Source organism: Sorex fumeus, unplaced genomic scaffold, assembly GCF_029834395.1.
Source record: "Sorex fumeus unplaced genomic scaffold, SorFum_2.1 ptg000003l, whole genome shotgun sequence".
Lineage (NCBI taxonomy): Eukaryota > Metazoa > Chordata > Mammalia > Eulipotyphla > Soricidae > Sorex > Sorex fumeus.
The window spans coordinates 57,306,689-57,450,867 of NW_026606060.1; the positions used below are offsets into that span (position 1 = coordinate 57,306,689).

The 144,179-nt window shown below is 40.1% G+C and overlaps 4 protein-coding genes across 11 annotated transcripts; 2 read left to right on the forward strand and 2 right to left on the reverse strand.

Annotated features, from left to right (window-relative positions):
• Nucleotides 1-2,401: 2,401 nt before the first annotated feature.
• On the reverse strand, nucleotides 2,402-11,750 carry CD69 (CD69 molecule). Its single transcript, XM_056118139.1, has 5 exons — nucleotides 11,658-11,750; nucleotides 7,468-7,590; nucleotides 5,819-5,994; nucleotides 4,844-4,947; nucleotides 2,402-3,799 (listed from the first exon to the last, which is right to left on the reverse strand). The coding sequence occupies exons 1-5, from the start codon at nucleotides 11,725-11,727 to the stop codon at nucleotides 3,688-3,690; spliced, it is 585 nt and encodes a 194-aa protein (XP_055974114.1). The 5' UTR covers nucleotides 11,728-11,750; the 3' UTR covers nucleotides 2,402-3,687.
• Nucleotides 11,751-33,412: 21,662 nt separating this feature from the next.
• On the forward strand, nucleotides 33,413-56,045 carry KLRF1 (killer cell lectin like receptor F1). Of its 2 annotated transcripts, XM_056118387.1 has the most exons (6): nucleotides 33,413-33,497; nucleotides 39,547-39,645; nucleotides 41,072-41,227; nucleotides 48,637-48,776; nucleotides 52,631-52,743; nucleotides 55,349-56,045. In XM_056118387.1, the coding sequence occupies exons 1-6, from the start codon at nucleotides 33,413-33,415 to the stop codon at nucleotides 55,455-55,457; spliced, it is 702 nt and encodes a 233-aa protein (XP_055974362.1). In that variant the 3' UTR covers nucleotides 55,458-56,045. The 2 variants fall into 2 exon arrangements, with proteins under 2 accessions (XP_055974362.1, XP_055974369.1); XM_056118394.1 differs by lacking the exon at nucleotides 52,631-52,743.
• A 116-nt stretch (nucleotides 56,046-56,161) lies between these two features.
• Nucleotides 56,162-104,742, forward strand: KLRF2 (killer cell lectin like receptor F2). 7 transcript variants are annotated; one of them, XM_056118344.1, is made up of 9 exons: nucleotides 56,162-58,809; nucleotides 73,944-74,001; nucleotides 83,679-83,810; nucleotides 88,019-88,109; nucleotides 92,129-92,227; nucleotides 93,947-94,027; nucleotides 99,543-99,691; nucleotides 102,530-102,648; nucleotides 102,986-103,213. In XM_056118344.1, exons 3-9 carry the CDS (start codon nucleotides 83,763-83,765, stop codon nucleotides 103,101-103,103), a joined length of 705 nt encoding a protein of 234 aa, XP_055974319.1. In that variant the 5' UTR covers nucleotides 56,162-58,809; nucleotides 73,944-74,001; nucleotides 83,679-83,762; the 3' UTR covers nucleotides 103,104-103,213. The 7 variants fall into 7 exon arrangements, with proteins under 7 accessions (XP_055974319.1, XP_055974310.1, XP_055974328.1 ...); XM_056118367.1 differs by lacking the exons at nucleotides 56,162-58,809; nucleotides 73,944-74,001 and adding exons at nucleotides 81,886-83,418; nucleotides 104,628-104,742 and having other exon boundaries at nucleotides 102,986-103,131; XM_056118335.1 differs by lacking the exon at nucleotides 73,944-74,001.
• On the reverse strand, nucleotides 104,614-116,792 carry LOC130024165 (C-type lectin domain family 2 member A-like). The gene is made up of 6 exons (XM_056114808.1): nucleotides 116,697-116,792; nucleotides 115,460-115,535; nucleotides 110,246-110,326; nucleotides 108,395-108,561; nucleotides 105,777-105,880; nucleotides 104,614-104,725 (listed from the first exon to the last, which is right to left on the reverse strand). The coding sequence occupies exons 1-6, from the start codon at nucleotides 116,790-116,792 to the stop codon at nucleotides 104,614-104,616; spliced, it is 636 nt and encodes a 211-aa protein (XP_055970783.1).
• Between the last annotated feature and the right edge of the window lie 27,387 nt (nucleotides 116,793-144,179).

The following is a 144,179-nucleotide window of genomic DNA, read 5'->3' on the forward strand; positions in this document are numbered from 1 at the left end:
AATGGACAACAGGCAGATCAGGCGATAGTTGCTAATGTCATGGATGTCTCCCTTCTTGTACAGTAGAACAGTCCTGTTTCCACTGGGATGGAACATTGCATTCAGACAGGTAGCATGAGAAGAGCTGAGCCAGTGTATTGATGAGTACTGATGGCAAATTCTTCAGGTGTTCGGGTCTGACCTTGTCTGGGCTGGGTGCTATTTGATCTTTACTGACAAAATGGCGTGTCAGATTTCAGAAGGGAGAACTTTGGGAGTGACATATCTATTCTGCAGAATTTGGTGTGTGAGCAGGTGGACGTGACTGTCAAAGAGATCCGAGTAGAAGTCATGGATAATCTTCTCTGTTACCCTTCTGGAAGATGTGATAGATCCACCAGGACTTTGGAGGGCAGTCATCTTGGTCTTGTAGTTGGCAAAGGACAGACGGGCATTGCTAATGCTTTTCCCAGCTTCTGCCTCATCTGCCAGCATTGCTGCTCTTCTTTCTTTAAGGTCTTTCTTTATCGCTTCTCTGCACAGCTTTAAGAGCTCAGACATTAGCTTGTGGTTGCCTCAGGCTCACGCCCAGCCACGTTGGCGAATGAGCTCAAGAGGTTTTGAAGCCAGGCATCTTTTTGTGGCTTTCTCTCCCTTGGCGTTCCTTCCTTGGACAATCAAGGAGGTGCTGAACCAGTCGATTGTATTCTTCATCCATGTCATCAATGACGGCATCTTCCCATGTTGCCGCAATAGTGCCAAAGAGCTCCCAGTTGGTGGTCGTTCTGGGAGTTGTCTTCTTAAACTTCACAGTCCTTTGTCCCTGATCCATGAAGTTCGCTCTAACTGGAACGAACATCTCTGAATGCAGCAGTTATGTGTAGCTAGGACAAGAACTCAACATGGCCCATTCGCCCACTCCTCTCTGGAAAGAAAGATGACGGCCACATGGGAGCCTTGTGGACAGCAGTTATGAGCTGGGGGTTGGGGGCGACAAAAACCTCATGGGAAGGGGGGCGTTTTGGCCCGTCCTTCACGACCTACCGAGGTCACCAGTTGCCCCCCACAAGCGGCTCTCTGGCACGGCCACAACTCCAGAGCACAGAAACCAATCTCTTAATTATCTAACTTTTAGTAGAAATACTTCCAGGGTTAATAAGTAAAATAGCAGAAATCCAAAACCACACGGCCACAATCGCAGCCGTGTGACATCATTTAATTCTTGAACCCAGCTGTAGAAAGCAAATCATTTCACAACGCTTTTTCATCATGTCTGATTTGGGAGGGGGGTGGTAAACTCTAAATAATAATGGTGCATCTTTTATCGAAACGATGAATCTAGTCAAAGTAGATAGAGTGTTAACTAGAACTCATCTGCCACACAGGCATTGGGAGGGGTGGGAGGTGGGGTTCTATTGGGGCTCATGGTAAAAAATAAGTATTGATAAAGGGAAATGTGTTTGATATTTACATGACTGAGACCTAAACCTGAAAGCTCTGTAACTTTTCCCACAGTGATTCAATAAATAAATAAATTATAAAAAAAAAAGAAAAATAGAGTTTAACAATAAAGCTATTACTTATAAAAATTTTTAAAAAAGAACTCAATATGATGAAGGACTGGAATCTGAGTTGCACAGGAGGAAGAGAGAGGCATGGAATGCCTTCAAGAGCGTCAAAGAAATAGCTAAGAGGATGAAGAACCTCCAGCTCCGGGCACATCTCTTCAACTCCACCATTCTCCCTGCATTAATATACACCTCAGAGACCTGGGTCCTATGAACACAGGATGAGAACACTATTTGTGTCTCCCAGAGAGGAATCAAAAGAGCTATGCTTGGAGTATCATGCTTCACTCAAGTGAGAGAAAGAGTCCGGAGTTCCGATCTCCATCGACGATCGAGAAACAGGGATGCTGTTTTATTTGCCAAGGTGTTGAAAATCAGATGGGCTGGACACATAATGAGATTTGGAGACCACTGCTGGACTAGAGCCATTACCAACTGGATTCCATGGGACATAAAAAAAATCGCGTGGCCGCCCATCTACAACATGATCAGACTCTTCGTCAAGACCCTGAACGATCTGTTTGAGGCTCTTCATGGTCTTGGAGCGAGCAGACGCCATTGGGCTACACTAGCACGCGGCAGGGATGAATGGAGATGTTACTGGTGCCTGCTCGAGCAAATTGATGAGTAACAGGATGTCAAGTGAACAAGTGATAGTGTAAGTATAATATCATTTTGGTTTATTTGTTCTTCTTTAGCAGCCACCCCCAGAAATGCCCAGAGACTTTGCATGGTGCTGTGGTCAGGGATTACTCCTGGAGGTGCTCAGGAATACATGTAGTTCCGGGGACCAAAAGACATAACTTTTAGTACCCTTTGAAAGGATAAACTTGTTGGAGACCACCGTATTGATTTCAATTTTATTTTAACATACATAAAAGCAGCTTATAATTGCAGAGTACAAAATACAAACAAAGACACAGTTTATTGCACTTAGAACTTATTTCACAAGTAGTATTGCACAAGAAAGAGAATTGGGAATGACAAATTTATACGTGGGTGCTATCTAGGTCTGTGAGATCCCAGACAAGGATTTATCCATATCACATATGACACAATTTCCAACACTTTATCTATTTTACAAACTTTTCTACTCTGTCATCTTCCTGCCAAACACAACATATAAGGTTTGAGACAGTTAACTACATCTCATTGAAAAGACCAGTTAAGGTTGAAGAAGTCAAAACAAAACATAAACATAAATTCTTGATTTGAGGAGATAACATCAAAACAATTTAATAAACTTTTCTAAATAAAAAAAAGAGACATTACTAGACTTAGTTTCACAAACATTCATCTACTTATAAATGTTCTTTGAGCTTAAAACAATGCCCTTTATAGGGCCAGTAAGATAGTACGGGGGTAAGGTGCTTGCTACTCACCCAGATTAGATCCTGAGAACCCCATATGATGCCTCAAGTACTTTCAGGAGTGATCCCTGAGCACAGCTCTGAAGCTATGAGGTAAACCCTGAGCACTGTCTCGTTTGACCCCCTTCCCCTCTCCAGAGAAAAAACAAATTAAAAATAAAATAAAATAAAATATGTCTTTAGGTTCTTTCTTACATGAGGCTGACTCAGGTTTGATTTCCAGCACCCTGTATGCTCCTCAGGCACTGCCAGGAGCCTTCCCTGGGCACAGAGCCAGGAGTAAACCTTAAGAACAGGTAGGTATGCCCACCTCCCAAAGAAATTTTTAAAAATGTCATTTACACTAGATAAGTTATAAGTTAAAATTTCTTTTGTAGTTAACATCCAATTTTCTGAACCAACTCCTTCAAAGAGAACAAATGCACAAAGGACCCACCTTCAACAATAAATAAAACAAAATCTAATAGGTGTATTATTCCTGAATTTAAAAAAATATAAAGTGCATTTACAACATTTAAAGTTCTTCTTATTCTTGGACATAATTGTCAGTCAACCTGTCACATTTCAGCCCATGGTGAGAGCATTTCTCAAGGATAACATTCGCGAATTCCTCTCCTTTTCTTCCAGTATTATTTAGTTTTCAAAATAACCCAAACATAGTTCACAAAGGTTTTTGTTGTGGAAAACTTCTGACCATGAAGGAGGAACTGTCACACCAACTCCTTTGACTCAGTCCCATGATACAATAGTTCATAAGCAAATATGTTTCCTCATTCTCTGAAGGGTTTGTTACATATCCAATGCAAACTCTTCTCACATACTGTACTGCTGACTTGTGTGCTGTTCAGAAACACACAGTTCTCAGATCTTGATAGACTGAACCTGGCAGACAATGAAGAAACTTAGGGTTATTTCAGTTCATTATTTCTGTTCAGTTACACAGAAATTAACTTGTGGGGGCAGTCTCTGAGTTTCTCTTTCTTAAAAGGAATGCATGATGCCAGTCTTCGGATCTAATCTGTTGGGGAGCAGAAAATAATTGAGAAAAATAGGATGGAAAAAGAATGCAAGACTAAGTCAAGAGCCTTTCATTGGCTTGCAACTAGAGGGAGGACTTGATCATTTTTGAGTTCACAAATCTTCTAAGAAACTGTTCCCGGGATGTTCCCACATTCAACCATCCTGTGTACTAGTGCAGTGATTGTAGAGAGTTTAAAATGGCTAAAGCTTATATGTGGGTGTGGTAGCATAATACAGACATACTAAATATTGATTTAATCAATATGGAGAGGTGATTTTTCCCTCTATTTTAATGATATATACAGTGATTTAAATTGCTAAATATCTGTTTAGCTCTGGGTCTTGAGATGGCAAAGAGTAATACTAAATTTTTGAAGTGTTGCTCAGTTTAAGTGCTTATTGGTTTGGTGTTCTTGGTTGCAGGAAAATTTTGGGGAAATTGGCATCTTTAATCCTAGAGTAAGTTTTCTCTTAGATCCACAGAAACTTCCATTAGTTATTAAAAATATTTTTCATCCTTGTAAAAATTAGAACTGGGAAAGTAAGATGAACTTGTTTTCTAAAGCTTGCTCATCTATAAAATATAAATATGCGAGTGGAAATGTTGAATTTTTTGAATAAGCATTCCCAGAATATTTCTGAGTCTCTTACACTAGAATTTGATCAATATAGTTAGTAGTAACATTTATTTGTACTTATTTCATAACATATAAAGAACAAATAAAATCAATAAATAGTATAAATCCCTGCTTTAACGAATTCAGTAGAAGATAAGTACACATGACAGAATTTTGTTCACAGATTCCACCATTCAAATCAGACACTCCTTGGAAAAGAAAAAGAGAAAATGGTCTTTGTGAGACAAGAGTATGTATGAGAAGTTTGAAGACACTTCTTGGAACTTACCAGTTATCAAATTCTCTACCATTAGTCCATCTCCATGTCTTATCGCCTTCTTTTTTCAGTCCAATCCAATATTTGCTCATACTCCCAAGACGCTTTAAAAAGATCTTGAAGAAAGCACAAAGAAGTCACTGCTAAACAACTCTTGTAAGTTCTGTTACTCAAAAGAGACTCTTCAGGCATCATAGCTCACTATACCTCATTTGGAATTCTATCATTGAAGCTAAGCAATAAAACCAATCTTAAGTCAAAATCAAATACTCATTGTAACAGGCTGATCACACAACTGTGACTAAAGTTTATTACAAGGGATATCTTTATTTAGAGGGAGGCAGAGTAGAGACCTGGCAGTTGAAGACCTCTGGTACCCAGCCACAGCCATGCTCAAGACCACTCCCCACATGCTTGGACAAGCCTCATGCATGAAGGAACCGGCAGAGGAACCCAGGTGTGTGGGACCAGGGGCTGAGATTTCCAAGCCTGCTTGGATCGGGATTGGGCTTCCTCCACCCTGATTCCCCATCTTCCAGTAGATAGATGGTTACACCCACCAATTGTCCTGGCGCTGTGTAATCCCATGAACGGCCAAGATCCAGAGACTATAAAACAAAGCTCCTGGAAGAGTGCGGCCACTGTACAACCTCTTACTGTCTAGTTCTCGCACTTGGAGAACCCAGCAAGCTACCAAGAGTATCCTTCCCGCTTGGCAGAGTCTGGCAAGCTCTCTGTGGCATATTCGATATGCCAAAACCCAGTAAAAATGATGGGTCTCAGTCCCCTGACCTTGAAAGAGTCTCCAATGTGGCACTTGCTAAAATCTCAGGGCCAAGCTGAATGGAAATGTTACTGGTGTCTGCTCAAGGAAATTGATGAACAATGGGATGACAGTGATACAGTGATACAGAGGGAGGTAGAGGAAAGCACAGCTCAGCTACAAAATTTATAAGGATTGCTGTAAATTTTTTATTTCTATCTTACCATCTCTTTTTCAGATTCAATGTAAGCAAGCGTGGCACCATGTTTAGAACATTCATTTTGGGCTGAGGTCCAGTTCTTTTTATCCATAGAAATAAAGTAGCATTTTCTCTGGTACCCAATCCAATCATCAGAGCATGAAGAAGCATGGCTATTTGATGGACAGTTGTACTGACCCACTGTGAACAGGGAAACTGTTTTAGTAACAAAAGATACTAAACATTTACAGCCTACAAAATGAGTTAAAGAGAATTTTTGCTGATTTTGTGAGAAGGCTAATATTTTTTTATCTTATGCTATCCCTCCTTATGCCTAATCACCATGACACAGGGTTTATGAAATAAGGAACATATTTCTAGGAGTATACTATCAAAATAAAGTTGTTGAAAAATTCAGAAAATAGTCCCTGTATTATTAAGGTAAATGCAATAGAAATGTTGGCTCTGAATACAGTGGTGGAGGAATCAGAAGGTGCAATATATACTATACTAAATTGGGAGAAAGATAGCAAATTTGTGGAAAAGAAATTTAGAATACAAAATGTTCTGTGGCCAAAGATGCTTCATAAAAATCATACAATTTCAGTTTCATAAAACATAAGTGTATTTTGGCAAGATTTTACTTTGTGAAACTGTATTCACAACTGACAGTTGAAGCTTCTAGATACAGTTTTAATTATCCATGACCACTGTTCAGTGGCCTTTGAAATATGTCTGATGGCAAATTCTTAGTGGACTCAGTTGCAAAGCAGGCGTTCTACTTATCGTTGAGGTATATCTTTGGCCCTGAATCAAGTGTCTCTTGTAGCTGCTAAGTGACCCTCCTTGTAGGACTTCCTGATCCCTTAAACTTTACAGGAATGTATTGGGGGACTGGAGCGATAGTACTTGGATAGGGTGATTGCCTGACCCCTCGCACCATATATGGTCCCCCAAACCCCACCAGGAATAATGCCTAGAGCCAGGAGTGAGCCCTGAGCACCACTGGGTGTGGCCAAAATAAACAAAAAACAAAACAAACTGAAAATAATTGTACAACAGGGCCGGAGTGATAGTACAGCAGGTAGGGTGCTTGCCTTACATGCCGCCAACCTGGGTTCCATCCCCAGCACCCCATGTGTCCCACAGTCCTGCCGGGAGTGATTCCTGAGTATAGAGCCCTGAGAAGGAGCCCTTGAATGGCAGGTGTGGCACGCAAATGGAAAAGAATCATAGTACAAGTATAATTTTTATATATTTATATAATAACTTTTATATTTTTAAAGTTATTTCTTTACATTATCAATTAATGTAAAGCCCTCATTTTCATCCTAGCTAGGTACCTAATTTTTATTGGGAACCTAAATCACCCACTTTTTTCCGTATATAAACATCTTCTCAAAAGCAATTTTGCCCTATTATAATCCTTAAATAGAGACATATGTAATACTTAAGAAGAAGTTCTATAAGACAAAAAGAGTTATGTTAGATATCCAAAAAATATGAGTGATAGCATACATTAGGTAACTGACCCCAGTGGAATATATAGGATGGTCCCAAATTAATTTAAAAAAACTTTCTGACTAATCAGAACAGGTCAAACACACTGGTTTATTTTCAACTGAGCATGAGTACTTATAACTAAGAGTGAATTTGTTCCTGAAAGGTTCCTACCTTCAAAAGCAATGAGAGTTATGATCAAAGCAGTGATGATGACCATGGTCACTACAGCACATGGGACAGGTACCTGAAGGATGCCTTCACGATGAGTTGCAAACTGAGGGCTGATGGAATTGTCTGAGAGTAGAGAGAGAGAGAGAGAGATGTCAATGAATTCAGACAAATAATGGAAGTATAAAACATTGATATTCACTGGGGATTGATTTAAAAACAATCTATGTGTCTTTTTATTTTTTTACATGAACTGTATACTCAAATTCCAAAATTTTGAGTGAACTTAGATTCTTTTGGACAGATGGGGGAAAATCAGATATAATAATGTGATTATAAAATATTTCTCCCTTTTATGTGCTTGATGGTTATACAACTCTAACTATATCTTAATTTTATGGATTTGATTATAATAAGAACACTTGTTAGATACCTGGTTTAAAAGCCTGATAAAAAAAGATTGTACACACAATCCCTTAGCTATTCTGTAGTACCTATTTAAGAGAGATGATGTAAATGATGACAAATGTGGATAATGCAATGAAAAGTCATGAATTGGTATATAAATATCTACAACTAGCCTGATTTAAAAATTGATTATACTTTTTCATATATTCCTAGTTGGAGAGTAATATGGACAAATAATTAGGAAAGCTAAACATGCTCAAAACTTATGACCCAAAATTCCATTCCTAAGTATTTTCTTAAGAGAAATGAAAAAAGTCTTCAAAATGCTTTGTGCAAGAAAGTTCATAGTAGTTTTATTCTTAAGAGTATCATCCTTATAGATAGCCTAAATATTTATCAGCAGGAAAATGATATGTCGAAGTATGGTGTATTCATAGAAGAAAATTCTATTGAGCAATAAAAAAACAATAACAAAACTAATATCTGAACAAAATACAGTGAGTATCGCAAAAAGTTGACTAATATGTTGAGACAAACAATATACTATATGTTTCCATTTATAAAATATTCAAGAATAGTTAAAATAAGCTCTGTAGAAGGCAATTAGAAAAGTGATTGCTTTTATATATATATGTGAGAAAAATTAATTTGATAGAAAAGAAGCACAGGGAAACTTTCTAAGATGATGAAAAATTTCAAATAGAGTTGTTTATAACTTAACTATACACTTATGATCTATATGCCCATTGTATGAAAATTATACTCTAATTTAAAATTATGTGTGAATTAAGAGTAAACTATTTGAATTTAAAATATGAATGAAACAATGGACTTATAAACAAACTATTGGGTGGAAATGTTTTTTTCATTTACTCTCTATATAATGCTGAAAGAAAAACATTGACTTCCATAAAAATACTTTCATTAAAGGATTCAGTATATCAAAAAAAAGAATTTAGTATATCAACTTGATATAGATGATGACTGTGAGTTACAAAAATACACAAGGACAAAAGGACAAAACGTTAAGTTTTAGATAAATGAGGAAAGAAATTACTATGAAAGAATAATTATGGACTGGTTAAAGAAACTTTGGTACATTTACACAATGGAGTACTATGTAGCTGTTAGAAAAGATGAAGTCATGAAATTTACATACAAGTGGTAGGTACTACATGGAAAGTATCATGTTAAGCGAAATGACACAGAAAGAAAGGGATAGACATAGAAAGATTGCATTCATCTGGGGAACGTAAAGTAACAAAATAGGAGACTTACACCCAAGAATGGCCGAGATTAGTACCAGGAATTTTACTCCATGGCTTTGAGACCAGCCACACATGCTAGGGAAAAAGGGAGCTCAGATACAGAAGGGAGCACCAAATAAAGGGTGTTGGGAGGATCCTCCTAGGATGGGAGAAGCATGCTGAAAGTAGACTATAGACCAAACCTGATTTATTGCACCCATTGCCTCTTTTGCAAACCACAACACCCAATAGGAGAGAAAGAACAAAGGGAATGCCCTGCCACAGACACAGGGTAGGATGGGGGAGATGGGGGGTGGGAGGGATACTGGGATCCATGGTGGTGGGAAATGGGCACTGGTGGAGGGATGGGTATTTGATCATTGTATAATTGAAACCCAAGCACAAAAATCTGTAAGTCTACAACTGTACCTCATGATGTCTCACTAATTTAAAAAAAAAGAATAAGTATGGTTTCTTTTATAGTAATTTATCATATTCTGAATGTCAGTATCAATTTTTTTATTCTGGGGATTATTTTTCCCCCCATCATGGATCTGCATTCAGATTTTGCAAGGGAAGCTTTTACTTCACTTCTATAGAGTTCTATTTTTCTCAGCATCTAAAAAGCAAATCTTCCCATTTTGCTCACGTTCAGTTATCATAGGAAGTAGCCCTCGGGAGATAGGGTAGCAAGTTCAGGGCTTCCCGTCTAGTTTCACTTCTCACTATGTGAGAGTTTTTCGTGCCACTTAGGTTCAACACAATCCAGCTTCATTAGTGAACATTAATGCCTCAAATTAGCGACGTGGCTTTAGACCTGAACTAGGCCCATTGGCTACTCCAGTGGGTAAGTTGTGAGATGGTTCTCAGATTTACTTTATTTGTACTAGTGGGGGCCTGTTGTTATTCACACCTCGACTTATCACCTAGGTAACAAAACACTCCCCAACACAAACACAGTACTTCCGTTTTAATAGCAGATCATGTCCAATATGGCAGACATTGAAAACAAATTTACTTTTATATTTTCAATCACTCAAGGGTGATGCCTAAATAATAGTTCATATTGATGAAGCATGAGAAAGGCAATCAAACTAAAGAGTCAAGTTATGATTACTAGTTTGATAAATATTTTGTGTGACTACACTTGTTATCCACTCTTGATTTCTGTATTTTTAAATGAAAGGTAGATTTGTTAGAAGTGACTGATATTGTTCTAGAACAAACCACACTCAAAAACAATCCCAGGTTTGGGGGTATGACTCAGTGGCAGAGCACATGAATCACATGAAGCACAAGAATCCTGATTAAATACCTGGCACTGTCAAAACAAAGTAAAACTAACCAATGAAACGGAAAATAATCTTTTCCTCCAGATTGCATTAGCATCATTGCTCATAACGCATCATTGTTTATTTTATATCTTTGCTTATAAGTAACTTCTAGTTTTTTTGTTTTGTTTTGTTTGTTTTGTGCTTTTTGGGTCACATCTGGCAATGCACAGGGGTTATTCCTGGCTCATGAACTCAGGAATTACTCCTGGTGGTGCTCGGGAGACCGTATGGGATGCTGGGAATCGAACTGGGTCGGCTGCATGCAAAGCAACTGCCCTACCCTCTGTGCTATCGCTCCAGCCCTGTAAATTCTAGTTTTAAGTGTTAGTGTTATGGGTTATCTTATTAATCAGAAATGGAGAACATGTGAAAAAAAAATCAAGAGATGCCTAAAACCAAATAACAGGAAAACAATGGAAATACTCTAGTGAATTGAGGAGAGGAAGAGAGGTGTATAACTCTGATGCTCATATTTTGATAGTGAAAAAAGAGAAGAAAATTATCTGATTCATGTGTTATCTAAAACATGATAGGAGTAGGATATAGAAAGAAGAATTGGAAAAAGGAGAGTTTCTTAGGGAATGCATGCAAAAGCAGAGATGTCATTTTCAAGAATTATTTTATGGCCTTCTAATAAGCTAGATATGTACTGTGTGTGACATCCTTTGGTGTGTGTGAACTGTGTGTGACATCCTTTGGTGATTCTCCCAAAGACTAGAAACTTTGTGTCCAGCAAAGGTTCATGATGTAATGAGAATGCAAGAGGACACACACAGAAAATACAGGAAGAAACAAGATGAAGGCAATCACAAATAAACTTATTTGTGTGCAAAATACAATACTTATAAAGAAATTCAACTTACTGGAATATATACAGATTTATATGGAAAGCTACAGGAAAAATCATTGACCTATTACAAGAAGTTTCTCAATAAAATTTAAAAATATTGAGATGCTAAAACTATAACAAAGAAACATATTTCAAAATTTTCCAAAATTCACTTTTGGTTTTCTTAGGAGTCTAAGATAGCCTATCTTTTAGATAAATACATATTTACTTCTTTTCATTTGCTTCTTTATCCTGACTTAAATGCAATATAAAAAAAGTTACTCAAAAACAAAAAACCCCTTCACATTCTTCCCCAAACACTGTTATCAATTGTGGAGATAGATATTACTAGTACAGGAAGAAGGTCGTACTCACTTCGCCCTCCTTGCTCCAGATTCAGGGAACTGTTCTCTGTTATGGAATGGTCTTCAGAACTCATCTTCATGCTACTCAAGACTCTCCAGTTAATCCCAGGCGGACTCAAAGTGAAAGTCCGCTGAAACTCTAGTGCAGTTTTATAGTCTCTCTGACTCTCAGCACTTAAGACTGTTACGCTGTCTCCGCCCCCTTCCTTCTACCTCCTAGTCACTCAGCCTTCTCTTTCAGTCTATGCTTCAGTGGCCTCAACCGTGCCGCCTGTTGTGGTGGCGCTCTGGGCTTTCCCTGCTGTCTGAAATGTGCTTTCTCACAACTGCAGGTGTAGCATGTGACCAGGGGATTTTCCCAAAACGAGACTTCAGAAGAATGCCTGAAGTCTGTAGAAACGTGTAGAAGTTCCTGCAAATGTGAAAAAGACACAAACATTTAGAAAACAACCTATGCAAAGAATTAAAGCGTTAGAGACTCCAATATTTAAGATGGCAATGATTCGGAGAAAAGAAAATATTTCCCTGAAAACACATTTATTTGTGTCTTCATCCATTGAACAGCTAATACTGGTTGAAAGCCTACTATAAATATGATGCTTGTTGGCGGTAGAGGATTTGTGAAGAATCTTAAGATTTCTATCCTTATAGATGTCTCTCCAATCTGAAAGAGTTCAGAAAGCTTCAGACATATATAGTTCACTTTCTTCAATTTGTTTTTAAAAAAATGTTATTTAGTATATAGTTGGTTTAGTTCAGGAAATAGAAACTTTGTGGCCTGGAACTTCCTTTCTATGTTCTAAAATTGTTTATCTTGAATTATCAGTTTTATTTACCTACCATTAATTTCTTTTCCTCTTTGCTGTCACTTAAACGAATCTAATTTCCACTCAGGAATATTTCTTCAGCTATTTTCTCAGTAATTATTTTTCTGGATTTTCCTCTATCTGCTGGATTATTCTTCTCATGTGTCTCTGGAGTTTCAAACATTTGAGGTAATATTATTATAAAAATATAATTTTGTGGTACTAGTATCATTCAGATAAGCTAATAGCACAAAATAGATTTAGAATGTTTTATGTGTAATAATTTAAGGAGAGAATCAAAATGGCACTCTCGGTTATGAACTTAATGTTCAAAATGTTGCCATCAATATCACTTCCTTAGAGTACGGCACTCTTTGTTTTGAGAATAAAGTCTTTGTTATGTCATGCTCAACTGGGTTGGAAACTACCATTTTCTCTAGGGCAATTCCTCCAACATATTTATCTTTTTCCAAGACGTGAATAACTCTTATTGGTCCTAGTTGCTCTATTTAAGCTCATTATGTTTTTCAGTTTTTTAATTTTTAAAAGTTTTGTTTTGTTTGGGGGCCACACCTGGCAACCGTGAGGACTTATTCCTGCCTCTGTTCTCAGGAATCACTCCTGGCAGGTTTGGGGGATCATATAGAGTTCCAGGAATCGAACCCAGGAGAGCTACATGCAAAGCAAGTGTTCTGCTTGCAGTACTATTGCTCTAGCCCTATTTTCCAATTTTTTAATGTTTTATCACTTTGTCAAGATGTCCAACTTTCATATGCACCTTCAAAGACTTCTTACCTATGCTTAAAATATCTTTTAGCCAAAAAGTATTTGTCCATGTTCTAGTCTCAGACTGTCTCTCCTATCACTTTCCCTACTGCCTCTGACCTCTATAACCACATTTCTATTGGAAACTGTTGGGGGTACTCCACTACAGCGTCTTTGCACTTTCTGTGATCTTTCTCCATCTATTTGCAGCCTATTCTCTCAACTTCATTCCACTCTCAGTGCCTGTATTGCAAACCATAATGCCCAGAAGTAGAGAGAGATTCAACAAAATTAAAAAAAAATTTCCCACTCTGTTCACCTGTCAGCTCCCAGACGGGACCCTCATTTGCCTTCTGTATGCAAAGTAGAACCTCACATTCATGTCACCACACACTTTAGTTCCTTTCTTCACATCATCTGTCAATATATGACATTGTGTCATCATTGTTTTATCATTTCTTTTTTTACAAGAATATAAGCTGCTGGAGGGTAAGGTCATTTATAATTTGTAACTACGGCTTCTTTAATACCTGGCAGAGTAACTGAAATTCAATGTGTCCTTTGCTTATACTTAATGAGTGAGTGAATAAAGTACATTAAAAAAGAATATTTGTAAAAACATAACACTTCCCAAATATAAACTGCTTGTAAGAGATATTGATGGGGTTGCATAGTTGAGAATTTTGAGTTTAGATTGCCTTTGGGAAGGTAATATTTACTTCAACACTGTTGATAAATGATGGAGGAGTTGTTTTGTTACTTAAGTGAATAGTTAGCAATTTTGATAATTTATTTGGATTAAATAAACTTATGTCTTTTATGTGCTTATTTTCCCCCCAGATTGAGAGCTCTTGCTAACATCCTCATTCTGAGATCAGTTACACACTTATTGTGAAAATCACATGAGATAATGTGACATCAATTTGAACTCTCCTAAATATTCAGAATATAGAAAATAAGAAAACACCCTTACTCATACTAGTCACAAATACTTTCCAATACAAAGCAAGACTTTCCAGCTATTGATTAATATTGGTCCAGATGTATAATTTACTAATGTACCTTTTCCCTGTATGGTTCCCATATGAGTATAAATAAACAATACTCTTTGCTGAATATCAACTCTTTTCTTTTTCTGTGTGCCACAGACCATATTAGGAGTTCACATGAGAAGCATGTACTCTACCACAAAGCTAAATCCTAGATCCAGGGTTGGAGAGATAGGGCGGTTGCCTTGCACGCGGCCGACCCGGGTTCAATTCCCAGCATCCCACATGATCCCCTGAGTACTGCCAGGAGTAACTCCTAAGTGCAGAGTCAGGAGTAACCCCTGTACATCGCCATGTGTGACCCAAAAAGCAAAAATAAATAAATAAATAAAATAAAAATCCTAGATCTAACTACCTCTGTAGTCTAAATATTTCAGAAAATTTAGGGAGCTTAGCATTGTTTCTAATAAGTTTCTCTTTATTTTTATTTTTTGGGTCACACCTGGCATTTCAGTGGGGTCACTCCTGGCTCATGCACTCAGGAATTACTCCTGGCGGTGCTCGAGGGACCATATGGGATACTGGGAATCGAACCCAGGTCAACCACTTGCAAAGCAAACACCCTACCCGCTGTGCTATCTCTCCAGTCCCAATAAATTTTTTAAAAGACAATTACTCTTCGTATGCTTCTCCTTCACTCCTTTATTTTAATTATACAGACCTTCATTCTGTTCTTTGAAAACTAAAAATATAACTCAAATATTCATTGTCTAAGACATTCTTTTGTCCTTGCTGCCTTCATTCTTTCTTATGACTAATTCTTCATCTTGTTCATATCTCTGCTCCTCAACACTACCTACTCTGATCACATCTTTAAGTTAGTGACATCTTGTTTCTTCATTCTACTCTCCTTATTTTCTCATTTGCAAAATTTTCTTCTGAAAAATTCATACATGCTGAGCACTTCCAGGAGCACCTTGGGTTCAGGATGAATTTAAGTTCGAATCAACTTTTGGTTAATGAACATTCAGAAAACTTTTACTCTTGCCAAAATTCTTGTGACCCTCCTCATGTCAAACTAATTTTGTGTCCCACAATTTAAGAATCAATTGCTTAGAGAACACAATGCCTTTAGAAAAGTATTGTTCCTGGGATTGAAGAGATACTACAGCAGGCAGAGTGCTTACTTTGTAGGTGGCTGACCTGGGTTCTATCCCTTCTACTCCATAGAGTCCCCTGAGCACCACCTGGAGTGACTTGACTCCTGAGTGCAGAAGCAGGAGTAGCCCCTGAGCATCACTAAGTGTATCCCCCCCCCGAACTGGAAAAAAGAGAAAATTTATTGTTCATTTGTTCCTTGTATATTTATACATAGTTTTGAAGATATCACCACCACATAATTTGTTTTTATTCTTAGAAAACATCCCATTGTTCATCAATTTGCTCAAACGGGCACCAGTAACTTCTCCACTGTGAGACTTGTTACTGTTTTTGGCATATTGAATATTCCACAGGGAGCTTTCCAGGCTCTGCTGTAAGGGCGGTATACTCTTTCTTGGTAGCTTGTCAGGATCTCTGAGAGGGATGGAGCAATCGAACCCAGGTCAACTGTGCGCAAGGCATACCCACTGTGCTATTGACCCAGGTTCAATTCCTCTGTTCCTCTTGGAGAGCCTGAAAAGACACCTAGAGTATCACGCACCCTTGGCAGAGCCTGACAACTCCCTGTGGAATATCCAATATGCCAGAAACAGTAGCAAAAAGTCTCACAATGGAGACATGACTAGCGCTCACTTGAGCAAATCGATGAACAACAGAGGACAGTGCTACAGTGCTTAGAAAACAAGGGTCTATTAGAGCAGGGAGATCTTATTCAATAATAAACCTCTAATACCTATAATAGAACCATAGTTTCACAATTGTCTGTTAGGTTGATATGTGAAGGACATTTGAACATTCAGTCAAGCATTTGCTAATTCCAAGTTTGAGATACTGATGCAATTCCTCTGGGCTTTGTTTCTTTCTATAAAATAAAGATACCAGCATCTAACATGGTTTTTGTTAGAGAATTTGTCCTTCAGTTCAGTACTAGACATTTCGTGATGCATGAAAGGACAAGAGTAAGAGTTTGAAAGAGGTCATGAAAAAAGAAAAGTTCCTCATTTGGTGGCAAGCACCAGGAGATAGTAACTGAAATGTCACAATGTCACTGCCCGGGGTGATGCACTGTGACTGCTGTCTGTCTAGGCCACAAACAGAGGAAGCTTCTGTCTCTTACACCTCAATGATTTACTTATACTAAGATGCAGGGGTATGTGCTCAAGATTTTTTGCTTCTTCAACTATAATCAGGGATTACATGAGTAATGATTACATGAATTACATAATTATACTCTTATTATATGCCTATATACATAAGCCTGCATATGTTATGCATATGTGATAAAATTATACAGAACATATATCTGCCATTGGAGACAGAACAATGTTATCTAGAGATCTTATTTTAAGAAAGTATCTCTAGGGCTCTGAAGTGATAGTACAGTAGGTAGGGCTCTTGCCTTTCACATGACAGACCAGGTTTAATCCCTGACATTCATATGACAATTCATATGACAATTCCTGAGCACTGCCAGGAGTAATCCCTGAATGCAAAGCCAGGAGTAACCCCCACGCATCACTGGGTGGGGCCCAAAAGCAAAAATAAAAAAGTATCTCTAAACATTGCAATACTGCCTGTGGTCTTTTACCTTTGTCCAGAAATCTGCTTTCTCTACATGTCTTTATGGGAGAAAAGTATTTTATTGAAGTTAGCAAGTATGGGGTAGAACTTGGTAGCCCCTGTCTGTAGAAAACCAGCCAAATGACCAAGAAATACGTCATCAGGAGGACTCAGTATTTAGCCACTGACCTTCATGCTACTCAAGTCCTCTGCAATAGTGAAACTTCACTGCATGGTTGATTGCTTATTCACGAATCTTCCCTTCCGCCAGTGTTTTTTAAAGTGGGTGATGACTCTGTTTGGGTAATATGGGAATGATTCAATGTGAGGGGCAGGAGCAACCTGTTCCCAATGAGGAAGTAGATTTTCAGGGAAGTGCCAACTAATATTCTTTTCCTTTGGGTTTGGTGGGCTAGAGCGATAGCACAGTGGTAGGGCGTTTGCCTTGCACGCAGCCAACATGGCCGACCCGAGTTCGATTCCTCCACCCCTCTCGGAGAGCCCAGAGAGCTACCGAGAGTATCTTACCCGCATGGCAAAGACTGGCAAGCTACCCGTGATGTATTCGGTATGCCAAACACAGTAACAACAAAGTCTCCAATGGAGACGTTACTGGTCCCGCTCCAGCAAATTGATGAACAACGGGAGGACAGTGACTGACAGTGATTGAATTGGGTTTGGTAGACCAAATAAAGTTGAGAAACTGCTTACACAGTAACTTTTGTTTGTTTGCTTTTGGGATACCCCTGAAGATACTCAGGGGTTGCTCCTGGCTCTGCACTCAAGAATTACTCCTGGCAGTGCGCTGGAGACCTTATGGGATGCTGGGGATCGAACCCTGGTCAGCCTCCTGCAGAGCTAACTCCCTACTCACTGAACTATCCTCCCAGCCCCCTACACAGTAATTTTCTAAAGTATAGAAAATCCTAATTTTAAGGATGCAATAAATTTAGATTAGCAGAAAAGGTCTGGAGCGATAGCATAGCAGGTAGGGCATTTGCCTTGCACGCGGCCAAACCAGGCTCAATTCCTCCGTCCTTCTGGGAGAGCCTGGCAAGCTACCGAGAGTATTCCGCTCACATGACAAGGTGCCCGCTCAAGCAAATCGAGGACAGTGCTACAGTGCTACAAGAAGAAAAGTGTGAATGATGAGGATGTTAGCTCAGCTCCATCCAGGCTGACAACTGTTATCAGTAAACAGTGATTAAAAACATGCCATTTTATTTGTAAGAGTCTTCCTAAAGATAAACAAGTTATATGCTCATATACTAATCAGTATCTGTGAAATGAAAAGAAACTTTAGGTACATGTGAAATTGCACAGAGGTTCAGGATGTGGTGTGAGATGCATCTTGGGGGTCAAAGGACTTTCAGCTGTGCTTTATCACCAAAATACAGAAGGAAACTTCCCTTGTGGTGAGCACTGATGAATTAAACCCTCTAAAGCAAAGACATGTTTCAGAAAATCCAAGAAAACCAGTGCAACACACTCTTTTAAAAAATATTTATTTATTAATTGAATCACAATGAGATACAGTTACAAGTTGCTTGTGATTGAGTTTCAGTCATATAATGTTCCAACACCCATTCCTTCAATGATTCCTTCACCATTCCCACCATACACTCATACACAGAACACTCCTTTTACTGCTCCATTACAAGCACATGTGACAGTAACATGGGCCACCCGTTCAGAGTTCACATGGAGTATTTCATAGAAATACAGTCAATATGAAAGGGAAAAAGCTATCCTTCATATTTCAGAGTTGAGCTGAGAAAATCGAAGATTAGAGGAATTAATGCAGGGCAAAGTTGGAAGAGACCCCCCCAGAAGCTGAATCCTCTGCAACTCATCTTCATATTTGACCTTATATAAGAATCCGGGTAGGTCCCTGAAAGGAAATGAAGTCATGTGCTATGGCTGCAAAGCGAGGATGTGAACACAGGATATACAGTCTTGATCAGAACGGCAGCTGTCAGGACTGGGTACTGCTCAGGGACCACAAACTTCCGATCTGAAACGGTTTCTGGGACAACCTGTTCACCTTTTTGCCCCACTCTCTTTTGCTTTCAATGGGTGAACCAGGTTTCTAAATGACTTTTAGACTTCTTGATGTGCAAAACTTCAATTTAGAATGCATCTCTGTGTATTCAATTAATAAAAATTATGTAAAAAATCATTTTAAAATTCCAGCTGTGAGTAGGTGGGGGATTTCAGTGATAAACACTTTCCAATCTCTCTTCTCTCTGATTGAATTCTTTGAAGTTTCTCATTTTTCTCTTTAGTGGAACATCTCCAAGTACAAACAATTGTGCTGCTATGGAAAGTATGAGATGTATTTGTCTTTTTCCTGACTGAATTGGTGAAGGTGAACTATAGTGTTTGGGCATGCATGAATTTAATTCTGAAGTAAAAGAAATTTAAAAAAATTGACATCAAAGATATGACACTATTACGCTATGATTAATCACCTCTCTGTACTTTACATAATTCCTGACTTCTTACATTTTGAAAATATTTATAAGGAAGGTAGTATTTTCAAAGATAGTAGAAATCGCAACACAAAAATTTAAATAACCCAGGGCTTGTGTCATTAAGTGATTATAAATTTATCCATTATATTTAAATATTTTCCCTGTATTTTTATTTTTAAGTTTTATTTTAGCACTGTGATTTTCAATACAATATGATAATGGAAGGATTTTATGCATAAAATTTTCCAACACGCCCCTGCCCCCTAGAGTGTCAACTTCTCTCCACCATTGTCCCAGTGTCCCTCCCTCATCTTACCTCATTTTCTGTATTCCCTGCAGTGATATGTTTCCTACTAATGACCTGTTCTTGGGTTCCATTGCCTTTGAGATGGGTTGTTTTCTTACTATGTTTCTTTATATCCCAGATATGAATGAGATCATTCTAATCTGTCTTTCTCCTTCTGATCATCTTCATTCAGCCTGATACTCTCCAGATTCATCTGTGCAGGAGAAGATTGCTGATTTAGTCTTTTCTTATAGCTCAGTAGTATTCTACTACATATATGTACCACAGTTTCTTCACCCAGGCATCTGTTCTTGCACAATTGGGTTTGTTTCCAGATTTTGTCTATTGTGAATAGTGCGGCAATGAACAGAGGGGTGTGAATGTCCCTTCTGAATGTTTTTGGGTCCTTGGGGTAGAGGTCAAGAAGTAAAATTTCTGGATCACAAAGAAAATTAATTTCTAGGATTTTTTGAGAAGTATTCATATTGTTTTCCTGAAAGGTTGAACCAATTGACATTCCCACCAGCAATGGATTGGGGTTTCTTTTTCCCATCACTCCAACACTAGTTAATTTTAATCTTTTGATGAGGCCAGTCTCACTGGTACGAGATGACATCTCATTGTTAGGTATACTTACCACACCTTTGTGCTTCCAGTTTTACTAATTCACATAGTGTGAAAAAAGTCTCAGGAAGAAGAATTTCAGGGATTATTACCATGATTATGTTGTCATCAAGATAATGGGCCAGTATCATTCTTTTGCAGTTAGTTATTCAATTTTCCAAGAACCATTTATCAAAGAGGTTGCCTTTTCCCAATTGTACATTCTTGGCTCCTTTGTCATGATTAATTGACTACATATACAAATCTATTTATGAGCACTATTATATTCTATTGATCTATGTGTTTGTGTTTTTGTCCTTAAGATTTGCTTTGACTACTTAGCTTTGTTGTCTTTTTAGTAATATACTTTAAAAGTGTACATTAGTATCTTTATATCTAAAGCTTTGTTCTTTCTCAAATTTGCTTTAACTGTGCAGTGTCTTTTTTAAGTGCTTCCATAAAATTTTTAAGAATTTTTTTCTGTGAAAAAGTACCATTGCATTTTGAAAAAAAGAGTGCATTGAATTTATAGATAACTTTTAATAGTATTGACATTTTCAAAAAAACCAATTATTCCAGGTTATGTGCAAAAGTTCCTTCTTGAACATCTCTGTAAAATTTACATAATTCAGGAAGAAAAATATAACGAACACAAAATTATGGGTCTCATGATAGATTTGACTTTTTGACTTTTCCAATTAATTCGATAGCTTGTGTAGTACTAATTGTCTTTAGCAGAAATATTTAAATAGGAGACTACAAAGATCTAAAGGAAAGCAACATTTCTATATACTTCACTCAAACTGATAAAAGCATCAACATCAACAGACAGCAATGCTATATATACTCTTACCTAGAACAAGTACTAAAAATTTTTGAATTCAAAAGGACCATCAGGGAGCTGGCAGATGGTTCAGCACTGGCCTTGTAGACATGAGACCCTGAGTTTGATTCTAGGTACTCACATGTATCAATCACTATCTTGATAGCTCTCTGCCTGTGATTCCCAGTGTTAGAAGTGATTTCTGGCATCACCACAGCCTGATGTGGTGTATGTGTGTGTGTGTGTGTGTGTGTGTGTGTGTGTGTGTGTGTGTCTGACCTCTGGCCACCACAGCATTGGCAAAGATGTGAAAGCACTGCGGCTAGGAGTTCGACCTCCCCCCTCCCCCACCCACCCACCCAGAGAGCACACAAGAAACCCACAGTGAATCTAGATATGCATAAGAGCCAGAACGCGCATGAGCACTGTGACTGGAGTAGTACAATCCCTAGAGGGTACCATGCCAAACATCTGGCCTCTAGCTAACGTCATAACAAATATGGGACACCAAAACCAAGTGTGTCAACCCCAAGCATCACTGCAACATCAGCAGAGATAAGAGAATGAAGGGAATTCAAATATACTGAAATCCTTCAATGAAGCCCAAGGAAATTCTTGAAAAATTGTTCTAGTACTCCACAGAAATGTAGGACAATGAAAATAGGGAAGAGATCCCTCAAGTTTTTAAAGAGACTGTTCAGCATCTGCAGGACCCTGAGTTCAGTCCTTGGCTTGCCCCCACCCCTCAGTCCCCACCCCCCAGAACAATCAGGAGAGCCTGGGTGCTAACTGGTTAGTGCACGCCCAGGAGCGAACCCAGAATTTTCAGCACTGTTGGGAAACGTAGAATTATAAGAGTCCTAGTCATGAATACTAACAAAAGCAGAATTGTGACATATGCAAGGTCAATATTTATAGAAATGAAAGTAGATTGAAAGAAAAAAAACACAGTTATAGTAAGATAATAATAGATTAACACTGCTCTCTGAAGAATAGCAGAATAATTAGACACAAACAATAACTTTGTGAAGAAACACATATTATGAAGAAACAAGATCTAAGAGACATTTGTGTGACAACCTTAAAAGAAAACAGAATGTGTGTGTGTGTGTGTGTGTGTGTGTGTGTGTGTGTGTGTGTGTTTCAAAAACCTGATTAACATATGTCAGGGTAAGCTGTATCTCAGGCAATAAACTTCAAGACCAAAGAAAGACATTATAGGAGGGAAAGCACTTGCCTTGCATACAGCTGATTCTGGACAGATTCCCTGTACACTCTGTATTGTGCCCCAGTCTATATTGGGCTTTTGGTAGGTGCACTGTCTTGTGCGTGCATAAAGCATTCTACATTCACACCAATTTCCTAAATATTTCCACAGAATATATCTCTCTTTTACCTCAAGTTTTTGACATATTTTTCCATGTTGCAACTGTAATTGTCACCTCAAGTAGTTACAAGGCCTTGTATTTGCGGCTGCTTATTTTTGACAAATACCCCTGGGTAAAGACTGGTATTTATAGAACACAGAGAATAAGAAATGATTGATTTCAGGTAAAGCAAACACATGCATGACAGGTGGGAATTTCCAGGGAAATGTCAGAGAGTTCAGATAATGTCTATACTGGAAGTAGCCTTTTAAAGACCTCCAAATTCTTCTCCTTGACCCCTCACCTCCCCCCCAACCAAGGTTCTGTTAGGCTACTGTTTACTATAATGACTGTCCTTACAGGACCCAAAATGGTCCCTAAAAATAGAGGTAGCTATAGAAACATATATTGGGGAATTTTCTTTAGTATCAGGATGGTCTTAAATATGAGAAATAAAAATAAGCATAAATTCCTTAGGGGTGAATAGGCAGGAAAAAATCTTTTTTTTTAAATTAGTGAATTACCACAAGGTACAGTTACAAACTTACAAACTTTCTTGTTTTGCATTTCAGTCATACCATGATTGCTTACCCAACTCTCCACCAGTGCCCATTCTCCACCACCAATGTTCCCAGTATCCCTCCAACCACCCCCACCCTGCCTCTGCAGCAGGGCATTCCCTTTCGTTCTCTCTCCTTTTGGGTGTTGTGGTTTGCAATAGAGATATTGAGTGGCCATTGTGTTAGATCTATAGTTTACTTTCAGCATGCATCTTTCAACCCGAGTGGGTCCTCCCAACATCCTTTACTTAGTGTTCCCTTCTCTATCTGAGCTAGGCAGGAAAAAAATCTTTTCAGAGTCAATGAGTATGGATCTTACTCAGAGTTTAGAGGAGGATCACCCAACAGTAGCTGAGAGGAACTCAAGTTGGCATGAATAAAAGAGTGAAGCAGGAGACAGAGCCATGTTACTGAGTGTAGTGAAATCTCTTAGAATTAATTGAAGTATAGGAGGTGAGACTTGGGTATTTCTAAAATGTTCAAATTGAGGACTAACTGAGATTATACATTGATTTTGATAGTGTATTAGTCTGACTTGTACAGAAAAACCAGGAGATTTTGCCAGTGAAAAATTATTGTCTTCAACATTAGTGTAGTGGGAATAGAGATGAAGGGAAGTCATTGAATTCAAGTCTATAGCATAAGTATATAAGGGGGAGGGAATTCAAGAAGAGGCGAGAAATACAGAGAGATAAAGACAGATAGAGAGTTGGGAATTGTTCTGTTTTGATTCAGAACCCTATGGGCAGTATTTATCAAAGAAGGAATAAGCAAATTTAGAATTTCTCTATGCCAGCATCTTTACAATTGAATCTCCTTCTATCCACTTTGAAGCTGACATTTTTGGGGAATGAAACAATATGAATGTTTTTGCTCTCAGTAAATAATGTTAATGAATATTTTGTATGAGACATCATAATTTTTAGAAGTCATATAAAAGAAATGCATAGGGGTATGGTGCCGCCAGCAGGTCTGTACCTGTGAGGCGAGTGCATAAGCAGCCTGATAGCACCTTCAGACTTCCACATACCCCAAAATTGCTGCTGTGCATTTGGCCAGACCCCAAAAACTTGGGGAAAAGTTTACCAAGAAAGTAAACAGCCAAAAATTAGGTATGTGGGAGACACATCCACAAACCAACTCCGGCTCAGCTATATAATAAGAGGCATAGCCTCTCTGGTTCCTGATCAGACTACTTAACAGCCATGATCGCAGAGACTCAAAAACAAATCTCAAAACCCAATGGCTTTTGGCAGAAATGTGTGCAGTCCCTGCAGTAGGTTACAGGCGCTGGGCCACCCCAGGTGGAAATAGGTTTTGTGCCTTGGCCTGTTCCCCCTGGAAGCCCTGTGGCCACCATCTGCCAGAGGCCATTGGACAGTTAGATTTGGGCCCACAATGATGATACACGCAGGGCCTCATAAGATGGGGGTAGAACTGGCCTTTTCCTGCCCATCCCAACGGACCCCAAGTTCCCCCCCCCCAAACGGCCTCTCTGGCTCCTGATCAAGCTGCTTAATGGCCATGATCCCAGAGACTCAGAAACAAATCTCAAAACCCAGCAGATTTTGTCAGAAATCCCTCCAGATTTAATTGTTAAAATTTTGGAATTTCAAAATCGCACAGCCACTACTGCAGCCACACAACACCATATGTAATTCATAACCAGCAATAGAAAACAAATTGTCTACTGTTACCTTTTCAGCAAATCTGAGTGTTGGGGTAAAATCTCAAATAATAATGGTGGGTCTGGTGTCAGGATATTGAATGTAATCAAAGTAGAGAGAGAGTATTGTGGAAATCATCTGCCCCACAGGTGGGGGGAGGAGGTGGGATGGGGGTATACTGGGGTTTTGGGGCGTGGAGAATGGGCACTGGTGAAGGTATGGGTATTTCATTGTATGATCAAGACTTAAACATGAAAGCTTGGTAACTGCTCTCACAGTGATTCAATAAATAAAATTATAAAAAATGAAAAAAAAAGTAAGGTGGAGTTCATGCCCAATTCAATCATCTAATCAGTGGCTGAATAAATGGCAGTACCCCTACATAAAAAAAAAGAAAGAAATGCAAACATGAGCCTTATCTACTATAATATTTCTACTGCTCCATTTTTAGTTGCCCACTTTTAATCAATGATGTTGACTAGGAAAATACTGTACTGGGATGATAAGTTCAAGGGCTATAGTATGTGGGAAGCTTAATTTTCTAGAGAAATATGAAGAAAGATTCTCTGAATACAATATTGATAAGTATGGACTCTTACAGGGGAAGTTGCATTAAAATACTTCTTTCATTGACCAAATGACTAGTTTGAATTGAATATGATTAAATGGAATAATCAAAGTTCATCGATGACTCAGACCTAAAAAGAACATATTCAAAGTTTTGTAGATAAGTAAAATATGAAATATATATTTCTCTAAACTTTCAACTAAAATAGTATCCCATACTCCTCAAAGAGTATAGAAAAACAAGAACTATAAAGATTGAATGGATTTTTGTTCAGATATTTGTAGTTTAATTTTAGATATAACTCATAAGAAATTTTAATTAAAAATGATCATAAAAGTTAACTTAGAAAAGACGATAAGAGGAAAGATTTAATGTTTTTCAATGGGATGTATGACAAACCAGTTGAACAAAATATACTTAACAATCTTGTTTTCAGTGATGGAATGATTTTTCAAGTGTCCTAGTCTTAGGAAAATTTAACTTTCACTTTTTATTAAAGTCTTTAAATTCATTTACAACCAAATAAGGATGTAACTCTCCCCCCCCCCCCCCCCCCCCCCCCCCCGCCACCCATCCTGCCACCTCTATTTCCTTTACAAAAGCTCTCAATTTCACCACAAAAACTAGGTAATTTATAGGAAGTCAATTTAACTTCTTTTCTTAGAAACAAGAAGTTTCAAATTTCAAGGGTATTTTTAGGAGTACTGGAAGTTTGTAATTTTATTCAAGGCCCAACCAAAAGAATCACTTAATTTAGCTCATTATTTATAACTATAATTTAGATAAGAAATCCCTGATGCAAAATATGTCAAGACACATGTCACAGTAGAATTAATTTTAAATAAGATAAAAATTAGACTGATAGTAAGAAGCAAATGAACTAAATATACCTTAAATTCCAGTGAAGTATCAAATTACTTTTTCTTAAAATATGTCTTTGTATCCAGGAATAAGCCCCAACCACCACTAGATGTAACTCAGAAACCAACATACTCAGGAAATAGCAAATAGACTGGGATTGATTTCAACATTCTCTTAGAATCTTACATCAACTGTGTGGATGATGATTGTGAAATCAGTGATTCTTGACACTGTGTGAACTGAAATATTTTGACGATTCTCTTTCAATGAATCCACTTTACTGTGGACACCATTCCTGTACTCAATTGACCTATGGAAATAAGCACATTTATTTAGATAAAGGGAATTCTTTTAGTTTTTCACCATGAAGGATTATACTGGCTGTGGGCTTGTTAAAGATGGTCATTATTAGGAGACTATATGAGGTACTAGAGGTTGAATCCAAATCAGCCCCGTACAATGCAAATACCCTACCCGCTATACTATTGCTCCAGCCACAGCTTTGTTGTTTTAAATATATATATATATATATTTATATTTAAAGCAACATTATCTATTATATAAAATACATATAATATATAAATATAATCCCAGAGAGTAAAATACTGCCAGGAAGTTAACACATGTTCAATAATTATTAAATTAATGAATGTGTACAAAGAGTAGTGACTGAATGAATAGATTGAAGGTGGTCGTGTTGAAAAGGAGTTCAGAGAGAACTTCTGTAAAATAATCCAGGTGCTTTTCCCCCTAAAACTCACAGTTTGGGCTAAAAAATAAAATCAGACTTCACAGAAATTATGAAAAAGCAAACTCTAGAGAAATGGGGTACAGTTGCCAGATCCAAGAAATGAGATTATTTAATTTTTTATCTTTTTTATTTTTGGTTCACATTCGGCGAAGCTTAGAGGTTGTTCCTGGCTCTGCACTCAGGAATTACTCCTAGGGGTGCTCAGGAGACCATATGGGATGCAGAGGATTGAATTTGGGTAGGCTTCATGCAAGGCAAATGCCCTCCTGACTGGACTATCTCTCCAGTCCTCTGGGGTTATTTTATTATTTTATTTTTTAAATTCTTTTATTATTACTTATTATTTTTATTATCCTCATTTTTTTAAATTTTAATTTATTTATCTTAAACCTCTCAGTATCTGTATTGCAAACTATAATGTCCAAAAGTAGAGAGAGAGTATGGGGGAAATTGTCTGCCATGGAGGCAGGGGGAGGGTGAGAAAGCGGGGGTATACTAGGGACACTGGTCGTGGGGAATATGCACTGGTGGAGGGATGGCTGTTTGATCATTGTATGATTGTAACTCAAACATGAAAACTTGTAACTGTGTCTCTGGGGTTATTTGAAAGAACTCTACTCCACTTTGTTTTCTCAACAGAATGTGAAACAGGAAGTAAGCATCACTTAGGACAATGACTTCTGAGAAAAAAGAAGACGTCATATATTTTAGTTGCTGCAATGATTGAAACAGAAGGTTTATACAGATCTTAGTGGAACTAACTTTGGCATGCTAACCTAACACATATTTTCCCTTTTTCACTTTTAAAAAGGGAAATTCAGTAAATTTACCACAATATACAATTTTAAAAACATATTGAAGGAGAATTTACATAAGGTTTTCAAAACAGATGGTTATTGAGAGATCTTCAACTTAAACTTTTATAAGTTGTCCTTAATTAATACTTTAAAGAGAAAAATTATCATAAAGCAATAAATTGTAGGGCCTGGAAAGATAGTACAGTGGGTAGGTTGCTTGTCTTGTTGAGGGTGATTTGGGTTCAATCCCAGCACTCCATATGGTCTCCTAAAGACTGCCAGGAATTGTTCCTGAGCACAGAGCTTGGTGTCACTACCAATGAAAAAGTAAATAAAATAAATATAAAAAGTAATATATTTTATTTATAACATGTTTTTATATAATACAGAGATCATTTCATTACTGATTTTGAAGAATTGGGTAGAGAATAATGGAATTGCTTCTAACAATAGTAATATATGTTTACTACAATGTATTATAGTTTATTTTTCTGAAAACACGGCAAAGCTTGGCAAGCTACCCATGACGTATTTGATATGCCAAACACAGTAACAAGTCTCACAGTGTTACTGGGCCTTCTTGAGCAAAATCGATGAACAATGGGAGGAGAGTGACAGTCACACTGAAAGTGATGGGACCACACCTGGTGGTATTTGGGAGCTACTCCTGGCTCAGTGCTTTCGGTGTCAGGGATTGAACGTAGACCTCCTGCATACAAAGCACATACTCCAATCCTTTGTGGTATCTCTACAGCCCCAAATGACTAATATTTATAATCCAAACCTTGAAATATTCAGTCATCTCAAGTAGAATTCCCTAAGAGGAAAATAGATAAACTTTAAAAATCTTGAATCGAATTTTATTCCATTTTAAAATTATCTTGATAATTTTCATTTTAAGCATGGGAAAAGTAACCTTAAAAACTAAATTTCAAATAGCTACTGGGGGCCCAGGGTATGACTCAGTGATAGAACACTTACTTTGCATGCAGGAGACCTGGGTTCATCCCTGGCACACCAAAACAATCAAACGAAAAGAATGTTTATTATCTCTGCATGGCAGACTCAGGGGTTGATGGTAAATATTGCTAAATAGTTTGTGGCAGTTCTGATTGGCAGGTGGTGTCAGCAAATATCAAGTCAAAGGAGGTTGATTCTAAAGAATTAGATAATCTAATAAACACCAAAGAGTCAGTCAATGAAGAATGCTGCTTGATTGTGTTGTGTTCCAATTTACTGCCTATCACTGTATCACTGCCATCTCGTTGTTCATCGATTTCCTCAAGCAGGCATCAGTAATATCTTCATTCATCCTAGCCATGATATTTTAGCAAGTGCAACATTGGAGGCTCTTTAAGGGTCAGTGGAACAAGACCCATTATTGTTCCTGGGTCTTGGCATATCGAATACACCACGGGGAGCTTGCCAGACTCTGCTGTGCGGGCAGGATACTCTCGGTAGCCTGCTGGGTTCTCGAAGAGCGAGAACTAGACAATATTCGTGCTGCGTGCTTTGGGGAGCTTGGTTGGGGTCTCTGGATCTTGGCCATTGATGGAATTACACGGTGCGGGGGAGGGGGAAATTGGTGGGTGTAACTGTCTAGCTTATTGGAAGATGAGGGATCTGGGTGGAGGAGGCCAAGTCCCAATCTGAGCACACTTAGAGGTCTCAGCCCTGGGTCCTGTACACCTGGGTTCCTCTGCTGGTTCCTTCATGCGTGAGGCTCGTCCGAACGTGTGGAGAGTGGTCTTAAGCATGGCTGTGGCTGGGTTTTGGAGGTCTTCAGCTGCTGGGGCTCTACTTGGGGTGGGGAGGGAAACTCAACCCTCCCCCCTTCCTGTTGGGTAACATTGCTTTGTCCTTCAAGAAGCTTAGGTTTTATCTGGTTACACCCACCACAGTGCTCCAGAGGCACTTCCACTTCCATTGTGTTTACATGTAAGCATGTAAACAGTCTTTCCTATGCTCTCCTTCCTACCCAGTTAATCAGCTTTCCCCTTAATCAGACTTTGTTAGTTTGTAAGATCAGTTTCCCAGAAATCTATGATTTTATATGTATGAGTGAAATATTGCCTTTCTCCTCTCCTTATGCCTTATGAACAATTTACTTTAAGGTAATGTCCTTTTTGTATAGATACAGGAAGACCGTTAACATTATGCTTTGTAATTTAGGATTTGATTGGCCTTGAATATTATTCACTCCCGGGCATCATCTTTCTCGACTTAAGCCTCAGTTGCCCATAGTTCCTAACACCCCAAAAGCAGGGTCCCGACGAGGGACTGAATGGACCCAGGGCAAGCAGTGAGCTACCCTGGCAGCGAAATGGGCCAGGCCAAAGTGCCACGATTCTTAACTATAAGTTAAGAGTTTGATCATAGACAAATGCTGTCATGATCCAAAGGTAACGACAAGACTAGGATCCTGCTAGGGGTGGGAAAGACTATCTGGCCTGAGCACCGTAGTCTGAGATCGAGATGGCCCTAGGAGAGCAATTCTATAAGTTTAAGATATTTCTTACTGTATCCATACAAAATGATTTATATAATATTTTATATGCTTGTTGGACAAGGAGAGGAGAGGCACGCCCATGGAATTCTGCTCTAGGGTGGGTCCTCCTGCTAAGGAAGGATCTGTCCTAGGAGCGGTCTTCCCTGAGGCTAAGATTTCTACCCCTGTTCATCTCCACCCCTATTGATTGTGACCACACCTATGTCATGGTCTTCCCGAATTGCTCTTGGAGGGGGATATAGGGACAGTAGATTGGGCAAATGGGGGAGATAGAGAGAGTAGGGGAGAAGAAGAAAGAATCAGAATAAACTACGACTAATACCAACCAGCCTGGCCCTCGTTCCTTCCCCCGCCTGACCATCGCCATCGACCTCTCCGGGGTGGTAGAAGGGTGAGACTACCGAACGCGAGTGGCGGGAGAGATAGAGCCGCCGCCGTGTGGGTGCCGTGCCCCCCATAGTTGTGTGAGTTTACACACCTTCCCACTACTGCCTAGAAGTAAATAAAGTCGGCAGGCCAAGTTGAGATTAATTTGAATGTTTCCTATATTACCGTGCTATACACTTTATGTAAAGATAAGCTAAGGATAAACTCTATTGAGGACCTTAGTGTTTACTTCTTAGCAATTACAGTTAAATGATTGTCCTTTCAAGCCTGGAATATTGTAGATATTAAAATAGAAAATGCAATGCTGGTTTACAGACTTCTTTTCTTGTATTCTAGCAAGAATCCATTCTGCATTCTGTTCTCACTGTGGACATTCAGATATAACTGTGAACAGATGCTCTCTGGGGGATAGGGGCCTTTACAGAGGAGCTTTCTTGTCTTGGTCTGTGAGAGAGTCAAGTTTTATCTAGAGGAGGAAGCTCAGGGCTCCCACCTGCCTTCCGTGCAAACTTCTCCATCCCCTTCTGAATACCTTTGTCACACTTCTCCATTTAATCACTAGCCAAACTCTTAGTAGTGACAAATAGGACAGAGGCTAATAGTTGTCTGCAGTATGAAAATATCACACATTATTTTCTTTTGTTATGCTTCCTATGTTACTGTGTTATACATCTTAAAACTTAGAGGTGAGCTAAGGTTAAACTCTGTCAAGGACTTTCACATTTATTTCTTGGTGATTATATTTCTTAAGTTATTGTCCTTTCAAGACCCAGAATATTGTTCATATTAAATTATTGTTGAGTAAATGAATGTATTTAGAGCTGAAGCTGTCTTAGGGAAATTAGTCTTCAACGCTTTGAATAGAATTACCCACACTACCTATATAAAATTTACTGGCCAACAGAGAAGATTCAGCTACATGAAACAAATTGAAAAGGATTTTGCAACTCATTTAAGAAACTTTGGTCTTTCCTGTCCAATGTGAGTGTTGAATTTTTTTTACCTTTAATGTATTTTCATTTGTAATTTTCTATATTGCATGATGTAGTAATTTAGCTATTTTATTTATTATAGAGATATCTTTCTGGTAATTTTCAAACTCTACTGTATTTCTAAATGAAAGCACTTAGAAATCACACTTTGCATAGAGAGAAAAGAAAGACCTTTAAATTTATAGTGTAACTATTAAAATGCTTTTAAATATTCCTATAGTACTGAAAAATAATTTCCTTATACATTTTGACCCTAAATAACAAGGGAATTCTACTTATTTTCTAATATCTTTTAGATTGTAATTTGAATTTAAAACATCACAGTATAATAATTGAATTTTGATATTTAGACTGAAATAAAAAATAGTTCATGGATATAACAAAAACTTCTCCACAAGCTATGAATTTGCTTGACTATTATTTCTGTAGTAATTTCTGAGAGAAAATTTGACCATGGGAAATTTGACATTCTCTCCAGGTAGTTATTTCCACGGGGATCAGATAAGATATTCTTTAACTCTGTGAATGGTGAAATGAGTAGAAACACTGCAGAGAGAAGTCTAATCTGTTCCCCAAAGATGCAAGTATTTCAGAAAGGCAGAGCACTGTCTCGGTTAAACTGAAAGGGACCCTTCATGAAGTAGCTCTCTGAACTGCAGGTTTGGTATTTAGTAGAGATTGTAGCAAATCAGGTTGAATAAGACGTTAATATTACTGAGTATCTATGTAGCATCCATTCTTGCTGTCTCCAACAATTTCCAGGGGCTAAGTTAATAATTTTTAGAATGGCTTTGAGAAGTAGGAAACCTGATAGTCACAGGATCAGTCATTTTGTTGATTTTTAATTTTGGTTGGTGGGGGAGGGGTATATTTTTGGCCACTTTTTGATCACAACTGTGATCAGAGTTTACTCCTGCTTATGTGCTAAGGATCACTGCTGGTGGGTTCAGGAGACCATATGGGATATCGGACTTCCATCCGAGCTGCACTCAAAGTAAGTGCTTTACCCACTGTCCCATCTCTCCAGCCTCCAATCTTCATCTACCTGATGAAGTTGATAGTTTCACCAGGCAAGTAGCAAGCAAAATAATGCTGCTGCAATGGTAACAGTATCAAATATGGACCCCATGAAGTCGCTACTAAATTCAAAGGGCAATTGTTACAGACATACTTATTTTTCCCTACCAGCTCTGCTGCACACCTTCTATACCTTAGTCCTTGCACTGGGAGATTGATTCGAGGGCACAACGTAGCCTGGTTGACCACACAGGGCTCAAAGGACTGGAGATAAATAGGAGTCATAGCCAGTGGAAAAACAGGGCTCAGGAAAAACAGTATGACCACCCCGTTTAAATCCCTGGCACTGCACACTTGGGCCTTGTATTAGGCAGTAGAGTCCCTGGGCCTCATACGCACTTTTGTGTGACTCCCACTTTTTCACGTCCCCACCACCGAATAAGCCCTATCCCTCTGATATTATGGGTTTCTGAAAGGACATTTAAAAATAATCAGACATAAAGTTAATTCAACAGTTGGTGTACGGTTGAAAAATTATGTGCTATCTATGTCACAGGAAATAAGAAAACAAACATTTCCTCTGAGGTTTTCACCTATAGATGAAACTGTCAACCTTGTGTGTTCCCTGACTGACCATTTGAAAGAAATCCCTGATTAGCAACAGATTTATAATTCTATCCTGATACTTAAGAAAGCAAAACACACACACACACACACACACAGAGTAACACACACACGCACACATACGTGCATGCACTCGCACACGCGTACACACACAGATACACACACACACACACACTCCCAAACACAGTTATACTGAAGATGGAATATGAAGAAAGATATATGACACTGAATGTACCATCAAAAATGAGAAGTTCTGGACAAACATCCCAACTTAAATGTCAAGGTATGGAATTCCATCTTCTTTGTCATTTGGTGAGAACTAGTGGGGTCTGCATTTAGCATGGATTAATAATAAATTAGACATTAATATGAAATATAGTTTTTAATATTCTATTCTTGGACTGCTCAAATTTTTGTTGCTTTCCTCTCTTTGGTCTCTGCCGGTTTGTTTGCTCTCTCAGTTACCAATGGGGCCAACAGTCATTTGCTTTGAAAGTTGTACTTTGCCCAGTGTTGGGGAGTTAGTTCAATGGGGGTGGGGGAGTGCATACTTTGTATGTTTGAGGCCCGGCTACAATCTCTGACACTGTACGGTCCCCTGAGAACTTCCACGAACAAGTAACCCCTAAGCCAGAAGCAGTCTGAATGTTGCCAGGAATGACCCCACCTCCCGAAAGAAAAACAAACAAACCACTCTAAAAATAATATCTTTTTTTTTAACATCTTTCTGTTTGCTTATGCTTGTTTGTGCTTTGAGCCACATTAGCAGTGCTCAAGGTTAAGCATTATTCAAAGCTCTGCTTCAGGCATCACTCCTGGTGGTACTCAAGGACTATATGCAGTCCAGGGGCTTGAATCCGACTTTGCAGCATACAATGCAAGTGTCCTCCTCATGCTGTGATCTCTCCGACCCTTCCACATCATTTCTTCATGGAATTCTCAGCAAAGATTCACATAAGAGCAAAATTGAGAAGTTAGGAAATGAACATTTATTACCAAAAATATACAATTCTTTCATTTTTAAAAATAAAATTATTTTCAATGGTAGTTAAATCTATATAAATGCTTATATTTAAGAAATTATAAGTTAATATTTATATACGTTTCAGAATAATAATCCCAATATGATTACTAAGCTACTGATTTTGAGAACGGTTAAAATTGTTTGTCAGGGTGCAAATCCTTTGGTAAAATCAAATGACTGTGTTTTTAAAATCATTTCAAACTTTTTCTGGGTGATTAAGACACTAACTTGATACTTTACAAGCTTCATTTGTTTACTTTGCTTTATACTTTAACTACTACTTAATTTTATTTATTATATATATGTGTGTGAGTATAAAATTTTTGGCAATACTTTTTTTTAAATCAGTTTGTCAAAAGCCTTAAGATATGCTTTTTTACCAAATTAAAAAAGAGGTTTTGGAAACTAGAGATTTTTCTCTGAAAGACCACACACTCCTTATGAAACTTTTTCACGCTCAGTTTGTAGATGACGCTTAGAAAACCAAATGTGTTTGAGCAGGAAAGTTGCTCAGGAAATTGTAACTCCAAAACACTTCAGTGACATGTTCATATTCATGTCATCTATCCTTTGACAAGAGTAAACTGAAGTAAGACAATACACTTAAGTGATTGACAATTTAAATTGTAAACTTAATTTGTAAAACTTCGAATGAGGTTTCACTTAACCACTTTATTTTTCTCTTCTCTTGATGCTAATGATGATAAAGTGATTCATTTCTTTGTATTTCCCCCTTTTCTCTAGTGATTCAAAAATAAAAAATAATCTTACAAATAAAATGACTTGAAACATAAAATGTTCTTGCAGATTTTTATTCCTACATCCTATTCCATTCAGCTTACACTAATTATATTTTACTTTTCAGTATTTATTGATTGATTTATTTTTTGCATTGAACCAAGGCAATAAGTCAAGGCTTCTGTGCATGCTCTTCCCCCGAACCACACCCCCAGTCCTTAAAATTGCTGGAATGGAAACAAGAAACTTCAGGGGATCAGGCTCCTGCCTTGTTCTTCCAAGCACAACCTTGCAGGCTTCGAGCTATCCCAGCATGGCCAGATGGCACCGTAGGGTCTGAACAACACGGCCTTCGCGGCCTTCACATGGAACCCAGGCCTGGTGACCAAGAATCCTCCCGGCCCCCGGAAGACCACTTAGAGTCTCTCCCTTGAAATTGCTTGAATCACATTCACAAGTTAAGTCACCAACATTTTTGTTTTTAATTTTTAATCATGAATTTTATTCTATTTTATTTTTTATTGAAGCAATATGAGATACATAGTTACAAAGTTGTTCATGATTTGGTTTCAGTCATATAATATTCCAATACCATCCCTTCACCAGTATACATTTCCCACCACCAATGGTTCCCAGAATCCCTTCCCCACCACTGCCTGTCTCTGTAGCAGGAACTTCTCTCTCTCTCTCTCACTCACTCTCTCTCTCTTTCTCTCTCTCTCTCTCTCTCCTCCTGTGTCCCCAGCCCCCTGTCCCTTTCTGGGCATTATGATTTGCAGTGCAGGTACTGAAAGGTTATTATGTCTGTCCCTTTACCTCCTTTCAGCATTCGGTTCTTGTCTAGAGTGATCATTTCTGTCATTGTCACAGTGGTAGTGACCACTGTCCTAACTGACCCCACCTTTCACCACTTCTTGTGGCAACTTTTCAACCACGGATAGTACTTCTGACCCTTGTTTCTACTGTCCTAGAGTCTAGCTTCATACTACATTCTTTTATATCCCACAAATGAGTGCAATCGTTCTATGTCTATATAATAATATAAATTTAATTGTCGTATGCTTAATGACATTTACATGTTAAAAATTCTAAGCAGTTACATATTTCAAGGTCATAGCTCTATAGTGAGATACTTCCAGAGATATCGAATGCCTAAAAACTCAGCTTCTGTTCCCATCCACGTTGTTCTCTCCCCATAGGAAATCATTACAAACACATGTGTATCTGAATCCTCTATTAAATTAAATCCTCTATTAAATGAATGCATCACACTTTATTCCACTTGTCTCCCTATTAATAGATGTAGAATTTTCCATTTTTTATTATGAATGGATATTTATAAAAATTTGAACAATGCTTCAATGAAAAATCTTGCACGTCACTGAGATTCTTTCCTAAAATAAGACTTGATGAATAATTATGTCAATGGCTATGTATTCTGCTATTTTTTCCAAATATCCTTCCATAGGAGAACATTATTTCCATCATTTTCAGTGTTTACTTTTTTATCATTTTTGGTCATTCCAATTAACATTTTAACAAAATTCACACTCTTGTCACAAATGGCAAAAAATAAAACAAGCAAAACAAATTTCACTGACAGACTAAGTAATTGCTTTCTAATTTCTTGATTCAGGGACATATATCTGTATGACACTTTGACTTATACCCAGGAACATGGGTGTATTTCCACTGTTTCAAATGTGCAGTCATGTGACTTAGTTGTCTATTTCTTTGTTAGTTTAGTTCTCACACTGGTAAGGAGCAAAATTACTATGCAGTTGCAAAGCAAAAGTAGAAACATATTTTGTTTCTCTTCTTATTTTGTGATTGAGGAGAATTACAATTCAGGTGCACAATCTAGGAACATCCAGGGAGTATTTGAAGAAATTTATGCTAGAATTTTTTGTTTGCTTGTTTTGGGGGCACATATGGCTGTGTTCAGGGCGTACTCCTCATCTTGTGCTCACGGATCACTGTGGACTTAGGTATAACATATGGGATGTGGGGGGTCGAACCTGGACACAGGAAAGCAATAGCCCTCCCCACTGTACTATCACTCTGGTCCCTAAACTAGGATTTTTTTTGTCTGTTAGTTTGACTTGATTTTGTTGCCATATCCAGTGGTGCTCAATAGCTAGTTTGATCCCAGTACTCAGTGGCCACTTCTGTTGGTGTTCAAGGGATTTTGAGGAGCCAGAGGTTGAACCGGGCATCTTGCATGGAAAATGTTCACTCCAGCTGCTGAACACTGTCTTCCCAGACCTTTACTGAAATCCAGATGTTAACATTTAAGAATGCAAGCATACATTCCGTATGTTTGCTTACAGTTTTTGTTATTGTGAAGTTCAGAATCCATTCAGCTCACTGGGTTACCAAGAAACCACTTAAATTTAGCAAATCTTAATGTTCAACAATTTTAGTTTCCATTAAAATTTTGTTGTTGTTGTTTGGTTCACAACCAGCTGTACTCAAAGATCACCCCTAACTGTGCTTGGGGAATTTATGCTGTGCATTAGTCTCTGCCTCTATAGTTAAGTTTTAGTTTTCATTTGTGAACCCAGTGAAAAGAAGTCTTCGTCAGAGCACTGTCAGAAAAATACAGAAGGTGGGTAAGGTGGGTAAGTCTCAGCTCACAACACAGTTTCAGTGTTGGTGTTATATTAGTTTAGGGCATTTCTTGCTACATTTATTTCTAGACTTCTGTTCTTAATTTTGTTGACTATAAGTGATCCTTTTTCTTCACTTATATTGTTACAGGTTCTTAAACAAATTGTTGTATTATTTCAAGGAAAGAATTATTTTTCCCCAATACATTCTTTCTGACCCTTGCTACTTTAGAATAAATCCAATGTGCTCATAACATATTTTGATTACTGGCAATACATTAAAAAATTAATGACTATGAATTTTTAAATTTTTTTTTGGTGTCTAAAGACATGTTTTAATCTTTCTAAATTAAACTATACCACTTCTTTGCAGAAGAAAAAAATAAATAGAGAAGCTATTTCCATAGTTTTGAGGAATATCTAAATTCATATAGTGAGTCATTTAATGGTGATTATGCAAAATAATTGAGCAAAAATATTGAATTTAAGCATTCAAAGCTTTTCTAATTTTTTATTAATAATTATTTATATTATATTGCTTGTTTTGATAGTAGTAGATCTTTAAATTACATTTATTACTACAGTTTATTTTCAAAATTTATTTCTTATTAACATGACAGGAGTCTAAAATCATCTGAGAAATGAGGAATTACATTAATTAAAATCTAATAATCTCATGATGCTTATTTTATCATTCTTATTCTTGTTTTCAGCTTGCAGTATGTCAATGCAATGATAATTTAAAAACTGTCTACTATTTCTCCAAAATACTGTCTATGTATACCTTTTCATCCTCTTTCTTAAGAGGTTTGGCAATTTCTAATACATTCATCTATTTAGTATAAATTGGTTGGCCGATAACTCAGTTTCTACCCAGTCTATGTTACCTTTAATAAGACTGAGAAGTAGCATGTATGCTTGAAGCACTGGGCAAGTCTTCCAAATCTCACCTTGAGTACATCTTTTGGATGATCATTAACGATCACTGCTACACTTGGAAGAGTAGTAGTATGCAATTCAAGACAGCAGTCACTGTTAAAAAGGAACAAACATGATCACTTCTCAGTATCTATATTGCAAACCATAATGCCCAAAAGGAGAGAAAAAGAGAGAAACAGAGACAGAGAGAGACAGACAGACAGACAGACAGACAGACAGACAGAGACAGGAAAGACAGAGGAGGGGGAAAGAGAAGAAAAGTGCGTGCCATAGAGAGGTGACGGGTGGTGGGAGGGAAACTGGGAACATTGGTGTTGGGAAATGTAGATTGGAGGGAAACTGGGAACATTGGTGTTGGGAAATGCAGATTGGGGGATGAGTGCTGGAAAATTGTATGCCTGAAAACTGATTATGAACAGCTTTGTAACAGTGTATCTCATGGTGAATCAATCAAAAAAGGAATATGAAATAGCTAGTATTGAACTTTAAAAAAGAGTTTAGCATTTAATGAGAAGCTGAAACATAAGTATTGCATGGTTTAGAAAAGATATTAGGATATATTAGATTAAAATAACAGGTACTAGGAATCCTAGCTCTAATTCATATTGCATTTTTAGTAAATAAATAACGTGCCAAAATTATATTACGGGAAATGATTAATTAGAACAAACTACCATAAATTTATATTCATCTGTAAGAACAGATGCACAGTATGTGTATATGGGATATATGTGTATCTGGGGAATTATTAGGAATATATTAAAGTTATAGATATTCACTGATTACTAGTATCAAATATTAAGAATTTCTTAGGATCATTATTGCATGTATCATAGCTTCTGACCAGTAGAGTAGTATACCATCAAAGAAAATAAGTATCCATTTACCTACACTTTATATTTTTGATTGACAAACACCTTGGGAAATAAAAATCATATTATATATGTATGATCATATTATTGTACTCACTGCCAATTCTTGAAAATGTACATTTCTTCTAATTTATATGTTCAATCTCTCAGATTCTTCTGCAATATTGCACTGGTATAAAATATTACTGGGAATATCTGGAACAGTAAATGGCATTCTGGTTTTGATTTTGATCTCCCTGATCTTATTGGGTAAGTTAGTAGATCTTAAAAATATTTTAAATAATCAATATTTTCTCATAATTATTTTAAAATTCATTAGTATCCCAGTAATGTCTCCATTGTAAGAAATGTTGTTACTGTTTTTGGCATATTGGATACATCACGGGTAGCTTGCCAGTATCCACTGTATTGAAAATGTTTGGTTAGGAGCACATTACTATGTGTAAAGTCATATACTCCACAGTTAATATGGAGTCAAATCATTTAAGCATTTTGAGAAGTAGTAGAAAGGGTAAAAATGAGAATATGTGTGTGGGTATCTGGAAATCTACCTTTGGGAATTTTAGATACTGATGATAATGTTTTGTTTATTCTTGCAGTTGTCTAACAAGTATTTAGTAGTCTAGCCAAGGGCTAGAGAGATAGTACAGAGGTTAAGGTGCATGCCTTGCATGTGGCCAATCTGATTTGTTTCTGGGACACCCAAGTTCTCTCTAGCATTATTGAGTGTAGCCATCACAGGGAGACCAAAAGCACCATGGAGTGCAGACTTGGAGGGTCTTAAACACTGGTGGTCCAGGTAATCCCTGACACCACAAGGTCATAGCAACATCGCATTTTGAGTCCTCACTTTGAACCTGTGTCAGGTTGGTCCCGTGAAGAGCTGACTAAACCTCTGAGAATGACTTAGGAGACCCCCACCCCGCAAAAAAACATTTACTAGGCAATTGCTATGTCCTCATATTGCTAAAAGTTACTCAATAAAAAGTGAAATAGTTATGGTGCGAATTCTTCTATGCTGGCAGAAAAAGAAACAATAAAAATAATGATGGTAGAATAGGTTTATCATATTCTATTATAAGCTTGGGCTGGAGTGATAGCACAGCGGATGGAGCGTTTGCTTTGCAAGTGGCCAACCCAGGTTTGATTCCTCCGCTCTTCTTGGGTTGCCCAGCAAGCTACCGAAAGTATCTCATCCGCACGGCAAAGCCTGGCGGCGGGGCAAGCTACCCGTGACGGATTCGATATGCCAAATACAGTAACAAGTGTCGCAATGGAGACGTTACTGGGCCCTCTTGAGCAAATCAATGAGCAACGGGAGGACAGGGACTGGGACAATGACTATAAGCATTGTAAGTTTTAGCAAAGCATTGAGAAAACAATGCAAAGCCTTTTATGTGTTACAGCAGAAACTTTGCTTTATTTCTAGCCATATCAACAATCTTTAAGCAATGCAGCATAGTACAATATAACTTCTCAACAAATATGTGTCCTAGACATGAACGAATTGTGAAATATTTCTAATTACTTTTCATCTACGTAGGCAGAAAAAAACAATGTTCTACTTCCCATTTCAGTTTTTTTCTTGTTCCAGTCATAATTATCTGCGCAAAACATTTGTCTCAGATATTGCACAAAGAGGTTTAGCCAAACTGAAAGTAATCCTGTTTTTAAGTTTCTCAAGGAGTATTGCTAAATTGTCAAAAAGATCAAAAGTCAAATGTTACCCAGCATGAGGAAATCGAAAACCTGAGAACAGATAATGACACAAGAGGCAATAGAAAGCACCAGAACTCAGGTCCCTGCGTTCCAGGAGCTACAGAACATACAGGTATTTCTTATGACTTTAGATTATACTATCTTTAATCTTTTGGACCTCAGTTAGAATGAGTGAATGAGCGAATTATCCATTGCAATTTTAATTTTAGTATCCCAACTGCACAGCAGAGTCTGGCAAGCTACCCGTGGCATATTCGATATGCCCAAAACAGTAACAATGATGAGTCTCATTCCCTGACCCTGAAAGAGCCCCCAATATGGCATCATTAGGAAAGATGAGTAAGGAGAGGCTGCTAAAATCTCAGGGCTGGGACAAATGGAGATGTTACTGGTGCCCGCTTGAGTAAATTGATGAAAAATGGGATGACATTGATACAGTGATACAGTGAATTTTAAGCTTTGAAATTATAATCTTTCAGAATGTTGGATGTTTGCTCTACCTTAATTTTTTCCTTGGTCTACGTTTTAACACTCTTGAAATTTCCACATTTACAGAAATTGATTCTATGATAAAGGTGCATACCAATTACCTTATTATTTATCAGAGAATTTTACTATAATCCACAAGTACTTAAAATTTCCTTTGTCACATAAAATGTTACATATTTTATGGCCTGTATACTTACACTGTTTTCCTTTGCAAAAGTTACACAAGTTGAAATTGCACTGTCATGTTACCATGTACTTTGCATACAGACTAGTTCTCAGTGTTATAATGAGAACTTTTCAAAGTAAAAAATCTTGGTAGACAAACATAAAATCATAGATATGCCATTACATAGTTTTGAAATTCAGTGTGAATACTTTATATAAACCTACAAATTATTTTTGTTTATCTGTCTACTTTTTTTGTATTGAAATCATACTATTCACAAGCTTAACTTAATCTTTTCAAATTAAATTCACAACTTACTTCCAAATAGAAGACCACAACGTCAATAAATTTGGAATTCCTTACTCAATAAGAAATTATTTATGATTCTCCATCAGCCATTCCCTAAAACTATATGTCTCTAGTTGTTCTGGATTTTTATGTAATGCAATCCGGCTTTTTCTCTCATATTTCTTTTTCATAACATAACATTTTCAAATTTTATCAAGAGGTGCCACATGTCAATACTCTATTTCCTATTATTATTAAATAGTGTTCCTTTGTGATATATATCACAACTTGTTGGTAACACTGACCAAGTAATATACAGACTCAAAAAAAAATTTTAAGTTAAATGACCTTTTGTACAGAAATAATAGAGTGATCCTAAAAATTAAGTGAGATTGTAAGTGACCCTGTAAAACAAAACAAAAAAAGTTGAAAACAAAAACAAATTTGGAAAATTCACATTTAACAATGTCAAAATAGTGTACAAGCACAAGCACAAGCATCCTGTTGTTCGTTGATTCCCTCGAGCAGGCACCAGTAACGTCTCCTTCATCCTAGCCCTGAGATTTTAAAAGAGCAATTTCAATGCTCTTTCAGGATTAGGAGAATGAGACCCATCATTGTTACTGGTATTTGGCATATTGAATACAACACGGAAGTTTGCCAGACTCTACCATGTGGGCAGGATGCTTTTGGTAGCCTGCCAGGTTCTCCAAAGGAAAAAGAAAAAAGATAATAAGATGTCGCGAGGCTGCGAATGCTTTCAGGAGCTGGATTTTATAGTCTCTGCGTCTTGGCCGTTGGTGGGATCAACCTGACGCTGGCAGCAGCTGGTGGGTATGACGCCTACCTACTGGAAGATGGGGGTCTGGTTGGAGAAGGCCCAGTCCCAATCCGAGTAGGCTTGGAGACCTCAGCCCCGGGACCCGCATGCCTGGGTTCCTCTGCCAGTTCTTTCATGCATGAGGCCCGTCCAGATGTGTGGAGAGTGGTTCCAGCATGGCCGTGGCTGGCTCCGGAGGTCCTCAGCTGCTGGGGCTCTGCTCGGGGCGAGGAGGGGGGAGAGAAACTCAACCCTCCCCCCTCCAAGGGGCTCCGGTGAGGACAGCCAGGAGCGGGGGCAGGAGACCCTGCACTGTTTTCCTCTGGGAGCTGGATTTTATAGTCTCTGCGTCTTGGCCGTTGATGGGATCAACCTGGCACTGGCAGCAGCTGGTATAATAATGAAAATAGAGTAATACAGCATTAAAATGGCCAAAACATGGAATAGAATTGGGGATGGAGAATTAAACCCATACTCCCAGTTATTTAATTTTTTTTTCGTAATTTGAAAAAAAAATTTCCAAAACAGAGCTCAGGAGACCCTGTCTAACTTCTAGATGATTTTCATCCAACAGGTTCGGCAGCTCAATGAAAATGTCTGAGGGATGCAGGGCTGCTGGGTATTTACGTTGATCAATCACCTATGTGTGGTGCTTTGTGGGCTGCACCTGGAAAAATGTTCTGGTGACCATGTAGTACCAGAGAATGAAGCCCTGTGGTATCACAGCTGGGTCCACGAAAGACAAGCACCTTAACCTCTTTATTGTTTCCTTCCTGCCAATTGAGATTTGACAAGTGCCAAAATAGAAAAATAGTTTTAAATTATTTAAAATTTAAAAGAACTCTTTTAAACAACTGGAGCTGTGTCAACTGTATTCAACAAAATATGAATTTCTCTCCAGATAGAAAAATAAATCCCAAAGGGATCAAGGTATTAAAAAATAAGTTCTAAAGTATAAAATTATTACAATAAAAAACACATAATTTATATCACTGTAGCACTGTCCTCCCATTGTTCATCGATTTGCTCCAGCTGGCCCAGTAACGTCTCCCTCGTGAGACTTGTTGTTACTGTGTTTGGCATATTGAATACCTCATGGTTAGCTTGCCAGGCTTTGCCGTGTGGGCAAGATACTCTCAGTAGCTTGCCGGGCTTCCTGAGAAGGGCGGAGGAATCAAACCCAGGTTGGCTGGACCGGAGGCATGCAAGGCAAACGCCCTACCACTGTGCTATCGCTCCAGCAGGCACAAAATGATTTATTTTAAATTGCTTATTACAAAAAAATGGTAAGTGGAATTGTCAAAAAATAGTTCAGTTGGGGCTGGAGAGAGAGTACAGTGGGGAGGGCTCTTGCCTTGCACACTCCCTACCTGTGTTTGATTCCCGGCATCCCATATGGTCCCCTGAGCACTATCAGGAGTAATTCCTGAGTGCAGAGCCAGGAGTGACCCCTGAACATTGTTTCAGGCAATGGTTTATCAAAAGCAAAATAAAATCAGATGAAATGAGATAAAATAAAAATTAGATGAAATAAACAACATTGAAATAAAAATATATTCATCATAAACGATCAAAAATTGAAAAGAATATATAGAAAATATTTTTAAATTTTATATAAATAGATTTCTTAGTATTCAGAATATACAAAGAAATCTTTTATTTCCAAAACAATAAAGGTAAAGGTAAAGGTAAAGGCCCTCCCGTTGATCGTCGATTTGCTCGAGCGGGCCCAGTAACGTCTCCATTGGAGACTTTGTTGTTACTGTGTCTGGCATATCGAATACTCTCGGTAGCTTGCCGGGCTCTCCGAGAGGGGCGAAGGAATCGAACTCGGGTCGGCCATGTTGGCCGCTTGTAAGGCGAACGCCCTACCCGCTGTGCTATTGCTCCAGCACAATAAGACAACTCAATTTTGAAAAATATTGGGAAAAGGGCATGAATAGACACTTCTCAACAGAAATCCTATGGAAGACAAACAAGCACATGAAATGTTCTTGACATGATTAGTCATTAAGGAATTGAGAAGTCAAAATCACATTGGGACACCACTTTCCCTTTAGGGCAACCAAAACAATAGGGTTTTTTTGGGGGGGAGTGGGGGTGGGAAGTGTGGCAAATTACAAATATGTTGCTGTTCAGAATTTAAACTGTACAAGCCATTGGGAAAATGATTTGGAAATTAATCAAAAATCTTATCACTGGAAGTCAATTCTTATGTATGAGAACAGAAAACATACACCCACACAAAAACATACACAAGGATATTTATAATGAAAACATTTACAAAGTCCAGAAAGTGGAGACAGTCCAAATCAAGAATGGTCATGAAGAGTGGATTAACAAAATTTGCTACCTTCATGAGCAAAATTTTATTGTCAGAAAAAGAAATAAAATATTGACATATTCTTAATCTGGTTAAGCCTTGGAGACATTATCTAAGAAACTAAGCAGAAACTGAAAGTTACATATTATTGAAATATGTGAAATGTTAATTATAGTCAAGTGCAAAGAGATAAAAAAAAAAACTATTGCCAAGGCTGATGTTGAGAAAAATGGACAGGGTATTACTTAATGTTTATGGAATTTTATTTAGTGTGTGATAAAGTAATTTTGAAATGAGTAATTACCATTTTATAAAACATTATGAATGTTTTAAAACATTTAAAAATGTTTTAAAATAAAAATTATGTTTTAAAACTGTTTTAAAATCCATGAAGGTTACATTAAAATATTTCTACTTTGGGGGCTGGAGCGATAGCATAGCGGGTAGGGTGTTTGCCTTGCACACAGCCAACCCGGGTTCTATTCCCAGCATCCCATATGGTCCCCGAGCACCGCCAGGAGTAACTTCTGAGTGCATGAGCCAGGAGTAACCCCTGATCATTGCTGGGTGTGACCCAAAATGCAATATATATATATATATATATATATATATATATATATATTTCTGCTTTGTTTTTGGATCTGGTGGTGCTAAGTCTAAGAGTTGTTGGGTACATACTCCCTGCACAATCAGTGCTCAGGGACTCTTGCTAGTGGGACTGGGACAATGTGGTGCTTTTAATGGAACCCAGAACTCCATCCCTACAAATAGCATTTTGTTGTAGCTGTTGTTGGACCACACACCTGGCGTATTCAGGAATCACTCCTTGCTCTGTGCTCAGGGCTCAATCCTGGTGGTCCTCAGGGGACATATGTAGTACCTGGGATCTAAGAGGAACAGCTGCATGCAAGATAAATTCTTTAGTACCCTGTATTCTTTCTCTAGCTCTGCTTAACATTTTAATTAATTTATTTGTTTATTGATTGAACCCAGGGCAGCCGCGTGCAGGGCAAATGCCCTACCCCCTGTCGTATTGCTCCAGCCCCTCTGCTTAACATTTTTAATGGCAAATTTTGTAGCATGAATTTTTCTCAGTATAAGAAAGAACGGTCATAACAGCCATAAATTTTTTTTTTATTTATTTATTGAATCACTGTGGGAAAGGTTACAAAGCTTTCAGGTTTATGTCTCAGTCATGCAAATATCAAACACATTTCCCTTTACCAATACTTTTTTACCATGAAGAACCCCAATAAAACCCCACCCCCCACCCCTCCCCGTCCCTGTGAGGCAGATGAATTCTAGTTAACACTCTATCTGCTTTGATTAGATTCATTGTTTCAATAAAAGATTCACCACTATTATTTAGAGTTTACCCCCCCCCCCCAAATCAGACATGCTGAAAAAGCATTGTAAAGTGATTTGCTTTCTACGGCTGGGTTCAAGAATTAAATGTTGGTTTTGGATTTCTGCTCTTTTACCTATTGACCCTGGAAGTATTTCTACTGAAAGTCAGATAGTTAAGAAATTGGTTTCTGTGTTCTGGAGTCCTGGCCGTGCTGGAGAGCCGCTCGCGGGGGGCAACCGGTGGCCTCGGTAGGGCGTGAAGGGCGGAGCGAAACGCCCCCCTTCCCATGAGGTTTTAGTCGCCCCCACACTCCCGGCTCATACCTGCTGTCCACAAGGCTCCCATGTGGCCGCCATCTTTCTTTCCAGAGGGAGGAGGGCGGAAGGGAGCAACACCCTTTCCCCGCTGGCAGAAATGATTGCCTGGATTAACGCATAGTCCTTTCACTTTTCTGCTCCAAGCTGCTGGGTTCTGCATTAGGTCATTGTGCTTCTGGGGCTGTGGCCGTGCTGGAGAGCCGCTCGTGGGGGCAACTGGTGACCTCGGTAGGGCGTGAAGGACGGACCGGAACGCCCCCCTTCCCATGAGGTTTTAGTCGCCCCCACACTCCCGGCTCATACCTGCTGTCCACAAGGCTCCCATGTGGCCGCCATCTTTCTTTCCAGAGAGGAGAGGGCGAATGGGGCAACACCCTTTCCCCTCCGGCAGACTTGATGGCCTGGATCAATGCATAGTCCGTTCACTTTTCTGCTCCAAGCTGCTGGGTTCTGCATTAAGTCCTTGTGCTTCTGGGGCCGTGGCCGTGCTGGAGAGTCGCTCGTGAGGGGTGACTGGTGACCTCGGTAGGGCGTGAAGGATGGACTGGAACGCCCCCCTTCCCATGAGGTTTTAGTCGCCCCCACACCCCCGACAGCCATAAATTTGAATAGTTACATTGACCAGCACTTGTCTTCGTACATACTTGTCACTTTCCTCTGTTGTTGTCATTGTTAGGACAACAGTCAGAGATATTTTCAACAGTGAAGATATTTTCATTATCCTTCATAGTTAGAACAATAGAGATTTTCAGTTTAATTTTATTTTAGAAAATCAATTGACTTGAAATTGCAATTATAGAGAGATGGGGAATGAATTATTAATCTCAATATTATATAATACAAAATAGAAATATTAAAGGGAGGTTTATTGCAGGGGGTCCCCACCAGACCACTCTCCAGCCCACAGAGATGGCCCTAGGATCTGTAGGTGCAGGGAGGGACCAACCGAATGAACATAAGACACAAGAGACATAATGCAGAGAAAACAGGACAGAGCAGACAGGACAGCAGACAGGATAGGACAGGACAGGACAGGACAGGACTTTATTCAGGGCAGCAGGGGTATTATATATTTTGCGACGCAGGAAACTATGCTTACATCACAGAAGGCTATTACATCACTAGGTCATATCATATATGGTTAGGAGAGTTACAAAAACTACATGTTTCACATGCTTGATTAGTCAGTGTCAGTTACTTCTTATTCTTGGGCTAGCTGTGACAAATGTTTTCTTTTAGATAACCATACATAGCTCAGGATATGCATAGGCTGCGGTCAGAGCAGACATCGTACCAGATTTGCACTAGTCAGGACCCGCTTGTTCAGGATCACGTAAGCCAAGATAACCATACATAGTACAGGCACATAGGCCCTTCATCAGTTAAAGGGCCAGCTTCCCACAGTTTATGTACAAAACACAACAAATTTCTAAAATTTTATAAGGAAAAATTATAAACAAATTGTAAAGATAATATTAAATCTACTGTCTCAATTATCTTTAAACTGGTATCTGTCCTAGTTGGTCTATTTCAATGACTATATTAAATCTTGATAAGAAAAAAACAATCCCAAAATTCCTTTCTTTGGATTTTTCTTACTAATTTTTTTATTTACTATGAACTCTCATTTCATGTAGGACCTTTTGTGAGTCTAAAGGCTTTGTTATGGGTAATTTTTTCATAACTCATCTTACTCATGGTAGACAATTATTGCTTTCAATTAGCAAAGATGTAATTTAATTTTAATTTGCCCCTCATTTTTGTCCATAGAATTTTGCCCATCAGAATGGTTCAAATTTGAAAATAAATGCTATTGGTTCTCTGATGCTATGAAAACTTGGAGTGACAGTTACAGGTATTGCCTGGGAAGAAACTCTCATCTACTAATGGTACAGGACCAACTTGAAATGGTAAGTGGTTTAGTTTGTGGCTGTGACATTGTATTCTTCACAGTTAATAATGGTTATCCTTTAAACTCGCAATCTTCCTTTAAATTATAATTTATTTGGATTACAGATTTTTTAGCACATGTTGAATTTTGTGTTTGAAATTAGTGCTTCACTTGACTCATGCTAATATTGTTTTGAATATTGTATTTACTGTTTTTGGCATATCAAATACTCCATGGATAGCTTGTCAGGCTCTGTCATGTGGGTGGGATACTCTCAATAGCTTGCCGAGATCTCCGAGAGGGATATAGGCTTTTAGGGTGGCCTCTAATCACCCTTGGAGGTGTTCCCATGGTTCAAACCATATTTGAACCCCATCAAATATGGTGCGGTAATGATGAAAAATGGGTATAAGTTTCTTATGATGTGTCGCACAACTGCTTTGCCTGGAGTATGGCAGCGGCTGGGTAGTGGAGGCAGTGGAGGTTGGCTGATGAGGTATTTATCTGGCTCAGGCCGGGTGGGTCTTCTGGGTGTGATCCCTGGATCGCTAGAGATTGGTGGGAGCAGGCAGAGGAACTTTGTTTCCAGGTCCCATTGAGTCTGAAGTCCAAGATCACAAAGTTCCGCTTTACCTGATTCTGTGGGGCTTCACTCATGCACAAGGCTCGGCCAGAGCGGTCCAAAAAGCAGCCTGGAACTTGGCAGCGGCTGGGTAGTGGAAGATAAAGAACCTCTGGCTCTGGGCACATCTCTTCAACTCCACCATTCTCCCTGCACTAACATATGCCCCAGAGACCTGGGCCCTACGAAAACAGGATGAGAACGCTATTCAGGGTCTCCCAAAGAGGAATCGAAAGAGCTATGCTTGGAGTATCATGCTTCACTCAAGTGAGAGAAGGAATGCGGTGTTCTAACCTCTGTTGACGATAGAGAATCAGGGATGCTGTCTCGTTTACCAAGGCATCAAAAATCAGATAGTGGGGTATGGTGCCGCCAGCATGTCAATCTGTACTTATGAGGCGAGTGCATCAGCAGCCTGATGGTGCTGTCAGGCTTCCAGATACCCCAAAATTGCTGCTGTACTTTTGGCCGGACCCCAAGAACTTGGGCAAAATTTACCAAGAAAGTAAATAGTCAACAGTTTGGTACGTGGGAGACACACCCACAAGCCACCTCCAACTCAGCTATATAATTGGAGGCTTGGCCTCTCTGCTTCCTGATTGAACTGCTTAACAGCCATGATCCCAGAGACTCAGAAACAAATCTCAAAGCCGAGCGGCTTTTGGCAGAAATGCGTTCAGTCCCTGCAGTAAGTTACAGGCACTGGGCCAGCCCAGGTGGGAATAGGTTTTGTGCCTTGGCCCATCCCCCCGGGGCGGCATGGTGACTACCATCCCCCAAAGGTCACTGGACAGTCAGGTTTGGGCCCACAATTATGAGACACACGGGGCTTCATGGGTTGGGGGGTTGAACCATCCCTTTTCTCCCCATCCCAAAAAGACTCCGAGTTGCCACCCACAAACGGCTTCTCTGGCTCCTCATCAATCTGCTTAACGGACATGATCCCAGAGACTCAGAAGTAAATCTCAAAGCTGAGTGATTTTTGGCAGAAATGCGTCCGGACACACAGTAGATTACTGTCACCAGGCCACCCCAGGGGTGAAAGGGTTCTGTCCCTCCACCTGCTTCTCCTTGGCGGTTCAGTGGCTGCCATCCTCCAGGGATCATTGAACAGTCAGGTTTGGGTCCACAGTGATGAGACACGCGGGCCCTCACAAGATGCATGTGGAGATGGCCCTTTCCTCCCCTCCCCAGTGAGACCCTGAGTCACCACCAACAAACAGCCACTCTGGCTCCTGATCAAGCCGTTTAATGGCCATGATCCCAGAGACTCAGAAACAAATCTCAGAATCCAGCAGTTTTCGGCAGAAATGCATCCAGTCCCTGCAGTAGGTTACTGCACTGGGTCACCCCAGGTGGGAATAAGTTTCATGCCTTGGCCTGTTCCCCCTGCCAGCCCAGTGGCTGCCATCCTCTAGAGGCCACTGGATAGTCAGGTTTGGGCCTGAAGTGATGAGACACGCAGGGCCTTATGGGATGGGGGTGGTGCCGACCCTTTCCTTCCCGTCCCAACAAGACCCCAAGTTGTCATTGTCACCCATGAACAGCCTCTCTGGCTCCTCATCAAGCTGCTTAACAGCCATGATCCCAGAGACTCAGGAACAAATCTTGGAACCCAGCAGGTTTTGGCAGAAATCACTCCAGATTTCATTGTTAAAGTTTCTGAATATCAAAATCGTGCAGCCAATACTGAGCCATACGACATCATATGTTATTCATAACCAGCAATGGAAAACAAATTGTCTGCTGTTGCCTTTTCAATAGATCTGAGTGTTGGGTAAAATCCCAAATAATAATGGTGGGTCTGGTGTCAGGATATTGAATGTAATCAAAGTAGAGAGAGAGTAATGTGGAAATCATCTGCCCCACAGGCAGGGGGAGGGTTTGGGTTGGGGGTATGCTGGGGTATACTGGGGTTTTGGGGGGTGGAGAATGGGCACTGGTGAAGGTATGGGTGTTTCATTGTATGACCGAGACTTAAACCCTAAAGCTTGGTAACTGCTCTCACACTGATTCAATAAATGAAATTATAAAAAGGTAAAGGCCCTCCCGTTGATCGTCGATTTGCTCGAGCGGGCCCAGTAACGTCTCCATTGGAGACTTTGTTGTTACTGTGTCTGGCATATCGAATACTCTTGGTAGCTTGCCGGGCTCTCCGAGGGGGGCGGAGGAATCGAACTCGGGTCGGCCATGTTGGCCGCGTGTAAGGCGAACGCCCTACCCGCTGTGCTATCGCTCCAGCCCAAATGAAATTATAAAAAATCAAAAAAAAAGTAAGGTGGAATTTATGCCCAATTCAATCAGCTAATCAGTGGCTGAATAAATAGCAGTACTACTACATTAAAAAAAATCATATGGACTGGACACGTAATGTGATTTGGAGACAACCGCTGTACTAGAGCCATTACTGACTGAATTCCATGGGACGTCAAAAGATTGTCTGGCTGTCCACCTATGAGATGGTCAGACTTCTTCTTCAAGACCCTGAATGAATTTTTTGAGGCTCTTCATGTTCCTGGAGCGAGCAGATGCCATTGGACTACCCTAGCACGTGACAGGAACGAATGGAAATGTTACTGGCGCCCGCTGGAGCAAATCAATGAGTAACGGGATGTCAAGTGATCAAGTGACTGTATTCAGTTTTCAAATAATGATGTGTGCATTTTATGAACAATATATAAAATATTGTATGACGTTTATAAATCAGAGGTGAATTTATTAGCTAGCACATTGAATCTTCATATAAGGCTGAGAAGATAGCACAAAGGGCTTTAATGCTTTGATACCCCACACTGAATGTTCCCCCAAGAAATGCAGGATTTACATTCCTTAATCTTGCACATGGACACTCTTGATTCAATCCCTGGAACTGCCTATTCCTCGGTGCCCCAAGAAGGAATGAAGCCTGAGCACTGAGCAAAGAGCAAGCCCTGGCCAGGTGTGGTTTGCTCCCCAAATAGTCCTCATGTAAGAGTTTTTGTTGCCCCTCCCCCCTGAAAAAAAAACAACAACAAAAAAAGCGACTTCTTTCTTCAGTGAAGCAAGATAGTTTCTACTGAACAAAATATACTTACTCAGGGGAAGGGGGATGGGGAAGTGGTGAGAAAGAGAGAGAGAGAGAGAGAGAGAGAGAGAGAATGCTGGTTAAGGAAAAGTGCGGGCTTGATAGAGCAAGCAAAAACTGTCATGTTATGTCTGAAATATTAAAAACATTCTGCTCTTTTAATTACTTATCATTCATTTCTTCTTAGGAATTTATACAGAAATACCTAAAACAATCAAATTACGTGTGGATTGGACTTAACTTCACCTCCCCAAAGAAAAAATGGACCTGGGTAGATGGTTCTCTATTAGATTCCAAGCTGTAAGCCTTTCCATAGTGAAAAGATAATTTAATTTTTGTGATAGAAATGATCTTCATACATAAAAACCATCTGCATTCACCACATCAACTCTGAAATCACTATATATTTTTTAAAATGTGAAAATTATGTTCAAAACATGTGAAAATTAATGTTCAATTGAGAAATGATAGATATTGTGACTTATTTTTCAAGAAAAAGAATTTAAAACAACAACCATTGTTTGTAAGCTATTATTTAAATTTTATATTCAAGGCCATAGAGATAGTACAATATGTAAGGTACTTGCCTTTCTTGTGACTAACCCAGGTTGGACAAATGGTTCCCTGAGTAACAACCATCAGTAGTGATACCTGAGTACAGATTTCAGTGTTAGCCCTGAACATAATTGGGAATGGCCCTGAAACAAAAACAAAATGATAAAACTTGCAACAATCAAAGAAAAAAATTAAAGTTTATTTGAGAAGGTGAATTAAACTAATGTGATTTTATATGTTTAAATTTCTCAATTTTTATCTAATAAGTTTTAAAAAATATATGAACTTTTGCATTGTATTACTATCACAAGTAAAAGACAAATGCATCCTAATGAGCATAAGAACAGTGGTAGAGGGTCTTTGCTTTTTGTGGTGGTGGTGATACAGAATTTGGTATACCAAAAACATAGATGTAAACACTTTTGTATCCAAGTACAATTAAAAAATAAAATCAGATAAAATAATTCAAAGTGATCTCAGCAGCTGAATGGTTGCCAGAAATAATTGCCAGGGATATGCTAAAGAGTTTTTAAATAGAAAATTGAAATGTGAAGCATGTATATTTCTAATATAAAAATTCAGTCCTTCCTTCCTCCCTCCCTTCCTTCCTTCCTTCCTTCCTAGGATGTGGAAGGTTTTAAGATTATGTGCATCTTTCCCTTGTTTCTTTCTTGGACTTTCCCCACAGTCCAGATGAGTTCTTATCAAGGTCAGAGAGATAGCATGGGTTTTCTGCACTTCCCTTCAATATAGTCAACCTTATTTTGGTTCCTGACACTGCATATGGCCTCCGGGCACTGCCAGGAGCAACTCCAGAACATAAAACCTGAATGTAGACCCCCCCCCAACTTCAGAAAAAATAGATAAAATGCTTTAAAGTTATGAACATACTGAACTAGAGAGACGGTACAGGGATCAGGGCCCTTACGTTGCATGTGACAGTCCCAGTTCGACTCCCAGCACTGCCAAGCACCAAACAAAAGAAATAAGTTCTCAGTAAGATAAGTCATAGGGCTGGAGCTATAGCACAGCGAGTAGACAGTTTGCCTTGCACACGGCCTACAAGGGTTCAATTCCCAGCATCCCATATGGTCCCCCAAGCACCAGCAGGAGTAATTTCCGAGTGCCTGAGTCAGGAGTAACCCCTGTGCATCGCCGGGTGTGACCCAATAAGCAAACAAAAAAAGATAAATCACTACTAATACAATATTTTCCATATAAATTTATTTATATTTACCATATTGACAGATAGATAATACAATTGATAATATAATTTAAGACTTAGTGGTTCAAAAATCTATTAGTCTAACTTCAATGACACTGTCATGGGACAATGTTTACTGTCATTGTACAATTAGAGATAAGAAGATAGGAAAGGTTAAGTGAACTATGCAAATTAAAAAAAATTAACACCTGGGGCTGGAGCGATAGCACAGTGGATAGGGCATTTGCCTTGAGCACAGCGGGTAGGGCATTTGCCTTGCACACAGCCAATCCGGGTTCAATTCCTAACATCTCATATGGTCCCCTGAGCACTGCCAGGAGTGATTCCTGAGTGCAAAGCCAGGAATAACTCCTGTGCATTGCCGGGTGTGATCCCCCCCCCTCCAAAAAAGAGTTCAATTAAAGATTTACTTAAAAAAATTAACACCTAAATTTGATTCTAATTTATATTCACATTTCCCTTAAGTCTACTTAACATTGGTGTTATTATAGAACTATTTTAATTCTAAATTTCATTTAATAATATTGAAAATAGAGGCTTAGAAAGTTAGCTTTGTTTCAAAGATAATATTAAGAACGATAAATTACTATTTGATTCTGACTCTCAGTATTGCAAGTAATAGTAATAAGCAAAGTTTTAAATCTAATGAAACAAATGAAAGCCATAGGCACACCTTTACACTCAGTACTGTCATTTGTAAACATATTCTTCTGAAAATAAAGGTAAAGGTAAAGGTAAAGGTAAAGGCCCTCCCGTTGATCGTCGATTTGCTCGAGCGGGCCCAGTAACGTCTCCATTGGAGACTTTGTTGTTACTGTGTTTGGCATATCAAATACTCTCGGTAGCTTGCCGGGCTCTCCGATAGGGGCGGAGGAACCTAACTCGGGTCGGCCATGTTGACCGCTTGTATGGTGTAAGGCGAACGCCCTACCGCTGTGCTATCGCTCCAGCCCACTTCTGAAAATAGAGGAAAAAATATAAAGTTACAAACATATTTTTTGTCAGAATTATTGAAAATGCTTTGAAATTTTGATCTACTTTTGATTTCAGAAAAAGTATCTCAAAACAAATGAATGGATTTAGCAACAATTACTAACAATATATTTCTTGTTATCTTTCCTGCAGGTTCTTTATAAAAGGCCCATCTAAGGAAAACAGTTGTGCAGCTACTAAGGGAAATAAAATTTACTCAGAAAACTGCAGTCGTATATTCAAATGGATTTGTAAATTTTAGACTTTTATGATAGTGCAATAATCAGTGAAGAAAATTTTTTTCATGCTATAATATTCATCTTCAGAAATTATAATATATTCATTTTATAATCATCTTCAGAATGTTAAGATGTATTTAAGCACCAAATTTTCTGTTTAATTTTTTCCTCAATCATCTACATTGGTCCTAAGTCTCAACGTTGCCTATTTACCAAGTTAAAAAATATTTTTCAATACTTTTTTTTTATTTTTGGGTCACACCTTACCGTGCTCAAGGCTTACTCCTTGCTCTGCACTCTGAGATCTCTCCGGGTGCGGCTTAGAGGAACTCGTGATGTGCTGAAGATTGAACCTGGGTCTGAAGATTGAAGATTGAACATGAGTCTTACCAGTTGTATACTTTTTCTCTCGCCCTGGTGCTTTTTAAAGTTTTATGTGGTCATTTACATTGAGGATTTTATTCTTTTTAAGTATATTGACAGCAAATTTGATTAAATTATATCTACTTTCTTAGTTTGCACTTTTTAATTCTTAGCAATGTCCTGTGCAAACTCGATATTGTTCTAAGCATTGCGCTATAGCATAGGTTAATAAATTTTCATTCCTTCTTCGTTGTGCATTACATTTGCTTCCAAGCTTTTACTATCACACTATACTGCAATAAACATTGGAATATTTTATTCAATAATTGTACTTTTTTGATGTGAACAATCACGTTGGAACTTCTGTGTAAAATGTGTTAACTGACTGACTTTATATGCTAGGTGATAAGGTGACTGCATTTACAGGAGAAAGAACTTAACATTTTCTTCTTAAATATGTTGAGAATTAGATGACAAATTAGCATGTTTTATTTAGATTTTTCTGAATCATTTGGATATTATTTGGATATTTTAGGGTCTATTTTCTATTCTACAATCTTTCGCTTAGTCATGTCCTGTGTTGTCTTTGACTACCTTTGGATTTCCTGCTGACAAAACTCTAAAACCAGCTAGACCAGTTGAACTATGAGAACGTGCCCAGGACATTTCTGGGAAAGATTAATAGCTGTCAATTAATTAACAGTGGCCAAGTTTGAAACATAGAATGTTGACAACGATGAAATCTAGACAAATATCTTACAGGCAATAGTGACAGAATCTACATAATTTTGTTTCTGCTCATACCAGTCATCCCCATGGAATCATTGATCTAACCTTTCATCTCTCACCACCTGCCCTCGTTCTATATATATTGCATTCCATTTGCCCCTATATAATCATTGTTGATCCTGAATTAAATTGTTGACAGTGGCATCAGCCTGTAGTCTACATCTATTGACCATCAGTCATCAACTGCATTAGAATCGGCTCTGTGTACCCTGGTCACCAGATGCAGCTGGACAGTATCAGACTACCATTATAATCTTATATTTCCTTCAAGATTTGCAAATTTTAAAACAATGTTCTATATAAGCACTTGTCTCAGGACTGGGAAGGTTGCTTAAGATTCAGCATATGCTGAGCTATGCCAGGCCCAGGCCCTGAACTTGAGTTCTATAATGGCGAGCATTCAGATTGGCTATGGTGTTGGGTACGGTTTCAGTGGTTTCAGTGGACCCGGAGGATTGGCATTGTGATCCCAGCAAGGGCTCCTGAGAAGAGCTGAGCTAAATCTCAGGCACCACTCTGATAGTCTCTGAGCACCTCTGGCTTGCACTGAACCATGCTCGGTTGGGGGTGGCCTCTTAAAAGTTCAGGTCAGCATAAAAACTGAGCAAAATATTTCTGCATGGCAAAGCCTGGCAAGCTACTCATGGCATATTCGATATGCCAAAAACAGTAATAAGTCTCACAATGGAGACATTACTGGTCCCCGCTCTAGCAAATCAATGAACAAAGGTAAGACAGTGCTACAGTGCAGTGCTTTTGACTTATTTACATTTATAATATCGCAATGATTTCTGACATTGATTATTTTGATACTTTTTTCTTTCAAAATTCACTGAAGTAACATTTGTAGATCTAGGTTTCACATATAGTATTATAATTTGACATCTAATATGCTGCTTGATTTTAGCCAGCCAAAGGCTAATTTCCTCTTAACATCTTTCAATCTTAAAAATTGCATAAACCAGGGAGCCACATACAGATTGTACTCAAAGAATATTTTTTGAATATATTATCAATGGGCTGGAGCAATAGCAATAAACGGGTAGGATGTTTGCCTTGCACAAGATTGACCTGGGTTCAATTCCTCCACCTCTCTCAGAGAGCCCAGCAAGCTACCAAGAGTATCCCAGCCACATGGCAAAAGTCTGGCAAGCTACCCATGACGAATTCGATATGCCTTCTAAACTCAGGTCGGCCATGTCGGCCGCATGCAAGACAAACGCCCTACCCGCTGTGCTATCACTATGCACATTAACATTTAGTATAATATACATCTATACTAGAATGAATTAAATTATAATTACACAAAGAACATAGAAAATCAAGCTATATAGAGATTCTGTAAAATGACAATATTCTTCAAAAATTGATACAGAAAAGCAAAGACAAATTTTTTGAAAGGTGAAAAAATTAGTTTAAGGAAATTACATGAATGCTTATCAAGATATATTGGCAAATTATATAAATGCAGAAAAATATTGAAAGTGAATTTATACAGAGAAAATTTAAGAAATTACAGAGTTAAACTATTTTGCAAATGGTTATATGTAAATCACTAGAAGCACTTAGCGTATATTTATCATGCAAATCCAGTATCTGTCTGTGAAACAACTAGCCGTTAACAGACCAATATCACCGAGGTAAGGACATTCTTCTTTCATGTCAGGTCTGCAATAAAAAGATTAAACACCTGTAAGAGACTTATGACTTGTCCAATGGCAGCTTTTCAAAAAGACATGTTTTTTGTCTTGCTTCTTGAACAACTGTGTTTTGTTATAATACTTTTTTCTTAGGGTCTTTATTGACTACACACTTCCTCTCTTTCTCTTTCCTCACATCCTTCTAAACAAGTTTAATTCAATAAAAACTATCATACAGAGAGAGAAAGAGAGAGAGAGACAGAGACAGAGATAGACAGAGAAAGACAGAGAGAGTCAGAGTCAGAGCGAGACAGAGAAAAGAAAATGATTCAAAATTAGACCATACAGAGTTCTCTTTCAAGAATTTGTTGAACTGATCTCAAATTAGTCCCCTATATTCACTGGGAAGACAAATTCATATAAAGCAATGATTTGTTTTGTTATTTTTTGTTTGTTTAGGGGCCATGTTGGATGGTGGTCAGAATTTACTCCTGGCTCTGTGCTCCAGGATCACTACTGGTAGAACACAGGAGCCTCACCACCTGTGATTTTGGAGATCAAATCTGAGTCTGCTATGTGCAAGGTAACTGCCTTCGGTGTTGTACTATATCTCTGGCCCTAAACTGGTGATTTTGCCTTTCCCACCACTCGTTTCGTATTTCACAGAGATAATTGGCAATGCTAAGATATCTTTGGTTGTGCAAGTAGTAGAGAATGGAAGAAATTGCTCATATCTTGTTGAAAGAGACTAGAGATGCTGTTAACATCCCAGAATTTGCAAGAAAGTGTCCCCATAGCAAAGAATAATTCAATTCTGAATGTCATGAATGTTGCTTTGAGAAACTCTGAAGTAAAGTGACTTAGTGACTGGCTCTCACCACTTGGAATCATCATGCTGAGGCTAGGTGAACTCGATTCTCAGGTCCCATTTTCAACATCAAAATTTTGAAGATAAAATTCCAGGATGAATTGCACTTAAGTGCAAATAAAATCATGTTAAAATGAACAAGTTTAAGTCCAACTCTAAAAGGTATCAGCAAATAGGGAGTTTGAAGATTGAGTAAGGTAAGGTAAAGGTAAAGGCCCTCCCGTTGATCGTCGATTTGCTCGAGCGGGCCCAGTAACGTCTCCATTGGAGACTTGGTTGTTACTGTGTCTGGCATATCGAATACTCTCGGTAGCTTGCCGGGCTCTCCGAGAGGGGCGGAGGAATCGAACTCGGGTCGGCCATGTTGGCCGCTTGTAAGGCGAACGCCCTACCCGCTGTTATATCATTGAAGACAGGTTAAAGTAAAGAAAAATTTAATTTGGGGAGCTGTATCTATGAACTGCAGGTGTGTATTTCAAAATACTCATCAAGCAGAGTTTTACTTATTTATACCTTGATTTTAACTTCTTTGACTGTTTCTTGGAACTAAGGTCAATATGTGATACAGTATTCCCCATTCCATCCTTCCAACACACATATACATTTGGGGTTTTAGAAAAGTGTAAGGGATATCTTATTTCTAAAAAAGTCCCTAATAAAAAAATTAGTACACAAAAAAGAAATTTACCTTTTATTAAATGTGGTTGTGTTTTCCAGTGGTTCATCTTGTCCGATCCAGTGATCAAAATTACCTTTGTATCGCATAAGAAAAATCTATAGAGACAAAGTTTTCATCATTTTACATACCACTTTTTACTATACCAGTGCGTTTATCTTGCTTTATGAGTTGTGAGGAGCCACAATTTCTAACTTTATCAAAAAAACTGGACTGGAGCAATAGCACAGCGGGTAGGGTGTTTGCCTTGCAAGCATCCAACATGGCCAACCCGAGTTCGATTCCTCCGCCCCTCCTGGAGAGCCTGGCAAGTACCTACCGAGAGTATCTTGTCCACACCACAAAGCCTGGCAAGCTCCCCGTGATGTATTCGATATGCCAAACACAGTAACAATTGTCACAATGGAGACGTTACTGGGCCCACTCGAGCAAATAGATGAACAATGGGAGGACAGTGACAGTGACAGGGATCAAAAAAACTAATAGAATTTAAAAACATTTATTTTTACTTCTGATCTTCAGCTTTCTTATTCGTGACAAAGATATTAGATCATTTAAAAGACAGTTTTTAATTACAAAAAGTTTTTGATTACTGAAGCGATAACATAGTAGCTAGGGTAACTGCCTTGCATGCAGCTAATATGGTTCAATTTCAGGCCCCAAGTTCAAAAATCTCAAGCCCCATCAAGAAAATTCCTGAGTTCAAAGCCAGGAGTAAGCTCTGAGGACTATTCGGTGTGACTCACAAAAGCAAAAACAAAAAAAAATTAAAGCCTGGAAAACACAATTTTGACATTATCTTACTCCAAGTTTCAATTTTATAAGAACTGAATGGAAATTGTAAGATCACAACATGATGGTTCATTCCAATCTAATAATAGTAAAAATCTGATAAACATTGACATTTTAATATACCTGAAAAGTAATAGCACATTCTGTAAGAACAGTTAATTGAGAAAATTTGATTCATTGCGTCAAGTTTTTAATTTGCAAATATATATATATATATTTATTAAAATTTGTAAAAAAAAAAAAACTATGCACGCTGAAGATTGTGTGTTCACGGGCTCTCTGGATGGCTCTATCTCACTGCCCACATTCGGTGCCCAAGAGCCGCTGTGTGTGGCCTGGATTGGGACAGCTGTTGGCCAAGGGCAGATGAAGGAAGAAGTGAGAGCCAAGCTGGTTGGTTTTAGATGCAGTTTATTCCAATCTTCTCATTCTTATCTCTCCTCAGCCTCCTTCCCAAGCTCCCTTGCCTCCAACTCCCCTGCACTCTGGGCTGACACTGCACCCAGTCAGGTAGCCAAATCAACATAAGAAAGCCCTCTCTGAGGGCTCACCTAAAAGGTATCTAAAGCCCTTCCTGACTGCCCAAGGGCAACATACATCCTAAGGTGTTTTTCTCTTTTCCTCAGTCCAATAACTATCAACATATCAATACTAGCTATTTTTTGTATGGACACAGTAAGAGATAACATTGAGACTTGTAGGGCAGCTCCCCTGGGGACATCTTGCCACAGACTCAGACTACAGCACTAAGGCCTGATTAATCATTCCTAACCCTACCAGATCTAGTTATTACTTTTTGGATCATGACAGCATTTCTCCATGACCAGGCTCTTAACTTATAGTTAAGTATTATGAAGCTTTGGCCAGGCCCATGTCCATGCCAGGGTAGCACATAGCTTACCGCTTGCCCTGGTTCCATCCAGTCCCTCTTCGGGACCCTGCTTTTGGGGGTGCTAGGAAGTAAAGGCAGCTGAGGCTTAAGTGAGAGAACAGATGCCCAGGAGGGAAATATCACTGAGAGTCACATAACACAAGAATGTCTTCTTGTGTCCATACAAAAAGGACATTGCTGGAATAACCTATGCAAAGGACTTAGGGAGAAGAGAAAAACATATTTACAAGTCAAGGGCACACAAAAAGAAGTTACAAATAAACACAGAGGAATGGGAGCACCTGTGATGGGAGCAACCCAATAAACGTAAACTACCTGAGGCTATGCAGGAAAGACAAAACAGTGTTATCCTACAAAAATCCTCTTCCTAGATAAAGAGTTTTGTTAGTAATGAGGAAAATTATGTAATGGTAGTTAAAAAATGTTATCCTACTTATGAAGATGATGAATCAATTAAGAGAAAAGTGAACTTTGGGTTTCAGGAGAAAACTTTTGAGTATTTATAGGAGATTCTCAAAGGAAAAATATATGCCTAAAAGGTGTCCCCTGTAAAAGAGTAGTAGATTCCATGATATATATGGAAGACAAGAGATGAGAGGACAATTCATACTCTAAGTTTAAGAAAGAGCTATGCAGCACAATTTCCTAATAATGTATTTTAAAAGTTGCTTACCTTTTCTTCCTTGTTGTGATATGTAGCTAGTTCAGCATGATGATTAGAGCAATTATGGCTACTTGAATTCCAGTCCCCTTGTTCTTTAGAGAAAAGGTAACATTTTCCTTGGAAACCAATCCAATAATCTGGACAAGTACATGGAGGACAATGATGGTCTTTTTTGACTGGAATTGAAAAACATATATTTCAAGGACTATGTGAAATAATACTACATTTTGGGATTATTGGAGAAGGACTTCATTGTGGAATCATGGTCATAGATGGATATTTATCACATACCAAGTTGGTAAACTGATTTTGAGGGTGGTCTTTCCAAGCATTGTTCAGGAGACCTATTTGGGGGGGGGGGGGTCCCAGTAATTTTCAAGCAAACTGACTAGGGACTCAATGTGAGTGCTGTGGATTGGGAATCATCTAGACCACCTCTGTGGTACTTGAGGCTCCAGCGTGATGCCTGACTGTGCACAAGTACCCAGAGACTCATACTTGGAATTCAAGGATGTATCAAGTGATGCCTGTTAGAACAGGTAATGCCATGTTAACTAGAGATTGGCCACATGTAGGGCAAGTGCCCCAACACCTGTACTATCTCTCTGGTACTGATAACTAACTTTCATATCTCATTAAATGATAACAGATCAGGGTTTGACAAGACATAAATTTTCCTTTCATTTTGCCCTCAGTAAGATACATGGGCCTTTCCAAAGTAAACAGTATGGTTTCATTTGCATTAAGTCTCCTTCACTCTTGGGTGAATGAAATCTTAGCGGGATTTTGAATAATTACTTAACTTTTGTAGGAATAAACATGGCCGACCCGAGTTCGATTCCTCCGCCCCTCTCGGAGAGCCCGGCAAGCTACCGAGAGTATTCGATATGCCAGACACAGTAACAACAAAGTCTCCAATGGAGACGTTACTGGGCCCGCTCGAGCAAATAAACCTATAACACAAGTTTTAATTTCTAAGGGAGAAAAAAAGTACCAGTCCAAAATATACAACTAAAATGATGTTTTATGCTTCTTCTTGTCAAATATAAACCACCACCACCACCACTGTATGGTCCTGGGTTAAACAATGAGGAGAACACAAGTGAGATTTTGCAGGGAAAAATACAGCAGAAGTCATTGTTCTTGAGTCTGTGGGCATTAGACCTCCAAAACCTTTTCATCAGTTCTCCTTTTGTAGTCTGAGAAGCTAGAAAATTCTTAGAATTTTCTACAATCTCATCTCACAGAGATTCATTAAAAAAAATTCTAATAGTCATTGAAAGAAAAAAAAAATTCTACAATCTCTGGGTTCTCCAAAAACATTAGTGCATCAAGATAAATTTATTAGTTACTATTTCTACTCCAGTCTTATGGACTTTTAGACCATCATCTTCCAACTCTTCCTTCAATCAAACTATTCTCATTTACTATATTGAATTTCTAATCTCAACATTTTTAACGTTTAAGTTCCTGAACAAGACTAAATCAATTTTGGATTTCAGAAGTTCCTCAGGGGAGATAGCTTAAAAGACTAAGCACATACCTTACATGCAGAAGGCCCAGTTCAGTCATAAGCACTACATGGTCTCCTGAGCACTGCTAAGTATAACCCCTACGCACAGAGCCAGGAGAAGTGCCTGGGTACCACTGGCTATGGAGCAAGTACCAACCCCCACCCCCACCACCAAAAAATTACAAATTTTTAAGGGAACAGAAACCTAAGATGGGATGTAACTTCATTATTCCAAGGTTTCTCGGTAAGCCATGAATCTTTTCACCTGTCGTTAATGAAACATTAATAACACGATCTGTGGTGCACAGACATGAAACAATTAAATTACTCCCTGTGATGCTGGAGCAATACTACAATGGGTATGGCATTTGTCTTGCATGCAGCCAACCTGAGTTAAATCCTCAGCAGCTCATATAGTCCCCCGAGCACTGCCAGAAGTAACCCCTGAGCACTGATGGGCATGACCCAAGAATAAAACAAAATTGTAAGCAGAAATGAATTTTTTGACTAGAAAAATTCATTGTTTAATTAAACAATGTATAATTTACTGAGTTAATATAAACATATTAACAAACTCAAAAATTGAGTTTCTGAGGATCAGAGAGGATAAGGATAAGTAGAGGTGATAAAGTGCTTGCCTCACACACACAGCCCACCTGGCTCTGATTCCTAGTGCCCCCCAACCCTGCTAGGAGTAATCCTAAAGGGCAGAGCCAGGAGTAAGCCTGGGGTACCACCTGATGTGACCCAAAAACCAAAACAACAAAATTATATGGCAATCACATTTTTGTGATCAATTTTATCCAAATAGTCCCGCTCATCTGTCTCTGCATATTCTATTACTACTGTTGCACTCCAAAATTTTGAATAGTGCTCTTGGGGTCTCAACAACTAGCCTGAGACTTTGACCAAATCCCCTGCCCCTGGAAGCAATAGCCGACTCTTTTTAAAAAGACCCAGGGGGCAGCTCCAGCACTCCCCACAGGCAGGCACTCTGGTTGAGAATGAGGGACTAGACTGTGCTCATCTACCCATATTATTAACCTGGCCCTCAGAGCAGGATATGTAAATCATATGAATTGCGCTGTGTGAGAGAGAACCAGGAGAACCATGCTGTACGTGGGATTGCTACCCTCCAGCCCCATGTATGCATAAGAGCCCCTGGATAGTGGCCTATGAGGAGAACTGCTTGACCACCAGAATTCACCCCCCCCCCCAAGCTCTGCGGGTGCAGGGATGCACCAGGAATCCTACGAGGGCCCTGCAGAAGTTTCTCCCCTACCCACTCCCTCCCCTTTAAGGAGTAATTATTTGGCCCTTTGCATAAAAAGTTATCTAAACTTTTTATTCCAAGAACTTTCACTACATGCTATGGTATGTTAAAATAACACAAGCACAATGTGGAACAAACAAACATGAGATGCAAAGGACAAAGGGCAAACAGAAATCGTGATCTGATTTACATTTTTTTATGGGCAAAACTAAGCTGGACTAAACAGAAATCAAAACAATGACTATTGGCATGGAAATTCTGACTCTGAGGTTATCACGTTGAATGTTTTTTGTCCTCTTTTCAATCTCCTGTGGAATTACATGAGTACATGATGCTGCTGGACCTATGGCTGTGGGAAAACTCCAACTTTGAAGGCCAGCGGAGATGGAATGTTCTCAGGAATCCCACATAACTTGTGACAGAGTCCTTTTTTGTTTTTGGGTTTTTATTTTTTGGCTTTTTTTTTAAGTTTTGTGCTCTCTCTGTCCCTCTCTGTCTCTGTCTCTCCCTCCCTCCCCATCTCTCTCTCTCTCTCTAGTAATTGAATCACCACAATAGACACAGTTATACAGCTGTTCATGATGAAGTTTCAGTCATGTAATTAATGTTCTAGCACCCATCCCTTTACCAGTGTGCATTTTCCACCACCAATGTCTCCAGTTTCCCTCCTGTTCCCCTCACCACGGCCTACCTGTATGGCAGGCACTTTTCTTCTCTGTCTTTGTCCCTCTCTGGTCTGTCTCTCTTTCTCTTTTTCCTTTTGGGCATTATGGCAAGCAATAGAGGTACTGAAAGATTATGTTTGTCATTTTACTACTTTCAGCACTCAGTTCTTTTTCTGAGTGATCATTTCCAGCCATCTTTGGCATAGTAATCCCGTCTCTATTCTAGCTGCCCTTCCCCCACCCCTACCCCACCCCCCACCAGTTGTGATAAGCTTCCAACAGTGGACCATTCCTTCTGGTCCTTGTTTCAACTCTCCTTGGGTATTAGTTTCATACTCTGTTTTTTACATATCCCACAACTGAGTCTGATCAAGAGACAGATTGTCTTGACTTTAGGTCCTGCCTAAAGCATGCAGACATAAGATGACATGGAACAGCAGCTGTTCTGATAGAAGGTCAACTGCTATGAAATCATGAAACTGGGTTGCCAGGGGTAGAGAAGGAAGAGGTATAAGAGAGAGTGACAAAGGAATAAACGTTGCCTCGGAGCTCTCCTCTGTCCCCTGTTCGTTTCTTTAAGACCACTGCACCCCTGGTCTCCCCTATACCCTCTAGTGGGTCAGCATGTGCAAGCGACTGCCTCAAATGGAGTGGAGTGGAGACAGTCTCCCAGTGTCCTCCCTAGCATATGTATAGTTCATGCATAAATACATGTCAAACATATTGAGAATAACAGGAAGTGAGAAAGAGAGAAAATAACAGTCAAGACAAAAGCAAAGAACAGCGGCAGGAAGCCATAAGGCAGTAAGTGAAAGGACCAGAGAAAGTTGACAGTGAAGATGCATGCCCATGGCTGACCACAGCTGGATCCCGGGCACACAAGCTCCCCTGAGGATCACCAGATGTAACACTGAAGGCCCCAGCACCCCAGAATGGCTCATGTAATCCCTGGCATGCAAGACCCAAGGAGCACCACGTTCTCTGTCCTCTCAATGCCCGCTGGCCCAGTTGGCTGGAAATTTCCCAAGTTTCCTGGGAGCTTAACACCTACAAACGTGTTAAGAAATAAAGGACATAATTTACTTACCTAAAACATGAATTAAAGTGGGTAAAAGTATGCATATAATAAGAGCAAGTACTATTGAACACAATATCCAAGGATTTTTCACACAACCTGAGAAACAAAATAAAACATATTTATTAAGGAACAGGTAAAAGAGAGCATTGCATTAATATTGTACTTAACAAATGTTTTCAGGCTATTAATTTTGATATTTCACAAGAAACTGACTTGTGAAAGCTTTCTCTTTGTGATATTTAGAAGAATCTGCCCTTTCCCCTTGTAGTTTAGAAATAAATGCAAGGCATCTAGTAACTGTGAGACTCTTTAGTGTAGAATTTTCTCTGACGTGGAGCTACCCAGCATTTCTAATATCCTGTATGGCTAAAACTACCATTTTTAACATTCTTTGAATGCTTCTAAAAATCTTTATTACTAATAAAAAATTTACCTTATAGACAAATAAAATCTGTGATAATCACAGAATAATCAAAATACTTTTTTATTGAAACTTTGCCACAAAAAGAGTTCAACAATTCTTTTCCCGATTACGGATTTCCAAATCAGCTACAATGTGACAGAACAACATTACAGGTAAGAAATTTTTTTTTCTTTTGTTGGTGGCCCTTAGAAAAGAATATTGTGGCATATTAATTGTAAAAAATTTATTATTTTATATGATTATAAATTAGTCATCCTATAATAAGAGTTTGGGCTGGAGCGATAGCACAGCGGTAGGGCGTTTGCCTTGCACGCAGCCAACATGGCCGACCCGAGTTCGATTCCTCCGCCCCTCTCGGGGAGCCCGGCAAGCTACCGAGAGTATCTCACCCACACGGCAGAGCCTGGGCTAGCTGCCCGTGACGTATTCGATATGCCAAACACAGTAACAACAAAGTCTCCAATGGAGACGTTACTGGGTCCGCTCGAGCAAATCGATGATCAACGGGAGGGCCTTTACTTTTTACTTTATAATAAGAGTTTGATGTTTTAAATATTATGCATTACTTTATCATGGATTATGAATTTACTGAGAGTGTTTATTGTTCCCATCTCTTTTTGGGGGGAAAGAAGCATGGACAACCCCCAACCATGCTCCTGGTTTACTCCTGTCTCTGTGCTCAGAGATCACTTCTGCCAGTCACATTTGGTGGGGACCATACTCAGTGGAGATTCAAGAGAGTTAGCTGCAGGCAAGACAAGTGCCTCATTCACTGTTCTCTATCTCTCTGGCCTATGCTATTCCCATCTCTTCCATCTAGTGAAGAATTTTTACTCTTTTATTTTATGTGATTTTTTTTCTTTAATAGAGGAAATTTAAAATGCATCTAAATTTAGTCAACTTTGAGATGACCAACATTGGGGAATGAATTAAGTGTTAGAGGGATGTGTTGCCCACGCAGCTAGGAACGAAGTAAAGAAATAAATTACAAATAGTTCTTGGGATATGTGGATGGTGTGAAGTGATTGATATGTACTGACCCGGTTGGATTCCTGGCACCATTCACTGGACTGTGGGTTCTTTCCAATAAGATTTTGATCTCTCTGCAAATCTCATTAATTCTCTATTAGCTTTCTTTAGATAATAGACACCGAGGAAACAAGTACTTGTTCTCCCTTTTTTGTGTTTTCAGTCAAAGCAATTTGCTGACTCCTTGTTCTGTCTTACGTAAATTGACACAGTGAGCAAAACAGTGTTATTATTATCAATCTTACAGATTGAAAATATCCATCAGAAATGTTATGCTCTACAGTTCTATTTTTTTAGTCCATTTGAGCCCATAGCCCTTTGTTAGGAGTTGAAAATGTAAAGAAGTCTTGTCCGGCAAAGAAGGAAGTAGGCAAAGAGGCCCCAACTTCTCAGGAGAAAGTGCCATGTTACAGAAGACTTGCCACCAGAGGGCCTCCACATCTCCTGTCTTCTACAATGCTACAGCTCCAACTCTCATAGCCACATAGAGTGAGTAACCCACACTGAAGCCTACAGCCTTCCCATCTTCAGACTACACCAACATGCACCATCTTAAAGACCTCCAAGGCAGTTCCAAATTGAGCTTGAAGGGATAGTAAAAGGGGTGAAGCCCTATTTTTGGCCAAAGGCTTAAACTTTCCAGAGAAATGCCAAATACAACCCACTTCCAGCTTCCGAAGTCTCCTCTTTGTTGAGGAAGGTGAGAAAACTAGGGCCCCTTGGATAGTGCTCTCTAGCTGCCCACTCCTATTCTGGAGAGTGTCTTTTGTCCCTTCTTTCAATAGAGTTACTGGGATTTCAGAGATAACAGGAGCATTTGTCATTTCATTTTTTTCTTTTTTTAAGTTTTACTGGATCACCATGAGATACAGTTACAAACTTGCATGATCGTGTTTCAGTCATACAATGCTTGAGCACCCATCCCTCCACCAGTGCACATTTTCCACAATCATTGTTCCCACTGTCCCACCTGCAACCCCCACCCCACCCCACTCCCTGTCTCTGTAGCAGGTACTATCCTTCTTACTCTCTCTCTCTCTCTCTCTCTCTCTCTCTCTCTCTCTCTCTTTTCCTCTCTAAATTTGGGCATTATGATTTGCAATACAGATACTAAGAAGTCATCGTGTTTGGTCTTGGTCTACTTTCAATACACATATCCCATCCTGGGCGATCCCTCCAATCATCATTTACTTAATGGTTCCTTCTCCATCCCAACTGCTTTTTCCTCCAGCACGTGGGACCGGCTTCCAAACCATGGTGTGATCCTCCTGGCCTCTATCTCTACTGTCCTTAGTTGTCAGTCTCATATTATGCTTCTTTATATTCCACAAATGAGTGCAATCATTCTATGTCTGTCCTCTTTCTGACTAATTTCACTTAGCATAATACTCTCCATGACCACTTATATGCAAATTTCATGATTCCATCTCTTCTAAGAGCTACATAGTATTCCATTGTGTAGATGTACCAGAGTATTTTTAACCAGTCATCTGTTCTTGTGCACTTGGGTTTTTTCCAGATTCTGGCTATCTTTAAACTGTGCTGCAATAAACATACAAGTGCAGATGTCATTTCTACTATATATATGTATGTATATATATACACACATATATGTATATATATTTGCATCTCTGGGATATATTCCCAGGATTTGTATTGCTGGGTCATATGGAAGCTCAATTTCTAGTTTTTGGAGGCCTGTCCATATTGTTTTCCAAAAAGGCTGGTCCAATCGGCATTCCCATCAACTGAGAGTCCCTTTCTGTCCACATCCAATTAATGTGTGCCAATTTCTGTGGTATAAGATGATACCTCATTGTTTTTTTGATTTGTATCTCCCTGATGATTAGTGATATAGAACATATTTTCATGTACCTTTTGGCCATTTGAATTTCTTCTTTTGTGGAAGTTTCAGTTCATTTCATCTCCCCATTTTTTGATGGAGTTAAGGATTTTTTTCTTGTAACTTAACTTAAGGTGAATGAGACCAGTTGTAGTTACTGGTTTTGGCATATCGAATACACAACAGATAGCTTGCCAGACTCTTCCATGCGGGCGGAATACTCTCGGTAGCTTGCCAGTCTTTCCGAGAGGGATAGAGGCTTTTGGGGCGACCTCTAATCACCCTTGTAGGTGTTACCATATTTGAACCCTATCAAATATGGTATGACAATTCCGGAAGATGGGTATTTAGTGTCTTATGATGTGTCACGTGGCCGCAAAGCGGCTGCGCGGGTCTGGAAAGCATCCTGGAGTGTGGCGACGGCAGGGTAGTGGAGGTAGTGTTTTTCTTGTAAAGTTCTGCCAATTTCTTGTATATCTTAGATATTAAGCTCCTGTCTGATGGGTCTTGGGTGAATATTTTTTCCCATTCTGTGGACTCCTTCTGTATTTTAGTCAGTGTTTCTTTTAAGGTGCAGAAGCTTCTTAGCTTAATGTAGTCCCATTTGTTTGTGTTTGTTTCAACTTGCTTGGTTAGTGGTGTTTCATTCTTAAAGATACCTTTAGCTTTAATGTCATAGAGGGTTGTGTCTACATTTTCTTCCATGTATCTTATGGATTCAGATCTGATATTGACGTCTTTAACCCATTTTGATCTGACATTAGACAGAGGTCTGAGTTCATTCTTCTGCATGCGGCTGTCCAGTTTTTCCAGCACCACTTAAGGAGGCTTTCCTTGCTCCACTTCACATTTCTTTGTCAAAGTATTAAGTGATCATATACTTAAGAGACTGTCAGAATATTCAAATCTATTCGTCTGGGCTTCTGGTCTTGTCAGTTTATTTTCATTTTGTTTCAAGAGCCTTCTTCTGCTCCAACATAAATTTATTCGTTAATAACATTCTATCTTTGTTAAAAATTAAGGGCTATACATATGTGCTATTCTCAGAAATTTTGACATAACAGAAATAAAATACAAAACAGCCTTGAGGAGAAAATGATTCTCTTAACAGTGTTCCAGGTCAGTACTTGGCCAACCAGGATAGTTGGTTTAATACTCAGGCAAGGTGATATGTTGCTGTTTGGTATTTGAAGTACTGGCAACCTCAAGGATCACATTTTGTGATGTTCAGGGTGCTGTGTGGTGCTGGATATGAACTTGGGTCCCTTTCCACTGAACTATTTCTCCAGCCCCTATTTTGTTAGTCATCTTGTAGCTCCCTTATATTTAAATTATTTATTATTTAATATAATTTAATGTTTACTATTTATGATTTAGAGGAATTCAATCAATATTTAGTGTTTAACATTTGCATATTTAAATATTTAATGGTGTGTGGAGGTGAAACTTATTTACTTCTGTATTAAGGGGAATTTTTTTAAATGCATTTTTCTATTTGTGATTTTCACAAGATAGGCTCCTTTGGTCTATTTTCCTCTAGGATTAATTATTGAAAGAAAATTCAAAGTTGCTTGAAATCATTGACTCATTCATTTAAAGAAAAACACTATAACTCACGAGAAATAATGATTATAAGAATCACAAAGATATTCAAAAGAAATGTCTCTGAGTTAACAGGAAGAAATGCATCATATTGATTATATAAGAAATGATAATTTGCATATCCAGGTGACAATTGTGTCATTTCCATGGAAAATGGGGAAGGATACTAAATCATATAAATTGGTGGTGACTGTGACAACTGTTTCTAGATCCCACACTCAGATGACATCACTTTACATAAATTTATGTCATTTTTGTAGCACAGAAACCTTGTTTCTATATGTTTAGCATAGAAATGGTGGAACTTAAACTATGAGGTTGATTGAGACCAGTTATTGAGAAGTAATCAGTTTAAAGTGATTTCTGAAGACTTTTTGATGCACCGTATCTCATAAAAACCTGTTGAACTTCATAGGACCCTTAAAAAAAACCCGTTCTCACAACTACAATTTTCACTCAATTTTATCCCTTCTAATCTAACCAGAAATATTATTGAGGTTATTGGGTTACAATTTTTTAGATAAGAATATGATGATAGTCTTTTTACTTTCTTGACTCAACTCAGAACCATAAACAGTGTTATTATGTGTGCATTCTGAGCATAAATGCATATGTGGACTCATATTTGACTTCCTTTCCAGTACTGTTTTTCTTAGCTGCTTAGTTAAAGTGAAACCACGACTTGAATAACTTTATCATAAGGTTAGTCCCGCTTCTTTTCAATCAAGATAAAATAGAATAAATCTGAACTAGCAAAACAAAGTTGTCAGTTAAAATTCTTAGTTTTATTAAAATTTTCATTTATGGAAGTTAACAAAAAAAGATTTTCCTAATTTGTTGGAAGATACTCTTAAACCCGATTTATGTCTTCAAAGACTTCAGTACTTTAATAAGATAACCTTTATTCTAAACAAAAACATCCATACCTTGTTTCTTTTCACCAGTTTCATGGTTTTGATGATCAGACTGTGTCTCCTCCACTTGATCAGTTCTCTGGATGCATCTCATCTCCTGCATCATTTCTCTTCAAGGTCTTATTGTTAATGTAAAAAGACGGCTGCTTTCACTGGCAGGTCATCAAAGTTATGTTACCTTGAAAAGTGAAACGAACTTGAAACAGTGTTTCTCAAAATTGAGTTACCCTATGACTAAACTGAATCATACTGGTTTCTTCTAATTTGTTTTTCCTGTGACAAAATTACTATGCAGGAAGAAAGCTTAGTCTTGAGAAAGAAAAGTCCTAGGAATAAATACAAATGTACGTAATCTTACTCTCTCAACAGAGAATCATCATCTTATTATCTGCATTGATGCTAAAATACTCTCAATGATTTTGAAATGGACACAATATAAATAGGGAAACTTAAGACAATAATTTTCCCTCTCCAATGAAGTATTTTACTATATATATATATATATATATATATATATATACACACACACACACATATAGATAGTTAGAGAGGTACTGTGATTTACAATACTGTTATTGGTGCCATCATTTTATAATTAACATAATGCAAGGGTGGAAAGGAATGCACAATCCTGTATCAGCTTGTGACTCTAATAATATGCTTGTAAAGCTGTATAAATATAATTGTTGTTATAAGTTATTAATTAATTAATTTGCTCGAGCGGGCCCAGTAACGTCTCCATTTGGAGACTTTGTTGTTACTGTGTCTGGCATATCGAATCCTCTCGGTAGCTTGCCAGGCTCTCCGAGAGGGGCGGAGGAATCGAACTCGGGTCGGCCATGTTGGCCGCTTGTAAGGCGAAGGCCCTACCCGCTGTGCTATCGCTCCAGCCAAATAATTGGGACTTCATGCTTTGGAGTCTCCAAAACCTTTTTCAGATCGTAGTATCTGTGGTCAGAGCCTTTTGCCACAGAGAAGCATCTCATTCTGCAAACTTCCTTCCCCAAATTGAGACCACAAGAAAAATTCTAGATTTTACTGTATTTTCTGGACCCTCCTATTCTCATGGTTATCTTCTAGAGTATTAGTCATTTTCAGCCTTCCCTTTTACTGGAAATAGAGCTACATGCATACTAATGTAGTGTGCAATTACATTATATCATACTGTAATCACTTGTGATGTTTTGATTCAAAACTGAGGTCTCCACTTAGGTGGAAGTATGCATGCTGCATTCTTAGGCCGTCGAAACTATGACACAAAAATTCTACAGATTATTCTCATTTTAGTTTCCGTAAGAGTAGGACATAACTACTTCTCTTTGAGACTCAACGACAGTAACAAAAATCAATTAAAAGACAGATTTTAGGATCACTTGATCACTTGACTTCCCGTTAATTGTCGATTTGCTCAAGCAGGCACCAGTAACATCACCATCTGTCCTTGTTGCGTGCTGGTGTAGCCCAATGGTGTCTGTTTGTTCTAGGAACACGAGAGCCTCAAACCAATCGTTCAGGATCTTGATGAAGAAGTCTGACCATCTGGTAGGTGGGAGGCCACGCGATCTTTTGAAGTCCCATGGAATCCAGTCAGTAACAGCTCTAGTACAGCAGTCATCTCCAAATCTCATTATGTGTCCAGCCCATCTGATTTTTGACGCCTTGGCAAACAAGACAGCATCTGTGATTCTTGATCCTCGACGAAGGTCTGGACTCTGGATTCTTTCTCTCATTTGAGTGAAACGTGATACTCCAAGCATAGCTCTTTCAATTCCTCTGTGGGAGACCCGAATAGCATTCTCATCCTGTTTGCATAAAACCCAGGTCTCTGAGGCGTAAGTTAATGCAGGAAGAACAGTGGAATCATGTCTTCATGAGATTCAGCTGTAGTCCGACCTTTCCACACTCATGGTCAAAGTCGGCTAGCATTTGTGCTGCTTGGCTAATGTTTGGTGTTATTAGAACAATGTCATCAGCAAAGTGGAGGTGGTGTAGTTGCCGACCATCTATCTTCACTCCCACTCCTTCCCATTCCAGTCGTCGCATGATGTTCTCGAGGGTGGTACTGAAGAGTTTCGGTGAAATGGTATCACCCTGCCGAACCCCCCTCTTGACATTGATGATTACTTCTTTGTAGAATGGTGAGAACCTGCTAGTGAATCTGTAATACAGCTCATGGAAGATCCTGATGTATTGAGTATGAATGCCCTGATTGGCTAGGGTTTCAAAGACCGCTTCTGTCTCAATAGAATCAAAGGCCTTCTTTAAATCAATGAACATTAGACAGAGCGGCATCTTGAACTCCCGAGAAACCTCAATGAGCTTGGTTATCGTGTGGATATGGTCAATGGTGCTGAATCCTTTGCGGAACCCAGCTTGCTCATATGGTTGTCCTTCATCTAGTGTTCTGCCAATCCTATTTAGGATGACTCAAGTGAACAGCTTGTAGATGACAGATAATAGGCAGATAGGGCGATAGTTGCCAATATTGTGGGTATCTCCCTTCTTGTCCTGCTGGTTTTCCATTGCGATGGAACCTTGCATTCAGACAGGTAGCTTGTGAAGAGCTGGAGCAATGTGTTGATGAGTACTGATGGCAGGTTCTTCAGGTGTTCAGGTCTGACATTGTCTGGGCCAGGTGCTGTTCATTTCTTTACCGACAAAATGGCATGTTGGATTTTGGAAGGGAGAACATTGGGAACGACATTTCCATCCTGTGGAATTTGGTATGTCTGCTCTTCTCTCTTTGAGGTCTTCCTTGATCGCATCTTTGCACAGCTTTGCAAGCTTGAATGTTTGCTTGCGGTTGCCTGAGACATGCGCCAAAACACGTTGGCAAATAAGCTCAAGTGTTTTTGAAGACAGGCATTTTTTTGTGGCTATCTCTCTCTTGGCATTCCTCACACAGTAATGGAGGTGCTGAACCAGTCTATCGTATTCCTCATCAATGTTGTCAATGACAGCATCTTCCCATCTTGCTGCAACAGAGCCAAAGAGCTCCCAGTTGGTGGTCGTTCTGGGAGTTCTCTTCTTAAACTTTGCAGCCCTTTCTCCCCGCTCTGTGAAGTAGAATTTTGCATGAAGGAGACAGTGGTCCGATCCCATTTTGGGACAACAGCGATATCGGTCAGGCAAAATCGTTGATTGAATATGATGTGGTCTATTTCGTTGTTGAACCATCCACCAGGAGGCTCCCATGACCAACATTTAGATTTGGCCTTCTGGAACTGTGAGTTACCATGGATGGTCTTGGGTGACATGATGAACTCAGACAGTCTCTCACCCTCTTCATTCCATTCTAAGCCATGGGTCCCGATGTGGAGTTCTTCGGCTGATCTTCTTGGTCCTATCTTGACATTAAAATCACCGACAATGATCTTGTACAAGGTGTGGTCTTCTTTATAGAACTTCTCTAGATCCATGTAGAACTTCTCAATTTCTCCTTCATCATAATTGATGTTGGTGCACAGACAATGAAGATAGAAACTGCCAGCAGTGAGCCACATCTATTCAAGTGTAAACCTCCGGTCGAGTCTCACGCACGACTGAAGTCCCACAGAACAAGATAAGCTGAACTCTGAGACCTTGGACTCCAGGCTCAACGGACCCAGGGACAGAGATTCTCTGCTTGCTCCCACTAACCACAGGTGATGAAGGGATTACAATAAGAAGCCCCACCCTACCCTTCCCTGTCTGCTTCCACTAACTGCCAGAGACCCAGGGATTTGATTGCACACAGAAGACCCACCCTACCCCTACAGGTAGAGATAAATACCTCACCAGCAGACCTCCACTACCTCCACTAGCTCCACTACCCATCTGCCGCCATGCTCCAGGATGCTTTCTGGACGCTCAGGCCGAGAATGACGCATGACTGAAGCCCCTCTGATGTTGAGGTCTTTAATCCATTTTGATCTTACCTTTGTACATGGTGTTAGGCAGAGTTCTGAGCACATTTTTTTGCATGTAGCCATCCAGTGATGCCAGCACAATTTGTTAAAGAGGCTTTCCTTACTCCACTTCACATTTCTTGCATCTTTATCAAAGATTAGATGATCATATGATTGAGGGGAGATGTCAGTGTATTCAACTCTGTTCCATTGGTCTGCAGTTCTGCCTTTGTTCCAGTAACAAGCTGTTTTGATTATGACTGCTTTGTAGTAAAGTTTGAAGTTAGGGAGGTTGATTCCTCCCATTTTCTTTTTCCCAAGAATTGCTTTAGCTATTCGTGGGGGCTTATTGTTCCATATCAATTTCAGGAGTGTTTGCTCCATTTCTTTGAAGAATGTCATGGGTATCCTTATAGGCATTGCATTGAATTTATACAATGCTTTTGGTAGTATGCCATTTTGACAATGTTAAGTCTCCCGACCATTGAGCAGGGGATATCTTTCCATTTCCTCATGTCCTCTTTTATTTCCTGAAGTAGCGTTTTGTAGTTTTCTTTGTACAGGTCCTTTATTTCCTTACATAAGCTGATTCCTAGGTACTTGATTTTCTGGGGCACAGTTGTGAACGGGATTGATTTTTTCATGTGGCTTTCCTCTCTCTCACTGTTTGCATGTAGGAAAGCCATGGACTTTTTGGTATTGATTTATAGCCTGCAACTTTACTATACAAGTCTATTGTTTCTAGGAGTTTTTTGGTGGAGGTTATTGGGTTCTCTAAGCATAGTATCATATCATCTGCGAATAGTGAGAGCTTGATTTCTTCCTTTCCTACATGAATGCCCTTAATATCTTTTTCTTGCCTAGTCGCTATTGCAAGTACTTCCAGTACTGTATTGAACAGCAGTGGAGAGTGTGGGCATCCTTGTCTCGTCCATAATCTTAGAGGGAAGGCTCTCAGTTTTTCCCCATTGAGAATGATGCTTGCTGTAGGCTTGTGGTAGATGGCTTTAACTATGTTGAGGAAAGTCCCCTCAATACCCATTTTGGCTAGGGTATTCATCATAAAGGGGTGCTGGATCTTGTCAAATGCTTTCTCTGCATCTACTGATATGATCATATGCTTTTTATCTTTTCTTTTGTTGATATGATGGATTATGTTGACTGAATTCCGAATGTTAAACCATCCTTGCTTCCCTGGGATGAATCCTACTTGGTCATGGTGTATGATCTTTTTGATGAGTAGTTGGATTCTATTTGCTAGTAGTTTGTTGAGGATCTTTGCATCTGTGTTCATCAGGGATATCGGCCTGTAGTTCTCTTTCTTTGTGTTATCTCTGTCTGCTTTTGGTATCAGTGTGACATTTGCTTCGTAGAAACTGTTCGGAAGTGTATTTGATATTTCAATTTCGTGGAAAAGCTTAAAGAGGATTGGGAGTAAGTCTTCTTTAAAGATTTGGAAGAATTCACTAGTGAATCCATCCGGGTCAGGGCTTTTGTGCTTGGGGAGACTTTTTATTACCATTTCAATTTCCTTGATGGTGATAGGTCTGTTCAGGTATTCCAGGTCTTCTTGGTTCAGCCTTGGGAGTCTGTAGGAGTCTAGAAATTTATCCATATCCTTGAGGTTTTGATGTTCCATGGCATAAAGCTACTCAAAATATTCCCTGAGGATACTTTGAATTTCTGTAGTTTCTGTTGTAATGACCCCCTTTTCATTTCTAATTCGGTTTTTTAGGGTTTTCTCTCTCCCTTTCTTTGTGAGTTTTGCTAGGGGCTTATCGATCTTCTTAATTTTCTCAAAGAACCAGCTCTTGATTTCATTGATCTTTCGGATTGTTTTTTGGGTTTCCATCTCGTTAATCTCTGCTCTGGGTTTTATTGTTTCCTTCCTCCTGTTAGGGTTGTGCTCCTTTTGTTGGTCATTCTCCAAGTTCTTAAACTGTGAGGTTAGTTTATTTATGTGGGCTCGCTCCTCCTTTCTGAGGAATGCTTGTAGAGCTATAAACTTTCCTCTTAAGACAGCTTTTGCTGTGTCCCATAAATTTTGGTAACTCGTGTCCTCATTTTCATTCGTTTCTAGGAATCTTTTGATATCCTCTTTAATTTCCTGTCTAAGCCACTCGTTGTTCAATAGCGCACTGTTTAATTTTCAGGTGTTTGATTTAGTTTTCTGTTTTTGTGTGTGATTTACTTCTAATTTCAGTGCATTATGGTCTGAGAAGATTGTTGATATAATCTCTATCTTCTTAACTTTATGGAGGCATGTTTTGTGGCTCAGCATGTTGTCTATCTTGGAGAATGTTCCATGTACGCTTGAGAAGAATGTGTATTCAGATTTTTGTGGATGAAGTGTCCTGTATATATCTACTAAGTCCCTTTCTTCCATTGTTTCCCTCAGATGAAGTATGTCCTTGCTAAGCTTGAGTCTGGTTGATCTATCAAGAGGTGACAAAGCGGTGTTGAAGTCTCCCACTAGTATTGTGTTGCTATTGATGTCTTTTTCCAAATCTATGAGTAGTTGTTTTAATTACTTTGCTGGTCTTTCATTAGGTGCATATACATTTATTATTGTAAGTTCTTCCTGTTGTACAGATCCTTTGATCAATAGGAAATGGCCTTCACTCTCTCTTATGACCTTCACTCTGAAATAGATGTGGTCTGATATTAGGATGGCTACCCCAGCTTTTTTCTGGGAGCTGTTTGCCTGTAGGATTGTTTTCCAGCCTTTGACTCTGAGTCTGTGTTTGCTTTGACTATTGAGATGTGTTTCTTGAAGGCAGCAGAAAGTTGGGTTCAATTTTCTAATCCATCCTGCGACTCTATGTCTTTTAATTGGTGCGTTTAGCCCATTGACATTGAGAGAGATTATTGTTATGGGATTTTGTCCCATTGTTCTGTTGAAATTAGGTGTATTTGAGGGGACTGTCTTGCCTTAAAGTAGCCCATTTAGTTGTACTTGTAACCATGGTTTTGAGTCTATGAAGTTCCTGAGCTGTTATTTGTCTGTGAAACTGTGTGTTGTTCCTTCTATTATGAATGAGAGTCTCGCTGGGTAAAGTATTTTTGGAGAGGCATTTATTTCATTGAGTTTTTTCACTATGTTCCACCACTGTTTTTGGGCCCTGAGGGTTTCATCAGAAAAATCAGCTGTGAATTTTAAGGATGCTCCTTTGTAAGAGATTTCTTTCTTCGATCTTGCTGCTTTCAGAATTTTGTCTCTGTCTAAAGTTTTGGTCATTTTGATCAGGATGTGTCTTGGGGTATTTTTATTCGGATTTCTTCTAGCTGGTACCCTTCAGGCCTCCTGAATGTGGTCACAAGTTTTCTTCAGCTCTGGAAACGTTATAGCAATGATATCTTTGACAGTTTCTTCTTCATCAAGGTTTTCTTTCTGTCCCTCTGGGACTCCAATAATTCTTACGTTAGCCCTCTTGGCTTCGTCACAATCTTCTCTTGCCATCTGTTCCCGAACTTTGAGTCTCTTTTCCATTTCCTGCTCTTTTCTGGCGAGTCTCTGAACTTCATCTTCGAGCTCACTGATTCTGTTCTCAGCCGCTGTTACTCTGCTGCTGAGGCCTTCCACTGAGTTTTACAATTCGCCTACCAGGTTTTTCAGGTCCGACATTTCCAATTGCATTTAAATCATTTCTGCCTTCAAATCCCCTTGTCTTTTATTGGCATTGCTTTCCATTGTTTCTTTTAGTTCCCTAAGCATCCTAAGTAGCTCCCTTCTGAATTCCTTGTCAGAGAGGTTGTCTAAAGCTACAGTACTCTGGGTGTCTTCTGGGCTAGCCTCGTGAATAAGAAAGTTTGGTGGGTTTTTGCGTTGCTTTACCTTTGTGACCAGTGTGGTTTTCTCCACAGTAACGTTCACTGTTACTATTCTGGTTGAGTGAGGAGAGACTGCCAGGAGCAGTTCAGCTTTGTTGCTGCTAGATGGACCTCTTCTACCTTTCTGAGTCTGACCTTCTTCTCAATCAGGCGTTATTCTTTGTTTTATAACTGACAACAAGTGAAACTGTTGGAGGAGGTGCTATTTAATACTGAGCTTGTACAGCTATTTTCAAACAGGACTTTTGTTGGAAATGGAGTAGGCGAGTGGGATGTTGTTGAATTATAGTAGAAGAGGTGAGAAATTTTTGGTTGGTATTAGGTGAAAAGTTGATGAAAAGGATGAAAGGATGAAAGTCCAAATTGCTTGGAGTGAGTAATATACCTGCGGCCGCTAAGCTGCCGCCCACCAGAAAGACGGCCACGCCCACTGTTGGGAGGCCACGCCCCTTCTTAGAGGCCACGCCCCTACCCAGTCCCAGGCCACTCCCTCCCAGGATCCTGGATGGTGGGGGGGGCTGATGGACTGCTGGGCAGGCCGGTCCCCGAGCTGGACGCGGGGCGGGGCCTCTGCAGGGCCTACGCGCTGTCTTTCGGCGGGGATTGGTTGGCGGCGCACGGCTGGGGTCAGGGGCGGGTCTCGGCTGGGCTCCTCCAACCTACCTGGATGGGGGGCGATGGACTGCTGGGCCGGCCGGTCCCGGAGCTGCATGTGCGGCGGGGCCTCCGTGCTGTCTTTCGGCGGGGATAGGTGGGCCACGTGCGGCTGGGGTGAGGGGCAGGTCTCGGCTGGGCTCCTCCAACCACCTAGATGGAGGGAGGGGTGATGGACTGCTGGGCAGGCCGGTCCCGGAGCGGGACGCGCGGCAGGGCCTCCGCGCTGTCCTTTGGCGGGGATCTGTGGATGGCGCGGCTGGAGTCAGGGGCGGGTCTTGGCTGGGCTCCTCCAATCCACCTGGATGGGGGCGGGCCGATGGACTGCTGGGCGGGCTGGTCCCGGAGCTGGACGCGGGGCGGGGCCTCTGCAGGGCCTACGCGCTGTCTTTCAGCAGGGATTGGTTGGCGAAGCACGGCTGGGGTCAGGGGCGGGTCTCGGCTGGGCTCCTCCAACCTACCTGGATGGGGGGCGATGGACTGCTGGGCCGGCCGGTCCCAGAGCTGGATGTGCGGCGGGGCCTCCGTGCTGTCCTTCGGCGGGGATAGGTGGGCCACGTGCGGCTGGGGTGAGGGGCAGGTCTCGGCTGGGCTCCTCCAACCACCTGGATGGGGGGGGGGGCGCCGATGGACTGCTGGGCAGGCCGGTCCCGGAGCGGGACGCGCGGCAGGGCCTCCGCGCTGTCCTTTGGCGGGGATCTGTGGGTGGCACGCGGCTGGAGTCAGGGGCGGGTCTTGGCTGGGCTCCTCCAATCCACCTGGATGGGGGCGGGCCGATGGACTGCTGGGCGGGCTGGTCCCGGAGCTGGACGCGCGGCAGGGCCTCCATGCTGTCCTTTGGCGGGGATCGGTGGGCGGCGTGCGGCTGGGGTGAGGGGCGGGTCTTGGCTGGGCTCCTCCAACCCACCTGGATGGGGAGGGCAATGGACTGCTGGGCGGGCCGGTCCCGGAGCTGGACGCGAGGTAGGGCCTCCGAGCTGTCCTTTGGCGGGGATCGGTGGGCGGCGCGCAACTGGGGTCAGCTGGTGATGAAATTTAAGTTATACTTTAACCTGGTTACAAAACCTCCCACACTTTCCCCTCTAAAAAATGTAAACATCTGAAAGCACACATACAACATGTGAATGCATACATACAACAACTATAAAAAAGAGAAGGGAAAGTAAAAATTAGGAAGTTTTTTTTTGTTTGTTTGTTTTTTTTGTTTTTTGGCTTTTGGGCTATACCCAGTAGTGCTCATGGCTTACTCCTGACTCTACTTGCTAGGATCACTTCTGGCTTAGCTGGGGGTCTCAAGTAAAGTGCTGGGAATCAAACTGGGCCAGGCACATGCAAGGAAAATGTCCTACCTGCTGAACTATCTCTCTGGACCAAGAGAAACTTTTAAACACTCTAAGTGTCATCCTCCATGTTTAAAATGACAATGCTATTACCTTATGTTATAAGTTTCAGAGCACAATATTACTTTCAAACCTGTCATCTGCAGAATTTACAGATGATCTCATAACCCCACCACCATTTAAGTCTATCTGCATACCTATACATCAATCTGTCTTTTATGGAGACAATGAAAGTGAAGCAGCTGATACTCCACAGCTAATTCAGGATTCACTACACAATTTAAAAATAGGACCACAGTGAGGGAATGGAAAAAAGAGCTTTTTCAAATTAGTATCTCCTGACCAGATGTGGAACTTGCTCAGGCAATGAAACTACATCTTGTGCAATTATAATTAAAATAAACAGCTCACCAGAAACCTATTGTCATTCTCCAGTCTCAGTCTTCTATACAAGCCAAATAAATACATGAGTTGAATAGAAACCACAGCTTCTGCATTTTCAAGTCCTTGATGGTAACAATCTCTGCAATTCTTTTTTTCTTTCTCTGCAACTCTTTTGTCTTCTACTTAACTGTTTTGTAAAGTTACACATCATAGTGGTTTCCACACTTTCCAGCATAATTACACACATTTCACAAGGCAGGGAACTAAAGTATGGTTGTTAAGAATATATATATTTTAATTATGGATTCTACAACTTGAGAAATAACCAAAGAATGGTCCAAGGGTCTTTTGAGCTCACTGTCAGGTGAGACTTCATGTACCACTTTTTCCTCTGTAACTCCTTATTCTAATTAATGAATCACACTTCTTATCCTCTGAAATTAGTGTTAGTTCAGAGAGTGCATGCATATCTCCTCAAAGATCAGGTATTTCCCTTTTCCCCTAAATCCTGAATACAATGGTAATAGGTCATAGTTTCCTGTGGCGAAAACTGAACAATGAATGAATCAAATTTTGATTGTAGACTGGGGTTCTTCCTCAAATAAATCCAGCCTGTTCCTCCTCATGCCAGAGGTTCTGGGTCTGTAAATTCACGTCAAGGAATTCATTGAGGGGCGATTATAAGTCTCATTATAGGTCTAGAACCAGAGAGTGGTGAGGCTGCGTTCAGATGAGAATCTACATCAGATTGCATGTCAGCGGTTTCAGAAAAAGTCATTTTCATGTCCTCAAACAATGCAATGATGATCACTTGAATAGAGTGACAGAAAAGCCTGTCTGGTGGTGGAGAAGCTGATACTACTGTGAGTGTAAAGAGACCACTTTCTGTGGAATTGGGGCATCCCACTGGGAGTGAGGATATTTCTCTAATTGGCAACAAAACTGCATTAACATCTAGGGACTCTATATTCCCACACTTAAGAGAATTTTCCTTTATGACCCTGTTCCAACTTGCAGCATCCTATTCTTTTCCAAGTTAGCAGTAAATATTGCAAGGTCAAGAGTTCAACTTTCACTGTGCATCAACTGGTTTCTATAGGAAACTTTGTGCTTGATTTTTCAGTGATTTCATTCCCATCGTTTGGATCACCTTTCATCATGCTATGAATCACCATTCATCATGGTATGAATCACCATTCATCATGGTATGAATCACCATTCATCATGGATGACCATTTGGATCACCATTCATCATGTTATTAATCACCTTTTAGTGTACACGTGCAAGTTTGCACGTCATTCAAGCAGAGGCTTGAGCTCAGATTTGAATTCTGGGATTCATTGTTTCTTTTCACTTCTTTGTCATTTTTTGAGAAATCATCCAACCTCTTTATAGTTACTATTTTTAATAAATGTTTGTAAATATTATATATGCACTTAACTTTGTTTCCCTCCCTTCCTTCCTCCCTCCCTGCCTTTCTCCTACCCTCCCTCTCTCCCTCTCTCCTTTTCTTTCTTTCTTTCTTTTCTTTCTTTTCTTTCTTCCTTTATTTTTCTCTCCCTCTCTTTCTCCCTTCCACTCTTTCTTTCTCTCTCCCTCTCTTCCTTTCTCTCTCTTTCTTTCTTTCTTTCTTTCTTTCTTTCTTTCTTTCTTTCCTTCTTCCTTCCTTTCTTTCTCCTTTTTCTTTGGTGTTTGGTCTACAGCTGGCAATATTCAGGTTATTCCTGGCTCTACACTCATAAATCACTCCTGACAGTGCTTGGGGAATCATAAAGGATGCTAGAGATTGAACTTGTCATGTGCAAATCCTTGCGTGCAGTACTGTCTCTACAGCCCCAGTTTTTTGTTTCTTATAAATGATTCTCTAGGCTTAGCATGTATCTAATACCAGATATTTCCATGAATTATCAATATTCTTGTAACAACTGAAAATAAATTACTAATAAACAGAAAAGAACCAATTTCAGCACCTCTCTGGCATTCTGTTTAGGGAGGCTTTGAGATCCAGCAATCTGAAGATAGTGAACTAGAGATCCAGGAGAGAAGGTTCTATAACTCCTGCCTAAATCTGAATGCCTGAGAACCAGGAGGTCAATGACATAAGTTCTTGGTACTAACAAAGAGAAGAAAACGTTGATATCTAAGTACAAAGATAGGCAGAAAAAAAGTAAATTCTCCTTTCATTTGTTTCTGAACACACTGAATTAAGACTTTCACCCTGACGAATGTAATCTTGTTTGTCCACTTGACCAATTTAAATGCTAAATTTCACCCAGGAATACCCACTGAGATAAACAACAACAGCAAAAAATGTTTACCCATGTTATTCTGGACACTTTTAGGACCAAACTAAGATAACTTAGCAAACCGATCACAGAGTGTTTTGAGTCAGACATTAATCTGTCCCTAAACTGCCATGTGGAATCATCTAAGTAAAAATGAAATTGCTTGACTCAATAATTTTGTGGCTGCCAAAATAAGAGAGCTCATCTGATCAAGATAAAATATTCTACATCCTGACTTCCTGTCTGGAAACTTCTGCCCATCAATCAGACACAGATGAGTGGACTTTCCAAGTGTCACCAAAAATGAGTTAACTTGCAGTCATTTCTCTGTTGCATTCATTGAAACCCCTCTGCCCTTTAGTTGGTGCAACCCCCGGGCTCTCCTTTCATCATTTACCATGGTATGGCTGCTGTCTTTTAAGGAACAGATGATAATTATATTACAGCATTCTTGCTGACACACCATTATCTTCCAGGTTGGAATTATAAACTCAGTTGCCTAGGGAAGGTAAATATTTGGCTGGGGGTTTCTGTGCAGATAAGAATCATTGTGAAGGAAAAACGACTTTGAATTCAGAGGTTGTTCAGAGTTTAGTCTCAACCTTTGTTTCTGCTGCATTGTCTGCTAAGTATGTCCATCTCAGGCAGGGGCTGGTGTAGGCAGACATTAGGGGACTTCCTTTTAGATCTCTTTAGATAATATTTTGATTTTATGGCCCTTTGAAATTCATTGTCTAGGATCCACTTACCTGCCTGCCTGTGGACAAGGGAAGGATGCAATAACAAGTGTTACTGTTTGCACATTGGTTGTGTTAAAAGGGCATGGATCGAGATCTCCATTTAATGACAAAGAGACTCCAGAGACTGCAAACAGCAAACAGGGTTAATTGCAAGACTGGCTAGCTAGGGTCGAGCCACCTACGCAGACACACAGGTCTGGCAGGATGGGCAAGACCCTGAGCTTCTCCAAAGGAAATCTTATATTACAGTCATTACAGCAGAGCCTACACATTTCATAGCCAATAGATTCGTAACAACAGATAATTTCCTAACCAATCCATTTAAGAGTATATCACTCCTTAGCCTATAGTTTAAAGATCAGCATTTGCATCAGTGCTTAGGAACATCCTGGTTTTTAGGGCAGTCCTGGGTTTTGTGATATGGGTCTGACTGCCCCCTTCTCGTGACTTGCAACTCGGGGCAGCTGTATCCAAATTCCTTGCTCAGGGGCAGAAAAACAAGTTATTTTGCAATGTGGGTTCCTGTAAAGAGGATCTTAATAAGCTATCTAGACCCGTTCCTTACAGTTGAATCATGATGAAAGGCCAGTGCGGTAGGAACACTGTACACAGCAGAACTTGGTGATAAAATCAAGCATTAAATTTTAGAAATATTTAATTTGAACCACTGAGAAGCCAAGAAATTAGCTGAGTGTGTTTTATATATTTTATAGAACTCAAAGAATGTTTTAGAATTATCTCCAGCAGTTGCTGGGGGGAGGGGAAGTACTAATTAAGGTCATGATTATATCTGAGGGCTTTCTTGAAAAGAACACATAATGGAAGAGGAAGTTCTTTAGGACTAAAGAAAATCTGATGTAAAACAGGTACTGAAGTGCCAAAGGTAAACAAACAGAGTGGACCCCCAAAGTGGTCAAACAGGGAATGGCCATGGCAAGCAGGCTTCCAACAAGGCACACAAAAATGTGTTAACATCTCTTCAAGATGGGGGAACAACAAAATGAAAGAACTCCTGACTGCTTACTCACTTCAAGTCCTGAGGTGCAGGTGCCAGTTAAGGGAGTCACTTAAGGTTTGAATCTGTTGTAGATTAACTATCAATCAGAGAGGATGGGGGAATATTAGGACATCATGTTATTGTTGTTTGTTTCTTGGGCTATACCCAGCAGAACTGAGTTGTGGGATATGTGGTGAGAGAGATGGCATCCAAAGACACGTCTTACAAGTGCTGTACCACTTGGACACTCATATAAGCAATTTCATCTCAACTCTACTATCCAGGTATGCCCCAAAGAGGAATGATTATTTAATTTTTTTTGCGATTTTTATACATTTATTGTTACTTGAGGCTGGAGCGATAGCACAGCAGTATGCCGTTTGCCTTGCACGCAGCCAGTCCAGCCAAGCCAGGTTCGATTCCTCCGCCCCTCTCGGAGAGCCTGGCAAGCTACCGAGATATCTTGCCCACATGGCAAAGCCTGGCAAGCTACTCGTGACGTATTCAATATGCCAAACACAGTAAGAACAATCTCAAAATGGAGACGTTACTGGGCCTGCTGGAGCAAATCAATGAACAATAGGAGGACAGTGTTCGTTTTGTTGTTACTTAATTTTTTTAAATACTTTATTCTTCCCTCTCTCCTTCCCTCTCTCTCTCCCTCTCTCCCTTCTTCTCTCTCCCACTCTCCCTTTCTCCCTCTATCCCTCCCTCTCTCTCTCCCTTGCTCTCTCCCCCTCTCTCTCCTTCTCTTGCTCCCTCTTTCTCCCCCTCTCTCCCTCCCTCTCTCTCAGGAGCTAGAGCGATAACACAACGGGTAGGGTGTTTGCCTTGCACGTGGCCAGCTTGGGTTAGATTCCTCCGTCCCTCTTGGAGAGCCTGGCAAGCTACCGAGAGTATTCCGCCTGCACGGCAGAGCCTGGCAAGCTTGCCATAGTATATTCAATATGCCAAAAACAGTAATAACAGTAATAACAAGTCTCACAATGGAGATGTTACTGGTGCCTGCTAGAGCAAATCGATGAACAATGAAAGGACAGTGCTACTTTATTCTTACTAGTCCGATGCTGATTTTGTTAGTCATTGATTTGATCTATTTTCTTCCCATACTACCCTTTTTACTATAATATAAAAGACATGGAAGTAGAAAATATGTTTTTCTTGCTTACTTTATGGGCTCACTTCCTATTACATTTATTTATACAATAAATGATTGTTTAAAACGGTGACACAAAAATCACCAACATTGCAATAAATATAAATTTAGCCAGAAATTAACTTATCTGTCCCTGTCATCACCACTATATCCTGTGTGGTTTCTGATGGGCAATACCTGAGTAAATTTAGACTACTTGTGACTTCCATTGTAGTTTTGGTACATTGTACCCAGAGGAAATAGCCAAGGCTGAGGCTATTTTCCACTTTTGTTTTACTATTCAAGGAGTTAATATAGCCAACAAAATGGAAAATGAAGATGGTTATATGACATTGGCACGCAGGATTCATTTCAAATCTGAGCAGACATCTAAAGGTAAGAATATTGTTTTCCTTCATTCAGAAATTAGTCTAAAATAATAGTATTGTTGGGACTGGAGAGATGGTATAGCAGGTAGTCTGGTGCCTGCATTGCATGTGACAACCCGTTTTGATTCCTGGCACCCCATAGAATTCCTCATTGTACCAAGTAGTGATCCCTGAGCATAGAGCAAGGAGAGAGCCCTGAGCACTACTGACTGTGGTCTGCGAACCAATAAAATTAAATAAAATTGCAGTTTTCAATGGTGGAAACATTTCTCATAGAAATGTTACTGTCGTTGAACATTTTTAAGTTTGAGATTTTCATAAATGGTTATAAATGATCTAAAATAGGTATTTGTTTATAGCCCAGGGTCAGAGCAGTGATAATAAGATAATGCACAGTGTCCTACAGGTTGGAACACAAAAACAGCACTGCAACTGTCAAGTAAAAGAAAGTAGTGTTTTTGCAGAAATTATTCCTCCTACAAAATAAATGAGTTATAGAAGCAATGCTTTGGATGTAACGTCTTTCTGAAGGTGCTGATTCTACTCAGAAAATCCCAGTGACTTTGGTGGGAGTAAAGATCTGAGTGTATTCATGTTTTACAGCACAAAGACATGTTTTAATGTACATGCATGTGTGCTTTAGTCTTCACCCCAAAAAGAACATGAGATTGTTGTCCTAGACCATGGGAATGAGAGAAGGGAGAAGTAAATGAAAGCTTTAGTCATCATTCCATAGGGCCGTTTTATCTGAATCAAATATCTTTTTTTTAAATATTGATAAGTCTAACAAACAATATACAGCAGACTCATGTCTAAACTCTGCCTATATTAAAAAATGTCAAAACATGTTTACAGACAGTGCCACCATCTAAATAGAGATGGGATGGGCTAGACATTTCTGGTCAGAAGTCAGAATTTCTGGTCACAGCTGAAGGAGTGTTTTTTGATATTTTTGTTTGTTTGTTTGTTTTACTTTCACTGAGCACCTTATTTTGTTAAGGAAAAGATTTTTTTTTAAAAATGACTAATAATGAAGTGAAGGTGATAGTACAGTGGGTAGGGCTTGCCTTACATGCTTCAAATCTTGGCTCAATCTCCACATCCCATATGATTTCCCGTATTCCACCAGGAGTGATCCCTTAGTCTAGAGTCAGGAGTAATCCCTGAACACTGCCAGTGTGACCCCAGAACAGAACAAAAAAATTAAAAAATAGAAGTCAAGTGAGTCACAAGAAGGACAAATACCGGATGATCTCACTTATCTGTGATATACAGAAGAAAAACAGGAAAAGAGAAATGCAGGGTATCGATGGGGAGACACCCCGATTACCCTTAGTCCTTGACAAGAAAATGAGGACAGGGAAGGGCAGAAGCAGAGAGGGAGGGTGGGGAGAAACGGACAGGAGCTAACAGAGGCAGAAGTGAGGGGACTCAAGAATGTTGGTAGTGTAAAAGTGTGGTAAATGTATGTATCTAAATGACAGAGCCAACAATTCTGTCAGCATGAGATCCTAACTACAACAATCAAACTTAAAAATGTGCCCAGGAGAGAGTAAGACTGGGGATGGGAGGGTACCTGGGGACAATGGTGAAAAGAAATTGACACTTGTGGTGGAACATTGTATACCTGAAACAAATCTATGAATAAATAGGTAAATCATGGTGCCTTTATACTAAAAACTTTTACTGTAAAAAATAAAAATTTGTATTAAAAGACTAAAAAATCCTTGCAATTGTCTCATGCTCATGGTTCACTTTCTATCAATATCGCTCAGTATCGGAAATAAAAGATTCTTTTCATTAGCAAATGATTGTAATATAATGAAAACTAGAATCTTTGACTGGAGCGATAGCATAGCAGGTAGGGCATTTGCCTTGCATGCAGCCGACATGGCCGACCTGAGTTCAATTCCTCTGCCCCTCTCTGAGAACCCCACAAGCTACGGAGAATATCTCGCCTGCATGGCAAAGCCTGGCAGGCTCCCCGTGACGTATTTGAGATGCCAAACACAGTAACAACAAGTCTCACAATGAAGATGTTACTGGGCCTGCTGGAGCAAATTGATAAACAACGATGTGACAATGACAGTCATAGGATCTTTGAATTTAATGGATTTTATTGAATCCTAAACTCCACAAACTCCGTGTGCAGTCTTGTGCACACAAAACTTAGCTTCTTAAATCTTAATACTTCTATTCTTATAGAGCAAATGTGTTTTGTGATATTTTTGTGTAGATGTTTCACTTTTTAATCTCTCCATAATTTATAAGCAACATGGTGTTAGGCAAGTACTGACATATAAAATGGACATATAAAATAAAGGTTAATTTCTATTTGAGTTATGATGTAAGAAAGATAAGATTGGGAGAAAGTTAGGCTGTAGTTAGATAAATATCTGTGAGCTTGTTCGCACTTGCCATAAATCTGATTCAAGCTTCTGGGCTACTTATGAATAAGGGACCTGCTATTTAGCTAAAAAAGATACCGTCACTAAAACCAAAAAGGAAGATTTCCCACCTTAATCATACTGTTACGGGGAGATAGGATAGCATCGTGTTGTGTTCCTCTGTCTCCTCAAGAGAAAAGAAAAACTCACTTAGGAGACTCAAGGTGGTAGAAGGACTGAAACTTAATTAAGAAAAAGCAAAGAAAGGAATTGTATGTTTGGAGATTTGTTCCAAGTGGGCAGACTCAAGAAATGGGAGGTGCACCCAAGGAGCTCAGTGTGGTTTTTCAGACCATTTTTCATCTTGCCCATGATGCTGCTGTTTTCCTTCCTAGAATGGAAGTCTTGGAGTCCAGTGGATTTAGGGGTGTGTGTGTGTGTGTGTGTGTGTGTGTGTGTGTGTGTGTGTGTGTTCTTCTCAGGTGGAAAGTCCCAGCAGCAAATAGGCCCTACAGCCCTCAGGATTCTCTTGTTTTGTTGAGCATTTATGGACCTAGAGATCCCACACATCAGGGTTTTGGCAGCTGATCTAGCCTCTTCGCACTGCCTCTATGTATTAGTTATGTTAGACTCACACTGAAACTTTTTTAAGAGAGGGCTAGAAAGGTAGTGCAGGGGTTAAGGCACTTGCCTTGTGTACTGCCAATTTCATTTGGATTCCCAATACTACAGACAATCTCAGTATGCCCATTACCAGCTCTACGAGGAATGCATTCTGAGCACAGAGCCAGGAGTAAGTCCCAAGCACCGCTGGATGTGACCCCAAATCAAAGTTAATATAAGGCAACGGGAATTTAAGTTTAAAGTTTTCAAAATTCTAAGCAAATCATCATCAAAGCAAAATAATAGTGATCCAAAAAACAATGATTTATTTTTGCTTTGGACATGCTACAAATATTCTATAATGGCATAAAGTGTTATAATGTGATAAAATGAAAATGTAACTAAAAATAATAAACCATTGGTATTTCCAAATTTTCAGTAAATTTAAATTCTGTCATATCTAAAATGTAATTTGTATATATAAAAGAACATATCCTATTTCTGGGTTGGAGCTACAGCACAGCGGGTAAGGCATTTGCCTTGCACACAGCCGACCTGGCCGACCCAGGTTCTATTCCTCTGCCCTCTCCGAGAGCCTGGCAAGCTACCGAGAGTATCTCGCCCGCACGGCAAAGCCTGGCAAGCTACCCGTGATGTACTCCATATGCCAAACACAGTAACAAGAGTCACAATGGAGATGTTACTGGGCCTGCTCGAGCAAATCGATGAACAATGGAAGGACAGGGACAGTGACAGTGACGATGATCCTATTTCTGTAAAAAAAATTAGAAAATGTTTTTATTGCATTAAAACTTTAGGTAATATAGTAACTATAATATATTATATAATATATATTATATTTATATAATATCTATAATATATAAGTGCAGTAATTTGTATTGATGTACAAATTACTGCACAGCACAACCACAGTGCCCGTGGCCCTCTACCACTGTCCTATATCACCTGTTTGTTTTTCAAGTGAATAATCATAAGGGTCTAAAATTCACAAACAAAACTATCTCAACATTTTAAGATTTCTCCTGGTGGCTGCGGTGTTATGGTCTTGTGCTCTTATTCGGATGTCTTGGGATCCTTTTCTTCATGATGGTGATTGTTGGCCTACATTTTCGAAGTGAGTATAATTGTATCTTTTCCACTTTCAGACATTAAACATTAATATTAAATTCTACTAGTGCTAAGATCAGCTCCATAAAACTGCTCCAGATTACCTAATTCAGTTGACCAGCTACATAAGCATATAATAGAATTATATTAAATTATAGTAACTGGACTAGAGCAATAGAGCAGTGGGGAGAGTGCTTGTTTTTCCTGTGACCAACCCGAGTTTCATCTCTGGTATCTCATATACTGTATCAGATAAAGATCCAGGAGTAATCCCTGAGTAATGCTGGGTGTGGCCCAGAAAGGAAAAAAAAACAAAGCATAATATACTCTGAATTATAATATTAATACTCATTCTGCAGAGTTTCTGATGTAAAACTTCCAATTAAAGGTTAGCATCCTTTATAAAATACATATATATATATGAGTATGTGCTTACTGTTATTGCACAATGTGATATAATGATTTAATACATGCATGAGCTAGATTTTTTTTCAGGTACCACTTTGGAAAGTATCTAAAATGGACTTCTTCACACTTTCTAAATGTGGTATATAATATGTGCATTCTGTGGTCATTCTTTTTGAAATAAATTAATCAATTCATGGTTTCTATCATTGTTTTGCATTTTAGCAATGCCTTAAAGTAATGAGTAAACTTGGCTTTAACTTGTTGAAAATAAAGGCAATTAAGCAATTTAATTTTCCCATGTAATCTTCTAAAACAAAGAAGAGGAAGATGATTTTACAGAGTGACCAGTAGTGTGCTCAGTTGGGTTCTCAAAAAGTGCTGACTTCAGCACTGTAATTGTGTATATTAACCACTTAAACCAATGGTATGCAACCACAAAATAGATTTATTAGGGGGAAGAACACACTATGGCAGCATAGCACACAATTCAGTTAGAGTGAAAAGGAGGAGACAGGGACACAAACCACTTGAGCCACAGGCATTAGCTGACAGAGCAGAATTGATATCTAATATCACTTTGGCTAGATGTTCCACAGGCAAGAGGCCACACTTCTGAACATGAGTCTTTTGGGCTTTAGGACTATGAGGACAGACTGTTTAAGGTGTCTCAATCAAGCCACTGAAATTCCACATCCAAATTTCAATCATATTTCAGAATTGCATTTATAGACTGCTAGTTAGTTTTAATTTAGAAGTAAGTATACATAGTCATGCTGTTATGTGTTCCTGTGTTTTGCATATCAATTTACACTGATATCCTGAAAAGCATTTAGTGATATATGTATCTAATACACATCACTGTCTTTTGCCACAAATGTTGCATAAGTATTTGTGTTTACTCATTTTTATATTATAATATTTATGCATATAGCATTTAATTGGCCACAGTCATTATAATATCAATATATATATATATTTGTGTGGTTCCTGGAAAGTAATTTATTCCATTGATATGTAAACAGACTATAAGAAATGTAATTTAGCAGTGAAAGAAACTGCATAGAATTAAAAAATTTGATGTGTCTGTTTGTGTGTATGTTTGGGATGCAACAAGAATCTCAATTTTACAAATTAAAATTTAATAATGCAAATTTTTTTTAATACAGGAGTAAAGGTAGGTATGATGAAAGTGACTACTTTCTGGGGGATGGAGTAGAATTTAGAATCATATAGTAGAGGAAAGAGATTTATAATTTTATGGTATTTTTTGTGCTGGAACTTTATTCTAATAAACTAATATTTTTATCCATTATTAAAGGTTTATCAAATTTTTCCTTTGCAACAACTAAGGATAAAAATATGAATTTACACCAGACTATGAATATCAGTAGTCTAAGAGGTAATGTAATTTACTATCTTTTATATGTTGTAACACGGTATCACTGTCATCCTGTTGTTCATTGATTTCCTCAAGCAGGCACCAGTAATGTCTCCTTCGTCCTAACCCTGAGATTTTAGAAAGTGCCACATTCGAGGCTCTTTCAGGGTCAGGAGAATGATACCCATCATTGTTACTGGTTTTTGGCATATTGAATATGCCACGGGGAGTTTGACAGACTTTGCCTTGCGGACAGGATACTTTCGGTAGCCTGCCAGGTTTTCCAGAGTAAGAACTAGATGATAACAGCTAGATAATAACAGCTTCCGGGAACTGGATTTTATAGTCTCTGGGTCTTGGATGTTGATGGGATTACATGGTGCCAGGGGCAGTTGGTGGGTGTAATGCCTACATACTGGAAGATGGGGGATCTGGGTGGAGGAGGCCCAGTCCTGATCCGAGCAGGCTTGGAGATCTAAACCCGCACACCTGGGATCCTCTGCAGGTTCCTTCATGGGTGAGACTCGTCCGAACATGTGGAGAGTGATCTTAAGCATGGCTGTGGCTGGAACCGGAGGTCTTCAGCTGCCGGGGCTCTGCTCAGGTCGGGGAGGGAAACTCAACCTGCCCTCCTCAAAGGGGTCCCAGTGAGGACAGCCAGGCATGGAGGCAGCAGACTCTGCGCTGTTCTCTTCTGGGAACTTTATATGTTGATCTGATTTAAATCAAGAGATTTAAACTTGCTGGTCATATTAAGTACTGCAAATAAAATAGTCATCAAGTTGACTTTCAAGAGGTATATAATAATTGACTCAGAAAATTTAACACAGATTGTTCCCATTGTGATGGTTAATGTTCTGTGTTAGATTGACTAGGCCACATATAATTTCCAGATACTTGGTTAAAACACCAAGTTTTGTGCAAGTACTATTTTTAGTTGAGATATGCTAGCATTTTAAGTCAGTAGGTTTTGAGTTAAGTGGATTATCTTCTATGGTGAAGGTGTACCTTATTCAATTTAATTTCTTAAATAATCTTTTTTTTTTCTTTTTGGGTCACACCCAGCGATGCACAGGGGTTATTTCTGGCTCATGCACTCAGGAATTACTCCTGGCAGTGCTCGGGGGACTATATGGGATGCTGGGAATCAAACCCAAGATGGCTGCATGCAAGGCAGACACCCTACCCACTGTGCTATCGCTCCAGCCCACTTAAATAATTTTTTTTAAATTCTGAAATTATCACACTTAGAATTCCAAGTTATCACATTAGAGCCTCCAGTCCTGATGTATAATTCACCTGGGTCTCCAGCATGAATACTTCCTCTTTACCTATCTGTTAAGCTTGGTAACTATTAAACATGTTAAATAAAGTCCTTTGATTCTGTTTTTCTGGAAAAACCTGACCAACATTCAAAGTGTAAATCATTTTTCATGCATAAATTGGAGGTAATAAGAATACCTACTTCACAAGATTTTCTCATATTCTTAGACATTTATATAGAAAAAAATAACTATATACAAATATATTATTATTATTTTGTTTGGGTATTTTTTTTCACTTTTTTGGTGGGAGGGATTACACTTGGCAAAACTCAGGGGTTTCTCCTGGCTCTGCATTCAGGAATTACTCCTGGTGGTGCTCAGGGGACCATATGGGATGCCAGGGATCAAACCCAGGTTAGAAAGATTCAAGACAAATGCCTTATGCACTATGCTATCACTCCAGCCCCTGCATTTTGTTTTGTTTTGTTTTGTTTTGTTTTGTTTTGTTTTGTTTGGAAGCCACACTTAGAAGTTCTTAGGGCTTACTTTTGGTGTAGTGCTTGAGGGTGTATTCCCAGTGATGCTTGAACAATATGCTGCTGACAATTGAATCCAAAGCTCCTCCAAACCAAGCAGGTACTCCAGCTTATCTGTCTTCCATATTCCTTTAGATAGTATCAACAGTTATCAGTACACATCAATACCATTACTTACCATTTATTTTTAAATTACCACTTATTTTCTAATTTATAATTTTTAAAATTTACTGCAGGACACTGTCTAATTAATAATTTGGAAATAAAAATATGTCATGGTTCTGTAGAATTTATCATATTCAGGATTTTTTCTGTTTAGAATTTTTTATATTTAAAATTTTTTCTCCATGGTGCCACTTACCATGCTTCTATTTTTCAACTTTGTCTTATAAATTAAATTTCTGTTGGGTGCATAGAAATCTTCCTAGACCAAAATTGTGTATTTTTATTATTCTGTAAAATATCTGAAGTAGTAATTGATGCAAAGTATTGCTTGGTGAATGTCCCCCCTTTCATAGTTTTTTAATAGAGAATATGATATTGGAAGCTAAAGTAGCTATTTTAATCTATCAGGACATTTAATTTTCCCATTTTGCCTATTTGTTCCTGTTTTAACATGCTGCACTGATCATCTGGAATATTTTTAGTGTGTTTTTCAGTTATACATTGTTGATTAGTATTTACTTTGTTCATTAGTACTATAGTATCAATACCCATAATCTCACGAGTAACTGTGAATCAATCGTCCATTCAACAGTAGGTCATTTTATACATTTTAACACAACTATATACTTCTGCAACAGAAAAGAATTTAGCTCTCCCAAATCTTTAAATAATTTGCATATTTGTAATGTTATAATATTCATGATTGGCAAGAATGTATATATGGTTTCTGGGGCCATGCCCAGCAGTGATCAGGGCTTACTCCTACCTCTGCACACAGGGATCTCTCCTAGTATACCCAAAGAACAATATGGGGTACAGGGAATCAAACCCAGGTAGGACATGTATAAGCAAACACCCTATCCACTGTACTGTGTCTCAAACTGGGACTGGCAGCTCTTGCCCTGGAAAAGTATGAGCTTCATTTTATTGGAAAGTTTATTTTTATTTTACTTTTACTATTAAAAATTTATTTCTACTTTTATTTGTAAAGTTTAATTTCTGATATGGGAATATGATTTGGCATAAGTCAATACAACTTAGGAATGAAAAGGGGGAGGCAGGAGGGAAACAGGGGACACTGATGGTGGGAAATGTACACTGGTGAAGGGACAGATGTTGGAACATTAAATACTGAAACCCAATAATAAACAACTTTGCAACTGGGAAAAAAAAAACAAATAAAAGGTATTGGGTCAAAAATAACTAAATAACTAAATAAAAAGAGAAAAAAAAGAATAAAAATGAAGAGGGATTTTATATATTAAAAAATTAGTGCTATTTTAATAGTCTTTTTTCTAGTGACATCTGCTTTGCTCTTTTTCTTGTCTTAGCTAAACATACTACTGTGACTTCCAAAAGTAAACATTTAGAAATCACTTGTCGGGAAGCTCATAAGCAATACTCAGGATGCCCAGAGAGTCCAGCTAACTGGTCAGTACAAGGGCCTGAAGATAGTTTGTTGTTCAGGCTCTGAAGTGTCTAGAATACCCAGGGTAAAACTGGACGTTCTAGAGGTCTCGAGGGCTATTCCCAGAGATATCCCCAGGGAAACATGTAATACTAGGATAAAAATCAGAGACTGGATCATGCATCTGTACTATCTCCCATCCCTTCACAATGTTTTAGACTCATATATAGCAGAAACCCATTGCCTCTTTTGCAAACCACAACACCCAATAGGAGAGAGAGAGAACAAAAGGGAATGCCCTGCCACAGAGGCAGAGTGGGATGGGAGGATGGGGCGGGTGGGAGGGATACTGCGATCCATGGTGGTGGGAAATGGGCACTGGTGGAAGGATGGGTATTTGATCATTGTATAATTAAAACTCAAGCACAAAAATTTGTAAGTCTGCAACTGTACCTCATGGTGTCTCACTAATAAAAATTAAAAAAAATAAAACTATTAGTCTACCAATGAAAAAATACGACAGGCTCATATTAATATCAGAATATTCAATACAATCACTCAACTCTCCACAATTATTCTAAGGTTACAGAGCTACATAGTAGGAAATTTAAAGGTGAAGTTGACTCACCAAAAACATTCTAGGCAGGTAGAGACATAGATAGATTCATAGGGTGTCTGTCAGTTGGGCGTGGAAAATGTATCCTTTATGACTCAGGGGCACCTGAGTCCCAGTTGGCAGACAACATTTGGTAAAAAGTTTATTCCTGTGTAGCAAGATGATTGGGCATTAAGTCAGTACAACTTAAAGAATGAAAAACGAAATGAAACTTTACTTCATAACTAAGGAAACTGGAAATAAAAAGCAAAAGAATGTGAACGGATCCAACACAATGATATAACTCATAATATGGAAAGTAGTGTCACAGAAGTGATATGTAACCTCAAGAAATATGGAAGCAGATAATGGATGAACGAAAACAATAGTCTTTCACTTTTTCAGTCAGAAATTTGTAATCACGATCACGATCATCCTGTTGTTCATTGATTGCCTCGAGCAGGCACTAGTAACGTCTCCTTCTTCCTAGCCCTGAGATTTTAAAAGAGCCATATTCAATGCTCTTTCAGGGTTAGGAGAATGAGACCTATCATTGTTACTGGTATTTGCATATTGAGTACGACACGGGAAGTTTGCCAGACTCTGCCGTGCAGGCAGGATACTTTCGGTAGCCTGCCAGGTTCTTCAAAGTAAAAATGAGATAATAAGATGTCCCGCTTCCAGGAGCTGGGTTTTATAGTCTCTGCGTCTTGGCCGTTGATGGGACCACCTGGCGTCAGTGGCAGCTGGTGGGTGTAACGCCTACCTACTGGAAGATGGGAGATCTGGGTGGAGAAGGCCCAGTTCCGATCCAAGCAGGCTTGGAGATCTCAGCCCCAGGACTCACATGCCTGTGTTCCTCTGCCAGTTCCTTCATGCATGAGGCTTGTCCGGACATGTGGAGAGTGGTCTCAGCATGGCTGTGGCTGGTTCTGGAGGTCTTTGGCTGCTGGGGCTCTAATCAGGGCGGGGACAGAAACTCAACCTGCCTCCCTCCAAGAGGCCCCGGTGAGGACAGCCAGGCGTAGGGGCAGGAGACTTTTGTAATAAAATTATTTAATGTTTATTTCCCCTAGTTATAAAGGCCCCAAAACCTCGTCCTTGAATGCCCCTTTCAGACGAGAAGGCGTGCCGGACACGGGTAAGGCATTTGCCTTGCATGAGGCCAACCCGGGTTCAATTACTCCTTCTCTCTCGTAGAGCCTGGCAAGCTCTCCATGGAGTATTCGATATGCCAAAAACAGTAACAAATCTCACAATGGAGACATTACTGGTGCCCGCTCAAGCAAATCCATGAACAATGGGAGAACAGTGACAGTGACAGATATAAAGGCCAGAATTCAGAAACCTTGTTCTTCCTACTGTTTTTTCCACAAACCTTGCTCTTAGTTCAGAAAATATACAAATTAATGAAGGTATCTTCATTCTCTTCTGCTGGTAGAGATCATTTTAAATGACAAAAATGAATAGCTGGCATAAGTTTATTTTTCAGTTCATCACATTTGTTACCATTTATACTTTCTCGGTTGATGACAGATAATTAACACCGTTTCTACATTTCCTTCAGAAAAAACATTGGCATGCCCAAATGAATGGTTATTGAGTCAAGGGAAATGTTACAGGTTTTCAACTTCTCCAAAAACCTGGAAGAAGAGTCAACACGATTGTTTAAATCTTCAGTCACATTTGCTGGTGATTCAAACGAGGAAGGAGCTGGTAAGGAAGGATCTAAGTGGCCCAGGAAGAATTACTACGTGCAGGGGTGTGTGGATGTGTGAGGGGTGTATGTGAGTGTGTGTGTGTGTGTGTGTGTGTGTGTGTGTGTGTGTGTGTGCATGTGTTGTGGTGGGAGCAGAAGTGGGAAAGAAGTTGATTTAGAAAATTTATTAGTCATGATATAATTATTGTTCATGAAAATGTTTTTATTTATTTATTTATTTATTGAATCACTGTGGGAAAGGTTACAAAGCTTTCAGGTTTATGTCTCAGTCATGCAAATATCAAACACATTTCCCTTTACCAATACTTATTTTTTACCCTGAAGAACCCCAATAAAACCCCACCCCCCACCCCTCCCCGTCCCTGTGAGGCAGATGAATTCTAGTTAACACTCTATCTGCTTTGATTAGATTCATTGTTTCAATAAGATTCACCACTATTATTTAGAGTTTACCCTCCCCCAAATCAGACATGCTGAAAAAGCATTGTGAAGTGATTTGCTTTCTACAGCTGGGTTCAAGAATTAAATGTTGGTTTTGGATTTCTGCTATTTTACCTATTGACCCTGGAAGTATTTCTACTGAAAGTCAGATAGTTAAGAAATTGGTTTCTGTGTTCTGGAGTCGTGGCCGTGCTGGAGAGCCGCTCGCGGGGGGCAACCGGTGGCCTCGGTAGGGCGTGAAGAGCGGAGCGAAACGCCCCCCTTCCCATGAGGTTTTAGTCACCCCCACACTCCCGGCTCATACCTGCTGTCCACAAGGCTCCCATGTGGCCGCCATCTTTCTTTCCAGAGGGAGGAGGGCGGAAGGGAGCAACACCCTTTCCCCTCTGGGCAGAAATGATTGCCTGGATTAACGCATAGTCCTTTCACTTTTCTGCTCCAAGCTGCTGGGTTCTGCATTAAGCCCCTGTGCTTCTGGGGCTGTGGCCATGCTGGAGAGCCGCTCATGGGGGGCAACTGGTGACCTCGGTAGGGCGTGAAGGACGGACCGGAACGCCCCCCTTCCCATGAGGTTTTAGTCGCCCCCACACTCCCGGCTCATACCTGTTGTCCACTAGGCTCCCATGTGGCCGCCATCTTTCTTTCCAGAGAGGAAAGGGCGAATGGGGCAACACCCTTTCCCCTCCGGCAGACTTGATGGCCTGGATTAACGCATAGTCCTTTCACTTTTCTGCTCCAAGCTGCTGGGTTCTGCATTAGGTCATTGTGCTTCTGGGGCTGTGGCCGTGCTGGAGAGCCGCTCGTGGGGGCAACTGGTGGCCTCGGTAGGGCGTGAAGGGCGGACCGAAACGCCCCCTTCCCATGAGGTTTTAGTCGCCCCCACACTCCCGGCTCATACCTGCTGTCCACAAGGCTCCCATGTGGCCGCCATCTTTCTTTCCAGAGAGGAGAGGGCGAATGGGGCAACACCCTTCCCCCTCCGGCAGACTTGATGGCCTGGATCAATGCATAGTCCGTTCACTTTTCTGCTCCAAGCTGCTGGGTTCTGCATTAAGTCCTTGGGCTTCTGGGGCTGTGGCTGTGCTGGAGAGCCGCTCGTGGGGGGCAACTGGTGACCTCGGTAGGGCGTGAAGGACGGACCAGAACGCCCCCCTTCCCATGAGGTTTTAGTCGCCCCCCACACCCCCGGCTCATACCTGCTGTCCACAAGGCTCCCATGCGGCCACCATCCTTCTTTCCAGAGAAGAGAGGGCGAATGGGGCAACACCCTTTCCCCTCTGGGCAGAGATGATGGCCTGGGTTAACTCATCGTCCGTTCACTTTTCTGCTCTAAGCTGCTGGTTTCTGCATTAAGTCCTTGTGTTTCTGGGGCTGTGGCCGTGCTCCAAACTTAACTCTGATTTTCAGGGAGAAAGATTGGGTGGTTTACTTCTCATTGATCACTTTGTATATAGAGAGATGTTGCGCGGCCGCGTAAGCGGCCGCACGGTTTTGAGAAAAAGTCCTCGTTCCCGCATACTCGAGCTGTGTTTGTAGAGGCTTCTGGTCACCGGGGTTCCATCTGGGGGAGGCGGGATGCAGCGCCTACTCCATCTGGAACTTGCTGGTGATCTCGGCTCTTTTTGGAACCTGTTTTTTCTTTTATTTTTTTCCTCCGGGATCCCGCACCCTCCATGTGTTCCTTCTCTTATGTTGAACTCTTCAAAGATGGCGCTGGGGGGCGGGCTGTGGGCGTGACTTCCGGAATCAGAGGTTACCTGGGAGGTGTAGTCCAGCAGATTTGAGAAAAAGTCCTCGTTCCCGCATACTCGAGCTGTGTTTGTAGAGGCTTCTGGTCACCGGGGTTCCATCTGGGGGAGGCAGGATGCGGCGCCTACTCCATCTGGAACTTGCCGGTGATCTCGGCTCTTTTTGGAACCTGTTTTTTCTTTTTTTTTTTTTCTTCTGGGATCCCGCACCCTCCATGTTTTCCTTCTCTTATGTTGAACGCTTCAAAGATGGCGCTGGGGGGCGGGCTGTGGGCGTGACTTCCGGAATCAGAGGTTACCTGGGAGGTGTAGTCCGGCAGATTTGAGAAAAAGTCCTCGTTCCCGCATACTCGAGCTGTGTTTGTAGAGGCTTCTGGTCACCGGGGTTGCATCTGGGGGAGGCAGGATGCGGCGCCTACTCCATCTGGAACTTGCCGGTGATCTCGGCTCTTTTTGGAACCTGTTTTTTCTTTTTTTTTTTCCTCCGGGATCCCGCACCCTCCATGTGTTCCTTCTCTTATCCATGAAAATGTTTTTGAAAGAAAAGATTTTTGTTATTTAATTGGTGTCTGGCATAATTACTTATAAAATGCATTGCACATTTTTTAATCATGTAAATAAGCAAGCACACTCTCTCCTCTATAGGAATTCATACAGAAGAATTTGAAACCTGGACATCCTGGTTGGATTGGACTGCATGTTAGTGAGGTCCAAGGAAACCAATGGATGTGGGTAGATGAGCAACCTTTGGTGGAGCAAAACAGGTGAGTAGTTTTTGAGGGGTGGGATGATGGTGGGAAGTATGTTTTTTCTGTAGAAATGGATTTTTAATTCAAGAATAAGCTTTCTTGTCTTTCAGCCTCTCTTTTTTTAAAATGTTTTCTCTTTTTTTTTTAAGGTTTCTAATTTTTTATTTTCCTCTCTTTCTCTTAAAATCTTCACTAGCATAGAGAAATGGGAACAGAAAGTCTTCATTATCACACCTGTTTATTTCCAGTTTGCACTTTGTAGAAGAGTTTCCTATGTAAATCTGGCTGTTGAAAGCTTTGTTATTCAGTCATTAATTAAAGATCAACGTCCTTATGTCTGTCTATCTTTCAGCTTTCCAATAGTTGGACCAAGGGAAAACATGAACTGTGCCGTCGTAACAGGAAGCAGTATATATTTTGAAGACTGTAACTCCAAGTTCTTTGGCATTTGCCAGAGAAAAGCTGTTTAAACATCAAAAACAAATGTGTTCATTTAAAGTATGAATGTCAAGAGTTCTTATCTTTCTTTAGATTGTAAATATTTTCCTTTTTACTACAAATAAAAATGCTTAGCATTGCACACAGAAATAATACTTCAAAATAAGAAAACATTCTGACTTTTAAAGAAAACACAACTTTTTATGCTTCCAATGTCTAAAAAAATAAGTAAACTTAATTTGTTTAAATCCCCATATGGATATTTAAAAAATTATGATAGTTTAGGTAATATGGTCTTAGTATTGGTAATATTTATAATTTTAATAATAATATTAATAATAACATACATGATTTCTGCACCTCATCAAAGTTTCCAAGGAAGACACTTGCCCACTGTCCTAATGTTACTTCTGCCACATCTTTTCATTGCTCCAACCCCTCCCCTCCCCTCCAACCCCGCCCTGCGCACACATACACACACACACATACACACACACAAACACACACACACACTGCTCAGTAATCTCAGTTTTGTCATCTAGAATCAAGGGTTTGTTAGTTAACTTACAAACAAATGCTATTAACTTGTTTTATTTCTCTATATACTGAAAAATAGTGCAAACCATGTTTTATATAACATGTGATTTTAATTTTTTGAGTTCTAACTCCTGACATAAGGTCATGTCACTTTGTTATTCTTATAGTAGGCCAATTTCCTGCATTTTTAATAGTTTCAATATTTTTCACAAATAAATCAAGCTCCAAACGGCAATGAAGTACTCAGGCAATAGAAGGTCTTTATTTGAAGTAATTCATGATTTTTAAACATGAGTTCACAATACATAAATCTATATTAACACTTGTATTAAATATTAGTATTGAATATTATTTAAATATGAGTATTAAATATATTAAATATTGATAATTATCTCCCCTTCTTTACAAAAAAAAAGTTCACGAGTTGTCCTATTTTTCTCTTTCACTTAGAAGAATGTGTTTCAAGATCAATACAGAAATGCAACAACTTATATTCATAATTTCAACAGTTTATGTCTACTAATTATGTTAGTTATTTAACTCTTTTGATAACTTTCCTGTGCTTCATTTCCAGTGACAGCAGGAATTTTTACTTCTTACTAACTATGAATTAAAAAATGAAATGGATGGTAGACTACTTTACACTGTTAAACTAATACAATAGTGCTACTGGGTGTAGTCTCTAAACAAAGCAAACAAGCACACAAAAAAGGCAATGCAGTCACAGTGTGACCTCAAAGGATAAGTTGCCCTGCTGCTTAAGAGCCAATCAATTGAGGGACATAGTGATAGGAACACAAAGAGCTTTGAGCTCTATTAGCAATAACTCAGATAGCCATTGCTGACTCTTTTCCTCAAAGAAGCCACCTTGTCTATGTTGTCCCTGGAAGTGGATTTTACAGAGAGTATAGGATACTATATTTAGAAAGTATGGATGAAATACAACGGTAAAATTCTCTCCTGGGCTGGGGGAAGATAGCTATTTTTCAGATATATTCTTCTCCTCTATTGTATTTTAGATTTGCTGCAAATCCACAGTAGATCAAGGTGGCCCATGGAACTCTGGACTCCGTCAGAATTTATAAAAGCAAACAATCCATTTCCACTAACTTCAAACCTGAAAACAAACAATTAAAATTGATTATTTCTACACTTATAGATATAATGAAAATTAAATTAGTAGTAGTAATTTTATTTTTTTGGTTTTGAGTCACACCTATGGTACTCAGGATTTACTCCTGGCTCTGCCTCAGGGCCCAATTTATTACTGTCCTGGAATATTCTTTCAGCCTCACATTCAGTGATTTTAAGTGCCGTTACTATACTATACTCCAGAACATCTTTAGTCAATGTTATGTTCAGTTTTGAAAATAATGAATAAGCTTTACAGTGATTTGATTCTTTTGGAATGTTCTGGGATAACGCCAAAGAGGCTAAGTATATTCCTCCATTTAATGACAAATATTTTCCTTTTTCCAGTAAGAATTTGCTCTGTCTAATTCATTTCAATACTTGTTTAGTAGGTTAAAATTTTTGTCTAGTACTTAATGAAGTGTTAAGGCAAGTACACATGGGCACCAAAGCAAAGTAAAGCTCTTGTTTTCAGGAAAATAGCATTTCCTCCCTTTTAAGGATATATTATTCACCCAAGAAATAGTAACATAAATAAGGAGCATTGTGCGTGCTGAAATGGACACCTGCAAAGTTAAAGATAATTGTAAAGCCTCAATTATTTGTATTGTGGGGTGGGAGACTGAGAGGAAGCCCACACTCAGAGGTCCAGCCCACACTCCTACTCCAAGGTCTCTAACTCTTAAAGAGAAACACCTTGTATAAATACAGGTAGTTAGAAAAAGGTACACTGTACAGACTTTTGGCTTGCAATTTGCCAATAGTATATGCAAAGGACCACTTATAAACTTGACACACAAAATCAAAATAAAATGGAGTGAAAATAGAAATGGAAAATTTCTCCTTGTGCATTTGGAAAGGTAAGTGCAAGTTTAGTTGCTGGAGGCCTGTTTCAGTGAGAACGGGCCTGTCACAGCTAGAGACTCAGAAAGGTAATTGCACAGACAAAATGGGAAGATTTCCTAATAGCAGCACAGTCAATTGATTTTAAAATGTACACACAAACTTAGTAATTTCCTATCAAATTTGAAACTTACAAATCATTGAATGTGGTGCCATCTGTCCATTTCCAAGGCCCGCCTTCTTCTCTGCTCAGGCCGATCCAGTGCATAGCAATTCCTACATGACTCTTCAGGAGTTCCTTCCCCACCCCCCCCCAAAAAAAATTAGGGCATTATCAACCATGTAAGATTTAGAGCACATTTCAGAATAAATTTCTAATTCTGATCATCTCATGTGAGCTTTTTACAATTTGCATTTTAATCTGCATGCCCTCAGACTTCTTACAGAAAGTCACACCACTTACATAGAGAGGTGTTTAGATTATAGTTTTTTCAGAAGGGTTTTCATTTTCCTCTTTTCTTTTGTAAATATCTCTCAATGGTAAGTAACTTCTACCATGCCATTGAAACCTTCTGAGCTACTAATTATCATTGAAAGTAACTTCTGTCTCTCAAATGAGTATTGACAAGGAAAACATACTTAATGTCTTTTCAAGTTTTGTGTTGGTTTGTTCATCTATGGGCTGTACCCAGGCATTTCTCAGATTTATTCCTGACTCTTGCACTCAGAGATCATTCCTCCCAGGGTACAGGGACCATTTGGGATGCTGGGAAAAAACCTGGGCTGACCTTGTGCCAAGCAAGCACCCTATTTGCTGGAGTATTGTTCCAGCCTTTCTTTCAAATTCTAATGATTTAAATTTGCAGAGTGGTTGACAGAGACTACAAACTAATATGAAGCTGTATTTTTTGGATAAAATCAGAAACTCAGTAGTTTCTACAAAATTGCTCAAGGGGTCCTGCAATATGGGGAACAGGACATAATACTGAGTGATCTCTCTACCCTAACACTGCATATTTTAAGAGTGAGAGAGAACTAATGCTTATATTTTGTTTTCTGTATAAGTCTTATCCCAAACACATAGAGAAGGGATTTGAAAGAAAAAAGAGACTTGGTGAAAAGCATAAGTATGGTTGAAATAGAAAAGCTCATCATGCACTATATTTTTTTAAATTTGCATGGTAGGAATTTTATTTTTTTTTACTTTTTTTAGTTCTATTTTTATTTTATTTTATTTTTTAATTTTTATTAGTGAAACACCATGAGGTACAGTTGTAGACTTACAAATTTTTGTGCTTGAATTTCAGTTCTACAATGATCCATTACCCATTCCTCCACCAGTGTCCATTCTCATTTACATTTTTCTTGTTTTTTTTAATTTTTGTTAGTGAAACACCATGAGGTACAGTTGTAGATTTACAAATTTTTGTGCTTGGATTTCAATTGTACAATGATCAAACACACTATTTTAAGAAGATAGCAAGCTCTGCCAGGAGAGATCCCTGAGCACAGAGTCAGGAGTTAGTCCTAAGCATCGCCAGGTGTGTCCCAAACAGCAAAAAGTATTTGAAAGATATGAGGAACTTTAAGGCTGGAGTGATAGCACAGCAGGTGAGGCGTTTGCCGTGCATAGGGCCAATATGAGTTTGACTCCTCTGCCCCTCTCGGAGAGCCTGGCAAGCTACCGAGAGTATCTAGCTCACACAGCAAAGCCTGGCAAGCTCCCTGTGACGTATTCGATATGCCAAAAGCAGTAACAACAAGTCTCACAATTTGTTGTGAGACGTTACTAGTGCACGCTCGAGCAAATCGATGAACAACAGGAGGACAGTGCTACAATGCAGCAGTTTAAGATGGTCCTTGCTGTTATGTATTGTTTCTCTAACCAGGAATTGAACTAACTTCTAAAGTAATATGACTTATAGTCACTGTCACTGTCCTCCTGTTGTTCATTGACTTGCTCCAGCGGGCCCAGTAATGTCTCCATTGTGACAATTGTTACTGTGTTTGGCATATCGAATACGTCATGGGTAGCTATCCAGGCTTTGCCTTGCATGCAAGATACTCTCAGTAGCTTGTTGGGCTCTCGGAGAGGGGCAGAGGAATCGAACTCGGGTCAGCCATGTTGGCTGCTTGCAAAGCAAATGCCCTACCTGCTGTGCCATCGCTCCAGCCCATGACTTATAGTAATAAAAGATATTGAACGATGGGTTTCCTCTCTCTTCTATTGGCTTCCTGCTATTGAACTATTAACTTATTGTCCAGTTTTCTCAGCAAGTAAAGTGTTTCCCTTCACTACGCCCTGGTATCCAGGTCTATTTTTCTTTTTATTTCTTCCAGTTAGTTTCACATTGTTCAAAGTACATATGATTACTTCACATCCTTAACCCTAAATTCCAAGAAAAAAAATTTTGTTTCTTTTGTTTTCCTAGACTATGCTTTTAAGACTGTAAAGATGTTTGAGTCAATCTGCTTTATAACCTAAGAACATTGGACCAATTCTCTTAGCTCAATAAAAATATTCATTGTGATTAATGGTAAAACATTACTAAATTACCAGAGTTCAAATCACAGTTTAACAATACAAGGATGTTTGCTAATGACTGAGCTATATAACACCTTAATGTTTCACTGAGCTCTTTAAAATCAGCATAGTTAAATAAATTCTTCATAGACATTGTTGAAATTACATTAATTTATTTTAGTTGCTGTACTTGGAACACTGTTCACCTAAATTACAATGGAGTATTGATTTTAATCTTTATAGAAACATTTATTCTCTCTGTAAAAGGGTGTTGAGATGATTTCTTACCATTTCCTCTTTTGTATTAATATGAGCAAGCTCTGAACCTTTTGAATGGCAAAATTGTTGGCTGGCTGTCCAGTTTTTGGTTTCACCATATAAATTGAAACACTTCTCTTTAGTTTCAATCCCCAAACATGGATTTCTTTCTGGAGCCTTTGGTGTCATTGAATATACTGCAAAAATTTAAAAAAAGGTGTTTTAAGAATAAAAATGTTTTTACGAATTCTGTGAATTGATTTTATTGCCACTGTCTGTTTCTTAAATTTAATCATGCTATCTATAAGGAAGGCCTATTAGTGGTGAGGCAGTCTATGCTTTATATTTTACTCTGATCTCTATTTTGACAAATAGAACCACTAGTCACACATTTTATTTATATACAGTGCCATCCTACAAAATGCAATGCAAGAAAGTTTGCAGTCAAGGAAGAGAGCTCAAGATGAATATTGTTGGGTTTCCTCTCAATGTTAAACCTCAATAACTAGGGCCAGAAATGAAAACTTACCTTCCTAGAAGTGAAAATGTTTTTGACAAGAGGGAACAACCATGGTATGACAACAATATAGTGAAATGCCAGAGTTAGTAAATCATATGATCCATTTCATCAAAATTAAGTGCCGTTCTAGAAGTTTGGATAATGGTGAATTTATCTCTATGTTCATTGTTCTGAGAGTGTACTACTTCAGGGTTTTAGTTGGATGGAGATTAATCAGAATAAGATAATTTCTTTATTACAAATGTTTGAACAAGCTACTGTACTAGTGAAAGTACAACTAAAGATCCAAGTGTAAGACCAATTACAAGATCTTCTCTCCTTACTTTGCCATTTGGGGGATGGGGTAATAACCAGGACTAAATTTAACTTGCCACAGTCACATTATGGATCACATTAAGCTTCAATGTTAAAAAAACAAGAATGACTGAATAAAAAATATTTCATATAGAAACCCATTTATATAAATATTTATCTCCTATACATATGTATTCAAATAACATTAAGCTTCCAATAGTGACTAATACGACTGTCAGGAAGAGGATAATCAGAACTTTTAAGAATGTTAAAGAAAATAAAAATCATATCATAAAGCATTACTAGTGTCAAAATTTACTAGCAAAGTATGCATACAGAAAATCAAGATCTGAATACTGTTAAATCATGACTCAAGAATTATAATCTGAAGTCTTTTATAAAACAAAAACTTAAAATTCACATATTCATTTTTCATAAATCATTTCAACAAAGAACATCTTGCAATAAATTACTATCATGACTTTATTTTTATTTTAATAAATTTTTCACAGAGCAAATATCAGTAATGTAAATTATCCTCAAACCAAAAGAATTTAGATAAATCTACAAGTATAGATTCCGTGATGCATGGTGTTTAAAATGTCAAGAATTAGAGTCAGACAAATGAGTCTATTTCATAATTGGGTTTCTGGGATAGATATGTAGTGACTTATTCCTCTTTTATTTGGTAAGCATCAATTTTTGATATTTGAATATATTTTGTCATTTATATTTTTGTGTTGCTTTTCTCAAATTCGTGTTTCTTTATCCATTACTTCTTTAACTTCTACAAATGCTCTCAATATGCATTACTTTTTTAACTTCTTCAAGCACTTTCAATTTTAAAAAGATAGCTCTTGCTATTTGTTATATGAGAATCTGTGATTAACTTTCCCAAAGATAAATAATTTCAATTAAATAGAGAATATGATTGCATTCAAAGAGTCTTTTAAATAAAAGGAAAAGTGATACTGCCTGGTAAACTGATTTTTCTCTACAGAAAATCTTTTAGTACTTCAGAACTAAGAGATCTAGCATAAAGTAAGCTTTTGAATTAAGTCACTTACCTCTGAAATGAATCACCAATCCAGCAATCAACAGGAAGACCACTATCCACGTTATTGAGTGAGCATTACCGATGCATGAATCTGCAGAAAAACCCAGGTATGCAGGACTTATGACTGAAAACTTCAGGTTCAATTGAGTTGGGAAAGGGTTATCTCATTAATGGCTATGATCCAGAGACTCAACAATAAATCTCTCGGAAGAGAGTACAGAATGATATACCATAGAGTTGCCATCAGGGGCAACCCAGAGGAAGGCAGGTAAGTTCCCCTCCCCGTCCCAAGGAAGCCAGCCCCAACAGCCGAGAACCTCCAGAACTCAATTGCCACCATGGGCACAGTCACTCTCTACATGCTCGGACAAGCCTCACCGTGAGTGAATCTATTCCTGAACATCTCATACTTTACACCACCACTATACTGAGAGTAACACATCACATTTGATGGGGTTTAAAGTAGAAGGCAACCAATCTTAGGGGGAAATATTTTTATAAGATATAGATGTAAGCACACAAGTTTCAACCTTTTAACATATTACTAATCTCTTATAGAAGGGCTTAATGGCTTCTGGGTGAAATACAACAATCTTCACACACTTTTCTCCCAGAAAACATTTTTGTAGCATATTTAGCAGATTATTTATAACAAGTAATACAAAATAAATCTCTTTGTTTTTGCTTTGGGGGCAAAGTTTGGAGTTCGAAATGGAAACATTTGAAATATGGTAGTGAGAAGGTGTAATGGTGGTGTAACTGGTGTTTGAATATTAAATGTAATCAATTACAGTGAATATAAAAATAGAATAAAATTTTTGAAAAAATTTAAAAAATGAAGACCGTTTTATTTTAGCATCATGCTGGTGTGGCATTCTAAAGGGGCAAACTAAATATATAAATAAATATATTATAAAAATCTATTAATATCCCATTTGTATATTAGTGTTCTTTTTACTCTTTCACAATAACAATTCAGTAACTCTCAATCAAATATCTGTGTCTTCAAGTAATAAAGATTGTAGTTGTCTTTGAAGGTCCAAAGGTGGTTAGTGACAGTCATTGCTGCAACTCTCCAGTGAGGAGAAGACACGTGGCGGATGAACTGAGAAAAGTGCAAAGCTATTTTAAGAAGTGCAAGTGGGAGAGGGTTATCAGGAAACTATACTGGTTATCAAAAGGATGATGATCTGACAAATGGATATGGAATATTTATGAATTACCAAAATCAAAGATTAGAAGGGAAGGGAAATTCATAAGGTCAAGTGACTGAAGAACATAAGTGTAAAATAATGGGATTACTGTAGTCTGCATTTTATAGGGGAAAGAAGGCCACTGTGTTTGTATAGAGAAGATCACTTGATCACTTGACTTCCCGTTAATCGCCAATTTGCTCGAGTGGGCGCCAGTAACGTCTCCATCTGTCCCTGTCACATGCTAGTGTAGTCCAATGGCGTCTGTTCACTCTAGGAACATGAAGAGCCTCAAACCGATCGTTCATGATCTTGATGAAGAAGTCTGACCATCTGGTAGGTGGGCGGCCACGCGGTCTTTTGACATCCCGTGGAATCCAGTCGGTAACAGCTCTAGTCCAGCGGTCGTCTTTAAATCTCATTACGTGATCAGCCCATCTGATTTTTGACACCTTGGCAAACGAGACAGCGTCCCTGATTCTTGATCGTCGACGGATGTTGGAACTCCGGATTCTTTCTCTCATTTGAGTGAAATGTGATATTCCAACCATAGCTCTTTCAATTCCTCTTTGGGAGACCCGAATAACGTTCTCATTCTGTTTGCGTAGGGCCCAGGTCTCTGAGGCATATGTTAATGCAGGAAGAACAGTGGAATCAAAGAGATGTGCCCAGAGCCAGAGGTTCTTCATCCTCTTAGCTATTTCTTCGAAGCTCTTGAAGGCGTTCCAAGCCGCTCTCTTCCTCCTGTGCAGCTCGGGTGCCAGGTCATTTGTCATGTTGACTTCTCGACCTAGGTACACATAGCTGTTGCATTTGGAGATGGTTGTTCCATTGAGAGCGAATGGGGCATCAGGAATGAGGCTGTTTCTCATAAACATTATCTTCATAAGATACAGCTGTAGTCTGACCTTTCCACACTCACAGTCAAAGTCAGCCAGCATTTGTGCCGCTTGGCTGATGTTTGGTGTTATTAAAACAATGTCATCAGCAAAGCGGAGGTGGTGTAGTTGCCAACCATCTATCTTCACTCCCATTCCTTCCCATTCCAGTCATTGCACGATGTTCTAGAGGGTGGCACTGAAGAGTTTCGGTGAAATGGTATCACCCTGCCTAACCCCTCTCTTGACATCAACGGTCACTTCTTTGTAGAATGGTGAGATCCTGGTAGTGAATCCGCAATCCAGCTCACGGAGGATCTTGATGTATTGGGCTTGAATGCCCTGATTGGCTAGGGCTTCAATGACCACTTCCGTCTCAACAGAATCAAAGGCCTTCTTTAAATCAATGAACGTTAGACAGAGCGGTATATTGAACTCCCGAGAAACCTCAATGAGCTTGGTAACCTCTATAGAGAAGATAAACCAATAAATTATAAGTAGAGTAAATTAAAAAGGAAAGGGATATTGGGACTCAAGGATATGTTAGGGTATTAGTAACAAGCAATAATAATTCCACAAATGATCAAAGTAATCAAAGTAATCCTGTCTGCTGCTTTATTAGCAGATGCAAAACCAATCTAGGAAGACTGTACGTATACTCTTGGTAGGAAAGACAGTACTGAAGCTAGAGTGCTTGCTTTGCATGTGGTCCACCTAGGTTCAGTCCTCTACAATCCATATGTACCCACTAGGAGTGATCACTTTGAGTGGCCCAAGCAGGAATAAGCCCTGAGCACTGATGGTTGTTATCCCCAGATAAAAGATCCTCTAGTTCCAAGATTCCATTTTCTATAGTATGTATAAAATTTTATATTATTTTATCTTGGCATTTTATATTTTTCCAGCATACATCTACTTTCTTTTTCCTAAGACTGAAAATGCACATTAGTTAGAAATGATCAATCACTCTGGACAAGAACTGACTGTTGAAAGTAGGTAAAGGAATATACCTGATAACTTTTTAGTATCTGCATTACAAATCATGGTAACACAGTCATCCTGTTGTTTACCGATTTCCTCGAGCAGGCACCGATAATGTCCATTTTGTCCTAGATGTGAGATTTTAGAAAGTGCTCTTTGAGGGTCAGGAGAATGAGACCCATCATTGTTACTGGTTTTTGGCATATTGAGTACACTGCGGGGAGTTTGCCAGACTGTGTTGTGTGGGCAGGATACTTTCAGTAGCCTGCGGGTTCTCCAGAGTACGAACTAGATAATGATATTGTGTGGCTGCAAATGCGGCCGCATGCTTCTGAGAGCTGGGTTTTATAGTCTCTGGGTCCTGGCAGTTAATGGGATTACATGGCGCCGGGGGCAGTTGGTGAGTGTGACGCCTACCTACTGGAAGATGGGGGATCTGGACAGAGGATCTGGGCGGAGCATTATAAATAATAAGACCCCCAAAAAAGAGAGACAGAGAGACATAAAGACAAACTGACAGAGAGAGACAGAAAGAAGAAAGGTGCCTGTCATAGTGGCAGGGCAGGGGATGAGGCAAGAAGAAACTGGGAATATTTGTGATTGGAAAAGTACACTGGTGAAGAGACATGTATCAGAATATTACATGACTGAAATTCAATCATGAACAACTTTGTTAATGTGTTTATCACTGATTCAATTTTTTTAAATTTTTTTAAAAGAAAAAAATAAAAAGAAAGGTCTCTGAATCTAACTTCACCTTCCTTTGCCTTTCAAACTATTGCTCCATGTCCTATTTTCAAGGGGCTGGAGCAATAGCACAGCAGGTAGGGTGTTTGCCTTGCACGCAGCCAGTGCTGCTGAGTCGGATTCAATTCCTCCACCCCTCTCGGAGAGCCCAGTAAGCTACAGAGAGTATCTCACCCACACAGCAAAGCCTGGCAAGCTACCCATGATGTATTCAATACGCCAAACACAGTAACAACAAGTCTCACAATGGAGATGTTACTAGTGCCCGCTCGAGTAAATCGATGAACAATGGGAGGACAGTGCTATTTTCAAGAGCAAATAACACAATGCTGCCCTGCTGCTTCTCCATGTCACTGCCTTTCCGTGAACCAGACAGGACTGCCATGTTCCTCATGCCTGACTTCAGTGACCCTCTATTCCTTCTGTCTCTCCCTGTGTTCCAAGCATTTCATCCCCCACTCCAACTTCACCCCTACTTGTTCCCTCCTATCAGATCCCTGTCACTGTCCCTCTTCAAACCCTGCTGCCTCCGGAGCCTCAGACCCAGGTCTAACCTGAATAGCAGGATATTCTATTCCTCCTCCAGGGCCCTATGCTTCTATTAATAGAACCTTGGCTCTCGTCCTAATGAAGTATATTCCATCTACTTCATGCACATGTAATGTGAGCATGTACATATGTGTTTCTACTCAAATATGAGAAACACTCAAATATGAGATGAAAGAAAAGCTCCAAAAGATAAAGCAAGGAAAGCAAGATCCCAACTGCCTCTCTGACATCGGGTGCAGCCTCTGACAATGAGTTGAATACCTGGGCATATTCTTTGTGCCCGTTTCGGGTAGGGACCACACCCTACCCTGGTGTTGCTGGGGTGGCCATGGCCAACTCAGTGGTGCTGAGGGCAGGCACGCAGTGCCAGGGATGAAGCTCGGGGCCTCCACATCCCTAGCCCTGCACATCTTGACTGCCCAGAGAAGCTTTGTCAGCTCTTGGTGTGCCCTGGGACTTGCCTTGCCTGACTATGAGCCAGGTGTCTTGGCAAACAATCGTGCGAGACTTTCACTCTTGGCCCAGAGCTTCCTCACTGTAGGACTATGGTGGACTGGAGCAGGTAAGGTGCTTGCCTTGGTATGGGGGCACTGAAGAGATAGTACTGCTAGTAAGGCACTTGTCTTGCCTATGGTTCAATTCGTGACACCCCATGTGCTGCCCTGAGCCTCACCAGAAGTGATCCTTGAGCACAAAGCTAAGTCAGTCTTGAGCACTGTTGAGTGTGGCCCCCAAACAAACAAAACCCACTATAATTCTACTCACAGTCTGATTGTGCCCCCCACCGCAAGAATCTGAGATGCTCCCCAGCCTATGTAGCGCCCTTCAGCATCCCATGCCCTCGGGGACCATTCTCCATGGGAGCTGACCACATACCTCCGTCTTGATGTTGGCTTTCCTGTTGGTCATTGGCACCTCTGACCACTTCTGGTCTCCGTGGTTGGGTCAGACCCTGGCGCAGGAAGAGTCAGCAGTGGTGAATCCTATTGGGTGGCTGAGACTTTTCCTGTCACGCGTGTCTGTGCAGCAGTGGAGTCGGCTTCCCAGGCTTGATAAAAGGGGGCCAGGAAACTGGGGGCAAGCCCAGGGAACCCCAGGAGTCCATGAATCAGCTGCCACCATGGGCAGGCCTCCACTGTTACCAGCCTCCCAGAATACAGGGGCTGACTATGCCCCCGAGAAACCCCACAGCCCCGCCCCAGGAAGCACGACCCTTGGGGATGGAGCCAGGTTTGGCTGATACAGACCCAATTCCTCGGACAAGAAAGTAGAGCGGCCTGCAGAAGAAACCCAGGTCTTTTTGCTTTGTTTGGTTTTGGGGCCACACCCGACTGTGCTTGGAGATGACTCTTGGCTCTGTGCTCAGGAATCACCCCTCACAGGGCTCAGGGGACCTCATGGGGTACCCGGATTGAACCTGTGCTAGCCATAGGCAAGACAAGTGCCCTCCCCGTAGACTCTCTCTCCAAAACCCAAAACTTCAACCTTCGTGAGCAGCAGGATTGGGACTTCGAAGCACCTGCTTCCTGCTCCGTGATTCGGGGATAACTCACCTGCAGAGTATCAGTGTTGGGGAGAAGCCGTCAGTGTCTGCCATCTGCACCTGCTCGCCTGACTGTGGGTGAGTCTGCCTGCCTGCCTTGCCTACCCAATTACGTACCTCACGTGGTCCTCTTCCAAGTATTTCATGGGGTGGACTTTGAGCTCGGATGCCTGTGCTCTCCCCAATCCACTCTTTCTCCTTGCAAAGAATAGAGCCCCTGGGGGCTGGAGTGATAGCACAGCAGGTAGAGCATTTGCCTTGCAAGTGACCAACCTGGGTTCGATTCCCAGCACCCCATATAGTCCCCTGAGCATCACCAGGAGTAATTCCTGAGTGCAGAGCCAAGAATAACCCCTGAGCATTGCTGGGTGTGACCCAAAAAGCAAAAAAAGAAAACAAAACAAAACAAAAAACCAAATGGAGCTCTTGGGCCCCTCTCTGCCCTCAGACCCTCTCCGCCCTCAGCCTCCCTCCCGTCTGAGCTCTCCTGTGCCCATGGGAACAGGGAGATACTGACTACAGAAAGGATGCCCCTGGACCATGACCAATGTTCCTGCCCCATCCACACACCTTTCCTCCGGACTTGCTCCACTTGCTCTCCTCAGCTCTTGCAGGCTGAGGACAAGCCCAAGGAACCTCAGGAGTCCATGAATCAGCTGCCACCATGGGCGGACCCCACTGTTACCAGCCTATTCCAGCAAAGCCAAGAAGCAGGATCCCCAGCCACCCAGCCAGGTTCACTCCCAGAGGTCTCCCTTCTAGTGGGGTGAGCAGGGACCTGTTTGGCCGAGAGTGGGACACAGCAGGTTCTGAATGTGAATTTCCCTAATGGAGCTTAGTTGGTCTGCGGGCACCTCTCAAGACCCCCTCTGGGGTGCACCTTCCTCGGGGGAGAAGGACCTGGTGGGGGACTTTCCCTACCCCCTCCAGCCAGAAGTTCCCAGAAGGGCTCCTGTCTTACATTACCTCTGCGCTTACTGTCCTGACAAGTGGAACATGCCCATCTCCTTCCATTCCTGAGTCTCCTGCTGGTCCAGGGGCTCCTGCCTCAATGAGGAGGGAAGAAGCATGGTAAGAAGACAGCATGGGGTTTCCAGTCAGGAGCCATTCACACTTAAGTCAATCCACTCAGCTATCAAGAGTGTTGACCCCAGGGGCGCCAGAACCAGGCCCTGGAGTCCCAGAGGAAGGGGGTCCCTCTCCGAAGACACAAGTCCTGGCCACGCCTGGTCTGACTACTTGCAGGAACACATCTCCTCCTGGTCCTACCAGCTCCAACCTCTGCGAAGGGGCTGAGCGGACCTTCGCAACAGCCTACCTTAAGTTTTTAGTTTTTGGACCACAGCTGGTAGTGCTGGGGGCTGCCCGCCGTGTGGCGCTTGAACACTTACAGCAGTACTCACGGCTCCCCACTCCCACCCTGCCATCCTGGGGAGTGGGGGGGGGGGGGGACTCAGAAGTCCAAACCCAGCTCTGCCACCAGCAAAGCATGCCCTCTAGCCCCCCACCCCCACCCCCCAGATGACAGACATCTCCTAGGGACGCCCCCAGAAAGCAGGAAGAGCTGGACAGGGAGTCTTTGACTGTGGGGCTCTTGGGGCCAGCCCCTCCCTGTCTCAGCGTCCCCCTTCCACCCCCGCCACCCCTCACCGTCCCTCTGGACAGGAGAAGAGTCGGGAGAGGCTCTGACTGGGCCTCGGGCCTCGTGCTGAGCTGACTCGGATCCAACTCACGCCGCTGAGCTCGTCTCTGAGCCCGGGTTCAGACGGGCACCTGCGTGACCCTTACTCAGCAAGCGACACAGGAACCTGGGCATACAGGCTGCTGGCTGTCAGGGGCAGGCAGCCCTGGAAGGCTGGGCAGAGGGGACATTGACGCCCCCCATCCAACCACCATCCCGGAGCAGGGCAAGTGTGGAGTTGAAGTCGGGGCCCCAGAGAGAGTTGGGGGGTCTCCTGCTTCCTTTACCCAAACAGAAAGTACAGGTCTGAAAGGCTCTGTGGGGTCTTTCCCTGTACTTCTGGGTCCCCAGAGCTGGAGTCTGCAGTCAGAACACACGTGCCCGGCCACGCAACCTCTCACTGCAGAGCTGCTATGGGGTTCAACCTCTTTGTTCTGGGGGAGGGGTGCTCAGGGGTCACTCCTGGCTACGGGACAGAACAAACCTAGGCCAGCTGCTTGTAAGGCAGGTGTCCGGCACTGTCCTGTCCACATAGGCCCAGACTCACACCATCCTCCCAGCAGACCCAGTTCCAACTCCCTCCAGCTTGGGAGCCCAACTTCTCCTCCGAAGAGCGTCTCACAGGAGATAGGGGGTTGGGGGGCCCTGGGCCACTCCCGGCCAGCAACAGGCAGAGAGTTCTGGCCCAGGCCCTGAAGGTCTTTCACCCTGACCACCAGAAGGGCACCTGGAAATGTGCCCCCCCCCCACACACACATACATACTCACACACACATACACACATACACACTCACACACACATACACATTCACACACACGTACACACGCACCAGAGAAACACATAGGCACACACACATAGACACACATACACATGTACACACACACTCACACACATTCACACACACACACCCCAGAGAAACACACAGGCACACATACACACATAGACATTCACACATACACACACACAAACCAGTAAAACACACAGGCACAGATACACACTCACACACAGACATGCACACATACACACTTACACACACCAGTGAAACACACAGGCACACACAGAGAGACACACACACAAACACCAGAGACACACACGAATATATAGAAACATACACAGAGAGACAACACATACAGGTACAGACATACAAACAGACACACAAACAGACACATACACACAGACATACACAGAAGTCCCTTGAGCTCCAGCACCCTCTGCCAGCTTCAGCGAGCTTAGGCAGGTGGTCTGTTTGCCCAGGTGTCCTTCTCAGGCCAGCTGCTGCTGTCGCAGTTACTTTTGATCTGCCGTGGCTTGAGCCGGTGCCCACAGAACTAGCCGTCTGTGTGGGGTGTAGGCGAGCTGCACCCGAGGGTGGCCCCTTCCAACGTGGCCCAGAGAGGCAAGAGAAAGGTCACAGAGGAGATGGCAAGCATCAGGAGGTGGGGATCCTGAGTTGTGGACAGTGGGCATAGGGACAGACACGACCACCAGTGGGGAACCAGGCAGATCCCCACCAGGAGACCCTCACGTGGAAAGGGGAAAGGCGAGGCTTGTCAGCACTGCCCTCTCAGAGGCTGCCTGTCTTGGGGTTTAATGCCTGCAGCAAGGGAAATGCCATTTTTCAGCCATGCTGAGGTCTCAGGGTCAGGGCCTCTGTCCTCTGCCCCCTGGCCTCTTCCCTCCTTGCCTCATTCATCCAGCTGCCCATGGGGAGCACCTCCTGGAAGCTGGACCCCGATAGTGCAGGGGGAAGCTGGCACCCCTGCCAGTGGCTGCTTTCTGCCCTCCTGTGATCGCCAACCATCTCCCTAGCACAGCATTCAATTGGGTACCAGAAGCCCTAAGCAGCAGAGCCTCCCTATGACCCCACTGACCTGTTCCTTTCCACCAGGAAGGGGTTTCCGGTGCCCCCTGCGAAGTTCTAAGGTTGAAGTTAGATTAAAGCAGTTTTTATTCCCCTCTCTGTCCCATTGTTTTCCATCATGGAAAAGAAGCATCCCCTGGCCCTTCCATATTTGTTCTGTGACCCAAGTCCTGACAAGAGCCTCCCAGAACCTAAAGGATACATTCCTTCCCACCCCCCCACACACACACCTCTAATCTCTTTTCCCTCTCATTCCACCTTTTGATATTACCCAAACAGACTTGATGACAACCCCCAGGGCCTTTGCACATTCTTTTTTCACTCATAGCTTGCCTTCCACCATCACCTCCATCACAAGGCTCCCTGTCCCAGATTTTTAATCAAATATAACCTTCTCAATATGGCCAGCACCCACTAATACCCACACACCTTTTCCTTACTCTTGCTTGGTTTTCTCCCAGAAATTAATCAATGATAACTTCTTAGCATTTGCACTGCAAAGCATAGTACCTAAAATGAGACACACACACACACACAGAGAGAGAGAGAGAGAGAGAGAGAGAGAGAGAGAGAGAGAGGAGAGATGCCTGTCATGGAGACAGACTGAAGTGGGGTGTGGTTTAGGAGAGGTTGAGGGGAAACTGGGGACATTACACTGGTGGAGGGATGGGTTTTGGAATAGTGTATGAATGAAACCCAATCATGAACAGCTTTGTAATGTTTTATTTCATGGTGATTAAATAAAAATAAAAAATTTGAAAATATAAATGCTTTGGTGTTTTATTTTTCTAGGGCTAACATAACAAGATTCCATAGAATGGAAAGATTTAACATAGACATTTATGGCATACTCCTGAAGGATAGGAGTCTGAATTTAAGACAGCAAAGGACTGGTTATTTGTCAGGGCTATGAGGTGGAAGTCTGCTTAAGATAATTTCCTTGCTGGTTTCATCACATTGGCATAGCATCACTTTAGAATATCCCCTTAACCTTATGATCCACATTTCACTTGATAATCATTGTGTGTCATTTTTATTTGCAAAAAAAGTAGAATACGACCATTATGTGAAATTTCTACAAAGCTGTGTTAATATTATTTTTAAACAAAGGTGCAACAATTCTCCAGTGAGTGCAGAGATAAAATATTGATGTCAGGCACCACAGCTGCTGGTTTCAGGCACACTGAGGGCACAACTGGTGCACAGGGGTGGGGGTAGGAGGGTTGGGGGGTTCGAGGAAGCAGCCCTTGGGACAGGAGGCATGCATAGAGGGAAGGAGGGCAGGGAGATGGATAAACTGACCATCATCTCAGGATGTCTCTTTCTGGCCATTCATATCTTCACCATCACAGTATCACCAACCCCAACTGAATCAGCACCGGGGAGTCAGCAGAACAGAATACATCATGTAAGGACACAGCTAGCAGGACAAGTAGAGTGGTGGCGACTCTCAGAATTCTGAACTGTGGGGTCACGATGGCACAGAAACTCTCCATAATTTGGGGGGAATGAATCTAAGTGCCAGTTCTTAAAAATAGCACCGTTCATGGCCAGGCTGGCTTCTGGAATTGTGTTAGAATCCCAGGTTTCCGCCTTTCCAAGTGAAAGGCTTGGGCATCTGGCAGCTCCTGAAACTTGTAGCCAGATGGGTGTTCACTCTGTGCCCAGAAGCCATGACAAGACTGAAAAATCACCATCACCCCCATGGCTCAGAGCATGGACAACAGAACCACTGTGGGACTCCAAGGACCCACCATGAGTGGCCAGCTTGGGTCGCTGAGGTCTCCAGAAACTCACACATCTCCTCTGTCTGTGCCAAAACCATGCCAAGACTAAAACCCACTGCTGCTCCCGTGGCTCAGCTGATAGCAAGGAGGCTCCACTGCCATTTTTTCCCCAGACTGGCTTGTGCTGCCTGCAGCATATAATAAAGGAAAATCTCCCTGAGCTCCAACTGTCTGGAGACCCAGTAACAGGGTGTGTGACCCCCGACTCAGGCTGTGCTGGATTGGTGGCTACAGTCCACAAGGAGTGTCTAGACTGTGGATTGCCACAGCCTTGGCCTCAGCCCTGGTTCCTATGTGGCTGCTGCTGCCATGGCCACTGGGGCACAGGGAACGTGACACCACCAGCAGGTCAACCTGTACCCATGGAGTGAGCACTTCAGCAACCTGATGGTGCCTTCAAACTCCCAAATTCACTGCTGTTCCTCTGACCAGGGTCCAACAACTCAGTAACAAGTTTCCCAAAAATTAAACCATCAAAGGTTAGGTATAGTCCTGGGAATACATCCCAGAGAGGCAAAAAAGTACAATAGCACCTGCACTTCTATGTTCATTGCTGCACTCTTCACAATAGCCAAAATATAGAAAAAACCCGAGTGCCCGAGAACAGATGACTGGTTAAAGAAACTTTGGTACATCTACATAATGGAGTACTGTGCAGCTGTCAGAAAAGATGAAGTCATGAAATTTACATACAAGTGGTTCTACATGGAAAATATCATGCTAAGTGAAATGAGTCAGAAAGAGAGTGACAGACATAGAAAGATTGTATTCATCTGGGGAATATAAAATAACAAAATAGGAAATTAAAACCCAAGAATAGCCAAGATAAGTATCAGGAGGTTTACTCCATGGCTTGGAGGCCAACTGCACATGCTAGGAGAAAAGGCAGCTCTGATAGAGAAGGGAGCACCAAATAAAGGGTAGTGGTAGGATCCTTCCAGGATGGAAGATGCATGCTGAAAGTAGACTATAGACCAAACATGATTGCCACTCAATGCCTCTTTTGCAAACTACAGCACCCAAAAGGAGAGAGGAAAACAAAAGGGAATGTCCTGTCACAGAGGCAGGGTGGGATGAGGGGAATGAGGGGATGGGAGGGATACTGGGATCATTGGTGGTGGAGAATTGGCACTGGTGGAGGGATGGGTACTTGATCATTGTATAACTGAAACCCAAGCACAAAAATTTATAAGTCTACAACCGTACCTCATGGTGTTTCACTAATAAAAATTTTAAAAACTACAAATGGCCATAAGGTACATGAAAAAATATTCCACATCGCTAATTATCAGGGAGATGCAAATCAAAACAACAGTGAGATATCATCTCACACCACAGAAACTGCCACACATAGAAAAGAGCAAAAGCAACCGGTGTTGGTGTGGATGTGGGGAAAAAGGGATGCTCTTTCACTGTTGGTGGGAATGCTGACTTGTCCAGTCTTTCTGTAAAACAATATGGACAGTCCTTCAAAAACTAGAAATTGAGGTGGTTCTATATGACCCTGCAATACCACGTCTGGGAATGTATCTCGACGGTGCAAAAAAAAGCACAGTCAAAATGACATCTGTATCTATATGTTCATTGCAGCACTGTTCACAATAGCCAAAATCTGGAAACAACCCAAGTGCCCAAGAACAGACGACTGGTTAAAGAAACTTTGGTACATCTACACAATGGAATACTATGCAGCTGTTAGGAGAGATGCAGTCATGAAATTTGCTTCTAAGTGGATAGACATGGAAAGTATTATGCTATGTGAAATGAGTCAGAAAGAGAGGGATAGACATAGAAGGACTGCACTCATTTGTGGAGTATAAAATAACATAACATGAGACGGACACCCAAGGACAGTAGAGATAAGGGTCAGGAAGATTGCTCCATAGTTGGAAACCTGTCTTATGAATGGGCAAGCAGAGGACAGCTGGAATAGAGAAGGGATCACTAAGAAAATGATGGTTGGAGGAATCGGTCTGGATGAGAGATGTGTGCCACAAGTAGATAAAGGACCAAACCTCTCAGTACCTGCATTGCAAACCATACTGCCCAAAAGTAGAGAGAGAGTATGGGGAATATTTTCTGCCTTGGAGGCAGTGGAAGGGTGGGAAAGGTGGGGATATACTAGGAATCTTGGTGGTGGGGAATGTGCACTGGTGGAAGGATAGGTGTTTGATCATTGTGTGATTGCAACCCAAACATGAAAACTTGTAACTATATCTCACAGTGAATCAATAAAATTAAAAAATAAAAGTATGTGGGAGCCATACCCGCAAACCACCTCCAGCTCAGCTGTACAAGCTCATTTATGGGCCTTGCTTCAGAGATTCATAAATAAATATTGAAGAGATCAAAAACTTCAGTTAATACCAGCAGGACCCCGGCCAGGGGCATCTTCAGCCACTTCCGCATGGAGCACCCGCCCAAGTAGTCTCCACCCCTCCCCAACAGGTCTGTGGATTAGCATCTGGACTGGCGGGGGCGTGGACATTACTGTAGGGGCGTGGCCTCCTCAAAAGCAGGCGTGGCCTTCTTCAGGCATCAGTTATATTTCCCACTCCCAGCACTCTGGACGTCCACCCCAGCCTTTATCATCTAAATCTGTGGAAAAAATTCTGGCCACCTAAACTACAATACAACAACAATCCACTGGCCTACTCCAATTCTGACAAAAGATCAGTACTCAATAGAAGCTGTATAAACCCAATATTAAAAGAGCACCTCCTAAAAAGCTTCACTAGATGCCCATCATAAGCCAAAGAAAAATGCCTGAGAGGATGCTCAGACCCTAGAAAGAGAGAAGGGTGTCCACTATCGACTGGCCTTATCCAGAATCCTTTCCCACGATAAGAGGGAAAAGTGCTAGTGAATTCCAGGGTTTTACCACTAGAAAACCAAAACAACATGAAGAAACAACTCAAATCTCCTCTACAAGGAGAAGACGAAGAAAAGATCCCCAAATCCTCAACCATGGTGATCTACAAATATGCTCTGTCCAATAAAGAATTCCGAGACAAAATTCAGAGGATTTTCAAGGATCTACTCAAAGAATCAATGGAGGAGATATCCAGAAAACTAAAAGAAGAAATGGAAGAAACAAAAGAACTGATAGTCGAGAAAATACAGGAAGAAATGAGAGCAGAAACAAAAAAGCTACAAAAAGAAGTGTCACAAATAAAGGTTTTGGTAGACAAAATTAAGTGCCCTTAGCAGTAGGATGAGTACAGCTGAAGACAGGAGCAGTGAGCTTGAAGATGAGCAACAGAAATCCCATAGGGAAAAACAAGCAATGGCAAAAGATTTCAAAATGGCTCTACAGAGAATCAGAGACCTAGGGGATGACACCAAGAGGAATAACATTAGAATCATTGGAGTACTAGAAGGGCAGGGAGGCAACCCCAATGAAAAAGCCACAGTCAAAGAAATCATTGCTGAAAAGTTCCCAGAGTTAAAGAATGCAGACATACAGATCCAAGGAGCCAGAAGGGTACCAGCAAAAAGAGACCCTAATAAAAACAATCCAAAGCATATCATAGTCAGAACGATGGATGCTGTGGACAGAGACATAATACTACAAGCAGCAAGGTCAAAGAAGGAAACCACATACAAACCCCTTAGATTTACAGCAGACCTATAAGAGGAAACCCTCCAAGCCCAAGACAATGGTGGGATATAGTAAAAAAAAAAAAAAACTCAATGAAATGAACGCCTTACCAAGAATACTTTATCCAACTAAACTCTCACTCAAACTCTAAAGAACTATACACCATTTTGTAGATAAACAACAGCTCAGGAACTTCATAGGCTGCTCAAAACCAAGTCTAAAAGAAGGGCTAAAGGAGCTCCTGTAAGATAAGACAGAAAACACTTATAAACACAATCAACCCTTACAGAAAAATGGCACAAAATCCCATTACAATAATCTCTCTTAATGTCAATGGTCTAAATGCACCAATCAAGAGACACAGCATGGCAAAATGAATCCAGAAACTGAAACCAACATTCTGCTATCTACAAGAAACTCATTTGAACAATCAGAGCAAACACGGACTCAAATTAAAGGATGAAAAACAATCCTGCAAGCAAACAGCTCCATCGAAAAAGCTGGGGTGGCCATACTAGTATCCGACAACATAAATTTAAGGTTGAAGAAGATTAGAAAGGACAGCCAAGGCCATTTTCTATTTATCAAGTGATACATACAACAGGAAGAAATCACACTCTTAAATTTATATGCACCTAATTAGGGAACTATTTTGCTCGAGCGGGCCCACTAACGTCTCCATTGGAGACTTTGTTGTTACTGTGTCTGGCATATCAAATACTCTCGGTAGCTTGCCGGGCTCCCCGAGAGGGGCGGAGGAATCGAACTCAGGTAGGCCACGTTGGCCGCTTGTAAGGCGAACGCCCTACCCGCTGTGCTATCACTCCAGCGCTGTGATAGGCTAATAGATCTATACAGGGCTATACACCCCAAAAAGAAAGAAAACACATTCTTCTCCAGTGCACATGGAAAATTCTCCAAAATAGACCATGTGTTAGGCTACAAAATATACCTCAATAAAATCAGAAAGATAGAAGTATTATCAACAATCTTTTCAGATCATGATGTGTTGAAGATCGAAGTGAAACACATAAAAGACACCAAGAAAGAAATCAAACACCTGGAAATTAAACAACTCAATGATGAACAATGAGTGGGTCAGGAAGGAAGTCAAAGACAAAATCAAAAGATACCTGGAAACAAATGAGAATGAAGACATGAGCTACCAGAACCTATGGGGCGCAGCTAAAGTCATGCTAAGAGGAAAATTTGTAGTGTTGCAAGCATTCCTAAGGAAAGAAGAAAGGGCCTACATAGAAAACCTAACCACACAGCTCAAGATTTAAAAAAAAATACCAACAAAAGGAATCCAAAATCGACCAAAGTAAAGAAATAATAAAACTTAAAGCAGAAATTAATGACATGGAAACCCAAAAAAAAAAAAAAACAATCTGAAAGATCAATGAAACCAAGAGCTCATTCTTTGAGAAAATAAATAAGATTGATAAACCACTAGCAAGACTCACAAAGAAAGAAATAGAGAGAACCCTAATAAACTGAATCAGAAATGAAAAAGGGGACATTACAATAGAAACCAATGAAATCCAGAAGATCATCAGAGACTACTTTGAGAGTCTGTATGCCATGAAACAAGAGAACCTAGAAGAAATGGACAAATTCCTGGATTTCTATAATCTCCCAAGATTGAACCAGGAAGACTTGGAATATCTGAATAGACCCATTCATATCAAGGAAATTGAAGCAATAACCAAAAGTCTTCCCAAAAACAAAAGCCCAGGCCCAGATGGGTTCACTAGTGAATTCTTCCAAACATTCAAAAAAGGCCTTTTGCCACTTTTTCTCAAGCTTTTCCAGGAAATTGGAAAAACAGGAACTCTCTCAAACAGCTTCTATGAGGCACATATCTCCCTAATATCTAAGCAAACAAAGACACAACCAACAAAGAAAACTATAGGCCAATATCCCTGATGAACACGAATGTGAAAATCCTAAAGAAAATATTAGCAAATAGAATCCAACAACTCATCAAAAAGATCATACACCATGACCAAGTGGGTTTCATCCCGGGGATGCAAGGATGGTGTAACATTCGGAAATCAATCAACATAATCCATCATATCAACCAAAGTAATGATAAGAACCATATGATCATATCAATAGATGCAGAGAAAGCTTTTGACAAGATCCAGCACCCGTTTATGATGAAAACTCTCACCAAAATGGGTTTTGAAGGAACTATCCTCAAGATAGTTAAAGCCATCTACAACAAACCCATGGCAAGCATTATCCTCAATGGGAAAAGACTAAAGCCTTTCCTCTAAGATCAGGGACAAGGCAAGGATGCCCACTATCACCACTTCTGTTTCACATAATAGTGGAAGTACTTGCAATAGCGACTAGGCAAGAAAAAGACATTAAAGGTATCCAGACAGGAAAGGAAGAAATCAAGCTCTCACTATTCGCAGAGGATATGATACTATATCTCGAGAATCCTAAATCCTCTACCAAAAAACTCCTAGAAACAATTGTCTTGTACAGTAAAGTTGCAGACTATAAAATCAACGCCCAAAAATCCATGGCCTTCCTATATGCAAATAATAAGACAGAGGAAAGTGACATGAAAAAAAAATCTCATTCACAATTGTGCCCCAGAAAATCAAATACCTTGGAATCAGCCTAACTAAAGAGATAAAGGATCTCTACAATGAAAACTACAAAACGCTACTCCATGAAATAAAAAAGGGAATGAGGAAATAGAAACATATCCCCTGCTCATGGATAGGAAGAATCAACATCTTCAAAATGGCAATACTCCCGAAAGCGTTATACAGATTCAACGCTATTCTTATAAGGATACCCATGAAATTCTTCAAAGAAATAGATCAAGTACTCCTGAAATTCATATGAAACAACAAACGCCCACGAATAGCCAAAGCAATTCTTGGGAAAAAGACATGGGAAGGCATAACACTCCCCAATCTCAAGCTCTACCACAAAGCGGAAATAATTAAAACAACATGGCACTGGAAAAAAGCCATAGATCAATGGAACAGGGTGGAATATCTGCACACACAACCCCAAATGTATGAACATCTAATCTTTGATAAGGGAGCAAGAATTGTGAAGTGGAACAAGGAAAGCCTTTTCAACAAATGATGCTGGCATAACTGGACAACCACATGCAAAAAATGGGCTTAGACATCGATCTAATGCCATGCACAAAAGTCAGATCAAAAAATGGATTAAATATCTCAACATCAGGCCAAAATCCATAAGATACATTGAAGACAAGGTCTGCTAACCCCTCCAGGATATTGAGACTAATGGTATCTTCAAAGACGACACTCCACTGACCAACCTCGTGGAAACACAGATAAACAAATGGGACTATCTTAAATTAAGAAGCTTCTGCACCACAAAAGACACAATAACCAGAATACGAAGACAATTGACAAACAGGAAGGGATATTTACCCAATATCCATCTGATAAAAGATTGATATCAAGGATATAACAAAGCACTGGTTGAACTCTACAAGAAGAAAACATCTAACCCCATCAAAAAATGGGGTGATGAAATGAACAGAAACATTCCCAAAGAAGAAATCCGAATGACTAAAATGCACATGAGAAAATGCTCGACATCACTAGTCATCAGGGAGATGCAGATCAACACAACAATGAGATATCATCTCACACCACAGAGACTGGCCCACATCTAGAAGAACAAAAGCAATCGGTGTTGGTGCGGATGTGGTGAGAAATGGGACTCTCCTTCACTGCTGGTGGGAATGCTGACTGGTTCAGCCCCTTTGGAAAACAGTATGGACGATTTTCAAAAAATTAGAAATTGAGCTCCCATTTGACCCAGCGATACCACTCCTGGGAATATATCCCGGAGAGGCAAAAAAAAAGAATAGTCAAAATGACATCTGCACTTCTATGTTCATTGCTGCACTCTTCACAATAGCCAAAATCTGGAAAAATCCCGAGTGCCCAAGAACAGATGACTGGTTAAAGAAACTTTGGTACATCTACACAGTGGAGTAGTATGCAACTGTTAGAAATGATGAAGTCATGAAATTTACATACAAGTGGTACCACATGGAAAGTATCATGCTAAGTGAAATGTGTCAAAAAGAGAGGGACATAGAAAGATTACATTCATCTGGGGAATATAAAGTAACAAATTGGGAGAATAACATCCAAGAATAACCAAGATAAGTACCAGAATATTCACTCTATGGCTTGGAGGCCAGCCACACATGCTAGGGGAGAAAGCAGCTCAGATAGTGAGGGGAGCACCAAGTAAAGGGTATTGGGAGGATCCTCCCAGGATAAGAGATACATGCTGAAAATAGACTATAGACTGAACACAATTGCCACTCAATGCCTCTTTTGCAAACCACAGCACCCAAAAGGAGAAAGAGAACAAAAGGGAATGCCCTGTCACAAGGGTGGGGTGGGATGGTGGAGTGGGGGGTGGGAGGGATAGTGGGAGAATTAGAGGTAGGGAATAGGCTCTGGTGGAGGGATGGATATTCGATCATTGTATAACTGAAACCCAAGCACAAAATTTGTAAGTCTACAACCGTACCTCATGGTGCTTCACTAATAAAAATTAAAAAAAAAAAACTTCAGTTAATCTCAGACCCACATAAGGCTGAACAGACCAGGATAGATGGGAAGGGAGCAGTTGTACCCACCCACACAGAAACCTGGCAGCTCCCACAATCCAAAATTGCACCATGTCCCCACCCAGGGCCACCTTCCCCTACTTCCTTCTACCTCCTGAAGCCCTAGAAGTCAGGTCCATATCCCAAAGCCTACGACCAGTACAAAACAAATAGCTACCCCACCTGTATCTTTCCAATAAAAATACTGAATGCCCTTAACAAACACAATGACCTCTGAATATTATTATTAAAAACCGTAATGCACAAAAGGAGATAGACAGAGAAGAAAGGTGCTTGGCAAAAAGGCCGGAGAGGAGAGGAACTTAAGGAGGGTAGTTGGAGGGAAACTGGGACATTGGCTGTAAGAAATGTACACTGGTAGAGGGATGGGTGTTGGAACATTGACATTCAATCATAAATAGCTTTGTGATGGTATATCTCACAGTGTTGGGGAATAGTTTTTCCCTTACATGCCCAGACATGTTGCACACTGGGTCTGGGCAGACATGGGGCAAAGGATGACAGGTGCGCAGAGAAATCACTCCAGGAGACAGCTGATGGTTGCTCACTTTTTTGCCAAATACACACATATTTTATAGGGGGTCTCAGCTTAAAAGAATGGTCCAATCACATAAAGTTTAGCATTACTGACCTTTCCAACTCTGCTTTGGCCCAGTCCAATGCCAAATAGGGTTAGATGCTGCAATTAGGTGAAAATTCTTGGGGGATGAGACTAAACACCAGATACCTGGTGCTTGTAAAATGCGCCCAGACACTCCCTACTGGATTGCTGTGCAGGGACAGGTCTTATCTGCTCTTGAACTTGTTGCCATGCCTACATCACGGTTATTCAGTGAAAAAAATCTGATGTTCAGAGAGATATTTTAATCTTACATCTCCATATTGCAAAAAAAAAAAGCATGCCTTTAAACAATTCAGCTGTCCCATTTGTTCTCTCTTTGCTTGTGACCCACTTATCACTGTTGGGTGATAAGTGTTGGACTTTTATGTTGGACTTTATTTTCTTGTAATTTTCTAAAATGGGTCTGACAGGAGCAATTATAAGTTCTTATTTTTTCTCTAATAGTGATATGATAGACTGAATTAAAAAGCACAAATTTAAAACTTTTTTGTATTTTTAGAAATCTGAAGTGTCTCTATTTTCTTTAAGCACCTATGGTTCATGATGAGACTGATTTTCAGTCTCTTAGAACTTTCTGGTTTGTCCTTTTTCACCTTTGAAGTTTTCAGGGTTTTTCCTTTTGTATTTAATGCTTTCAAATCTAGTACAAATTTTCAACTTATGAAATTCTTTTCATTTATATTTCTGGCATTGCAAATTTCAGACTCATATTCTTTGAGAGTAAGGATATTTATTTTGTTACAAATAACTTCCTACTTTTTTTTTTTTTTTTGCTTTTTGGGTCACACCTGGCAATGCACAGGGGTTACTCCTGGCTCTGTGCTCAGGGGACCATATGGGATGCTGGGAATCGAACCCGGGTCGGCCGCGTGCAAGGCAAACGCCCTACCCGCTGTGCTATTGCTCCAGCCCAATCACCTACGTTTTTTATTGCTTTTTATAACTCCCTTTTAAGCCACCTCTCTTAATCTTTTAACACATAAATTACTCTTTTTTATTTTTATTTATTTATTTATTTTTCACATAAATTACTCTTAACACTTTTCAATGGTGCCAAAGAGATGTCCTCAGTGAACCAGGGGTATACATATTTGCTGATTTGAAAAAGTGCGCCCTCTATTGATAATTCATTAGGGAAGAATCAAAATAATAGCAACTCAGAACATTCTCTGGTTTCTACCCTTAAAATAAAGCTGAACAAATACAGGTACAGGTGAAAGGGACACAGTCTTGAGAAAACAGCATGAGGAACCCAGAGTACTCTTTCTGGAGAGCTAACACTGCTTAAGGTTAGGCAACAGAGGAAGATTCAGAGCAGTTTGAAGGTGCAGGACTGTGGCAATACAGAAAACAGAAAGCATTAAAGGAAACTTTTTGTACAGTTAAAGTAAATGAGTTCAGGTCTCTCCCCAAATGGCTTTTACACTCTCCTTTATTCTTTGCGACCACGCGACACATTATAAGACACTTCCTATCCATTTATGCCTCTCGGAGATCCGGCAAGCTACCAAGAGTATCCTGCCCACGCGGGCAGAGCCGGGCAAGCTCCCCGTGGCATATTCTATATGCCAAATACAGTAACGACAATAGGTCTCATTCCCCTGGCCCTGAAAGAGCCTCCAATTGTTGGGAAAAGACAAATAAGAAGAGGCTGCTAAAATCTCAGGGCTGGGAGGAATAGAGACGTTACTGGCGCCTGCTCAAGTAATTCGATATTCAACCAGATAACAGTGACAGTGACAGTTATTCATAAATGATGTCACTGGTCCTGTCCCTGAAGTTCCCACGTCCTATCAACGATTCCCTATCTCTCCCCACACAGTCTGCTCACCTCCATGAATGATGATCAGGTCCTGCTCCTTCATGGCTTTCTAGATTTTTTATGATGTGCTCAGTCTCTGGACAAGGACACATGCGTATGGGTGAGCCCTGTGCTCTGTCCCTGTAGCTACGCTTCCCAGCTGTACTCCCCAGAATTTCTTGTCTTCCTGTGTTGTCTTTCCTAGTCACCGGCAACAGCCATGTCTGAGTAGGTGAGACCCTCACTTAGCATCTGCCCCTGCCTTGGCATGTAAGCCCTGCCCCAATATGATTTTTCCTGAGCACCTGAGCCCTACCTGTATTCTTGGGTCTTTGAGACATGCCTGTACACAGCCATCTGTCTAAGCATGCAGTCTTACCTGATCCTGCAGTCTGCTGATGAGCTGAGAGAAAGAGAGAGAGGGAGAGAAAGAGAGTTGGGAAAGAGAGATTGGGTGGGGCACCTGCTTTTATCTGCTCTCATGTTCCACCCCCAGCCATCCCATTATCTGTTTTGATTGACTGCCCATTCCTTGGGCTAGTTTAGAGTGACTAAGTTCACATGACAACCACCTTTCTACTCCTCTGTATCATCTGGGCATAAGTCCTGCTTGCTGGGCTATTGACATGAACATTCCTCATCAAATATAACTCATCACACTTGCAGAAACACACTTTTTCATGGAGTTTTAAAGAGATCTTTCTTGGAGAGAGAAAAGAAAAATACCTACCATAGAGGTTGTATGGGTGGGTGGGGGAGGTGGAAGGGAGAGAAACTGAGGACACTGGTGGTGGGAAATGTACATGGGTGAAGGGACAGGTGTTGGTACATCTCACTGTAGTACAATTAAAAATAAAAATATTTTAGAAAGGAATCTTTCTTATTCTTGCAGTGTTTCTAATCTTTGAAGGAAAATTTCACCCTTCACCGTATGTTGTAAGGCACAGAATTCTGAAGACACTGCATAAAAATCGAGAAATTTCCTATGACTTCCTATTTTTCTGATTAATCTGACTTGATATTTACATCCACTGATCTTTCCAAAGCACCAACTATTATTTACTTTAATTTTATATAGCTTTATATTGTTTTTATTTTATTAATTTGTTTTTATATGTCACTGTCACTGTCCTCCCGTTGTTCATCAATTTGCTCAAGCGGGCCCAGTAACGTCTCCATTGGAGACTTTGTTGTTACTGTGTTTGGCATATCGAATACGTCACGGGGAGCTTGCCAGGCTCTGCCGTGTGGGCGAGATACTCTCGGTAGCTTGCCGGGCTCTCCGAGAGGGGTGGAAGAATCGAACTTGGGTCGGCCATGTTGGCTGCGTGCAAGGCAAACACCCTACCTCTGTGCTATTGATAAAAATTCTGTCCTCTTAAATTTGGTTTCCTTCTGTCTGACATTGTTTCTCTTATTTTTCTACTTTTTAGTATGGACACTTACATTAATTTGTGATTTTGCTTCTTTTCTAATGTTATATTGCAATTCATTTCTTCCTTTATAGTACTGTAGCCTCAACCTATATTTGTTTGGTTTATATTTAGTTCAAAATATTTTGTAATTTCTTTTTGTATGTTAGACATTAATTTGGAGTGCATTTTTGCATTCTCAGTATGTAGATATTTTCCAGGTGCCAGGTGATCTAAGTCATTTGTTGTGATCAGAGAAGTACTGTGATTTTTAGAAAATTTGTTTTATGTGTATTTGTAGTCAGAGAAAATCCGTCTTGAATTTTGTGTATTAAAGTTAAAGCATAAAGAACTTTGCTACTGTTCTGTAGCAAATAAAGTTTGTTAAAATTATTGTTTCACATTCTTTCCAACAAATTGCTAATTTTTCTATCAATTTTTGAGAAAAGTTGATTAAAATATCAACATAGTAGCAGCTATGGGAGGTGGATCCTGACTCTATAAACTTTATACATTTAATCTTACTCACTATTCTAATAGTGTGAGGTCATCTGGTATTTGTTTATTTCCTTTTGATTCACTTAGCTTAGCATGGTGCCATATCTTATCATTCAAGTTGCAGCAAACCACAAGAATTCATCTTCATTTATAGTTGAGAATTATTTCATTGTGTACCACAGTTTTCTTTAGCTAATTATGTGCCGTTGGTAATTTGGGTTACTTCCAGTTTGGGTTATTGTAAACATCATTGCTATAAACGTAGGTATAGAAGTAGTATCTTTTCAGATTAGTGCTTTTGTCTTCTTCGGGTAGAGGCCAAGGAGTGGAATTGCTAGATCAGAAGTTCCAGTCTTAATTTTTTAGGTAGAGGCTGAAACAGCGTTCCTATCGATAATGAAAGAGGATGTCTTTTTCACTACCAAAGCTGCCAGCTGTGATGGTTTCTGGAATTTTTGAAGTGTAGCTATTCTGGCTGATCTTAAATGGTATGTCACTGTAATTTTAATTTGAATTTCCCTGATAGTGATAATGATTTTTTTTTAAAAGTGTCTGTTGGTCATCTGTTTGTCTTCTTTGAAAATTATCTATTCATCAATGCTTTTGATTAATTAAATTATTAATTAATTTCTCTGTAGTTAAGTTTTGTGAGCTGTTTATATATCTTGGACATTAGTTCTCTTTTAAATGTATTGCATGAAAATATTTTCTCACATGCAGTAGGGTATCTTTTTAGCTTTTTTTTTTTTACAGTGAAAAAACTATTTTAGTTAAGTGTAGTTACATTTGTTTATTTTTGTTTCTGTTTTCTTTGCAAATAGTATTTGATCACTGAAAAATCAGTATAATTGAGAGCTCTGTCTTCTTTGATGTTTTTATGGGTTGGCCTCTAATATTAAGCAAGATCTTTCATTTATTTTTAATGAACTTTCATGTATGGTTTAAGATAAGGGTCCAGTTTTATCTCTTTACATTTGATCAGTGAGTTTTCCAAGTATCATTCTAAGTGCTTTTCTGTATTTAAGTGATGTTTTTACTTAATTTAAGTTAAACTCACGGACTTTATTTTTGGAAGACAATTATAAATAGATTTTTATTTCATTTAGTTCATTTAGTTCATTTCTACCTAGTATACAAACAAGTTTCTATGTATTGAGTCTGTATCCTTTTATATATATAGGTTTATTTCTAAAAGATTTTTGTAGTATCTTTAGAGTGGTTCTATGAATAATATATCATCTTAAAATAGATAAACAGTGATGATTTTACTTCTTTTCTAACTTGAATCCCTTTCATTCTCTTCATTGCCTAGTTGCTGTGGCAAGGACTTCCAATACCATACTGAATAATAATGGCGAGAGTGGTATCCGTGACTCCTTCATGATCTTAGAGGAAAGGCTCAACAAAAAGCAACAAAAGACCTATCTCAATGCAGTTGAGGACATGTATTACAAACCCATAACAGCATACTAAGTGGTAAAAAGCTATTTCATATATTTAAAAACCTTTACGTTACAATTTATCTCCTAAGGAGTCCATTTAGTTATTATGAAAAAGACCTCTTTTTGGGGGGAGTTCACTCTTAGCTGTGTTCCAGAGGTCCAGAGGAAGCCCACTGGTGATTTTCATCCAACAAGGTCTGTGATTCAGTGCAAGAGTCTGAGGAAGTGCTGCTATTCGGGCCCTGGAGATTACCGCAAACCACTTCAACAGTGCTAGAGTGGGACCCTCCAAAGCTACAACTAGCAGTTATCTGGCTGTCTCCAGGGTTGTATTTGGCGATGTTCAGGGCACTGTGTGGTGCCGAGGATCAAAGCCCTGTCAGGGGTATACATCTATTGCTATACTAACTCCTGACCCTCAATGTTCCTCTTTCTCTGTAGCAGTACACCCTTTTCTGAACACTACTTTGCCTGATAGTTTAAATTATTTACATTTGGGGATATTTATATGTTCTTTGATCTGTGTCTATGTATCCTTCCTAAGTGGTCTTCAGGAGGCCTAGGTGATTCTCCTTATGATTATCAACTTATCATTCTGGGAAGTTCAATGCAGGGTCAGCAGATGCCATATTTATATGGTTCTACAGTGCTGGGACTTCCAGGACCAACCCCAGTGATGCTAAGAGGACCCTAGGGCTACTTCCAGAGGATCTCTGTGGTGCCATTAATAAATGCTGGGTTGCCATAACCCCATACTATCTTCCGACCCCATAAATATAATTGTTCTATGAGGAACTTCCAATAGTACTCAGAGGTCTGGAGACCAATGGTTTTGAAATCTGGCTGATTACACAAAGTGGTAAATTGAATAAAGATCTAGGAAATCATGGAAAACTGAATAGTATTCCATTTGAATTTATTTCTATCATTTATTCCATGAGAGTGATGCAAAAGAAGAAACCCTAGTCAGTCTCTGAACAGTTTCTCCTTGGCCTTCTTTTCAAATTCTAGATGAATTACATACTTCTCAAGGCTGAATGGGACACTTGAAGCTCATGCATTATCTTTTTCTATATCCTTTAGACAGATTGAACAAAATTTCAGGCAACCAAATTCATCACTGCCTTTCCTTCCCTTTACCATGCAATCAGTTCTACTCCAACAAATCAGTTATGACAAAGACCATTACATCTATAATTTAGAGACACTGATAATGTAATTTATTTATTTATTTATTTATTGGTCACACCCAGCGATGCTCAAGGGGTTCTTCCTGGCTCTGCACTCAGAAATTACTCCCGGAGGTGCTCAGGGGACCATATGGGATACTGGGAATCAAACCCGAGTTGGCCAAGTGCAAGGCAGACACCCTACCCCCTCTACTATTGCTCCAGCTTCTGATAATGTATTTTAGTAAAACCATGTTAAAACTCATCTTAGTTTCTAGACTTCTGAAATTTTTTAAAAAATCTAAATCTTTCAACATTTAAAACTGTTTTGATGGGAAGGAAACTATTTTAATTTCCAAACACATATATTTTTTGTAAAAAAAAATAGCTTTCATTCTTGATTCATTTCCTATAAACTAGGGGAAGGAGATGGAGGAGCTGTTTAGCTAAGAACAAATGACTTTTTTTTTTTGCCTCAGATATATTCCTTCACCTTATCAGTTAGGCACTGTATGTCATTTATCAACATAAAGTCACACTTTCACTTCCTTTGATATTGAACCTGAAAAAAAGCAGCCTAAAATACATTGCAAATTTTCGTGACCACATTTCAAAACACTCAATATGGGAGGAGTAAAGAGTCAGACAGTTTAGCTTTCCTAGAAGTCCCTAACTTCCCCTCATATCCGTGGTGGTAAGAAGCCAAGAACATGAGAGAATTTTGCTGCCGTAGTTACAAAGACTGTTCAGTATTTTCTTTGACTTTATGGTGCAATAAATATTTCTGTAGCACTGAATTCTTAACAATATGATTTATAATAAAAAGTAATAAGTCAAGTTTAGAGATTATACTGAGCTTAAATGACAGTTAATTAACTACTCATAACGCATCAAAAAGAAATAAAATGGTTCTATCTCAAGATTAAGATAAGAGTAGTTCATTTATCTTGCAAATGGCTGACCTGGCTCAATATCTGGCACAGTAAATGTTCACCCGTGCACTGCCAGGAGTGATCCCTGAATGCAGAGACAGGGGTAAGCTCTGAACACTGCCAAGTTTGACCCCAAAAGCAAACCAAAACAGTAACATGACAAAAGTTCTGAGATAATCCACCTTTTACAACCATCCCCATAGTGAAACATATATTTTACTTGGTAGTCATAAGTAGCAAAACTTAGGGGGAAAAAATGTCCAAGAAGAATTTCCTAAAATTTATATTTTTAGGTTCCATATGAAATTTCAAATTCAAAGTTAGAAATAAAAAAATGAAAGTTGTGGTGAATATTTTGGTTATATAATGATTAAAATGCTACTGGCATTTCATAGTCAAAGAATCTGCAGTATTGGTGCACACTTCCCTAACTCGGGGAGGTTCCTGCAAATCGTTATCTTGGAACTTTCCCAAAATTCATATCACTCAAGAATCCACAAATTATTATTTTCCTGTCCAATGGCTTGGTTTTTTTAATTTAATTTAATTTTATTTTATTTTATTTTTATAAAGTAGTTCTCAATATTTGATTACATTTAATATTCAAGCAGCAATTCTACCACCATTACACTTTCTCACCACTATATTTTGGATGCTTCCATGCCGAACCCCCAACCCTTGCCCCAAAGCAGAACTGAAATTACTTATTTTGTATTGTTTGTTACGGATAAACTGTTGAAAATGTTCCAAAAACCTTTCCTTAGAGGAAAGTGTGTGAAGATTGTTGTATGTAACTCAGGGGCCATTAAGTCATTGATAAGAGATCATTAGTATATTGTTAAAGGTTAAGCCTTGTGACCTATAAAAATATATTTTTCTCTAAGATTGATTGCCTTCTATTTTAAACCCCATCAAATGTGGTGCACTACTCTTGGAATAGGGGTGGTGTGAGGTCTGAGATGTCATGTGACTGTAAATGTGGATATACGGTCCAGGATATGCTTATTCATGGGCTAGGCTCAGCCCAAGCAGATGGAGAATGATTGTGAGCATGGCAGAGATAGAGTCCTGGAGGTTTTCGGCTGCCGGGGCTGGGTCCCTTGGGGCGTGGGGTGCTCTGAATGAATCAGCCTGGTGCAGAGTCCAGTAGCATGGCTATGGCAGTATTGTGTCATGCTCTCTTCTGAGAAATAAAGAAAATGAGTCTCTGAATCATTTGATGAGATTATCTGGCACCAACCAGAGAAATTCTTGTGATCTGAGTCATATAGACTCAAAATTCCTATGTTGAAAACCTCACAGAATTCTTGGTAATACAACATAGTGCCCACATCAGGAGATTAGATGCTCTTTCTGGCTATACTACCCCGATTTTAGAAGTAGATCAGATGCTAAAGTAAAACTGAGAATTTTTGCCATTAAAATGGCCATTATGCTGACTGATATAAAACTACATAAATATAACAAATGTTATGATAATATAGATAGATTGAAATGTTTGCTGCATATAAAATGTTACAGAAAATGCCATGGTGACTTCATAAAGTTAAACATTGACTTACCCAAAGATCACTATTTTCATATTTGGATAAACACCCCCAAAGAACTCAAATCATAGTTTTAAAGACATATTTACAAATATGTATTGCATATTTACCATAGCATTATTTGCAATAACCAGAGATGAAAACAACTTGTGTCTATGGACAGATGATTAGACAAACAGCAGAAAACAGACATGCATACAAAGGAATATTATTCAGCCTTAGAAAGGAGAAAATTTAACAATTTTGTAATGTGGATAAACCTTGAGGTGTTATGCTAATTAAAATAAGCAGGCACAGGCAACTTAACAAAAAAACAAAAAGAAACAAAAAGCATGGCAGGGCTAGAGGGGAGGAGGAAATGGGGTATTATTCAATGGGCAAAGTCTGTCTTGTCACATGTAAATATTTCTGCACATGAGTTGAGCAACAATGTCTTAACACTATAGAAAAGAACATCTTTAGTGGTTGGAGTTGGGACTAAAGCTCAGATCTTAGGGCTTATTTCAGGCTCTTACTCAGAGAGGACTCCTGGGAAAGTTTGGGGGACCATATGGAGTACTACAGATCAAACTGGGGTCAACAGCATGTAAGGCAGTCTCTCAAACCCTATACTATCGCTCCTGTGATATTAAAGGTAATGTATTCCTTTAAATGTATTTTTTACATTTATTTAATATAGGAAATTTTGTGTACTACAAGTCCATCACAATTAGAAACAACCCCAGGAAAACTGAAAAATAAAACTGTTAGGACGCGGATCGTGATCTCCCTTTAACGACAAAGAGATAACTCCAGAGACTGCAAACAGCAAGCAAGGTTTATTGTGAAACTGGCTAGCCAGGGTCCAGCTGCCTACACAGACACGCAGGTCCCCCGCGAACTTCTTCAAAGGGGATCTTATATAGGCCTTCACTGGCCATTACAGCAAAGCCCACTCATTTCATAGCCAATAGATTTATAACAACATGTTTGAAAATACATCACTCCTTAGCCTATAGTTCAAAGATCGCATTTACATACATAGGCAGTGTGGCTAGTGGGCATCTGGTAACTCTGACATTTGGTCATCACCAGGCTCCCTTTGATTCCAGCTGATAAGGGAAAAGTTCCTAACAGAGGTAACAGATAAGGAAGGGCCAACAAATGGTTTCCAAATTTACATTCCAGCAGGAAAGAGTCAACAAATGGTTTCAGAATTTACATCCCAATAAGGCAGGGCTTCACAGCTAAGGTTCTACTAGGGAGGGAGCAGGAAAGGGAGAGTTACTAATTAGTAGAGTTTTAACTCTGGAATCTCCCTCAGGGTCCCAAGGGACCTTGCATTCCTCCCTTTCTCTACTTCATATTGAGGAATCTTTCTCAGTGGGCTCTTCATACAGAGGAGTAATTTCCTCAGTGTGAGGCAGAGTCTGGTATTGTTGCCCAGAATTAGGAGCATTATCAAGTCTCAAACCAATTCTCTCGGGCCTCCCTTGCTCTCTGGCATTGTTCAAGGCCTTCTCATAGCTTGGCCATAGAGTCTCTGACAACCTCAGTGTGGTCATAGTAGAAACAGCATCCCTCCACCACCTCAGCGCAGAGCCCTCCCTTCTTGAGGAGCAACAGGTCGAAGGTCGAGTACTCTCCGGTTTTGGAAGACTATCTTGGACAGGGATGTTAGACATTTCTCAGTGCGGTCTTAAAAAAAAAAGAGTTAAAGCAACAGAAACCAAAGCAACATTGACCAATTCACACATTTACCCAATCACCCCTGTAGAATTAGAATCTGATTCTTACAAGAAACAAGTTACAGAAACATGGTTTTCTCTCCACCTTCATTTTAAAACTTTGCCAGAGAGCTTAACAAACCTGGCTTGTCCTTTTGCATAAACACAGCAAGAGTAGAGAACTCTCCATTTGGGTTACCCCATTATTTACTGCAAAGTCCTGGGGGTCAGCTAATGACAGGAGACACACCAATAGTGGCATTAATCTTATCTGGCACATCAGAGTTACCCAGGCCTGGCCATAAGATGTCCCACGAAGAACTGGATGGCCTCGAGCCTTCAAGTTGAACAGGATGTGATTGGGCCTCATTTTCCACAGAGATGTCCTGGCAGAAAAGAGTCCATCCCATCCCTTCTTCAGGGCTGGGAGAAATCCTGGTTTCCACGTTCTTCCCTTGACACTGAGAGTAGGCCCAGACTGAGTTAACCTAGATTCCTCCATAGCAATGATGACTTCCAGTCTTTCCTTGAGCTGGCCTGCCTCTAGGGTCACCCTGAGGTTTGTAGGGTACTTGAAACAGTACCTGTTAAGTCCTTGCTCCTGTCATTTAGACAGATCTCCTGACTGTTTCCCTGGAAGAGGGCTTTGGGGTCCCACAGCTGGTTTTTCCTGTCTGCATGAGGGGTCGACCCTATTACAGAGAGGAAATGCTTATCTGGATTTATGCAAACCAATGTAGTGCCATGAAGCATCAAAAACATCTGAAGGTTCAAAAGAAGAGAAAAGCAAGCTTTTCACCTTATTCATAGTGATGTGGAATACACCCATTTGCTGTGGGTCCTAGTCAAAAGAAGCTTAAATCTGTAGCGACAAAGGATACAATTTAGCAGCATTTTTAAACCTTGACTTTCCATTTAACATCATGTTTAAACCTTGACTTCCCATTTTCTAAGAGCACTGTACCAGGAGTCTAGACAATCTGTCCAATATCTTTTCCATAAGAGCTTACCAAAAGGCACTAGAACAATTCTGCAGGTTTAATTTAAAGTTTCTTATAACAATACAGTTTGATAAGTTCCTTTTCTTAAAACACAACCTCAAACCCTCTGCACATTCCTTAACATTCATTCTGTCCTGTAGCTTTCCTTTATCTCGTTTCAATATCATCTTTACTTTAACAGGATCCCTTTCCTTTTCCCCACTGACAAAATCTCCATTTATATCTTTCTGACTTATGACTGTTAGGGCACAGATCGTGATCTCCCTTTAACGACAAAGAGACTCCAGAGACTGCAAACAGCAAGCAGGGTTTATTGTAAGACTGGTTAGCCAGGGTCGAGCTGCCTACACAGACAGGCAGGTCAGATAGGTGAGGCAAGACCCGGAACTTCTTCAAAGGGGATCTTATATAGGCCTTCAATGGCCATTACAGCAAAGCCCGTGCATTTCATAGCCAATAGATTTGTAGCAACATATACTTTCTTAACCAATCCATTTGAAAGTACATCACTTCTTAGCCTATAGATTCAAGGATCAGCATTAACATACATGGGCAGTGTGGCTAGTGGGCATCTGGTAACTTGGACATTTGGTCATCACCTGGCTTCCTTTGATTCTCAGCCCTGCATTCTGGTGGAGGTGGATAAGGGAAAAGTTCCTAATGGAGGCAACAGATAAGGAAGGCCCAACAAATGGTTCCCCAATTTACATCCCAACAGGGAAGAGTCAACAAATGGTTTCAGAATTTGCATTCCAATAAGGAATGATATCACTCTAAAGCTCTGCTTAGGGAGGGGGCAGGAAAGGGAGAGTTACTAATTTGTAGAGTTTTAACTCTGGAATCTCCCTCAGGGTCCCTAGGGACCTAACAATAACATACATCTATAGTAGTACAATGTAAAATATGATCTCTAAATAAATTTAGACACAAGTTACCAACCATCTCACTTAACATGACAAAACTGTACTCTGCAGTGCTATTTCAAAAGCATTAGATCAGTTCTATAGATATACAAAAAGCCTTTAAAATGCTCACAATTAAAGCTCTTACAAGGTATATTCACTGGGCAAAAGATCACTTTACATTAGAAATTAACCAGGAGACATCTTAAAATTCTAATTCATAGGAAAACACAAATACAAAAAGATTAAAACACTCATATATTATCATGAAACAGAAAGCATTTCACACTTAGGTACAAAGTTCTCAGGTCAGGAGTAGGTAGATACCTGGAGACCCCGAGGAAGATTCCAGAGTTAAAACTCTACTAATTAGTAACTCTCCCTTTCCTGCCCCCTCCCTAGTAGAACCTTAGCTGTGAAGCCCTGCCTTATTGGGATGTAAATTCTGAAACCATTTGTTGACTCTTCCCTGCTGGGTTGTAAATTTGGAAATCATTTGTTGGCCCTTCCTGATCCTACCTCTGTTAGGAACTTTTCCCTTATCAGCTGGAATCAAAGGGAGACAGGTGATGACCAAATGTCAGAGTTACCAGATGCCCACTAGCCACACTGCCTATGTATGTAAATGCGATCTTTGAACTATAGGCTAAGGAGTGATGTACTTTCAAACATGTTGTTATAAATCTATTGGCTATGAAATGAGTGGGCTTTGCTGTATTGGCCAGTGAAGGCCTATATAAGATCCCCTTTAAAGAAGTTCGGGGTCTTACCTCACCTATCTGACCTGCGTGTCTGTGTAGGTGGCTGGACCCTGGCTAGCCAGTCTTACAATAAACCCTGCTTGCTGTTTGCAGTCTCTGGAGTCTCTTTGTCATTAAAGGGAGATCATGATCTGAGTCCTAACAAAAACCCTAGTAGAAAAGTTACATAACTTCCTCAGAGCTGAAAAGGAACTAAATGGAGAAAAAAAAAATCACAATCAGAGAAGGTGGTTTCTGGAAATAACTGCAACATCACTGAAAAGTCAGTAACTGAACAATCTGTGTTTCCATTTCTCCAGATTTCTTTCTGTCCCATTTGGTGTCAGCTAATGAAAAGAGGATTTGGTAAAGCTAGGCATAAAAAGAAGAAGCAAACGGCATAACTTGTCCTTTGTAAATGCCCAGATCTGAAATAGCACATGCCAAAGGGCGAGGTTTCAAATGGAAGCACACATGTGGACAGAAGAGATTGAGGACTGGAGGTTATGCTGGACAAGACAATTCCAGAAAGGAGGTTGTTCTTGTGACTGGAACCACTTAAATTATGGACTGACACCAACCTATTGTAGGCAAATTGATCTCTCAAGAGTGAGTTTGCTCAGATAGAGAAGGGAACACCAAGTAAAGGATGTTTGGAGGATTCGCTCAATACTCAATCATTGTATAACTGAA

Excerpts from the sequence above, each read along its gene's own strand:
- LOC130024165 (XM_056114808.1), bottom strand. The coding sequence starts at position 116,792 with ATGGTGGCAGCTGATTCATGGACTCCTGAGGTTCCTTGGGCTTGTCCT. Across the intron at positions 110,327-115,459 it reads AAGCCAACATCAAGACGGAG|ATTCATGCATCGGTAATGCT; the intron begins GTATGTGGTCAG and ends GTTTTTCTGCAG. Across the intron at positions 105,881-108,394 it reads TTAATACAAAAGAGGAAATG|GAACTCCTGAAGAGTCATGT; the intron begins GTAAGAAATCAT and ends GGGGTGGGGAAG.
- KLRF1 (XM_056118387.1), top strand. The coding sequence starts at position 33,413 with ATGGAATATGAAGAAAGATATATGACACTGAATGTACCATCAAAAATG. Across the intron at positions 33,498-39,546 it reads ATCCCAACTTAAATGTCAAG|ATTCTTCTGCAATATTGCAC; the intron begins GTATGGAATTCC and ends TCAATCTCTCAG. Across the intron at positions 52,744-55,348 it reads TCTCTATTAGATTCCAAGCT|GTTCTTTATAAAAGGCCCAT; the intron begins GTAAGCCTTTCC and ends TCTTTCCTGCAG.
- KLRF2 (XM_056118344.1), top strand. The coding sequence starts at position 83,763 with ATGAATCACCATTCATCATGGATGACCATTTGGATCACCATTCATCAT. Across the intron at positions 92,228-93,946 it reads TGTTGGCCTACATTTTCGAA|GTTTATCAAATTTTTCCTTT; the intron begins GTGAGTATAATT and ends CCATTATTAAAG. Across the intron at positions 99,692-102,529 it reads TTCAAACGAGGAAGGAGCTG|GAATTCATACAGAAGAATTT; the intron begins GTAAGGAAGGAT and ends TCTCCTCTATAG.
- CD69 (XM_056118139.1), bottom strand. The coding sequence starts at position 11,727 with ATGAAGATGAGTTCTGAAGACCATTCCATAACAGAGAACAGTTCCCTG. Across the intron at positions 7,591-11,657 it reads TCTGGAGCAAGGAGGGCGAA|ACAATTCCATCAGCCCTCAG; the intron begins GTGAGTACGACC and ends CTCTACTCTCAG. Across the intron at positions 4,948-5,818 it reads TTGAATCTGAAAAAGAGATG|ATCTTTTTAAAGCGTCTTGG; the intron begins GTAAGATAGAAA and ends GCTTTCTTCAAG.